Here is a 144,179-nt window from a genome sequence, read left to right as displayed (position 1 = left end):
TGTTTTGTGTGATGCAAAAACCCCACAAATGGACAGTAGTATCAGGACATAATATCATGAAAGTAATAAATCAATAAAATTAATGTAATTAATAAATCTTGTAAATATAAATATTGAATGAATCCTGTGAATATAATCAATGAATACCACAAATGCAATTAATATCTTGAGTGTAATTAATGAATATCATGAGTATAATTAAAGAATAAATTCACTATAATTAAAAAAATAAAAAGAGAATATCATTTGTTATTAGATGTAAGTTGGAGATACTAGAAAGATATCTCACAATATACATTGCCACTATTCTAAATATATAATGCATTTGCAGTTGCATGTGTTAGAGTTGTATTATGTATAGGCAAAGTTCGGACCTGATTATTGTTTTCACTTAAAAATTAATTATGACACAATTGTCAAATTGACAAGGGGTGGATTGTGATCACTATTCTTGGTAGTAAACTTGTCTATATTTGAGATATAATTCAGAATTGGACAGGACAATTGTGATCTGGACCTTGAGGCAAGAAGATAACATGTCTTTGATCCAGATACTGATGCTAGATTACAGACAGCTTTAATCCAGATATTGTGGCTGGGAGAAACACCTTCAATCTGGGTCATACATTCTGCAGAAAGGACAAGGGAAAAAGAAAGATTATGTATTAAATTATGTCCTCTCTCACATGCCTTGACAGAACATTTTCTTTCACTGGCATTGAAGCCTACTTCCTTAGGATTCCAGCATTAAAAAAAATAGCTGAGACAGCATAGTGGGATTGAGCATCAACTAGATTCATCAACTTTCCACTCATACCTTACCATTTTTTGGCTTCAGCCTGTGAGGCACTCCAATAAATTCCCACCTCTCTCTCTCTCTCTCTCTCTCTCTCTCTCTCTCTCTCTCCATATATATATATATATATATATATATATACATATATATATATATATACATATATATATACACACACACACACACATATGTATGTACAAACAGATATAGCATGGCTGCACATGTTCAGGAACTAAGCAAAGGGTCTTGTGTCTTGCGTCCTCAATTCATGCTGGTGATAGCATGGGCACATAATCAGCATAAGCAAGGGATCGCTCCATAATCCTGCCTGTGCATGTTGACTGGAACCCTTAAAAGCCAGATAAAGACCCCTCCTCCCCTCTCTATTTTCTGCTGCCCCTACTACCTCTATCTCTTTCTCTCTCTGCTCCCTGAATATGCTCCCTTTGAAGGCCTGGTTCTTATGTCCCCACCCTTCCTAATAAAGCTATGATACTGGGTTATCTCAGGGTTCATGCTTAATGAACTTTCCAAATGGTAGCCAGTGCTGCTTATCATTTTTAACAAGATACATAGATAGATAGGTGGAGAGAAAGAGAGGGAGAGAGAGAGAAAGAGAGAGAGAGAGAGAGAGAGAGAGAGAGAGAGAGAGAGAGAGAGAGAGAGAGAGAGAAATTCATTCCGTAAGTTCTGTGACTCTAGAGAACCTTGACTAACACACTGGGGCTTCCCGTCAATTAAATTTCTATACTTTTATGTTCTAAATTTTGATATATACTCTAACTACACATCTGAAACACTCTTAGCAAATACTTCAGTACCAGCTAATGCAGATTTGCAGAAAATACCGTTTCATTGAATAAAGCTAAAGAGCATGGAAAACAATAAAGCATAGGGTTAGATGTTATTTCTGATGAAAAATTTAGACGAGAGTATGAGCCCTAAGATACATAGAAAGATTAGGTTATTTATTTTAATCAAGTTCATAAGTACATGTTACTTAGTATAAAGCTACATATTTATTAATTTAATCTAGTAGGCATTTGTTCTTTAATCTATTAAAATTCAAATACTCAATAAATTGATACATAAAAGGGATACACCAACATCAATTGCCAAGGAAGGAGAAAGTAAACTCTCTCCAGTTATAAAGCCACCATTTAGAATTGTAGTTAACAGACTAAATGATGGGGCTGGGAAGATGGCTCAATGGTTAAAGAGCACTGATTAATCTGGAAGATCTGTATTTAAATCTCAGCACCCTCATGGTGGATCACACTATCAGTAGCTCCAGTTCTAGGGGGCCAGACACCCTCACACAGACATCTGGCCATCTTTATCTATTCTTATAAATGGTTGGAATCATTGGAATGCCAGGTACTTTCCTTAGTTGCTGGACCATCCTTGAATGGATCCCTGGGTGGTATCAGGTTATGGATCCAGATGTTGCCTACCAGTAAGCTTTCATGGCAGCTGTGCCTGGGTCCCTAAGCCTGTCATGGCAGCTGTGTGGTCAAGCTGTTTTGTGCCCCCTTCACTCTTCACCAATATCTTTCAGGCCTGTTCCAATGTGGGGTTGAAATGCTGCAGCTCTCCACTTCTGAGTAGTGCTTGCATGATGTACAGAACCAACAACTGGCTCTAGTTTTCTCTTCCTCAGTCAATCAATAATAGTGAATGCCCCATGAGCTGTGTGTGTGTGTGTGTGTGTGTGTGTGTGTGTGTGTGTGTGTAGATTATGTGACACACCCTGTGAAATTCACAGCAATCTTTCTTCCTCTATGTACTGATTGCTAGTACTGAAAGAATGCACTATCACACACATCTTAAAAAATCATTTTATGGTCTAATTCTCCTCAACTTATGGTGGCCAGGGAGTCCAGGAGATGGCAGCAGAACTGCTGATTTGTGAGTTACAGATAGTAGAGATGCTTCAATATGTAATGGGAATGGAAGCTCGATGCTCTGAAAGAATGTTCAGTGCTCTTAAATGCTAAGTATTTACTACACTCAGTTTTCTATTCTGGATTGTGTTTCCTCTTCAAGGTAGCCTAGTCAGTGTCATACCCATGATACTGCTTGAAAAGTAGAATTCTCCTCCATTTGAGAGAATAAGTCATGGATGAGCTCCCTAATTATCATTCTAATAAAACATAATCAGTCAATTATCCATATATGTATAAACAACAACAATGGATATAGCAGGTCGTTTTCATGTATTTCAGCATACTTATTCACTCACACTTAACAAGAAAGAATTTAGAAGGGGTTTGTGTAGGGAATAAATGAAAAGATAAAAGGAGGAAGTGATATAATATATAAATATATATATATAAATATATATATATATATATATATATATATATTTTGGTTTTTTGAGACAGGGTTTCTCTGTGTTGCTTTGCGTCTTTCCTGGAACTCACTCTGTAGACCAGGCTGCCCTCAAACTCACAGAGATCTGCCTGCCTCTGCCTCCTGAGTGCTGGGATTAAAGGCATGCACCACCACCGCCCAGTGATATAATACATTTTAAGTAATACTTGATGGAAATAAAGCTTAAGTAAAAGGAGAGCTAGAGAGATCACTCAGCAATTAAGAGCACTGGCTGTTGTGACAGTTGACTCAGGTTCCATTTCTAAAACTAACATGGTAGCTAACTCCACTCCAAGGCATCTCCTCCCTTTTTCTGGCATCTGTAAGTACTGTGCACTGACACATGCATGGAAAACAGCCATATAACTTATTTTTTAAGTTAGAAAAAGGGAAGAATAGAATTTCCTACAGTGATATCACAGCCACGAGACAGGCAGCAACCAGGGCTACTTAAAATGATGTCCCTATGGTCTTTCATAGAAGGAGGTGTGCCTGTCCACTGAGCCAGCCTTCTCAGAGACCAAAGCAGCTTCATTCTAAGGTTAATATAGTTCATTGTAATGATTCATCTAAGAGCAGAGTATGCGGTGCTGAGTGACTTTTCCTTGCAGTTTTCTGTATTTGTGTTCTCTGTCTTTTCCATCTGTGAGAATGGTATTTGTAAAGTTATCTGTTGGACTGAGCATCAAGATTGACAAGTTGCATTGGTTACAAAGCAATATTTTTTCACTGTGCCATTTATTAATTTTCAGCTAAGACATTTTGGTTCAAGATGAATATACCAGAGGCATTTGATTCCATCATTTTTATAGTTTACATATGTCTCAGCATGACATTGCAGTAAGAGTACCCCTACATGTCTCTGCTTTTACATTGTGAGCATGTTCAGAAGTGGATTTGTTTACTCACCTGTTTAGGAACAGGAAAAATTCTGCATGGACATGTCCAACCTTCCTAAGTAAAATGCACATACTTCCTTTGTTTAGGAAAAGCATGCTTTCCCTGCCCCCTTCAGGTAAGAAATGTTTCTCATTTTCTCATTCTTGGCTGTTGTGATGGTTATTTCTGGTAGTCAAACTGACTATATCTGGAATTAACTAAAATTCAAAGACTTGGGTTGTAGCTAGAGTTTTTCTGACTGGCCCAAGGTCAGGACAAATCTCTTTCACCTGCCAGTTACACAGCCGCTGAGACCCAACCAAGTAAACACAGAGACATATATTGGTTACAAACTATATGGGCATGGCAGGCTTCTTGCTAACTGTTCTTACAGCTTAATTTAATCCATTTCTATAAATGCATACCTTGCCACGTGGCTCATTGCTTACCGGCATCTTCACATACTGCTTGTCATCATGGCAGCTGGCAGTGTCTCTGACTCAGCCTTCCACTTCCCTGAATTCTTCTCCTTGTCCTGCCTATACTTCCTCCTGCCTGACTGCTGGCCAATCAGTGTTTTATTTATTAACCAATCAGAGCAACACATTTGCTATACAAAACATCCCACAGCATTAGGTATACATGTTAGAGATTTTTTTTTAATGTTTTGAAATTAAAGACACATTTTTAATTTGGATCATTTGAGGTGAAATCCAATTTCAGCTGCTTGGTGGCTATGTACACCTTTACTCCAAGCACTCAGGAGGCAGAAACAGTTGGAATTTCCTAGGATTGATGCTGGCCTGTCAGAGATTAGTATGATAATTTATAAATATTTTTTTTCTCAAGGATTAACCAGCTACATTCCTATAACAAAGGAGACAATCCTGGTTTATAACCAGCAGAAAGGCCCATCCCATCATTAAAAAAACTAGCTTCTAAATGCTGCTCAAATGACCATTACAAGGTCACAGCCAACATCAATTCCTGGTGTGCCATAGAGGTATATTAATTTTAGAACAGGGGTGTCTTGCAGTCCTTTTGAAAACCTGTTCTGAGTCAAGGTCTCCTACATTGGTTGAGGTGGACTTGAACCCTTTTTGTAACCTGACAGAACATTACCATTGCTATTCTTCTGGCTAACCACTCTAAAGTCTTGGATTACATGTCAGGAGTTCTAAAATGACCAGTTTGAGTCACATAGTACACTGTCCATTGCAAAACATAGAAAGTATTTGCATATGTACTGTGGCTTCTCCCTTCACACCAGAAGAGGAAGAAGAGTGTACTGTGTACATTGCAGAGGGAAACAGACTAGACAATAGCTAGATCACAACTGAAGTGAAATTCAGTGAGCTTCAGGGTTCTCCATTACAAAGAGGGACTGATGGGACATGGAGAGTGACTTTCTTTGCAATGTTCTTTCATGTATTAATTCCTTCCGTGTGAATGAAGACAAACAGAGTTGGTGGGTATACAGTTTAGGGAGAATAGCTTGAACTACTAAGTATTCTGGTTCTATTTAGCAAATTCTCCTGTGCAAATTTGTACAATCCTGGTTGACATAGTTAAGTAAGCTCAGAGGTTTGAAACATAAGTCAATGGCTTTAACTCTGTGTCATCTTACAACACTCAGTGACAAATATGGTGATATTTTATTGGTGCTGAAATATGATCTTATTTATATGTTAATAAAGTTGCCTGGGGATCAGAGCTAAGAGCAAGCCATTAAGCAGAAGTCTGGCAGTGGTAGCACATGCCCTTAATCCCAATCACATGGCTGGCAGTGTCTGTGTGTTCAAGGACATAGCCAGTTTGGTGACACACACCTTTAATCCAAGTACCAACCATAGAGACCTGGAGTCTGTATAGACAGGCAGTGATGAAGAAATCATGTAGCTGTGTTTAGAACCAATGAGAAGGCAGAAAGAAAGTCAATAAAAATACAGACACACAGGAAGTAGGTGTCTTTTCTCATGGCAAGAATGGCAGCGACAGTGATTGGTAAGAAGGTGGTCTTAGCTCTTGGCTACTGCTCTCTGATCTCTGGGCCTTTAACTCTGCATTTGACTCTGTGTTTCTTATTTAATAAGACCGTTTAGAATTAAATCTACAGACAAACATGCAACAAAGTCATACAATCTATTAGTATTGTTATTCACTTTACCATGGAGGTACCTACTTCATTATAAAGTCAGTATAGCTATGTTTTCTTCTAATTATTTTTGTCATTTTAACACATCAATTATTATCATTTTAAAAATTCATTTTCTTTAAATGCATTGATTTTTTTTTCTATTTTTCAATGTTCCTCAGTTTAAGAATTTCATTCCATTTTTTCTTAAGTGCTCTTATTTATCTGTTTATGTATAACAGTTTAGAGTAGTGCTTATCAACCCTCGTCATGGCTCCATTTGGGGGATCAAATGATTGTATCAGAGGACTGGCCTAAGGTGATTGGGAAACACAGATATTTATATAATTCATAACAGTAGCAAAAGTATAGTTATGAAGAGGCAGTGAAAATAATTTTATAGATAGGTGCATTCCTGCATCATGGGGAATTGTATTAAAGAGTCACAGCATTCGTAAAGTTCAGAACCACTAATTTAGATCATTGATTCCTGTAGCTCAGGCTTATCTCACACCATAAAATTAAGAATTGCTTTGAACAGCTAATCCTGCCTCTACTGCCTAGTGCTGGAAAGACAGTGCTGAAACTACTTCCTGGTTGGGCCTTGACTGGACTGTGGAAAGGAAAAATAGATTAGTGAATGAGTATCCTCCAACTTCTCTAGATTTTATTGTGAATTTATTAATGAATTTTGACCTGTATAAGAATTGAGTTCATTTGTTTATTTTAAAGATGGTATACTCACAGCACAGAAATGGAGGAGCAAGAAAGAGGGTGAAAGCCTTCCTGCTGTGACAGTAGTTGATAGGAGAAATGGGAAGTGAGGTAGTCAATGTTAGACCATAAATAAATATTCTGAATGGCCATTTCTTGGGTCCACAGACAAGGCAATCAAGAATCTGGACAAATAACTGAATTTTCATGAAAGCAAATTCCTGTAGATACACCAGTTCAAAGTAAATAGTCAAAATGGGATAAAATGGTGTAACCCTGTCTAATATAAGTGTGTTTTACATGTTTAGGATGTACACCCCAAGAGAAATGATGTTAATAGTACTTGGTGTGCTCTAATACAAAGCACTAGTCTCTGAAACAAATGGCCATAAAGTCTGTATCAACTTTTTAACAGAATGTATGGGATTACAATTGCATTATTTCCACTATCTTTCCTGCCTCCAACCCCTCCCATAGAACCTTCATTGTGTTCTAATCTATTTCTTTTTACTTAACAACAGTTGCCATTAGAATGTGAGTAGTCTTTGGTTGCAGGACTTCCCAGATATGAAGTAAAGTAAAGCGTTGGCTGTTCTGGACATTGGATATGCTATTTTCAAAATGTAGGAAATTTAATTTAGGTGTATGAGTTTTGCCTGTGTGTATATTAAGTGAATGCCAGGTAACAGTGGAAGTCAAAAGGGAGTGTCTGTTCCCCAGTGACTATAGTTACAGAAAGTAGTAAACTGTCTTTTGGAGGCTGGGAATCAAAGTTAGGCCCTGTGAATGAGTAGCCAGTGCTCTCAGGAGTTAAGCCATCTATTAAGCCCCATGAATATGTCATAGCAGTAAGGTGTGATGAATGATCCTGATTTCATCTTTACCTGAGCCCTGATGACCCAAAAGAAATACAGGATTGAAAGGATCCAAACCTAACATAGACATGGTTCTTGAAGAAGTTCCCAAGCCCAAATCTCCAGAAAATGAGGGAAGAGTACAAAAAAATGTTCGTGAGAGAAACTGACAAATCTTTAAACTCTCTGATGACTTGATCAAAGCCAGAAGTCTTAGTTTATCTCTAATGCCAAAAAATGAGCAGCAATGTGAGCCCACGAGGACAATTGTCATGGGGACCCATGCTGGAGTTTATGCCCCCTGTAAGGAGAGAAGAGGAACTTGCAGACATGAAGACTGACTTGTCTGAATGGGATGGTATTCTGCTTTCTTGATGCTTGTAAAACTTTCAGTTAAGAGCCCTGGATGGTGGTGAATCCAGATGACATCTGAGTTGTCAGAAGAACTTGAGACTCAAAAACAGAAGTTACTTGAAGGTGTGAGACCAAAATGAGCCAGCTTAGAAATAAGACCAAAATGCTTTACCCTAAAATTAAGGCCTAAGATTTCTCCTTTTAGGAATAGGCCATTAGTTACTGAAACCAGTCAGTTCAGATTCCAGAAACCAGGAAGTGTAAAAGTACAGAGTCACAAGACAGTCATGAGGCAATGTCTGCCGGACTATGGAATTTCCTTTCCCTGGTTTCCAGCGTAACTGACCACAGAAATGCCCTGACCTGAGGGCCGCCAATGAGAAATGGTGGCAGGCAAACACTCCCTTAGAAGTAATTTCTAGAAGTCCCTAGAAGCGAGCCAATCAGAATTGTACCTGTACTAGCATCCCTAAATGATGTAACCTTGTGATTTTTTCCTTTAAAAGCTGAGCTTGCAGATAGGTGGGCACTTCCTCCAGCCTCCACTGCGTTAGATGTATTGGACGAAGTCCCTGCCTAGGCTTGGATATCCAGAATTAAACCTTGCTTTTGCATTCTGGCGTGCTTGTTTTTGGTGGTCTCTCTGGGGGTCATGATCTGGGCAAAACAGAAGGTAGGACAATTAGGTGTTTACAAAAAGCTATAGCATGGATGCCTTCCAAACAGATCAAGCCAATCAACTGTCTCACCCATTCAAAGGGCCTGATCCAGTTGGTGACCCCTCAGCCATTGGTTCATAGTTAATGTGTTTCCATTCATTTGGCTCTTTGTCCCTGTGCTTTATCCAGGCATTGGGACTGGGTCCTGTACTCATTGCATGAGTCGGCTGTTTGAAACCTGGGGCCTATGCAGGGATCACTTGGCTCGGCCTGGGAGGAGGGGACTGGACCTACCTGGACTGAGTCTACTAGATTGATCTCAGTCCACAGGAAGGCTTTGCCCTGGAGGAGGTGGGAATGGGGGGTGGGCTGGGGGTAAGGAGAGGGGGGCAGGAGGGGGGAGAACAAGGGAATCCATGGCTGATATGTAGAACTGAATTGTATTGCAAAAAAAAATTAAAAAAAAATAAATAAAGCCAGGCTGTGGTGGCGCACGCCTTTAATCCCAGCACTTGGGAGGCAGAGCCAGGTGGATCTCTGTGAGTTCGAGGCCAGCCTGGGCTACCAAGTGAGTTCCAGGAAAGGCGCAAAACTACACAGAGAAACCCTGCCTCAAAAAACCGAAAAAAAAAATTAAATAAAAAAAAGCTATAGTGTATGAAAAAATCATTAGGGAGAGAGTTTTGGGAGTGAAAGCCCAGGATCAAATGACCAGAGAGGAATGCTTGGGGTGTACCTGAGGACAAGCTGCCTTCTATTGTGCTCTCTGTATTTACTCAGTTGTGGTGAATCAGTGCCCTCCAGGTCTTCCAATCTTTCATTTTTTGACAACTATATGTAGCTGTCTGTGACAAGTTCCTACAGGCCCCACTTTGTCATCCTCATTTGGGCCTTCAAACTCCTCAGTCCCCACCTTGTCAATCCCTGTAACCTACATTTCTGTTAGGAATAAGGGTGTTCTAAGGAGACCCTTACCTCTTCCTTTGGCTTACAGCTAGTGAAACGGTAGACCACATGAAATTCTAATTACACTGGGCATCTCATTGTGGGAAAAGACTTGAATCCTCCAGATAGGAATATGGGAGGATTTCATTGATGGGAAAAATTCATTATATGGCTTCATTAGATTATTTAATTTTGCATAACATTTCCCTCCTATCTAATCCTTTTAAGACCCCAAGGATGGGTTAGTTACCCTGTATTTTCTTTTATTGTTCCAAATTAGTCAATTTGAATAAATATGTTTTAATTTTTCATTAATAATTTGCTTTTTTCCCTTTCTCTTTTCAGTTTTCTTTTTTTTTAAATAATTTATTTAAGTTAATCTTATGTGCATTGGTGTGAAATTGTCAGATCCCCTCGAATTGGAGTTACAGACAGTTGTGAGCTGCCATGTGGGTTCTGGGAATTAAACTCAGGTCATCTGGATGAGTAGCCAGTGCTCTTAAATTCTGAGCCATCTCTCCAGCCTGCTTTTCTGTTTTCTATTTTGTAAAGAATATTACTATAATTCTTTGGCTGGCCTGATACTCACACTACAGACTAGGTTTTCCTAGGACATCAGAGAGATCTGTTTACCTTGCTTCCAGAATGTCTGCATTATAGGTGAGCATGTCACTCACTGGATAACTTGTGTCATTTAATTTGCTTACTGAGGATGAAGGGCTGAGCCTTCCAAGTTAGAGTAGCCAGGGTACAGGTTCTTGTCCTATCTCCAGTAACAGAAGAATGTTCCCATCAAATGTAGCTTTCCTGTCTTAATATCTGCTGTTTTCCAACTATGAGAAATTTATTTTTCTTTAATATTGAGACTGTTATAACTCAACAATGACTTAGAAGAGTTCTTTCCTTATTCTGCAGACAGTGAAACCAAGGTACACAGAGATAAGTAGTTTTTTATTATAGTTAAGTATAATTGTTCATGTAAATCATCCCTTCATTCTAATGCCTCACTAAATGCATTTAAAGCAACCTAAGCTTGACATGGTGCCTCAGGCCTGTAATCATGGTACTTAGAATGTGGAGGTCAAATTTCAGGTTTTCAAAGTCATCCAAAATAAGAATGGTTAATGGGGTATGGTGGGAGGACCACCAAACAAAAGGAAACTGTGATTGGCTCAGAACAGTGTCTACAATCTTCCCGCCAGCTCCAAAAATTCAGCACCATGGCACCAGCAATTGTTAGTGGAGGTTCTTACCATCCCAAATTTATTATTCTTGAAAATGTTTTCTAGTCTTAATAATGTTTCCTGTCCATGGCACCTAGATCACTTGAAGATCAGACTCCTGTTCCTCATTAAATAGTGAAGTTCTCCTGCAGGTGAGAGAATTATCCTCAGGCAGGGATTAGCTCCCTAATTATATATCCAACATAAAGGGTTCGTATCTGAATATATAAACACAACCAACAGAAATGGATTCAGCAGGTTTTATTCATATATTTGTGCATACTTATTGTCAAATACTTAACAAAGAAAGAATTGGAAGGGAGGAATTTGGGAAGGGATGGAGAGAGGACAAGGAAGGGGGAAACTGATTTTATACATATTTATTAAAATGTATGAAAATAAATTTTAAATAAAGAATTGGCCTAGAGAGATAGCTTTAAAGTTAAAAGCAGCACCAGGTGGTTACATAGGACACAGGTTTCCTTGTACCTAACCATCTCCTGTAATTCTCTCCTGGCCTATGCAAGAACTCTGTACCAACACCTGGAGGCAAACACCCATATCCACAAAATAAAATAAAGCTTAAAAATGGAATTATCTGCAATGATGTCACAGCCCTTAGACAGACAGCATGCAGGGCTAGATAAATTGATGTCCTTCCTGTTGTGCCCAGGTCGCAAGAACACCAAGCAGAACCACCAAAGTGCCATTGTCCAATGAAAGCACACAGAAGTTTTTATTAACAAAACAAGCAAGCTTGGTCCATGCCCAACATCTGACACAGTGAGCCTGAGCACTCACTTTAAGGGGTTTATATAAGAAAAGTTTACTTGCACCATGGGATTGGACAATCGGACTAGGGGTGAGGTAGTTTTGAAGTTACTGGCTGAACTATAAGCATGATATTACTGATGGCTAGCAGGATTCAGGGTATCTACAGAGACATAAATGTTTACTACATATATCCTGCTTTTGTTGAACCCAAGATATACACATTCAGATTTATTGTTCCAGTCCTAATCTCCCCTGAGTTCAACTTCTGGTCAATTGAGCCCAATACTCGCTATATCTTGTTTTGCCAAGTCCAGGATTTATTGTACCAGCTTAAAAAGTTCAACTTCTGGTCACTTCTAAAACTGCTGGTCAGGAAATACCTTTGGAGGAGGGGAGGGGGAAGCATCTCTTAAGATGGCTATTGAATTTTCCTTTTTTCTTCCAATCCTGCATGCTTGTAAGACATTCTATGAAATCAACTTTCTACATACATGGAGAGATTCATTCTACCAGTCCTGATCATGTAGAGAAGCTTGAATAATACAGTTGTGTGTTTTTTTCACCTGTCTATATGCTCACTAACAATGGTGCTCATAAATACATTCTTCCTGGCTCTATTATTCTCTACGTATTCAACTTTCCATGAAGACTACTCTTTATTATTATTTACTTTGCCAAAACTTTGCTCTGAATTTCAAAAATATAACTCCTTAAGCAATGGAACCATCATCCAGCTTTCTGATGGGAGAAAGACATACTATCTTGCTTCAGATCTAGTTTCTGCTTTTCCGTGCTGTTTGTCTGCAGTCCCTGTGACAACTAGGTAAAAAGTAACTTGAGTTTACCTGATGTTAGTATTAAGTCAAACAACAAACACTCTACTTATGTGTCTTTAAATATCTCTTTAGTTGTTAATATTTTGGGCACCATTCTACCTATATGGCAGCAGATCACTCCACCCCACATAATATAGTGGGCTGGACAAGCTACCTAGCCACATTGTGTCGAGGAGGAAGAAGAGGAAGTGCCTGTGGAGAGCAGCAAGAGAGCAGGGTCTGCTTTGCAGCCCGGGGGGGGGGGGGGGGGGGGGGGAGCTATTGAAATGCATATTTCTGCTGATCTAGGAAAAGTCTTTGTCTGGGGTGGAAGGGAGGGACAGGAACCATTGTGCTCTGTTTTTAAGCACTTTGTAACCCTACAAGATGTGCACTTGTCACTCATGCCTCACTAGCCAATCAGGTCCTCCAGGTGACCTGCCAGTCAAAAGTGGTGCAGGGTTCTTCCTGCTGCCATAGGTTTTAGACTTGGCTTTCAAGGGGAGCTGGTCCTATTGGCTTTGTGTGCTGTGCTGTGAGCCCTGCTGCAGAGAGTTGAGAAGAGAGCATGGCTGACCTAGGAAAACATGAAAAGGTGAGTGAGTTGCTCCTGTCTCCAGATATGTTGAAGCAGATTGTGAGGTGTAGAATCCACTTTGGTCGGTCCTCCCAGGACCTGCTGGGAACCTGCCTGTAGAATCTCTATCCTCTGAGATCCCACATGGGACTTGAAACTCCCTAGACTCAGGGCAGGCCTCTGAATCACTGCTCCATGGGCAGTATCTGCTCACAGACCTGGAAGTAGGGAGCTGTGCTTAGAAACATCTTTGAAGCTGGGCAGTGGTGGTGCATGTGCCGGGCGGTGCTGGCACAAGCCTTTAATTGCAGCACTTGGGAGGCAGGACCAGGTGGATCTGTGTGAGTTTGATGCTAGCCTGGTCTACACAGTGAGATCCAGGACAGGCACCCAAACTACACAGAGAAACCCTGTTTCAGAAAACCAAAAGGAAAAATCTTTGAACTTAAACATGCTTTCGGTGAACCCATGGAAAGCATGATGCCAAAAGTAAAGAATACCTTCTATTACCATATAGAGGTTCAGTGTTTTGCACTTAATTTCTATGTGTAATATACATTTATAGTTAATTTTGTGGGGGTTGTAAAAGGCATGCCATGCATTGGGTAGCACTCCCTACTAAGGTGTGATGTAGATGAATAGAATTGTTGATTAAAAGGTTTTACTAATGCTTAGGAGATAGTAATTCTCACAAAATAGCATTTAGCAGAGGGAGGACTGCCTCTAATGCACCCCAACAATAAATACATGCTACACAGGCCGGTTAGAGATTGGAAGGATAAAATATACTTATGTTCACCAAGATTGTCCAGACATTTGGCTCCAAAACATCACAAAGGAGCCACTACAGATATATAACAAGTCACTAGGCCCAAACATATCAAAGAATTAAATTTTAACAAGCTGCTTATTGAGGCATTATAGGGTCACAGACAACCTTAAAGTATGGCTTGCTATAAAGTTCCAGTTTCCTTGAGAAAAGCCTACTTCTGCCAGATGGTCAATATAACATCAGGTGACATTTATTTGAAAAGAAAAATACTGTTGTGTTAAGGACTGGCCTTATCATGCAAGGCTTTCTTTTAGGCCCTCAGTCAAGGAGGAGGAACATTCTTGGGAGAGCTAATAATGACATGTTGTCTAGGCCTTGGGAGCTTACCCTAAGTCCCTGATGTATTGACAATAAAACAGAGCTCCTTCCCTAAGATCAGGAATATGTTTGAGTGAACTGTTAATGTTCTGAAAGCAGACTTTTTATGGTGGGGTGGCTTCAGATCCCACATGGAGCTGTGGTTAACAGTACCAACATCACTGGTGGGCTTACTCAGTAATGTTCCTGAGATGTCCTGTGTTCCCCTTTATGGAAATGTTTGATTAGTCTCCTCCTGAGTCTGTCCCATTGTATGATGGTCTCTACTGACTTCACAGAAGTCATCTGTTCCCTTCCATTTCCGTCCCTAGAAGTAGTATACAAGATACTATTTTCCTTAAGAAGCTTACATATCATGCAACATAGCTTGTGCAAGACCTCCCCAAACTAGCTCTTATCTTTACTACCTTCCACTTTTCCCATCGTTCTCATCCCCCGTTAGCTTTAACCCAGCACAATGTCACTAAAGAATGACCTGCTGTCTCAGGTGTCTGGTATGTTTAAGAAATAATTCTGGGGATATTTTTGCTCTCTAACTCACCCATCTGTCCAAATGGCTAGATGTACAAGTTGCCTGTCTCTATTTACATTGTTCAAAGTGCAACCTGGAGCATGAAGCTAAAAGACACAAGGATGAATGCACATGGTGAATGCAAAATGTGTCAAGGCTGTCTCTTATTTAAGCATTTGCCAGAGATGGATGCATACTATCATTAAAGGTATTTTTCTTTATTAATATCCCAAGTGTGATTTCTCCCTGGGAAGTCAATATTAATTCTAGTACAGCAGAATTTCCATCCTGTAAGAAAAATGTTTTGGAGAGAAGCTCTTTTATGTTGACTTGGGTGTCCTTGATTCCATTCTCTTGGTCTCCAGGCAAATGATCTCAATGTTCTCTGTACTATACCTTCAAAATTCTTAAATTAAATGACTTTACCACCTCAGAGTTTTAAAATTATCCATTTGAGTCATGTAGTTGACTATCCAATGTAGTCACCAGGAAAGATTTTGCATGTGGAACATTGCTTATGACTCCAGACCAAATAGCAGAAATAGTTTATTGTACACACTCCAGGGGGAAGCAGGGTATAAAATCACCTGCTGGAGTCACTATTATAAAAAAGAACTGTGTAGATGTAACCAACCATCTTATTAAATAAGAAACACAGAGCCGATTCAGAGAAGAAAGCCAAGAGGTCAGAGCTAAGAGTCTCAACCTTCCTGCTTCAGCGATCCTCTTCAGCCAAGAGAGCTCTCCAAAAGGCAACCTACTTCCTGTGTGTTTGTCTTATATAGTCTTTCTGTTCTGCCTTCTCATTGGTTGTAAACCCAAACATATGCCTGCCTCATCATTGCCTGTCTGTAGAGACTTCCAGGTCTTCTATGGTTGGTATTGAGATTAAAGATGGTGTCTCCAATGCTGGCTGTATCCTTGAACACACAGAGATCTACCTAGCTCTGTCTACCAAGTGCTGGGATTAAAGGCATGTGCCACCACTGCCACGCTCTTGCTATGGCTCTAATAGCTCTGACCCCTGGGCAACTTTATTTATTAACATACAATTAAAATCACATTTCAGGCCGGGCGGTGGTGGCGCACGCCTTTATTCCCAGCACTCGGGAGGCAGAGGCAGGCGGATCTCTGTGAGTTCGAGGCCAGCCTGGGCTACCAAATGAGTTCCAGGAAAGACGCCGAGCTACACAGAGAAACCCTGTCTCGAAAAACCAAAAAAAAAAAAAAATCACATTTCAGTACAAGTAAAATACCACCATAGACCTGATTATGGTAGCAAGAATTATTTTATAATTTCTCACCATGTTTTAATTTATGTTACATGAATGATCACAGACAAGACTGTGTGAGTGTAGAGTTTTGGAAATTTAATCTTGAACCAATGAATATTGAATTTGCAATTAGGCAGTTCTCTTATGCAGATCTATCAAATCCTGATTGACACAGTTATGTTAGAACAGAGGTTTGAGAAACAGGTCAATGATTATAACTCAATGTGCCAATTATAGATCTCAGCAGCCAAAATATGCAAATTAGCAAGATCAATCTATCTCATATTAATGACATCCCCTCCACTAGGGAATGGCCTATTCTTTTTCAAAATCAATATAGCTAAATTTTTCATCTTAAAAATACATTATTTATATCATTTTTAAGATTAATTATTGGTATCATTTTTAGTGCATTATTGCTCTTATCTCTGTTTCTGTTCTCCAATGTGTCTAGGTAATCAGTAGTTTTATTCCTTTTCTCGCTAGTGATGTTGATTATTGATTTCTTTATAGAGCAATGTCTCCTTTAGTTTAAGCTTTCCTCATTCTATGTAATTGAAAATTGAATTGAACACCTAATCCTGCCTCTGCTGCCTAGTGCTGGGAAAAAAGTCCTCCAATTTCTTCCATTCTGGGCCTTAACTGGTCAGTAAGAAGAAAAAATAAACCATTTAATGAGTGATCTCCAAATTCTCTTGCTTTTAGTGGAGAGTTATAAATGAAGAGAGACCTGTGCAAGAATTGAGTTCATTGATCAACTTTGAAGCTGGTGGAGTCACAGTGCAGAAAGGGAGAGGCAGGTTGGGGGTTGACAGATTTCCTACTTCAACAGTACTGAGAATAGCTATATGGAATTAAATAATCAATTTCAGATGCTCCATAAATATCCTTATTGGCCATTTCTTGGGGTCCCTAGACAAGGGCAATCAATAATCTGGATAAAGGACTGACATTATCATGAAATCAATTTGCTATAGTTACAGTAGTTCAATCAAAATATATGTAGGTAAAATGTGGCCATGCCTGATGGGACTGTTATTCTTCAGGTTTTAGATATTCACCTAGAGATAAAGGTTTGAGAAATCTTTCATGTGCTCTAATACAAATCCCTAGACTCTGGAGCACATGGCAATTATACGCATTTCAACTTTTCAAGATATATTTTTTGAGATTTTGTCTACATCATAGCCACATCCTCTTTCTTGTCTCCAAGCCATACCATGATCACTCATTGTTTTCTAATTCATGGTCTGTTTTTCTTTAACAAGAGTTATGCAGTAACAACAGTTACTATGTGAATGTGACCTTTTTTGGCTACACAAATTCTCAGCTATGATGAGATAATGGGTTGGCTGTACAACATATTGAGTATTTAACTAAATGCTCTCACAAAGGAATTTGTGCTTTGGATGAGGAAGAGGATATGCTCTAGGAGAGTAGAAGAATGTCTCCAAAAATAGAAACTTTCTAGACTAAGTCCATACCCCCTGGGCAGAAAGGGCAGAGCTGGAAGGACATGGCTCTCTGTGTCCTTTGATCTCTGATCACCCAGTAGGACAGCTGCTGATATTTTAAGGCACAGCTGGGTGGCCCTAGCCAAGGAAAGACTTATGGAATGAGTAAGAAGAGTGGCAGGTAGCTTGCAGATTCGTTCCAGGACTATGTTGTGCTTCTGCTGTAAATAGTTGTAGGGAAGACCACCAGCTATGCCATGGTCAGGATAGGGTATGCCAAACAGGTCTGTTGAGCTCTTATGTCTATTGGTATTTGGATGGATGATGAGCCAGACCATGGTTCTGTTTGTCTATGTGGTGACCTGGGCAGTGGTCCTTATACTTTGAGCTTCACTGTGAATGGATTTCTTGGTAGGGGGAGACTGCAGTCCTGGCATGGGAGGATGTGATTCTTCTAATATCACTGTCCAGTGTGTACTCACAGGCAAGCTTTTGGTGTGCAATTGGAAGACACATTAGAACACTGAAAGTCTGGTTTCTAAAAGTTCTGAATATTGCATTCCAATTTTAGGTTTCTCTCATAAATGTTTTCAGTATTTTAGAAACTGGTAGAAAGATGGTGATGTGGATTGTGTTTCAGCAGTACATTATCAGAACACTTCTCACTTTCTGATCCCACCAGCTGCAATGCTGTGGTTCAGCAGAGTTTACTTCTAGGGGACAAAGGAGTTTGTGAGCTACAGACGTTTTTTAGGTGTGCACGGTGTTGGGTAGATAGATAGGATAGAATTCACATTTAGTGCCATAATCCATGTGATATAAAACAGATTATAATTTATTCTTCTATGTTGCTTTGGGATTGGACATCATTGCAGCTCACTTCCCTGAAACCACAAAGAGGCATAAGGGGCTACAGAGCCATAGCAAGAGATCACCTCCTTTTGCAAAGAGAGGCCTAGAGCATGGGGCTTCTGCCTTTGTAAAAAATATCAGTAGCTTGAAGGTTAAAATCAATTGTTCAAGGGTCACTTTGAGTTAATTTTGTGTTAGTTGTGAAGTCTGTGCTTATTTACTTTCTATACACATAGAAGCATAGGTAGCTGAGTAACATTGTTCAAGATCACATTTATCCTGGTTAATTTACCTTTGGTCTCTCATTTATTGTTGACTATATTTTTCTAGCGTTGTTTTTTGTTTTTCTCTTTTTCCTCTATTTTTTCAAAAATATTACTCTCATTTTTGATCACTGTAGCTTAGTAGTATGTATAGAAATCATAATATGTCAACCTGTGTACAATTTTTTTTTTCATAATCCCAGTGATCACTTTGAGTGTTTTCACTGTGAAAGCAGCTTTGTAATCAGTTATCTTGTGGTAAATTATTGAGCATTGTTAATGGACTGTGTTCATTTTATGCTGTAAATTTACCATAAGCAACAACTTCAGTTTCATGCATCCATGTTCACAAGTATCATTTGTTTGCTTCTGTATTTATTTAGGTTGTTGTTTATATGTGAAAGACTTTTGGTTTATTGGATAAAACTTGTTATGATTTTAGCAGGTGGCTCAACACATATTCTTTTTGAGAATGACCTGAGTTCTGATACCAAAATTTAAGGTGAGAGGCTCATAGTTATCTACTATTCCAGATCCTGTATATGTATGGAAAACATTCTTCCTCATGCACAAACATATGCAAAAATTGCAAAATAAAACTTGTTTTCAAAATACTTATGACTTATAAAGCAATTAGAGCAAAACAAGTTTTTTTAGGTGTACACTGATACATTCAAAGTCTATTTTTTTAATTTTTTTTAAAGTTTTATTTCTTCACTTTGATTCAGACTTAAAGGCAATCATCAATCATAGGGGAAAAATGGTGTCTAAGTGTTCCTAACAGACTTTCTTTTCTTTATCATTAAAGAATGAGATCCTTTTAAAAGTCAAACTATTTTCTATATAATTAAAACATCAGAAAACTTGAAGTAAACTTCTCTACCATTGGTGGCACACCCTCCTCACACAACACATTTTCTGTTACTGGCAAAGGAGAAAATTACTGTACAGGATGTGGGCTGGTCAGTGATTTCTTGTAGATTGATTTTGATTAGAATCTTTTTGTTCTTGTTTAAGGGACCATGATATATTTGTATTTATATTTTTCCATCTCATTTTTTCTGTGGTGCCATCTATGTTGTTAGTTTTATTATCATCTCATTATATTGTTGTTTCTCTGGAAAATGATGGACCTTCAACAATTTTGTATTCTAAAAATTTCTTCTTATGAGTTCATTGTTTATTTGTTGGTTTATAAATTTTTTTTGGAGATACAGTTTTAATTTTATCTTCTTGATCTTAGAGGCTTGTCTCTTCCCATTTCTAGGGATATGTGTGGTTTCTGGTTGTTGCTATCTTCATGTTTCTGTTTTTGCTGCTTAAATGATTTATAAAATTAATACATTGGCTTTGGATCTTTAAACCTCCTCATATATTATTGATTTTTTTTCCTAATTAGCCTCAGCTGTAAGCATGACATCGCCTAGAGTGATCTGGGGGTACTTGAGTTGAGAGTGTATCTAGACCCAAATATCTTGTTGCTAAGTCTGAGATAGATTGTGTTAATTTTGATTGATGTGGAAAGGCTCTTCCACTGAGTTGGTAATATCTCTAAGAAAGTGGGCCTGAGTTGGATAAGAGAGCAAGCTTAGTATGAGACAGTGACAGAGCAAGAGAGAAAGCCAGAAAGCAATGCTTCTTTATATTTTACCTTCATATATTAGCTTGAGTTTCTATCCTAAGCTCCCAAAAGGAGGGACTGTGGCCTAGGGGTATTAACAAACCAAAAAAAAAAAAAAACCAGAAAAAAACAACAAAAAAACAAACAAACAAACAAAAAACCCAAACCAAAACCTGTTAATTTTGTGAGTTACTTCTGGTTAGAGAACTTAATCACACCAACAGAGAAGAAAGTTGGAATTAAAAAAAAAGTACCCAAAATGTGATTTTCTGAATGCAAAGGACTTGAAATTGTTAGGCCTCTCCTTACTATCTTGAATAGAATTATTGTGTTGTTTTGTTTTCTAGCCCAGGGAGGCCACTGATTCATGGCATCTTTCTTCCCAGCTTCTGAATGCTGGGGTAATATGTCATGTATTTCTATTAATAATAAAAGGTTAGTGTTAAATCAGAAGGCCTGAGTTTACTGTTTCTTGTAAGGTTAGAAAGGAAAGTGGTTCAGCCAATAGAGTTATATTAGAGAGTCCACAGAGACTGAGGGCAATTGTTCACATCCATTGCTCCATTCACGCAATGAGGGAATGACATGAGGGATTTAAAAACAAATACTCAACAAGTTTACGATAATGGTAATCATGTTTTTCTGCTTCTCAGGATTGCAAGAAGAGCTTATTCCAGCTTACTCAACACCATCTGAGTTACTCTGACTCATACCAGTTAGGAGATGGATCCTAGAAAATGGAATTTTCAATAAGAATTATTTAATGTTGGTATTTGCAATTTGCAGCCCTAGAGAGTTTCAGAGAAGTAGGAAATCTCAAGTTAGCATCATGTGGAATCTTCACATTAGAGTGATTATTTGTTAGTACATGTATTCTATATATTTTAAAGTTTAAGAATTCCCCATCACCTGCCTATACTAATGGATGGTATTATAATTTGTATATCTAGAGTTGCCAACTTTGTCCTGTGACGAAGGTATGTATCTAATCTTTAGCACTATAGAAGTTTCAAACTGGTGTTAACAGGTTCATAGACCAGTGGTTATAGGGAGTTTGGGTAATTGTAGCCACTATTGCTTTAGATAAAATAATATTAATCACTAAAATCTCCCCAATCATGAAATTCACCTAAGATGGTTCAGTAGTAAACCTGAGTTATTTCTTGTTTGTTCAAAAAGCAATCACACAAGACAATATATTTTCATTGACTTTAGGTGCCTGCAATTATTTTATATAAAGTTTATTTACATGTATTAATAAGATCTTGAGACGACTTTTCAAGTCATAGCACATTGCTGTACACGTGCAATAAGCCTGTTTCTGGCAACACATGATCGAGAGAACCAAGTCCTCAAAGTTGTTAATTGGCCACTGTATGTGAGGTCTAGCATGTATGTGCGCTACACGTCCAACAGATACCCACATCACACATACCTCTTTCTTTCACATGCACACACGTATACAAATAGATGCACAATATACATATAAACATGCACACCACACAAAAATACACACACTGCACTCAAAACACAAACTATACACACAAACACAAAAACACACATTCACACAAATATGTGCACAAACATAAAAGCACACAAACATATACAGAGACAAAGATCGCATAAACCACACACACCACACAAACACATACACACAAACATGTGCACACACTTCACACAAAAAGACATACACAGACAAGTATACACACATACACCCACAAAGAAACTTTTAAAAACAGTATTAGTGTTTAAAGAACAGTTCAGATGTGTGTTTATAAATTTGCACAGAACTGGATGTTTTTCTTTGATTTCTTGTTTTTTATTTGTATGACATAACAGCATGTTCTGACAAGGACTTACCCTATGAAAGTAGTCATTCCTGGTAGCCATAACATAAATATTTGCCAAGTGTGATACTTGGAATACTTTGGCTACTATGAGGAGAAGTTGCATAAAATATTTTGCATTTAATATTAGTGGTTTTGAAGAATGATTTTGAATCTTTATCAGTACCACATGAGGATGTGACTGTAAATGATGGAAGCAGATGTAGAAATCCATAGCTAAGCAATGTGCTGAGCTCCTGGAGTCCAGTCAAAGAGAGGAAGGAGGGATTACATGAGAAGGGAGTTTAAGATTATGATGGGGAAACCCACAGATACAGCTAACCTGAGCTATTGGGAACTCAAGGACTCTGGACTGACAGCTGGGGAACCTAAATAAGACCAAATTAGATCCTCTGAATGTGGCTGACAGTTGTGAGGCTTCTGTAGTGTGTGGCTCCTCTGAAAATGGGACCAGGATTTATCCCTATTGCATGAACAGGCATTTTGGAGCACTTTGCCTATGGAGGGAAACTTTGTTCAGCCTTGATGCAGAGGGGTTGGGGACTTGGTCCTGCCTCAGCTTGATATTCCAGGCTTTGTCAAATCTGCATTGGAGACCTTGCCCTCTCTGAGGAGTGGTTGGAGGCAGGGTGGGGGAAGGTAGTATAAGTAGGTTGAGGGGAAGGAGAGGGAACTGTGGTTGCTATGTAAGATGGAAAAACACTTAAATGTTGAAAATAAATCAGTCCTAAGAAATGACTGTTACTCTTGGAGACACTGAAAATTTAAAGACTCTTGAAGCTTAAGTAATAAAGGATTTTATGTTTTGATCTAATGAAAATAGACCTTGTTTGGACTTGGTTTGATTTTTGACACATTCTGTTTCTGGAGCCCTTACTGTTTTGAAATTTTCATATATACCAGGCTGGCCTGGAACTTACACACAGATCCTTCTGCCTCTGACTCACAAGTGCTGAGAATAAAAGCTTATACCAGCATGCCTGGCCTTCATTTAGGTTCTTTGAATCAGTCTAATCATGTATGCTTGATGGGTCTGGCATTGCTGAGTAGAGCAGGCTGGCTTCAAGCTCTGAAATAAGCTTGTCTTGAACTTCAGAGTCCTGGGATTAAAGTCTACATTGCCACATCTGGCTGAGATAGTCTTTATATGACCAATAAATGTCAATATAGGTTGTACTTTGAAAAAGCAGAATAAATCAAGGGGGGTAAAAATTTTGGGCCAGACTTACTTATTTTGTGACCTGGTTTTTAGGAGGCTGAGGTAACTTTTAATTCCATATTCATGAGAGGATGGCCTTTTCTTGTAGCTCTTAGCCCCACACAAGTCAATGCCCAGCTTATGATTTACACATGTAAACTGTGACAATGTTGCTCCTTTTTTCATACTGCACAGGTTTTGATTCAGAGTTGAAGAATAATCTTGTTTTTCATTCACATCTGCTTGACTTCTGTTTGTTCTTTGACCTTTGTGGTCCATGTCTTCACAAATTAGTTCTAAATCAATCATCATTACTCAGTTGTTCTTTTAAAAAGCTTATTTGCTCTTAGAATTACAATTTTTTGCATATCTTGGATTTATTATTCTAGACAATTTCATCTTGGAGTGAAACCCAGGCAGGGCTCATGCTAGGCATTGCTCTACCACTGATCTGCTTTCATCCTTAGAAATACTTGTGTGATGTCTGAACATATTTTTTTCTTTTTTTATGATCTCAGTAAATAGACCAACCTCTTAGCTTAATAAATCTTTTGTATGAGATTTTACTTCCTCTACTTTACTTAGAAAATTGTGCAGTTAGATGACTTTATTTCTTAGTTTTTAAGTTTTTTTGTTACATACAGCTTGTCTTTGAACAAAGACTCATGTTTTTCTTGTGGATAATATTGAAACTGTGTAAGGAATTTCTTTCATTTTGTCATAAAACCTAATATGTGTTGTAGCTAAATTATATCTGCCCAGTTTTTAAAATTGTAATTAATGAATTATTCAATATATCTGAGCTAGTTTTGTTGGGTAGCTTTCCTGGAATTTATCTATATAGATCATGCTAGTCTCACCCTTAAGGTAATCCTACTATGTTCCAAAAGCTGGGATTACAGTTTTGTGTCCAATAAACTATCATTTATTTTCCAGGTATTTTCTCCCCTCATAAATGTCTAATTAAGTGATTGTGTACTGCAGTAAATGTGAAATCAGCTAACAAATGTAGCTCTTGCTTACAAATAGATAACCATTAGGCTAGATTTTTTTTTTATTCTTGAGTTGGAAGTTAGGAATTTTGAGTTCAGATTACTTAAATTCAGGATACATTTTTAGTCCTATGGTAGTTTGGAGACATTACGCTTAAGTGATATTATTATTACTTTTTTATAACTGAAACAATGTCCCAGAATGGTCCAGACAAATACAATTTAAGGAATAAAGTTTTCCTACACTCCCAGAGTATGTTCTTCTAGGTCACTGAGAACAGGTTATGCTCCTTGAAGGGGAACTCAGTGCCTTGCTTTGTCACAGTGATAAACCTGTTTATCCAGTGTGGCTTTAAGGACAAGTTTGGTGTTTTCCGTGAATGTAGGGGCCCTGGGTTATGAAGGAGGTGAACAAGAAATTGTGCATAGCCAGAATCCAAGAGTGCTATTTGTCTGTACTTCAGCCTACTGAAATTGTGTATGCAATCCTTGTGCTTGATTTTACACTATTGCCAGAAGTGGATGTCAGATTCCCTGCAAATGGAATAAAAGATGACTATGAGCATCCATGTCAATGCTAGAAATCAACCCTAGGTGCCCATTAAAAGTAATCACTGCTGTTACTTACTAAGCCTTTGCTACGTCCCCTCAGTTTTTGCCCCCATTATAGGAAATCTGTTTGATCTTGTCTCTGTTAGACTTTATTGCTATTGTGTATTTAGTTGAGTTTTTTTGCAACAGGCTCTCAGGTAGCCCATAGTGACCTTGACCTCATTTGAATCCTTGAAATTCTGTTCCTTCTATGTTTCAAAAAGTGCTAGAATTACAAGTGCTCACCAGAATCACAGCTGTTATGGGTCAAAGCATCTGCACTGACTCCGCCTTTCTTCTTGCTGTATCTCTCTTGGATTACCCACTTCATTCTGTTCTGCCTTGTCAAAGGCCATAGCAGCTTCTTTATGAACCAATAGAAGCAACACATACTCACAGAATGCAGAAAGACAATACCACAGCAGCTGTGCATGTCCCACTTTATGACTTGGTGGGTTGGATAACCTCCAGCTGACAATGGGCAGTTCAGGTCACATGGTAAGGAGATGGCCCACTGTCAAATGTTCAGTTTCTCCCAGTGACTGGAATTAATGAAATGTGCTCTCATGCTACTTAAAATGATGTCCCTATGGTCTTTCATAGAAGGAGGTGTGCCTGTCCACTGAGCCAGCCTTCTCAGAGACCAAAGCAGCTTCATTCTAAGGTTAATATAGTTCATTGTAATGATTCATCTAAGAGCAGAGTATGCGGTGCTGAGTGACTTTTCCTTGCAGTTTTCTGTATTTGTGTTCTCTGTCTTTTCCATCTGTGAGAATGGTATTTGTAAAGTTATCTGTTGGACTGAGCATCAAGATTGACAAGTTGCATTGGTTACAAAGCAATATTTTTTCACTGTGCCATTTATTAATTTTCAGCTAAGACATTTTGGTTCAAGATGAATATACCAGAGGCATTTGATTCCATCATTTTTATAGTTTACATATGTCTCAGCATGACATTGCAGTAAGAGTACCCCTACATGTCTCTGCTTTTACATTGTGAGCATGTTCAGAAGTGGATTTGTTTACTCACCTGTTTAGGAACAGGAAAAATTCTGCATGGACATGTCCAACCTTCCTAAGTAAAATGCACATACTTCCTTTGTTTAGGAAAAGCATGCTTTCCCTGCCCCCTTCAGGTAAGAAATGTTTCTCATTTTCTCATTCTTGGCTGTTGTGATGGTTATTTCTGGTAGTCAAACTGACTATATCTGGAATTAACTAAAATTCAAAGACTTGGGTTGTAGCTAGAGTTTTTCTGACTGGCCCAAGGTCAGGACAAATCTCTTTCACCTGCCAGTTACACAGCCGCTGAGACCCAACCAAGTAAACACAGAGACATATATTGGTTACAAACTATATGGGCATGGCAGGCTTCTTGCTAACTGTTCTTACAGCTTAATTTAATCCATTTCTATAAATGCATACCTTGCCACGTGGCTCATTGCTTACCGGCATCTTCACATACTGCTTGTCATCATGGCAGCTGGCAGTGTCTCTGACTCAGCCTTCCACTTCCCTGAATTCTTCTCCTTGTCCTGCCTATACTTCCTCCTGCCTGACTGCTGGCCAATCAGTGTTTTATTTATTAACCAATCAGAGCAACACATTTGCTATACAAAACATCCCACAGCATTAGGTATACATGTTAGAGATTTTTTTTTAATGTTTTGAAATTAAAGACACATTTTTAATTTGGATCATTTGAGGTGAAATCCAATTTCAGCTGCTTGGTGGCTATGTACACCTTTACTCCAAGCACTCAGGAGGCAGAAACAGTTGGAATTTCCTAGGATTGATGCTGGCCTGTCAGAGATTAGTATGATAATTTATAAATATTTTTTTTCTCAAGGATTAACCAGCTACATTCCTATAACAAAGGAGACAATCCTGGTTTATAACCAGCAGAAAGGCCCATCCCATCATTAAAAAAACTAGCTTCTAAATGCTGCTCAAATGACCATTACAAGGTCACAGCCAACATCAATTCCTGGTGTGCCATAGAGGTATATTAATTTTAGAACAGGGGTGTCTTGCAGTCCTTTTGAAAACCTGTTCTGAGTCAAGGTCTCCTACATTGGTTGAGGTGGACTTGAACCCTTTTTGTAACCTGACAGAACATTACCATTGCTATTCTTCTGGCTAACCACTCTAAAGTCTTGGATTACATGTCAGGAGTTCTAAAATGACCAGTTTGAGTCACATAGTACACTGTCCATTGCAAAACATAGAAAGTATTTGCATATGTACTGTGGCTTCTCCCTTCACACCAGAAGAGGAAGAAGAGTGTACTGTGTACATTGCAGAGGGAAACAGACTAGACAATAGCTAGATCACAACTGAAGTGAAATTCAGTGAGCTTCAGGGTTCTCCATTACAAAGAGGGACTGATGGGACATGGAGAGTGACTTTCTTTGCAATGTTCTTTCATGTATTAATTCCTTCCGTGTGAATGAAGACAAACAGAGTTGGTGGGTATACAGTTTAGGGAGAATAGCTTGAACTACTAAGTATTCTGGTTCTATTTAGCAAATTCTCCTGTGCAAATTTGTACAATCCTGGTTGACATAGTTAAGTAAGCTCAGAGGTTTGAAACATAAGTCAATGGCTTTAACTCTGTGTCATCTTACAACACTCAGTGACAAATATGGTGATATTTTATTGGTGCTGAAATATGATCTTATTTATATGTTAATAAAGTTGCCTGGGGATCAGAGCTAAGAGCAAGCCATTAAGCAGAAGTCTGGCAGTGGTAGCACATGCCCTTAATCCCAATCACATGGCTGGCAGTGTCTGTGTGTTCAAGGACATAGCCAGTTTGGTGACACACACCTTTAATCCAAGTACCAACCATAGAGACCTGGAGTCTGTATAGACAGGCAGTGATGAAGAAATCATGTAGCTGTGTTTAGAACCAATGAGAAGGCAGAAAGAAAGTCAATAAAAATACAGACACACAGGAAGTAGGTGTCTTTTCTCATGGCAAGAATGGCAGCGACAGTGATTGGTAAGAAGGTGGTCTTAGCTCTTGGCTACTGCTCTCTGATCTCTGGGCCTTTAACTCTGCATTTGACTCTGTGTTTCTTATTTAATAAGACCGTTTAGAATTAAATCTACAGACAAACATGCAACAAAGTCATACAATCTATTAGTATTGTTATTCACTTTACCATGGAGGTACCTACTTCATTATAAAGTCAGTATAGCTATGTTTTCTTCTAATTATTTTTGTCATTTTAACACATCAATTATTATCATTTTAAAAATTCATTTTCTTTAAATGCATTGATTTTTTTTTCTATTTTTCAATGTTCCTCAGTTTAAGAATTTCATTCCATTTTTTCTTAAGTGCTCTTATTTATCTGTTTATGTATAACAGTTTAGAGTAGTGCTTATCAACCCTCGTCATGGCTCCATTTGGGGGATCAAATGATTGTATCAGAGGACTGGCCTAAGGTGATTGGGAAACACAGATATTTATATAATTCATAACAGTAGCAAAAGTATAGTTATGAAGAGGCAGTGAAAATAATTTTATAGATAGGTGCATTCCTGCATCATGGGGAATTGTATTAAAGAGTCACAGCATTCGTAAAGTTCAGAACCACTAATTTAGATCATTGATTCCTGTAGCTCAGGCTTATCTCACACCATAAAATTAAGAATTGCTTTGAACAGCTAATCCTGCCTCTACTGCCTAGTGCTGGAAAGACAGTGCTGAAACTACTTCCTGGTTGGGCCTTGACTGGACTGTGGAAAGGAAAAATAGATTAGTGAATGAGTATCCTCCAACTTCTCTAGATTTTATTGTGAATTTATTAATGAATTTTGACCTGTATAAGAATTGAGTTCATTTGTTTATTTTAAAGATGGTATACTCACAGCACAGAAATGGAGGAGCAAGAAAGAGGGTGAAAGCCTTCCTGCTGTGACAGTAGTTGATAGGAGAAATGGGAAGTGAGGTAGTCAATGTTAGACCATAAATAAATATTCTGAATGGCCATTTCTTGGGTCCACAGACAAGGCAATCAAGAATCTGGACAAATAACTGAATTTTCATGAAAGCAAATTCCTGTAGATACACCAGTTCAAAGTAAATAGTCAAAATGGGATAAAATGGTGTAACCCTGTCTAATATAAGTGTGTTTTACATGTTTAGGATGTACACCCCAAGAGAAATGATGTTAATAGTACTTGGTGTGCTCTAATACAAAGCACTAGTCTCTGAAACAAATGGCCATAAAGTCTGTATCAACTTTTTAACAGAATGTATGGGATTACAATTGCATTATTTCCACTATCTTTCCTGCCTCCAACCCCTCCCATAGAACCTTCATTGTGTTCTAATCTATTTCTTTTTACTTAACAACAGTTGCCATTAGAATGTGAGTAGTCTTTGGTTGCAGGACTTCCCAGATATGAAGTAAAGTAAAGCGTTGGCTGTTCTGGACATTGGATATGCTATTTTCAAAATGTAGGAAATTTAATTTAGGTGTATGAGTTTTGCCTGTGTGTATATTAAGTGAATGCCAGGTAACAGTGGAAGTCAAAAGGGAGTGTCTGTTCCCCAGTGACTATAGTTACAGAAAGTAGTAAACTGTCTTTTGGAGGCTGGGAATCAAAGTTAGGCCCTGTGAATGAGTAGCCAGTGCTCTCAGGAGTTAAGCCATCTATTAAGCCCCATGAATATGTCATAGCAGTAAGGTGTGATGAATGATCCTGATTTCATCTTTACCTGAGCCCTGATGACCCAAAAGAAATACAGGATTGAAAGGATCCAAACCTAACATAGACATGGTTCTTGAAGAAGTTCCCAAGCCCAAATCTCCAGAAAATGAGGGAAGAGTACAAAAAAATGTTCGTGAGAGAAACTGACAAATCTTTAAACTGTCTGATGACTTGATCAAAGCCAGAAGTCTTAGTTTATCTCTAATGCCAAAAAATGAGCAGCAATGTGAGCCCACGAGGACAATTGTCATGGGGACCCATGCTGGAGTTTATGCCCCCTGTAAGGAGAGAAGAGGAACTTGCAGACATGAAGACTGACTTGTCTGAATGGGATGGTATTCTGCTTTCTTGATGCTTGTAAAACTTTCAGTTAAGAGCCCTGGATGGTGGTGAATCCAGATGACATCTGAGTTGTCAGAAGAACTTGAGACTCAAAAACAGAAGTTACTTGAAGGTGTGAGACCAAAATGAGCCAGCTTAGAAATAAGACCAAAATGCTTTACCCTAAAATTAAGGCCTAAGATTTCTCCTTTTAGGAATAGGCCATTAGTTACTGAAACCAGTCAGTTCAGATTCCAGAAACCAGGAAGTGTAAAAGTACAGAGTCACAAGACAGTCATGAGGCAATGTCTGCCGGACTATGGAATTTCCTTTCCCTGGTTTCCAGCGTAACTGACCACAGAAATGCCCTGACCTGAGGGCCGCCAATGAGAAATGGTGGCAGGCAAACACTCCCTTAGAAGTAATTTCTAGAAGTCCCTAGAAGCGAGCCAATCAGAATTGTACCTGTACTAGCATCCCTAAATGATGTAACCTTGTGATTTTTTCCTTTAAAAGCTGAGCTTGCAGATAGGTGGGCACTTCCTCCAGCCTCCACTGCGTTAGATGTATTGGACGAAGTCCCTGCCTAGGCTTGGATATCCAGAATTAAACCTTGCTTTTGCATTCTGGCGTGCTTGTTTTTGGTGGTCTCTCTGGGGGTCATGATCTGGGCAAAACAGAAGGTAGGACAATTAGGTGTTTACAAAAAGCTATAGCATGGATGCCTTCCAAACAGATCAAGCCAATCAACTGTCTCACCCATTCAAAGGGCCTGATCCAGTTGGTGACCCCTCAGCCATTGGTTCATAGTTAATGTGTTTCCATTCATTTGGCTCTTTGTCCCTGTGCTTTATCCAGGCATTGGGACTGGGTCCTGTACTCATTGCATGAGTCGGCTGTTTGAAACCTGGGGCCTATGCAGGGATCACTTGGCTCGGCCTGGGAGGAGGGGACTGGACCTACCTGGACTGAGTCTACTAGATTGATCTCAGTCCACAGGAAGGCTTTGCCCTGGAGGAGGTGGGAATGGGGGGTGGGCTGGGGGTAAGGAGAGGGGGGCAGGAGGGGGGAGAACAAGGGAATCCATGGCTGATATGTAGAACTGAATTGTATTGCAAAAAAAAATTAAAAAAAAATAAATAAAGCCAGGCTGTGGTGGCGCACGCCTTTAATCCCAGCACTTGGGAGGCAGAGCCAGGTGGATCTCTGTGAGTTCGAGGCCAGCCTGGGCTACCAAGTGAGTTCCAGGAAAGGCGCAAAACTACACAGAGAAACCCTGCCTCAAAAAACCGAAAAAAAAAATTAAATAAAAAAAAGCTATAGTGTATGAAAAAATCATTAGGGAGAGAGTTTTGGGAGTGAAAGCCCAGGATCAAATGACCAGAGAGGAATGCTTGGGGTGTACCTGAGGACAAGCTGCCTTCTATTGTGCTCTCTGTATTTACTCAGTTGTGGTGAATCAGTGCCCTCCAGGTCTTCCAATCTTTCATTTTTTGACAACTATATGTAGCTGTCTGTGACAAGTTCCTACAGGCCCCACTTTGTCATCCTCATTTGGGCCTTCAAACTCCTCAGTCCCCACCTTGTCAATCCCTGTAACCTACATTTCTGTTAGGAATAAGGGTGTTCTAAGGAGACCCTTACCTCTTCCTTTGGCTTACAGCTAGTGAAACGGTAGACCACATGAAATTCTAATTACACTGGGCATCTCATTGTGGGAAAAGACTTGAATCCTCCAGATAGGAATATGGGAGGATTTCATTGATGGGAAAAATTCATTATATGGCTTCATTAGATTATTTAATTTTGCATAACATTTCCCTCCTATCTAATCCTTTTAAGACCCCAAGGATGGGTTAGTTACCCTGTATTTTCTTTTATTGTTCCAAATTAGTCAATTTGAATAAATATGTTTTAATTTTTCATTAATAATTTGCTTTTTTCCTTTCTCTTTTCAGTTTTCTTTTTTTTTAAATAATTTATTTAAGTTAATCTTATGTGCATTGGTGTGAAATTGTCAGATCCCCTCGAATTGGAGTTACAGACAGTTGTGAGCTGCCATGTGGGTTCTGGGAATTAAACTCAGGTCATCTGGATGAGTAGCCAGTGCTCTTAAATTCTGAGCCATCTCTCCAGCCTGCTTTTCTGTTTTCTATTTTGTAAAGAATATTACTATAATTCTTTGGCTGGCCTGATACTCACACTACAGACTAGGTTTTCCTAGGACATCAGAGAGATCTGTTTACCTTGCTTCCAGAATGTCTGCATTATAGGTGAGCATGTCACTCACTGGATAACTTGTGTCATTTAATTTGCTTACTGAGGATGAAGGCTGAGCCTTCCAAGTTAGAGTAGCCAGGGTACAGGTTCTTGTCCTATCTCCAGTAACAGAAGAATGTTCCCATCAAATGTAGCTTTCCTGTCTTAATATCTGCTGTTTTCCAACTATGAGAAATTTATTTTTCTTTAATATTGAGACTGTTATAACTCAACAATGACTTAGAAGAGTTCTTTCCTTATTCTGCAGACAGTGAAACCAAGGTACACAGAGATAAGTAGTTTTTTATTATAGTTAAGTATAATTGTTCATGTAAATCATCCCTTCATTCTAATGCCTCACTAAATGCATTTAAAGCAACCTAAGCTTGACATGGTGCCTCAGGCCTGTAATCATGGTACTTAGAATGTGGAGGTCAAATTTCAGGTTTTCAAAGTCATCCAAAATAAGAATGGTTAATGGGGTATGGTGGGAGGACCACCAAACAAAAGGAAACTGTGATTGGCTCAGAACAGTGTCTACAATCTTCCCGCCAGCTCCAAAAATTCAGCACCATGGCACCAGCAATTGTTAGTGGAGGTTCTTACCATCCCAAATTTATTATTCTTGAAAATGTTTTCTAGTCTTAATAATGTTTCCTGTCCATGGCACCTAGATCACTTGAAGATCAGACTCCTGTTCCTCATTAAATAGTGAAGTTCTCCTGCAGGTGAGAGAATTATCCTCAGGCAGGGATTAGCTCCCTAATTATATATCCAACATAAAGGGTTCGTATCTGAATATATAAACACAACCAACAGAAATGGATTCAGCAGGTTTTATTCATATATTTGTGCATACTTATTGTCAAATACTTAACAAAGAAAGAATTGGAAGGGAGGAATTTGGGAAGGGATGGAGAGAGGACAAGGAAGGGGGGAAACTGATTTTATACATATTTATTAAAATGTATGAAAATAAATTTTAAATAAAGAATTGGCCTAGAGAGATAGCTTTAAAGTTAAAAGCAGCACCAGGTGGTTACATAGGACACAGGTTTCCTTGTACCTAACCATCTCCTGTAATTCTCTCCTGGCCTATGCAAGAACTCTGTACCAACACCTGGAGGCAAACACCCATATCCACAAAATAAAATAAAGCTTAAAAATGGAATTATCTGCAATGATGTCACAGCCCTTAGACAGACAGCATGCAGGGCTAGATAAATTGATGTCCTTCCTGTTGTGCCCAGGTCGCAAGAACACCAAGCAGAACCACCAAAGTGCCATTGTCCAATGAAAGCACACAGAAGTTTTTATTAACAAAACAAGCAAGCTTGGTCCATGCCCAACATCTGACACAGTGAGCCTGAGCACTCACTTTAAGGGGTTTATATAAGAAAAGTTTACTTGCACCATGGGATTGGACAATCGGACTAGGGGTGAGGTAGTTTTGAAGTTACTGGCTGAACTATAAGCATGATATTACTGATGGCTAGCAGGATTCAGGGTATCTACAGAGACATAAATGTTTACTACATATATCCTGCTTTTGTTGAACCCAAGATATACACATTCAGATTTATTGTTCCAGTCCTAATCTCCCCTGAGTTCAACTTCTGGTCAATTGAGCCCAATACTCGCTATATCTTGTTTTGCCAAGTCCAGGATTTATTGTACCAGCTTAAAAAGTTCAACTTCTGGTCACTTCTAAAACTGCTGGTCAGGAAATACCTTTGGAGGAGGGGAGGGGGAAGCATCTCTTAAGATGGCTATTGAATTTTCCTTTTTTCTTCCAATCCTGCATGCTTGTAAGACATTCTATGAAATCAACTTTCTACATACATGGAGAGATTCATTCTACCAGTCCTGATCATGTAGAGAAGCTTGAATAATACAGTTGTGTGTTTTTTTCACCTGTCTATATGCTCACTAACAATGGTGCTCATAAATACATTCTTCCTGGCTCTATTATTCTCTACGTATTCAACTTTCCATGAAGACTACTCTTTATTATTATTTACTTTGCCAAAACTTTGCTCTGAATTTCAAAAATATAACTCCTTAAGCAATGGAACCATCATCCAGCTTTCTGATGGGAGAAAGACATACTATCTTGCTTCAGATCTAGTTTCTGCTTTTCCGTGCTGTTTGTCTGCAGTCCCTGTGACAACTAGGTAAAAAGTAACTTGAGTTTACCTGATGTTAGTATTAAGTCAAACAACAAACACTCTACTTATGTGTCTTTAAATATCTCTTTAGTTGTTAATATTTTGGGCACCATTCTACCTATATGGCAGCAGATCACTCCACCCCACATAATATAGTGGGCTGGACAAGCTACCTAGCCACATTGTGTCGAGGAGGAAGAAGAGGAAGTGCCTGTGGAGAGCAGCAAGAGAGCAGGGTCTGCTTTGCAGCCCGGGGGGGGGGGGGGGGGGGGGAGCTATTGAAATGCATATTTCTGCTGATCTAGGAAAAGTCTTTGTCTGGGGTGGAAGGGAGGGACAGGAACCATTGTGCTCTGTTTTTAAGCACTTTGTAACCCTACAAGATGTGCACTTGTCACTCATGCCTCACTAGCCAATCAGGTCCTCCAGGTGACCTGCCAGTCAAAAGTGGTGCAGGGTTCTTCCTGCTGCCATAGGTTTTAGACTTGGCTTTCAAGGGGAGCTGGTCCTATTGGCTTTGTGTGCTGTGCTGTGAGCCCTGCTGCAGAGAGTTGAGAAGAGAGCATGGCTGACCTAGGAAAACATGAAAAGGTGAGTGAGTTGCTCCTGTCTCCAGATATGTTGAAGCAGATTGTGAGGTGTAGAATCCACTTTGGTCGGTCCTCCCAGGACCTGCTGGGAACCTGCCTGTAGAATCTCTATCCTCTGAGATCCCACATGGGACTTGAAACTCCCTAGACTCAGGGCAGGCCTCTGAATCACTGCTCCATGGGCAGTATCTGCTCACAGACCTGGAAGTAGGGAGCTGTGCTTAGAAACATCTTTGAAGCTGGGCAGTGGTGGTGCATGTGCCGGGCGGTGCTGGCACAAGCCTTTAATTGCAGCACTTGGGAGGCAGGACCAGGTGGATCTGTGTGAGTTTGATGCTAGCCTGGTCTACACAGTGAGATCCAGGACAGGCACCCAAACTACACAGAGAAACCCTGTTTCAGAAAACCAAAAGGAAAAATCTTTGAACTTAAACATGCTTTCGGTGAACCCATGGAAAGCATGATGCCAAAAGTAAAGAATACCTTCTATTACCATATAGAGGTTCAGTGTTTTGCACTTAATTTCTATGTGTAATATACATTTATAGTTAATTTTGTGGGGGTTGTAAAAGGCATGCCATGCATTGGGTAGCACTCCCTACTAAGGTGTGATGTAGATGAATAGAATTGTTGATTAAAAGGTTTTACTAATGCTTAGGAGATAGTAATTCTCACAAAATAGCATTTAGCAGAGGGAGGACTGCCTCTAATGCACCCCAACAATAAATACATGCTACACAGGCCGGTTAGAGATTGGAAGGATAAAATATACTTATGTTCACCAAGATTGTCCAGACATTTGGCTCCAAAACATCACAAAGGAGCCACTACAGATATATAACAAGTCACTAGGCCCAAACATATCAAAGAATTAAATTTTAACAAGCTGCTTATTGAGGCATTATAGGGTCACAGACAACCTTAAAGTATGGCTTGCTATAAAGTTCCAGTTTCCTTGAGAAAAGCCTACTTCTGCCAGATGGTCAATATAACATCAGGTGACATTTATTTGAAAAGAAAAATACTGTTGTGTTAAGGACTGGCCTTATCATGCAAGGCTTTCTTTTAGGCCCTCAGTCAAGGAGGAGGAACATTCTTGGGAGAGCTAATAATGACATGTTGTCTAGGCCTTGGGAGCTTACCCTAAGTCCCTGATGTATTGACAATAAAACAGAGCTCCTTCCCTAAGATCAGGAATATGTTTGAGTGAACTGTTAATGTTCTGAAAGCAGACTTTTTATGGTGGGGTGGCTTCAGATCCCACATGGAGCTGTGGTTAACAGTACCAACATCACTGGTGGGCTTACTCAGTAATGTTCCTGAGATGTCCTGTGTTCCCCTTTATGGAAATGTTTGATTAGTCTCCTCCTGAGTCTGTCCCATTGTATGATGGTCTCTACTGACTTCACAGAAGTCATCTGTTCCCTTCCATTTCCGTCCCTAGAAGTAGTATACAAGATACTATTTTCCTTAAGAAGCTTACATATCATGCAACATAGCTTGTGCAAGACCTCCCCAAACTAGCTCTTATCTTTACTACCTTCCACTTTTCCCATCGTTCTCATCCCCCGTTAGCTTTAACCCAGCACAATGTCACTAAAGAATGACCTGCTGTCTCAGGTGTCTGGTATGTTTAAGAAATAATTCTGGGGATATTTTTGCTCTCTAACTCACCCATCTGTCCAAATGGCTAGATGTACAAGTTGCCTGTCTCTATTTACATTGTTCAAAGTGCAACCTGGAGCATGAAGCTAAAAGACACAAGGATGAATGCACATGGTGAATGCAAAATGTGTCAAGGCTGTCTCTTATTTAAGCATTTGCCAGAGATGGATGCATACTATCATTAAAGGTATTTTTCTTTATTAATATCCCAAGTGTGATTTCTCCCTGGGAAGTCAATATTAATTCTAGTACGGCAGAATTTCCATCCTGTAAGAAAAATGTTTTGGAGAGAAGCTCTTTTATGTTGACTTGGGTGTCCTTGATTCCATTCTCTTGGTCTCCAGGCAAATGATCTCAATGTTCTCTGTACTATACCTTCAAAATTCTTAAATTAAATGACTTTACCACCTCAGAGTTTTAAAATTATCCATTTGAGTCATGTAGTTGACTATCCAATGTAGTCACCAGGAAAGATTTTGCATGTGGAACATTGCTTATGACTCCAGACCAAATAGCAGAAATAGTTTATTGTACACACTCCAGGGGGAAGCAGGGTATAAAATCACCTGCTGGAGTCACTATTATAAAAAAGAACTGTGTAGATGTAACCAACCATCTTATTAAATAAGAAACACAGAGCCGATTCAGAGAAGAAAGCCAAGAGGTCAGAGCTAAGAGTCTCAACCTTCCTGCTTCAGCGATCCTCTTCAGCCAAGAGAGCTCTCCAAAAGGCAACCTACTTCCTGTGTGTTTGTCTTATATAGTCTTTCTGTTCTGCCTTCTCATTGGTTGTAAACCCAAACATATGCCTGCCTCATCATTGCCTGTCTGTAGAGACTTCCAGGTCTTCTATGGTTGGTATTGAGATTAAAGATGGTGTCTCCAATGCTGGCTGTATCCTTGAACACACAGAGATCTACCTAGCTCTGTCTACCAAGTGCTGGGATTAAAGGCATGTGCCACCACTGCCACGCTCTTGCTATGGCTCTAATAGCTCTGACCCCTGGGCAACTTTATTTATTAACATACAATTAAAATCACATTTCAGGCCGGGCGGTGGTGGCGCACGCCTTTATTCCCAGCACTCGGGAGGCAGAGGCAGGCGGATCTCTGTGAGTTCGAGGCCAGCCTGGGCTACCAAATGAGTTCCAGGAAAGACGCCGAGCTACACAGAGAAACCCTGTCTCGAAAAACCAAAAAAAAAAAAAAATCACATTTCAGTACAAGTAAAATACCACCATAGACCTGATTATGGTAGCAAGAATTATTTTATAATTTCTCACCATGTTTTAATTTATGTTACATGAATGATCACAGACAAGACTGTGTGAGTGTAGAGTTTTGGAAATTTAATCTTGAACCAATGAATATTGAATTTGCAATTAGGCAGTTCTCTTATGCAGATCTATCAAATCCTGATTGACACAGTTATGTTAGAACAGAGGTTTGAGAAACAGGTCAATGATTATAACTCAATGTGCCAATTATAGATCTCAGCAGCCAAAATATGCAAATTAGCAAGATCAATCTATCTCATATTAATGACATCCCCTCCACTAGGGAATGGCCTATTCTTTTTCAAAATCAATATAGCTAAATTTTTCATCTTAAAAATACATTATTTATATCATTTTTAAGATTAATTATTGGTATCATTTTTAGTGCATTATTGCTCTTATCTCTGTTTCTGTTCTCCAATGTGTCTAGGTAATCAGTAGTTTTATTCCTTTTCTCGCTAGTGATGTTGATTATTGATTTCTTTATAGAGCAATGTCTCCTTTAGTTTAAGCTTTCCTCATTCTATGTAATTGAAAATTGAATTGAACACCTAATCCTGCCTCTGCTGCCTAGTGCTGGGAAAAAAGTCCTCCAATTTCTTCCATTCTGGGCCTTAACTGGTCAGTAAGAAGAAAAAATAAACCATTTAATGAGTGATCTCCAAATTCTCTTGCTTTTAGTGGAGAGTTATAAATGAAGAGAGACCTGTGCAAGAATTGAGTTCATTGATCAACTTTGAAGCTGGTGGAGTCACAGTGCAGAAAGGGAGAGGCAGGTTGGGGGTTGACAGATTTCCTACTTCAACAGTACTGAGAATAGCTATATGGAATTAAATAATCAATTTCAGATGCTCCATAAATATCCTTATTGGCCATTTCTTGGGGTCCCTAGACAAGGGCAATCAATAATCTGGATAAAGGACTGACATTATCATGAAATCAATTTGCTATAGTTACAGTAGTTCAATCAAAATATATGTAGGTAAAATGTGGCCATGCCTGATGGGACTGTTATTCTTCAGGTTTTAGATATTCACCTAGAGATAAAGGTTTGAGAAATCTTTCATGTGCTCTAATACAAATCCCTAGACTCTGGAGCACATGGCAATTATACGCATTTCAACTTTTCAAGATATATTTTTTGAGATTTTGTCTACATCATAGCCACATCCTCTTTCTTGTCTCCAAGCCATACCATGATCACTCATTGTTTTCTAATTCATGGTCTGTTTTTCTTTAACAAGAGTTATGCAGTAACAACAGTTACTATGTGAATGTGACCTTTTTTGGCTACACAAATTCTCAGCTATGATGAGATAATGGGTTGGCTGTACAACATATTGAGTATTTAACTAAATGCTCTCACAAAGGAATTTGTGCTTTGGATGAGGAAGAGGATATGCTCTAGGAGAGTAGAAGAATGTCTCCAAAAATAGAAACTTTCTAGACTAAGTCCATACCCCCTGGGCAGAAAGGGCAGAGCTGGAAGGACATGGCTCTCTGTGTCCTTTGATCTCTGATCACCCAGTAGGACAGCTGCTGATATTTTAAGGCACAGCTGGGTGGCCCTAGCCAAGGAAAGACTTATGGAATGAGTAAGAAGAGTGGCAGGTAGCTTGCAGATTCGTTCCAGGACTATGTTGTGCTTCTGCTGTAAATAGTTGTAGGGAAGACCACCAGCTATGCCATGGTCAGGATAGGGTATGCCAAACAGGTCTGTTGAGCTCTTATGTCTATTGGTATTTGGATGGATGATGAGCCAGACCATGGTTCTGTTTGTCTATGTGGTGACCTGGGCAGTGGTCCTTATACTTTGAGCTTCACTGTGAATGGATTTCTTGGTAGGGGGAGACTGCAGTCCTGGCATGGGAGGATGTGATTCTTCTAATATCACTGTCCAGTGTGTACTCACAGGCAAGCTTTTGGTGTGCAATTGGAAGACACATTAGAACACTGAAAGTCTGGTTTCTAAAAGTTCTGAATATTGCATTCCAATTTTAGGTTTCTCTCATAAATGTTTTCAGTATTTTAGAAACTGGTAGAAAGATGGTGATGTGGATTGTGTTTCAGCAGTACATTATCAGAACACTTCTCACTTTCTGATCCCACCAGCTGCAATGCTGTGGTTCAGCAGAGTTTACTTCTAGGGGACAAAGGAGTTTGTGAGCTACAGACGTTTTTTAGGTGTGCACGGTGTTGGGTAGATAGATAGGATAGAATTCACATTTAGTGCCATAATCCATGTGATATAAAACAGATTATAATTTATTCTTCTATGTTGCTTTGGGATTGGACATTATTGCAGCTCACTTCCCTGAAACCACAAAGAGGCATAAGGGGCTACAGAGCCATAGCAAGAGATCACCTCCTTTTGCAAAGAGAGGCCTAGAGCATGGGGCTTCTGCCTTTGTAAAAAATATCAGTAGCTTGAAGGTTAAAATCAATTGTTCAAGGGTCACTTTGAGTTAATTTTGTGTTAGTTGTGAAGTCTGTGCTTATTTACTTTCTATACACATAGAAGCATAGGTAGCTGAGTAACATTGTTCAAGATCACATTTATCCTGGTTAATTTACCTTTGGTCTCTCATTTATTGTTGACTATATTTTTCTAGCGTTGTTTTTTGTTTTTCTCTTTTTCCTCTATTTTTTCAAAAATATTACTCTCATTTTTGATCACTGTAGCTTAGTAGTATGTATAGAAATCATAATATGTCAACCTGTGTACAATTTTTTTTTTCATAATCCCAGTGATCACTTTGAGTGTTTTCACTGTGAAAGCAGCTTTGTAATCAGTTATCTTGTGGTAAATTATTGAGCATTGTTAATGGACTGTGTTCATTTTATGCTGTAAATTTACCATAAGCAACAACTTCAGTTTCATGCATCCATGTTCACAAGTATCATTTGTTTGCTTCTGTATTTATTTAGGTTGTTGTTTATATGTGAAAGACTTTTGGTTTATTGGATAAAACTTGTTATGATTTTAGCAGGTGGCTCAACACATATTCTTTTTGAGAATGACCTGAGTTCTGATACCAAAATTTAAGGTGAGAGGCTCATAGTTATCTACTATTCCAGATCCTGTATATGTATGGAAAACATTCTTCCTCATGCACAAACATATGCAAAAATTGCAAAATAAAACTTGTTTTCAAAATACTTATGACTTATAAAGCAATTAGAGCAAAACAAGTTTTTTTAGGTGTACACTGATACATTCAAAGTCTATTTTTTTAATTTTTTTTAAAGTTTTATTTCTTCACTTTGATTCAGACTTAAAGGCAATCATCAATCATAGGGGAAAAATGGTGTCTAAGTGTTCCTAACAGACTTTCTTTTCTTTATCATTAAAGAATGAGATCCTTTTAAAAGTCAAACTATTTTCTATATAATTAAAACATCAGAAAACTTGAAGTAAACTTCTCTACCATTGGTGGCACACCCTCCTCACACAACACATTTTCTGTTACTGGCAAAGGAGAAAATTACTGTACAGGATGTGGGCTGGTCAGTGATTTCTTGTAGATTGATTTTGATTAGAATCTTTTTGTTCTTGTTTAAGGGACCATGATATATTTGTATTTATATTTTTCCATCTCATTTTTTCTGTGGTGCCATCTATGTTGTTAGTTTTATTATCATCTCATTATATTGTTGTTTCTCTGGAAAATGATGGACCTTCAACAATTTTGTATTCTAAAAATTTCTTCTTATGAGTTCATTGTTTATTTGTTGGTTTATAAATTTTTTTTGGAGATACAGTTTTAATTTTATCTTCTTGATCTTAGAGGCTTGTCTCTTCCCATTTCTAGGGATATGTGTGGTTTCTGGTTGTTGCTATCTTCATGTTTCTGTTTTTGCTGCTTAAATGATTTATAAAATTAATACATTGGCTTTGGATCTTTAAACCTCCTCATATATTATTGATTTTTTTTCCTAATTAGCCTCAGCTGTAAGCATGACATCGCCTAGAGTGATCTGGGGGTACTTGAGTTGAGAGTGTATCTAGACCCAAATATCTTGTTGCTAAGTCTGAGATAGATTGTGTTAATTTTGATTGATGTGGAAAGGCTCTTCCACTGAGTTGGTAATATCTCTAAGAAAGTGGGCCTGAGTTGGATAAGAGAGCAAGCTTAGTATGAGACAGTGACAGAGCAAGAGAGAAAGCCAGAAAGCAATGCTTCTTTATATTTTACCTTCATATATTAGCTTGAGTTTCTATCCTAAGCTCCCAAAAGGAGGGACTGTGGCCTAGGGGTATTAACAAACCAAAAAAAAAAAAAAACCAGAAAAAAACAACAAAAAAACAAACAAACAAACAAAAAACCCAAACCAAAACCTGTTAATTTTGTGAGTTACTTCTGGTTAGAGAACTTAATCACACCAACAGAGAAGAAAGTTGGAATTAAAAAAAAAGTACCCAAAATGTGATTTTCTGAATGCAAAGGACTTGAAATTGTTAGGCCTCTCCTTACTATCTTGAATAGAATTATTGTGTTGTTTTGTTTTCTAGCCCAGGGAGGCCACTGATTCATGGCATCTTTCTTCCCAGCTTCTGAATGCTGGGGTAATATGTCATGTATTTCTATTAATAATAAAAGGTTAGTGTTAAATCAGAAGGCCTGAGTTTACTGTTTCTTGTAAGGTTAGAAAGGAAAGTGGTTCAGCCAATAGAGTTATATTAGAGAGTCCACAGAGACTGAGGGCAATTGTTCACATCCATTGCTCCATTCACGCAATGAGGGAATGACATGAGGGATTTAAAAACAAATACTCAACAAGTTTACGATAATGGTAATCATGTTTTTCTGCTTCTCAGGATTGCAAGAAGAGCTTATTCCAGCTTACTCAACACCATCTGAGTTACTCTGACTCATACCAGTTAGGAGATGGATCCTAGAAAATGGAATTTTCAATAAGAATTATTTAATGTTGGTATTTGCAATTTGCAGCCCTAGAGAGTTTCAGAGAAGTAGGAAATCTCAAGTTAGCATCATGTGGAATCTTCACATTAGAGTGATTATTTGTTAGTACATGTATTCTATATATTTTAAAGTTTAAGAATTCCCCATCACCTGCCTATACTAATGGATGGTATTATAATTTGTATATCTAGAGTTGCCAACTTTGTCCTGTGACGAAGGTATGTATCTAATCTTTAGCACTATAGAAGTTTCAAACTGGTGTTAACAGGTTCATAGACCAGTGGTTATAGGGAGTTTGGGTAATTGTAGCCACTATTGCTTTAGATAAAATAATATTAATCACTAAAATCTCCCCAATCATGAAATTCACCTAAGATGGTTCAGTAGTAAACCTGAGTTATTTCTTGTTTGTTCAAAAAGCAATCACACAAGACAATATATTTTCATTGACTTTAGGTGCCTGCAATTATTTTATATAAAGTTTATTTACATGTATTAATAAGATCTTGAGACGACTTTTCAAGTCATAGCACATTGCTGTACACGTGCAATAAGCCTGTTTCTGGCAACACATGATCGAGAGAACCAAGTCCTCAAAGTTGTTAATTGGCCACTGTATGTGAGGTCTAGCATGTATGTGCGCTACACGTCCAACAGATACCCACATCACACATACCTCTTTCTTTCACATGCACACACGTATACAAATAGATGCACAATATACATATAAACATGCACACCACACAAAAATACACACACTGCACTCAAAACACAAACTATACACACAAACACAAAAACACACATTCACACAAATATGTGCACAAACATAAAAGCACACAAACATATACAGAGACAAAGATCGCATAAACCACACACACCACACAAACACATACACACAAACATGTGCACACACTTCACACAAAAAGACATACACAGACAAGTATACACACATACACCCACAAAGAAACTTTTAAAAACAGTATTAGTGTTTAAAGAACAGTTCAGATGTGTGTTTATAAATTTGCACAGAACTGGATGTTTTTCTTTGATTTCTTGTTTTTTATTTGTATGACATAACAGCATGTTCTGACAAGGACTTACCCTATGAAAGTAGTCATTCCTGGTAGCCATAACATAAATATTTGCCAAGTGTGATACTTGGAATACTTTGGCTACTATGAGGAGAAGTTGCATAAAATATTTTGCATTTAATATTAGTGGTTTTGAAGAATGATTTTGAATCTTTATCAGTACCACATGAGGATGTGACTGTAAATGATGGAAGCAGATGTAGAAATCCATAGCTAAGCAATGTGCTGAGCTCCTGGAGTCCAGTCAAAGAGAGGAAGGAGGGATTACATGAGAAGGGAGTTTAAGATTATGATGGGGAAACCCACAGATACAGCTAACCTGAGCTATTGGGAACTCAAGGACTCTGGACTGACAGCTGGGGAACCTAAATAAGACCAAATTAGATCCTCTGAATGTGGCTGACAGTTGTGAGGCTTCTGTAGTGTGTGGCTCCTCTGAAAATGGGACCAGGATTTATCCCTATTGCATGAACAGGCATTTTGGAGCACTTTGCCTATGGAGGGAAACTTTGTTCAGCCTTGATGCAGAGGGGTTGGGGACTTGGTCCTGCCTCAGCTTGATATTCCAGGCTTTGTCAAATCTGCATTGGAGACCTTGCCCTCTCTGAGGAGTGGTTGGAGGCAGGGTGGGGGAAGGTAGTATAAGTAGGTTGAGGGGAAGGAGAGGGAACTGTGGTTGCTATGTAAGATGGAAAAACACTTAAATGTTGAAAATAAATCAGTCCTAAGAAATGACTGTTACTCTTGGAGACACTGAAAATTTAAAGACTCTTGAAGCTTAAGTAATAAAGGATTTTATGTTTTGATCTAATGAAAATAGACCTTGTTTGGACTTGGTTTGATTTTTGACACATTCTGTTTCTGGAGCCCTTACTGTTTTGAAATTTTCATATATACCAGGCTGGCCTGGAACTTACACACAGATCCTTCTGCCTCTGACTCACAAGTGCTGAGAATAAAAGCTTATACCAGCATGCCTGGCCTTCATTTAGGTTCTTTGAATCAGTCTAATCATGTATGCTTGATGGGTCTGGCATTGCTGAGTAGAGCAGGCTGGCTTCAAGCTCTGAAATAAGCTTGTCTTGAACTTCAGAGTCCTGGGATTAAAGTCTACATTGCCACATCTGGCTGAGATAGTCTTTATATGACCAATAAATGTCAATATAGGTTGTACTTTGAAAAAGCAGAATAAATCAAGGGGGGTAAAAATTTTGGGCCAGACTTACTTATTTTGTGACCTGGTTTTTAGGAGGCTGAGGTAACTTTTAATTCCATATTCATGAGAGGATGGCCTTTTCTTGTAGCTCTTAGCCCCACACAAGTCAATGCCCAGCTTATGATTTACACATGTAAACTGTGACAATGTTGCTCCTTTTTTCATACTGCACAGGTTTTGATTCAGAGTTGAAGAATAATCTTGTTTTTCATTCACATCTGCTTGACTTCTGTTTGTTCTTTGACCTTTGTGGTCCATGTCTTCACAAATTAGTTCTAAATCAATCATCATTACTCAGTTGTTCTTTTAAAAAGCTTATTTGCTCTTAGAATTACAATTTTTTGCATATCTTGGATTTATTATTCTAGACAATTTCATCTTGGAGTGAAACCCAGGCAGGGCTCATGCTAGGCATTGCTCTACCACTGATCTGCTTTCATCCTTAGAAATACTTGTGTGATGTCTGAACATATTTTTTTCTTTTTTTATGATCTCAGTAAATAGACCAACCTCTTAGCTTAATAAATCTTTTGTATGAGATTTTACTTCCTCTACTTTACTTAGAAAATTGTGCAGTTAGATGACTTTATTTCTTAGTTTTTAAGTTTTTTTGTTACATACAGCTTGTCTTTGAACAAAGACTCATGTTTTTCTTGTGGATAATATTGAAACTGTGTAAGGAATTTCTTTCATTTTGTCATAAAACCTAATATGTGTTGTAGCTAAATTATATCTGCCCAGTTTTTAAAATTGTAATTAATGAATTATTCAATATATCTGAGCTAGTTTTGTTGGGTAGCTTTCCTGGAATTTATCTATATAGATCATGCTAGTCTCACCCTTAAGGTAATCCTACTATGTTCCAAAAGCTGGGATTACAGTTTTGTGTCCAATAAACTATCATTTATTTTCCAGGTATTTTCTCCCCTCATAAATGTCTAATTAAGTGATTGTGTACTGCAGTAAATGTGAAATCAGCTAACAAATGTAGCTCTTGCTTACAAATAGATAACCATTAGGCTAGATTTTTTTTTTATTCTTGAGTTGGAAGTTAGGAATTTTGAGTTCAGATTACTTAAATTCAGGATACATTTTTAGTCCTATGGTAGTTTGGAGACATTACGCTTAAGTGATACTATTATTACTTTTTTATAACTGAAACAATGTCCCAGAATGGTCCAGACAAATACAATTTAAGGAATAAAGTTTTCCTACACTCCCAGAGTATGTTCTTCTAGGTCACTGAGAACAGGTTATGCTCCTTGAAGGGGAACTCAGTGCCTTGCTTTGTCACAGTGATAAACCTGTTTATCCAGTGTGGCTTTAAGGACAAGTTTGGTGTTTTCCGTGAATGTAGGGGCCCTGGGTTATGAAGGAGGTGAACAAGAAATTGTGCATAGCCAGAATCCAAGAGTGCTATTTGTCTGTACTTCAGCCTACTGAAATTGTGTATGCAATCCTTGTGCTTGATTTTACACTATTGCCTTTTTATGTTTATAACTCACACCATATGTAGCCACTCCTGACCCACTCATTTTCTTAGCACATTTCTTACAAGAAGATGGCAGTTTTAATTTAAGGTTTCCTATGTTTGTACTTTGCCTACATGTATGTCTGTGTACCACTTGTATTTCTGGTACCTATCAAAGCCAGAAGTGGATGTCAGATTCCCTGCAAATGGAATAAAAGATGACTATGAGCATCCATGTCAATGCTAGAAATCAACCCTAGGTGCCCATTAAAAGTAATCACTGCTGTTACTTACTAAGCCTTTGCTACGTCCCCTCAGTTTTTGCCCCCATTATAGGAAATCTGTTTGATCTTGTCTCTGTTAGACTTTATTGCTATTGTGTATTTAGTTGAGTTTTTTTGCAACAGGCTCTCAGGTAGCCCATAGTGACCTTGACCTCATTTGAATCCTTGAAATTCTGTTCCTTCTATGTTTCAAAAAGTGCTAGAATTACAAGTGCTCACCAGAATCACAGCTGTTATGGGTCAAAGCATCTGCACTGACTCCGCCTTTCTTCTTGCTGTATCTCTCTTGGATTACCCACTTCATTCTGTTCTGCCTTGTCAAAGGCCATAGCAGCTTCTTTATGAACCAATAGAAGCAACACATACTCACAGAATGCAGAAAGACAATACCACAGCAGCTGTGCATGTCCCACTTTATGACTTGGTGGGTTGGATAACCTCCAGCTGACAATGGGCAGTTCAGGTCACATGGTAAGGGGATGGCCCACTGTCAAATGTTCAGTTTCTCCCAGTGACTGGAATTAATGAAATGTGCTCTCATGCTTGGCCATATGTATTTTTGAAAATGATTCTATGGGTACCAGTGACAGACACTTCAAATGACTTTAAGAGGTATTGTGTTGTTCTAATTCTCCAATGCTCCTTTTCTTGTATGTAATTCAGTTCTCTCTCTCTCTCTTTCTCCCTCTCTCTCTCTCATTCTCTGTGTGTGTGTGTGTGTGTGTGTGTGTGTGTGTGTGTGTGTGTGTGTGTAGACTGTGGCACAGGCTTTAAAACTCACAATGATCTTCCTGCCTCTGTGCCCAGTTTGCTGGCAGTTAAAGAATGCACTACCACTCACAACTTGAAAAATAGTTTATATGGTCAAAGTCTCCTCTTCTTATGGTGGACAGGGAAGTGAGGAGATGGTGTCAGGACTCCTGATACTGGAGTTAGAGAAATTAGTGAGTCTCAGTATGTACTGGGAATGGAAGCTGGATGCTCTGAAAGAATCTCCAGTGCTCTTAACTGGTAGGATATTTTCCAACCTAAGTTTTCTATTCTTGATTATGTTTCCTATGCAAGGTAGCCTAGTCAGGGTCAGATACCAGATGCTGATTAAAAAGTAGAATTCTCCTGAGAAAATTAACCTCAGACAAAGATGAGGCCCCCTAATTATTTAGCCAATATAACATGGTCAGCCCATTATCCATATATATAAAACCAACAAGTATGGATGCAGGAGATTGTATTAATGCATTTCAGCATACTTATTCACCCACACTTAAAAAGGGAAAATTTGGAAAGGATTTGGAAAGGGATGGAATGAAGAGATAAAAGGGGAAAGTGATGTAATATCTTTTACTTTAAAAATTATGAAAATAAATTTTAAATAAAAAAGGAGCTAGATTGACAGCTCAGCTATTAAGAGCACTGGGTGTTTTAGTAGAGGACCCATGTTCCATTCCCAGAACCCACATGGTTGCTAACAATTTGGTGTAACTCTAGTCCCAGGCATCTCTTGCTTTTTTCTGGCCTTGGTGGGCACAACACACAGACACATATAGGCAAAGCACTTCATAAATACTTTTTTAAAGTTATAAAAAGGAAAGAATGAAATTATTTACAGTGATGTCACAGCCCTGAGCCAGAAAACAAACCAGGGCTCATTCAAATGAACTCCTGCTGGTCTTGCATGGAAGCAGCTGTGACCTTCTGCTAAGCCAGCCTGCTCAGAGGGGAAAGCAGTTTTGTTCTGAGTTTAACTTTTAACATTTCTCTATTCTAATGGTGAAGCTTGCTTCTGTAATTCCTCTATGTAATCCTAAATTTTTCATTTCTGGAATCTCCTCAGGTTCTGTTTTCTTCCTTGTTTTTATTTCAATTGTCAGGTCTTAAACAGTAGTATTTATTTCCTTTAATGATTTTTTTGTTTTATCTGGCTTTATTTAAGAGGTTTATTGTTTTATTCCAATTGTTTGCATTTTCCTAGCTTTCATGGAAGAGTTTATTGATTTCCTCCCATTGTTTGTTTGTTTCTGCTTTCATGAATTTATGTAAAGTATTTATTCATTTTTAAGGGCCTCTATCATCTCTATATATTTGATTTTAAGTTTTTTCCCTTATATTTCAATTATTTTTGAGTATTTAGGGCCTGCTATGGTAGCATACCTGGGTTCTGGTGGTGACATAGTGCCCTGACTTTTATTAATTATGTTCCTTTGCTAGGCTTCTAGGTTAAGGGTGATAATAGGTCTAGGTGCTGGTTTATAGCATCATCTTTGTTTGATGGCAGTTTTGTTCCTGGGTTTGTGTTTGCTCTCTGGAATTTCAAAGTGAGTGTTGAATGATTGTTGCCTTCTTCCTGGCCTTGGCTTGTGTGTTCAAGGGAGAATGCTTGATGATGTTAGGAACTAGGAGAAGAGGAATGCAGGAGAGATGATCTTCAGGTGCACTGGAGGCATGGAGACGGAAGAGAGTAAGCTGCCTCTGATGTTCTACTCCACTGATACGTGCAACTTTTAAAATCAGCTGTGGGGTAAGAGACAATGTAGTAGATCTGCAGATATCCTAACTCATCTTCTGGAAGCTGTGGTGAGTAAATGACCAAAGACTGTCCACCCCAGTTGTGTGATGGGACTCAGATATGAAGTGAGTAGGGAAGGGTAGGTGGAGATGGTCTTTGAAATACACAGGAGACAGGGAAAGAGAGAGGAGAAGCTGCAGCTGGAGTTCTGTTTTAGCCTTCAGGGCAATCCAGAGTATTGGATCCCTGAGAGTGGGGAAGGTCTGTGGATAGTCTTCCTGGTCCCATACCCAACATCTTAATACTGATTCATTAGGTTCCCAGGGATCATTTATTTACTTATTTAGGCTTCTGTTGTGGCTAATCTGTGAAAGACATTTCGTTTATTGGAAAAAAAAAAGTAGTATTTGGGGTGCAAATGTCACTCAGCAATTACTCTTCTTGGGGAAGTTCAGATATGAGCACCCAAGTTTGGAGGCTTATAATCAACTACTATTCCAGATTCAGGGGATCTGACATGCTCTTTGTTCTGTCACCTATACACACATGGAAAATATTCTTTCTCATACATACAAGTATATACATACAATGAGTCTAGACTTGTTTTCAAAAGCTTTTATGGCTTATAAAGCAGTTAGAGAAATCAGGTTGCTTTAAGTTATAATAAAATCATACAATATCTTTAAAAAAACTATTGTCTTTCATTTATTTAAAAAACAGTTCGTTTCCTCACTCTGATACAGGTTTATATCTAATCTTCAATCATAGGAAACAAAATTACTTCTAAATTTTCTAACAGACATCTTTTTCTTTATCAAAGGAGAATGAGTTAGTATTAGTAGCCAAAACTATTTTCTACAATGTAGAAATATCAGGCTTCAAGTGAATGATTCCAATTTTGTTGGAGCAGGTCTCCTTATCCAACCCATTTTCTATTATTGGTGAAGGAGAGAACTGGAGTGCACAGGGTGAGTGGTGGTCAATGATTTCAATGATTTTGATTTTCATCAGAAACTTATAATTCTTTTTCAAGGGACAATGTTATATTTGTAGGTCTGTCTTTTTGTCCCCTTTTATCAGTGTTACCATCTGTATGGTGTGAGTTTTTTTATTAGTTATGATATAGTTATATTGTTTCTCTGGCAAATGACAGAACTTGACTTACTTTTATTTTATGGAAAATTGCTATATTATGTTAGGAGTTCTTTAGGTTTTTGATTTGGAGACTTTCTATGGAGGAACAATTTTAGTTTTTTTCTTCTTGATCTTAGAAACTTGTATTTCTTCATTTCTTGGTGTATCTGTATTACTACTTGTTATCATCATCATTTTTTTCTCTTTAATTTATTGATGTAGTTGAATCATTGGGTTTTGGTTTGTAAAGTCTCATATATTATTGTCTCTGTTTTCTAGCTACTTTCAGGTGTCAACATTTCCAAGCTCACAGTCACCTTTGGAAACATCTGTTGAGGATGTGCCCCATCAGAGTAGCTAGTTGCTAAGTTTTTGACAGATTTTGTTGATTGATGATGGATGGGTGATATCCCTTCCACTGAGTGTGCAATATTCCTAAGAAAGTTGACCTGCACTAGATAAGACAGCGAGATTTGCATAAAAGACAATGACTATGTTAGAGAGAAAGCCTAGAAACAACGATTCCTCATGGTTTTTGCCTTCAGTTGCTAGATTGAATATCTATACTAAGCACTGACAATAGTGGATTGTGATCTGCCAGAATGAGCCAAATAAGCACATTTCTTACCTAAGGTACTTTTGTGTAGAGAATTGATTCAGAGGAAGAAAAAAGCAAGTTGTAACAGAATGTGGTAAACCCAAAGTGATTCTGTTGTTCAAAGGTGGTGGGAATGGTGTCTTTTGGGGGAATGTTGAACATATCAAAATTTAGATGGCAAAGGACATAGAAAGCTGCATTATGGGCTCAATTGATCATTCTTGTAATACTTTGAATAAAATACTGTTAAAAGTACTGCAAACAATGGAGGTAGAGGTCAAAGGATTTCAGCAGGAATTAAAATAGAGGTCATTTATGTGATAATTTGGACCCTAACTTTTCTTATTTTCCCATGCCCTCAAGAAATTGATTGAGTAAGGAAGAATTAAAAAAAATAATGGGGGCTGGAGAGCTGGCTCATAGGTTAAGAGCACTGTCTGCTCTTCCAGAGGTCCTGAGTTCAATTCCCAGCAACCACATGGTTGCTCACAACCATCTATAATGAGATCTGATGCCCCTTTCTGGCATATGGCAAACTTGCAGAAATAACATAGTTTACATAATAAAAAATAAATCTTTAAAAAAAATAATGGGACTGATTTCTTAAATGGAATATTGATTTTCTTGGATAGCTATTACTTATGGTTCATTCAGTACAACATTACAAAAATCAAGAAGTGGACATAAATAAATGAAAAGTCTATTGGTTGTAGAGAAAAAGAGCACTATGAATTTGCAGAAGGTAGTCAAATGCTGAACAGAGTCAGGAATGTTCAGGGAGATTATCACCATTAAAAAGAAGGCCCTTATTCTACATCAGAAGCCTAGCAAAGTGTCCCAAGGGTAAGAATCCATCCTTATATGCCCTCAGTTAGTGGAGGGATTAGGCAAAGTGATTGCCATTCCCAGGAAGCAACTTTATTCAAAGCCTGCTGCAACTCTGGTCCAAGCATGGCAGAGGCCATCACAACTTAGAAACCAAATTAGGGAGAATCATTGATGTTGAACTTGTTCTGGAGACCAGAATGATGTAAAATTTAAGATTATACATTTTTAGTCTGCATTTTCAGTTCAGCTCTGTTGTAGGAATCTGTGTTTGGTATGGTAAGCGCTCCAGTGAGAGGACTGTCTGAGTTCATTATATGATACTATGGGGATGAAGCCTGAGTTGTATTTTGAGACCATAAGATGTTGAAATAATTAAGCTATGAAATATCTTACATAGAGAGCTAGCTACATATAGGGAATGGAGGTAACCATAGAGAGAGATGTGTGGAAAGTTGTGGAGAGAGAGATCCATCTAAGCCCTTTGAAAATGAAGCCTCATGTCTCTAACACAGAGCTAGCTACCATATTCAATGGTTACCCTGCTGGGTTTCAGTCTTCCCTTGGTCCAATCTTTCCTCACTGTGTCTTAGTTCTTTTCCTTTGGGATGGTAATGGATTTTCTGTGCCATTCACATGTTGGAAATATTTAAATTGTTTTCTGATTTTATAAGATGCCAAAGTCAAGAATTTGTCTTGAGTGTCAAAAGAGACTTTGGACATTTCAACAGTGTAGAAGTTGTTGTAGACTATGAGAATCATTGAAGTGACTAAATACATTTTCTTCATAGATGACACTTGAGCCTATAGTGACCTGGGTGAGAATCTAGTTAATTGAATAAAAAGCTCCCAGATGGATGAGGTATTTGAACATGTGTCTCTCCTTGGTGACTTTCTTTGTGGTACTTGTGGAACCTCTCATGATAAAATATCTCATTGGGGCTGGTGATATGTGCTTCTATAGCCTCAACCCATTTCCTTTTCTATGTTTCTACTATGTTGTGGTTGAAATGAATGAGCCAGCTTTCTTCTTGTGCTGCCATGACTTCACCACCAGTATAGATAGTATCATCAAATCACATAAAATATAATTGATGGAATTGATATTCAAGGCTAAGCCACTTTGCTAACCAGAATTTTTTTTAAAATTTTGTTGTTCCTATTTTTGTTTCTGAAGAAACACTTTGACTGAGTAACCCTGACACTCCTAAAAGTAGCTCTGTAAACCAAGTTGGCCTCCAACTCAGAGATTCACCTGACTCTTGCTCCCACATGCTGAGATTAAAGGTTGTTCGACATTCCAGGTTTTTTAAATATATATTATTGGGTGATCATCCTAGAGTATATGTTTTTGTAAATGTCAAGCATTTGTTGTTTTGCTGAGCTTTACTCCCCAGTTTCAATTTTGAAATTCAGCTGAAGATACTATTCTCTTCTTAGATGTAGTGTCTGGGACTTCTGAGTCATTAGATTACAATTGTGTGACATTCTACTTGCTTTTTGTGTTTGTTTTGATGTTTTTTTAATGAATATGATTATTTTGTCTATATACATGGATGTGCACCACATGTACACCTCTCCTCACAGTAGTCCAAAGAGGGTCTTAGAACCCACAATCTTGGAATAATGAACAATTGTGTGATTCCACCATATAAGTTCTGACAATTGAGCCCATCTGTATGCAAGACCAGTAAGAAATCTTTTACTTATGAGCCATCTCTCCTTCCTGTATTGATTATTTATGATCATCATTGATATTGCTAATGTTATCTTCTTTCTATTTGTAACTGTTTAAATGCACAGTTTCTTTTAGTAAGATTTATTAATGTACAGTTTAAACTGGAGCAATTCAGGTTTCTGGAAAATGAATAGAGAACTGGAGTGAATGCCAAACTGTTTGTAGGATCTTCAGTAAAAAAATAAAAAAAAATCTCTGAGTTCATCTTATCTTTTTTGTTTGTTTGAATAGAACATTCAGTGCAGATGCAATTAGCATAGACTAGGTTAACTTTCACCTGAGAAGCACATATACCTGCTTCTACCTTCTAAGTTCTGGGATTAAAGGCATGAGCCAATATACTCAGCTTACAAATCTTCTCTTTAGTTAATAATTGTTTATATAATTTCTCTGATGGGTGCTTAGTACTGTTGAAGTTTTTGCTTGTCTCTATCTCTGTTCATAGGCATTTCTCTTGCAAGGTGGTATCCTGTTCAGAGCATTCAGAAATAATAGAGGTCAACCTCCTATTCAGTTTATTTGTGAAGTAATTTGATTTCATTGTAATGTCTGAGTTATAGAATTTGTGTAGCTATAAGCAGAATTATGTGGCTATATTCTCAAAGAAGCACACATTTACAATGTTGTATCATGTTTTTTGTTTTATACCTATGGTTGGCATATTTATGTATGACATATTTTAGAATGCAGTGACCTATAATGAGGTGCATGTCGACATCACTCAGGAAGAATGGGCATTGATGGATCCTTCACAGAAGAATCTCTACAAAGATGTGATGCTGGAGACCTATATGAACCTCACAGCTATAGGTAATACTATAAATGTTCCTCCACATTTTAAATAAAGGGACAACAGTTTCTTAGTTATTGATGCTCTTCTTCAATTCTGTTTGAGAATGAGGAAAAACAAGGTGAATAAATCAGATTTGGTTCTAAGGATCTCTGAAGGTAGTAATGTAAAATTTTCAGTATCCTGTCGTATTTCATACATTTTCTTGTCCTATGTTTTAGGCTACAACTGGGAAAATATTGAAGTTGAAGAACATTGTCAAAGTTCTCAAAATCATGGAAGGTAATTTTCTTGTAAAGGCTCATAGAAATGGGCCTCTAGATATACATAATTTATATGGATGTTTTAATTAAATGAAACAGTGTAAATAATTACAGCTTAAAATGCATTGATGATCACTAAATGCTCATAAAGACACATGGCAGGTAAGTGAATTGTGTTTGTAAGTGATTCTTTTAAGAAGGAAGACAAAAATGCCTACGACAAATCACCATTTGAATAATAGCATCATCAAAACTATGTTGTACAAATGGCAATCCATTTAGTTTCAAAGTATTTCATATTACAAAAGATATACTCATTGAATATGTGATAAGAATATATACACAACCTTGTAATAAGCAAATAGTTCATAGTATAGTTACTCATATAGTGGTTCTGTCTTTGCTAATTTTAGTTAAATAGGTAGTTAGAGTCAAGAGTAAAGCGGTGGTTGTTGTAGAGAAACATTATTCCCTATACCACATGTTGATGAGGAACAGAAAGTCCAACTGTAAATGAAATGTGGAAATATTCTTGGTGTTATTCTTTCTTTAATAGTTATATTATATGTCACTTTGAATACCAGCCATAAAAATGTAAGGACATGGAAGAAGCAATGTACATCTCTCAATCTCAGAACACCTACAAGACATGTAGTAGTCCAATGTTGAGTAAACTTGTTGAATGTGATTCAAGTTTACAAACAATTGGTTTTCCAGCTTCATTGAGAATATCTCAACAAACATACCCTAGAAAGGCCCAAAGAGTTCTAGGACTGTGTAAATGCTTCTGTTTGTCCTGGTTCACATTGAAAATGTAGCATGACTCACAATATAGGTAACTTTATCAATGGAACAAGGGGCATAAATGTCCAAATTCTCCCAGTTCTCTTCAAACATGTTAAAAACCACAGAGAACAATGATGCCACAAATATTAGCCAAGTAATAAAGGCTCTTACCATCAAGGCATATTCAAATATGCAAAGTCATCCTTAATGCAGAGGAACAACATGATTCTAAACAACATGTTAAAACCTTAAGATCTCACTTCTCTTTATACTTAGACCAAATTGTAAAATTAATTCATGAAGATATAAATACTCAACAATGTAATGAATGAAGTAAAGCTTTTAAATGTTTCAATTATTCTTGCAGGCATGAAAGAAGTCATACTACAGAGAAATCATATGAATATATATTGAGTGTGGTAAATCCTTTGAATATCATAGTCATCCTCAAAGGCATGAAAAAACACATACTGGAGAGAAACCCTATGAATATAATCATTATGGTAAAGCCTATGCACACCCCACTCATCTTCAAGTACATAAAAGAACACATACTGGAGAGAAACCCTATGAATGTAATCAATGTGGTAAAGCCTTTACACAGCCATATAATCTTCAAGTACACAAAAGAATACATACAGGAGAGAAACCCTATAAATGTAATCAGTGTGGTAAAGCCTTTGCTCAACACAGTGCTCTTTATTTGCATGCAAGAACACATACTAGAGAGAAACCCTATAAATGTAAACAATGTGGTAAAGCTTTTGTATATTCCAGTCATCTTCAAGTACATAAAAGAACACATACTGGAGAGAAATCCTTTGAATGTAAACAATGTGGTAAAGCTTTTGTATATTCCAGTCATCTTCAAGTACATAAAAGAACACATACGGGAGAGAAACCGTATGAATGTAATCAGTGTGGTAAAGCCTTTACACAGCCATGTAATCTTCAAGTACACAAAAGAACACATACAGGAGAGAAACCCTATAAATGCTATCAGTGTGGTAAAGCCTTTGCTCAACACAATGCTCTTCAACAGCATGAAAGAACACATACTGGAGAGAAACCGTATAAATGTAATCAGTGTGGTAAAGCCTTTGCTCGAAAGAGTGATCTTCAAAGGCATAAAAGAACACATACTGGAGAGAAACCCTATGAATGTAATCAATGTGGTAAAGCCTTTACACAGTCATATAATCTTCAAGTACACAAAAGAACACATACAGGAGATAAACCCTATAAATATAATCAGTGTGGTAAAGCCTTTGCTTGTCACTCTCATCTTCAAAGGCATGAAAGAATACATACTGGAGACAAATACTATGAATGTAAACAATGTGGTAAAACCTTTGCACAGCCTAGTTATCTTCATGTACATAAAAGAACACTTACTGGAGAGTAACCCTATGAATGTATTCAGTGTGGTAAAGCCTTTGTTTGTCACAATGCTCTTTAATTGCATGAAAGTACACATGGGAGAAAAACCCTATGAATGTAAACAATGTGTTAAAGCCCTTGTATGTAATAGTGAACTTCAAAGGCATACAAAAACACGTATTGGAGAGAAACCCTATGAATGTAATCAGTGGGAAAAAGCCTTTGCACAACACTGTCATCTTCAAAGGCATGAAATTACACCTATTGGAAAGAAACCCTATGAATGTAATCAGTGTTCTACAATCCTTTGGTCATCACTCTCATCTAAAAATTATAATATAGCGCATACTGGAGTGAAGCATACAATTGTGATCACTGTGGTAAAGCCTTTGTTCATCATAGTGCTCTTCAATTTAATGAAAGAACACATAATTGAGAGAAACCATATGAATGTAAACAGTGCGGTAAAGCCTTAGCACAGCCCAGTCATCTTCAAGTATATTAAATAACACATACTGGATAAAAACCCTAAGAATGTAATCAATGTGGTAATGCCTAGTCACAACACAGAGCAACCCTAAAACTGTAGTTTAGTGTGTAATTGGTCTCTTAAAGTCTTTGCATATAACATTAGACTTTGAGGTTCTGAAAAAAACTCATACCAAAGGCAATCTGAATATATATGAATTGTTATGATTTCAGGCCACATACTTACATTCAATTACACAAAATTAATTATTTTGGAAAAAAATCTAAACAGTCAACAATCTGTTCAAGCATTATAATGTCTCTTCTTATTTTGTTTACACATGTCAACTAATATGGACAAAAGGCCTATAAATTTAAATGATAAGGTAACTGAGACAGGGTCTTTACATGTCCCTGGCTGTCCTGGAACTCATTTTGTAGAGCAGGGTGGCCTCAAACTGAAAGAGAGCCATGTGCCTCTGACTCCTGAGTACTGGCATTAAGGGTGTGCACTACCATGCCCATCACTTTCCATCTTTTTGCGTTTCTGCTTTTGAAGGCTAACTGACCTACACACTTCTAGAAGACACTTCTCTTCAAATACATGAAATAATAAATTCTGGTGTAAAATTTCATAGATGTGTATCATTGCTTTTCTATTGCTTTGGTAATGGATCATATCTAAGTGAACTGAGAAAAGGATTTAATTTGGCCCTTGGTTCCAGAGCAATATATGAACCCTGTAAAAGTGGCATGGAAACAAGTGTCAGACATGGCAGCCAAAGCAGGCAGCTAAGAATTCACATTCTTGTCCTGCAGCAGAAAGCAGAAAGTGTAAATTGGAAATGGTGTGCATATGTAAATACTCAGGCCAACCCTCAAAACTGATTTCTTCCAGCAGGGTACCATTTTCTAAATCTTCTCAAATATTTACACAGACTGAAAATGATAGAGTACTCTGACTTCAAGCCTACATGCTTGCTTTCTGTTATATGGACTAATTCATGATGAATAAAAACTCTGTAATCCTTTAGATGCCTCAAAACCCATGTTACCAAAATTATAATAGAAAAACATTCATGATTAAAAATTAGTTTAAAGATTTGCTTTTATTTTAATTATGCTACGTGTGTGTGTGTTTGTGTGTGTGTGTGTCTGTCTGTCTGTCTGTCTTCCTCTGGATATATGAATGTTCATTCTGGTTCCCAAGAAGGTTAGACCCTTGGAGCTTCTTGCAAGAATTACTGGAAGTCATCCAAAACCTGATCTTGGTCCAGGTAATGAACTTGTGTTAAAAGCTTGATCATGTCTCTATCCCTGTCAATATTTTAAAGCTTTTTATATTCTCTTGATATAAGAAAATAGATAGGTACTCATATAAAAGAAAACTATTTATGTAAGCAATTTGGTTAAAACTTTAAATAACGCAATTGTTTTCAGTTTCATGGAAAAAAACCTTGTTTAAGTCTTTTGTTGTAGATTTGAAGTAAATAAATTATTACCCAAGTTAACTGAAGACTGATATGAAGATCCCATTGCAGCTTCTATTTGGCAACATTTGAGTAAGATACTGAAGTGTGGGATATAAGGCAAATTCAATTAGTAAAGTTTATTTTGTGGTCCTTATATTAATTCTGTGGCTTTTGTTCACCTTCTTTGGCACTTTCACTTATTCAGAGGTACTTATCTGCTGCCTTGTATAGAATGGGATAAGTATCATCTATATGGTTCATTTTTATTTAACTCTCAGGCAGTATGTGATCACACTTTTCAAGTAAGGGTGTTTGTGAAACGGTGGTGGATTTTTTGTTCATGGTTTTATTTTTAATATTTTTTCATAAATTCCCTTGAAATGTTGTTTGTTATCTGCTTGGTTTGAATGTCAGTAATTAGTCATGGATACATTAGAATTCATGATCCTTGTGTGTCAGTCTCCTAAGAACAAGTCTAAGGGTAGATGATGTACTTTCAATGATTGTTGTTTTGTCAAAAGTGTAGGGAAAGGGGCATGGGTAAAGAAACCCACAATGACCCTGGAGCCCAGAATTAGGGAAAGATGACACAGATAAGGCTAGTTTAAAAAAAGCACAGTTTGGCTCAAATCAGTGCCATCTCTGCCCCTGGCCAACTAACTTGTGAAACTAACCAATCACAGAATAGGATAGTAGAATCCTGTCCCTAGGGCTCAGAACCAGGGAAAGAAACACAACTTATGTTTTGGACCTGAGCCAGAGAAATGAACTAAGGAAACATGCCCTGACTCTGAAACTGGTGCCAAAATAACACTCTTGGTCCCTAGAATCAGAGTCAGTGAAATAAATATGCCCTTCCCTTAAAGGTAGTGTCAAAAAGCCAAGAAAGACCAGTGAAAGGAAAACAATTTTTTCCTGTAATCAGGACCATTTTGTCCTAGCCCACAAAACTGGCCAAACACTGGGCAGAAAAAATACTGATTGGTTGACTCCATCCCCAAAACATCCTATATAAACTGCCCTGCCTGGTCAATTGTCCTCTCCACCCTGGTAGAAGAAGCAGCTACTCTCCTGGACTCCTCCTACCCCCCAAAAAATCTCAAAAGTGTTTTGGGTGTGAAGAGCTTCATTCACTGGTGCACGGAAGAACCTTATTGGGATGTCCCAAGTTGTTTTGAGCAAGGGGGAGCTGAATAGAAGAACCTTACTAAGATATACCATAATGGATTGAGCAAGGAGGAGCTGAACAAAAGTACCTTGCTGATGTTTCAAGTTCATTGAGCAAGGGGGAGCTGAGCAGAAGACAGAGCAAAAGACCTGAAAAGTAACCCTTTTGTCCTGAGCCAGAGGAGATTGCTACATTTTTGTAATTTCTTTGGCCAGAAAAGCAGGGCTTTGCTAGGAAGCCCCCTTAAGAGGGTGCTGAACAAAGCTCCGCTGTAGTGGGTCTCCAGGAGAGGAGGAGGATTGCTATATCCTGCAGGGAGATCATCACCCATCACACCAGGTATAGCTTGACTTTTCCGAAGAGTCGGGATACCCTTCCCTACTGAAGTACTTCCAGGCCTGACTTTCCTGAGAAGTCAGAAAATCTTTCCTCCAGGGTTGGGCTAAACAGCTCCAGGTTTCCAAGACACCTGCCGGGCAGAGTTGTTGTTTTGAGCAGCTTGAGGTGTCTGGGATACCTTGCCCTCTAGGACTGAATTGTCTTTTTGCAGTTCCAGCTATCAGAGCTGTGCTAAGCAGCTCAAAGTGCTTTCTGACTCTCAGGTAGTCAGGATACCTTTCCTCAGATTTGCAAAGCTCATGTTTTGGTGCCAAAATCTGGGACCAAACTCAGAGTTGTTGGAACCTTTTTACTTACAAATACATTTTAATGAAGTTAATTTTAAAATAATTAAGAGAGAATAAATCATTAAATATTTCATGTATGTATCCAAAGAAACATTTTCATCTATCTGGAAGAGATGTAATAATTTAAGGGAGTCAGTAATCAACTGTCTATTTCACAATAAAATTAATGTGCAATGAATATGTATACATTATTTAAAGTCCGATGCATCTTCATGTCCTCATCTGTTATGCAGTTGGCACATCATCCCAAAGTATTGTCTTCTAAGGGAATTATCCAGAGATGCCAGATAATGTAATAACAGTGAGATTTATTTTGTGGGGTCTACTTTTGTCCAACTTCATATGGTGATCAACATTACATTACAGACATGCACAAGAAAGACATTTCCACCACACCTGTCTCTTTGATGCTCAAATAAAATTAGTTGTAATATTAAATCAATAAAATACCATCTTTTCAGATTGTAAACATTTTCCTTGAAAGATAATGCAAAGTAGGAGAAATTGAATGATAAATCCTATTTGCAAATGAAAATGATATATAGCTATCTCTTTTTTTCCCCATTTTATTGCATCTGAATTTATTTAGTTTATTCTGAGGACCAAACATTTGTTCATAGCAGTTTCTCAGATCAACAAATGAATGTGAGAGACTATCTTGAATGTCAGTTATTAGTCATGGATATTATATAAATTCATAATCTACATGTGTCAGTCTTAGAACAAGTCAAAGGGTAGATGATTTACTTCCAATAATGGTTATTTTCTCAAAATATTTTAACAATATTAATGTTAAAATACTTAATAGATTATATAAAAACATTAAATACTTATGTGTGTATCCAAAGAAACATTTTCATCTATCTGAAAAGATTTAATAATTTAAGTTAATTAATAATCAACTGAACATTTTACAAAAGAACTTGATGTATTATGCATATGTATATATTATTTGAGGTTCCATGCATCTTCATGTCCTCAACAGTTATCCATTTGGCATAATACCTTGAAGTATTGCCTTCAAAGAGAATTATAGAGATGCCAGATAATGTAATAGCAGTGACATTTACTTAAAAAAATCTGGTGTGTGTGTGTGTGTGTGTGTGTGTGTGTGTGTGTGTGTGTGATGTGATGTGACTATGGGTTTTTAGGCCATGACAGAAATATGAAGAATAGAAGACAACTTTGTGGGGTCTACTTTTTTCCATCTTCACATGGTGATCAAGATGAGGTCACAGTCTTGTGCAACACAGACATTTCTAACAGAGCTGTCTCATTGATGCTTAAATAAGATTAACTGAAGATTAAAACAGTAAAATATTATTTTTTTCTGATTGAAAACTTATTTTCTTTTAAAGATAATGAAAATAGGAGACATTGACTAATAAATATTATTTGTGAATAAAAATGATATACTCATATCTCTTTTTGTCTTTTTCTTGCATGTTGAATGACTTAGTTTATTCTTAGGACCAAAAATTTTTTCATAACACTTTCTCCAAACAACAAATCAATGTCAGAGAGTAGTTTCTGTGAGTAAAGGTGGTTGATGCTAAGCCTGCTGTCCTGAATTCATACTCCAGGAACCCATATTGCTCCTACAAATCTTCCTTTTATTTCTACACTTCTGGTGTGGCATATGGACATTCACATACCGGCACGTACATAAATAATTTCAAAACACAAATAGGTGCCATTTAGGTAACTGGCAAACAAGTGATTCCCTGGCTTTCATCTCTGGAACTCACATAGGATGAATAGATAGCAGACACATAAGTTGTCCTCTCACTGCTACATACACATCATGGCAGAAGAATAGCATCAGTACATTCTGGACTACATTTCCCAGGATGCCTTCCTCCACAGCATGAGTACACTCTGGCTTCATTTCCTAGGATGCCTTTCCCTAGAGCTTCACTACATAAGGACTTCATTTCCCAGGATGCCTTTCTGTAGATGCTCACTATGTTCTGGACTTCATTTCCCAAGATTCCTTTCTCTATAGCATCAGTACATTTGGACTTTATTTTCTAAGATGCATATCTCTACAGCATCACTACATATTGGACTTCGTTTCCAGGATGACTTTCTCTAGAGCATCAGTAATTCTGAATTTATTTCCCAGAATGTGTTTCTCTATGGTCTCAGTACATTTGAACTTCATTTTCCAAGATGCCTTTCTCCATGGCACCATGATATTTGAGACTTCATTTCCCAACATATTTTTCTCTATAGCATTACTATATTATCCACTTCATTTCCCAGGATGCCTCTATCTACAGCATCACGACATTCTGTACTTCATTTTCAGGATGCCTTTTTGTATAGCATCATTATATATGGACTTCAAATCCCAGGATGACTTTTTCAATAGCACCATAACATTTTGTACTTCATTTCCCTGGATGTCTTTCTATATAGCATTACTACATTTGGACTTTCTTTTTCAGGATATCTTTCCCTAAAGCATCACAATATATGGACTTCATTTCCCAGAATGACTTTCTATGTGTCAGCACTAAATTCTGGACTTCATTTCCTAGGATGTCTTTTTTCTACAGCATCAGTACATTTGGACTTCATTTTCCAGCATGCCTTTCTCTAGAGCATCACTGCATTCTGGACTTCATTTCCCAGTATATTTTTCTCTACAACATTACTATATTCTGCACTCCATTTCCCAGGATGCCTTTCTTTACAGCATCACTGTACTCTGGACTTCATTTCCCAGGATGCCTTTTTCCATAGCACCATGACGTTCTGGACTTCTTTTCCCAGGTGTCCTGTATCCTGAGGAGTTTCCCCCTTTCTTCATCAGTTGCCCAGGGCCCTCAGCAGGTGACCTGACCTTCTGCAGGTTTGTGGTACCTCAACAGTGTGATGATGGGGAATAGGGTCAGGCATCATGTTCAGGGGTTTAGGGTGAGGTTGTTACGGTTAGAGTTACTGTGTTAGGTTTATTGTTAGGATTAAGCGTTACATTTAGTGATTTGGCCAGGGTTTAGGGTCAGGGGGTTAGGGTTAGGGTTAAGGGTTATGAGTTTTTAGGGTTAGGGTCAGGGGTTTAGGGTTAGATTGTTTTTAGGGTTAGTGTTAGGGTCACAGGTAACGGTCAGTGGGTTCTGGTTATGGTTAGGGTTTTAGGCTTTTAGGGTTAGATTAGGGGGAGTTTTTGGTACAGTTATGGTTATATTTAGGGTTAGGATTAGGATTATATTGGGGTTAGGGTCAGGGTCAGTATTAGTATTAGGGTTAGTTGTCTCTTAGTTGTGGACTTCATCTCCCAGGATGTCTTTCTCTCTACATCGACATTGTACTAGAAACTACATTTCCCATCTTGGTTCATGAGTTGGTAGGATACTTCTTGTTTTCTCTTTTTGCATCAGAATAATTTGGACTCCATTTCCCAGGATGTTTTTCTCTACAGCATCAGTACATGTAGGACTTCCTTTCTCAAGATGACTTTCTCTATACCATCACTACATTTGGACTTCATTTCTCTGGATGCCTTTCTCTAGAACATCACTACATTATGGACTTCATTTCCCAGGATGCCTTTCTTTACAGCATCATAAATGTTGGAGTTCATTTCCCAGGATGACTTTCTCTACAGCATCACTACATTATGGAATTAATTTCCCTGGGTGGGTATCTCTACATCATCTGTATATTCTTGACTTCATTTCCCAGGATGCCTTTCTCTATATCATGATGACACTCTGGACTTTATTTACCAGGTTTCATCTTTTCTTTTTCATGTGTCTAGTGCCTTCAGAATATGGTCTTGACATTCTGCAGGGTTGTAGTGCTTCAGCAGTGTGAGTGTAGGAGTAAGGGTTAGGCAGTCAGTGTCCGGATGTTAGGGTTAGGCTTAGTATTAGGTTAGGTTTATGTGTTTCTATGTTTTTGGACTTCATTTCCCAGGTTGCTTTTCCTTATTAGTCGTGTATTAGAAACTCCATTTCTCATCATGCCTCTTGGATGATTTCCTAGATTGCTTTTTTCTTATACCATCACTGTGTATTGGACTACATTTCCCAGGATGCTTTTCTCTGTATTGTCCATCTATTCCAAACTACATTTCCCATCATGCCATTTGGATCAGAACTAAACTTATTGTTTCCTCTTTATACCATCCATATGCTTCAAACTTCACTTCCCGAGCATACCTTTATGTACAGAATCAGTACATTTGGACTTCATTTCCAAGGATACTTTCTTTATAGCACCAATACATGTGGACTTCATTTCCTAGGATGCCTTTCTCTAGAGCATCACTATATTCTAGACTTCATTGCCCAGGATGCTATTCTCTACAGTACCAATACATTTGAACTACATTTCTCAGAATGACTTTCTTTAAGGCATCACTACATTCTGGATTTCATTCCTCAGGATGCCTTTCTTTATAGCATCACTACACTTAGAATTCATTTCCCATGAAGGTTTTTCCTATAGGCAATGGTTCATATGGACTTCATTTCCCAGGATGCCTTTCTCTAGACCATAACTGCATTTGGACTTCTTTAAGCAGGATACCTTTCCCTAGAACATCATTACATTCTGGACTTCATTTCCCAGGATGCCTTTCTATAGAGTATCTGTGCATTCTGGACTTCATTTCCCAGAATGTCTTTCTCTATAGTATACTACATGTAGCACTTCATTTCCCAGGGTCCCTATCTCTAGAGCATCATTACATTCTAGGCATCATTTACCAGGATTCCTTTTTTAGAGCATCATTACATCCTGGACTGCATTACTCAGGCTGCATTTCTCTATAGCATGAGTCCATTCTGGATTCATTTCCCAGGATGCCTTTCTTTTTAGCATCAGTACATTCAGACTTTAGTTCCCAGGATGTCTTTCTCTACAGAATCACTTGTTTTGGGACTTCATTTTCCAGAGTCCCAATCTCTACAAAATTATTACATTCTGGACTTCATTTCCCAGGATGCTTTGCTCAAGAGCATCATTACATTTCAAACTATATTACCCAGCATTGCCTTTCTCTAGAGCATCGTTACATAGTGGACTCCATTTACACGAATGACTTTCTTTATAGCTTTAGTATATTCTGGTCTTCATTTCCCAGGATTCCTTTCTCTACAACATCACTACATAAGGATTTCATTTAACAGGATGCCTTTCTCGGGAACATCATTACATTCTGCACTTCTATTCCCAGGGTACCTTTTTAGCATCAGTACATTTGGAATTTATTTCCCAGGATGCCTTTCTGTATAGCATCAGGACAGTCTGAACTTATTTTCCCAGGTTGCCTTTCTTGACAGCATCAGTACATTCTGCATTTCATTTCCCAGGATGCCTTTCTCTATAGCATGAGTTCATTCTGTACTTCATTTCCCAGGTTGGGTTTGGGTTAGAGTTAGGTTAGAGTTAGGGTTAGGGTTAGGGTTAGGGTTAAGTTTAGGGTTAGGTTAAGGCTCATGCTTGGCAGCAGGAGGTATTGTAACAGGAGCAGAAATGAAAAACATATGGTCAACTCCTTCATGTAGGTTATATGTTCATTCCGGACTTGCTCTGCCCCAAATACTTGTATACCACTTCCATTTGATAACAGAATACCACTGTATGTGTCCTACTTTATGGCTTGGTTGGCTTGGTAACATGACTTGGTTTCTTGGCAACACCCAACTCCTAATGAGTTTATGTTGCATTATAAGGGGATGGACCATTGTCAAATGTTCATTTTCTCCCAGTGTTTAGGATTAAGGGCATGTGCTTGCATGCTTGGCCATATTTATTTTTGAAAAGGATTCTATTGCCATCAGTGGCAGAGACTGAAAATGACTTTAAGAGGTAATGTATTTTCCCAATTATAAAATTATCTTGTTTGTACGTTATTCACTTTTGTTCTTTTCCTCTCAGTGTGTGTGTGTGTGTGTGTGTGTGTGTGTGTGTCTGTGTCTGTGTGTATGTGTGTGTAGACTGTGGATCACAGGCTTTAAAACTTACAGTGATCTTTAAACCTCTGTGTCTGGCGTTCTGGTAAAAAAAGAATGCACCACCAAACACAGCTTATAAAATATTTTTTTTGTGAAGTTTCCAGGAAGGCCAGAAGATATTGTAGTCCCTCGTGTTGGAGTTACAGATAGTAGTGAGCTTCTATATACCCTGGGAATGGAAGCTGGATGTTCTGAAAAAATCTTGAGTACTCTTAACTGCTACTATATTTTCCACACTAAGCTCTCTATTCTTGATTATTTTTCTTATCCAACACAGCATAGTCAGGCTGATGCTGATTATAAAGTAGAATTTTCCTTCATTTGAGAGAATGAGTCTCAGCCAGGGATGACCTCCCCCCCAATTGTTCATCCATTATAACATGATCAGCCAATTATCCATATGTATACAACTATTAAAAATGGACACAGCAGCTTGTATTATTGTATTTCAGCATATTTATTCACATATAAGTAACAATCAAGAAGTAGCAAGTGATTTGGGAAGAAATGTGATGTAAAGACTTTTAATTAACAAATTAAAGAAATAATTGTAATAATGTAGATGTAACTGTCTTATTATTTAAGGAACACAGAGCTAAATGCAGATTTAAAAGACCCAGAGGTCAGAGAACAGTAGCTAAGAACTGAGACCAAGACCACCTCTTTACCACCCACTGGTGCTGTTGTCCTTCCTCTGAGAAAGAGACCTACTTCCTGTGTGTCTGTCTTTTTATTGACTTTATGTTCTGCCTTCTCATTGGTTGTAAACCCAACCGCATGACCTCCTCTTAACTGCCTGTCTATACAGAACTCTAGGTCTTTAAGGTTGGTATTGAGATTAAAGGCATGTGTCTTCATGCTGGCCATGTTCTTGACATACAGACTCTGCCTGATATGTGATCAAGTTAAAAGCATGTGCCACCACTGCCCAGCTTCTGCTATGGCTTGCTATTAGCTCTGACCCCCAGGAAAATTTATTTATTAACATACAAATAAAATCACATTTGAGCACAGGTAAAATATCACCATAATTTTAAATAAAAAGAGGGAGTAGATAGATGGCTCAACAAATAATGGCACTAGGAGCCAGGCAGTGGTGGCACACACCTTTAATCCCAGCACTCAGGAGGCAGAGGCAGGTGAATCTCTGTGAGTTCGAGGCCAGCCTGGTCTCCAAAGCAAGTGCCAGGAAAGGTGCAAAGCTACACAGAGAAACCCTGTCTCAAAAAACAAAAACAAAAACGAAAAAATAAATAAAACAAAACAAAAAAGAGCACTAGGTGTTCTAACTTAGGTCCCAGGTTCCATGCCCAGGACCTGCAAGTAGCTAAACATTTGCTGTCAATCTAGTCCCAGGCATTTCCTGCCTTCTGGCCTTTTTAGTTACTGTGCACAGACACATACAGGCAAAACACCATATAATTAAAATTATTTTTAAGAAGCTAAAATAAAGAATGGGATTCTCTCCAGTAATGTCACAGCCCTGAGACAGACAGCACCCAGGGCTAGTTAAAGTGAACTCTTCTGGTCTTGCACAGAAACAGTTGTGGCCTTCTCCCAAGCCTTTGTTCTAAGATTAATAGAGCTCATCATAACTGTTCATTTAGGAGCAGAGTAAACAGTGCTGTTAAGTGACTTCTCCTTGATGCTTTCTGTATTAGTGTTCTCTATCTATCATATATTGGAGAATTGTGGCATTGTTATGTTACCTTTTAGATCAAATATCAAGATTGACAGGTAACATGGGCTCCAAAACACCTATTTTCACTCTGTCATTTGCTTGACTTTCAGGAAGACCTTGTGGTGCAAGATGAACATGTCAGAGACATTTCATTTGATCATTTTTACAATTTATATGTTTCTGCATGAGTTTGAAGTAACAGTGTCTTAGCTTGTACATTGTGATAATATTCAGAAGTGTACTTGTAGCTAGAGTTTTCTCTAGTCCTGCCTAGTCCACAGTCAGGATAAATCTCTCACCCGCCAGTCCCACAGCCACTCAGACCCAACCAAGTAAACACAAAGACTTATATTGCTTACAGACTGTATGGCCGTGACAGGCTTCTAGCTATCTAGTTCTTACATCTTAAATTAATCCATTTCCATAAATCTATACCTTGCCATGTGGCTCGTGGCTTACTGGCATCTTCACATGCTGCTTGTCTTGGCGGTGGGTACCATTGACTCCTTCTGCCTTCCTTTTCTTTCTTTTCTCCTCTCTGTTAGTCCCACCTATACTCCCTGCCTAGGCACTGGCCAATCAGTGTTTTATTTATTGACCAATCAGAGCAATTTGACATACAGACCATCCCACAGCTTTCCTCTATCTTTTTTGTTGATTTTTGCATGGAAGACAAGGTCTTAATGTATAGTTCTGGCTTTTCTGGACCTGATTTCATAGACTAGACTTCTATTCAACTCAGAGGCAGATATACCTACCCTTGCTTTCTGAGTGCTTGGGTTAAAGGTATGAACATTACACCTAGTCTACCTAATCTACTTTTCTGTAGTTTGTAATTATTCATACAATTTCACTCATGTGTACTCTGTACTGTTGATCTGTTTACTTGTCTCTCTATGTTAATAGGCATTTCTCTTGCAAAGTAATATCTCATTCAAGGGGTACATAATTGACAGATGTAAACTTCCTATTCAGTTTTCATCTAAAGTGACTTGGTGATTATATTGCAATGTCTGTTATGAAATATTGTGGGAGGATCAGAATTATATGATATACTGTCAAAGAAGTATACATTTACAATGCTTTCTGTTGTACACATGTATGGGATGTTTTAGAATGTAGTGACCTATGATGATGTGCAAGTTGGCTTCACTTGGGAAGAGTGGACTTTGCTGGATCCTTTCCAGAAAAATCTCTACAAAGATGTGATGTTGGACACCTACTGGAACCTCACTTCTATAGGTAAGACTGAATATTCCTTCATGTTTTAAAATAAGGGGACAATATTTCCTTGGTTATTGATTCTCTTCAGTAATTTGATTGAGAAAGGAGAATAAGGTGAATAATTCAGTCATGCTTCAAAGAGTCACTGAAGATAGTAACTTAAATTTTGCACAGTTTCCAATAAAATATCATACATTTTTTTGATACTATATTTTAGGGTACAGTTGTAGAGACAATACTACTGATGAACATTTTCAAAGTTCCAGAAGACATGGAAGGTAATTGTCTTGTGCAAGTTGATAAAAATGCACCTGTGAAGAAATTGTAATGTGTTCTAGAAGTATTAAACAAATGCAACAGTGTAAATAAGCACTGTTTGAAGTGTGTTGGTGATTATTAAATTCTTACAAAGCACATACCTCAATTTTAAGTAGGTGAATTGCATTTGCAAGGCATTCTTTTAAGAAAGAAGACAAGGGGAAAATGCCTCAACAGCTATCAACTTTTGAATCATTGCACCATGAGAACTATGCTGTAGGACTGTAAACCCATTTATTTTATCCTACTCATATTAAAAAATTAATAATCAGTGAAGAGGTGAGATGTATATCTCCAAAAAATTCTAGTAAGCCAAGTCCATAGTAAAGATAGTGTTGCTCATATATTTATTGTGACTGTGCTGTTTAGTGAGAAGGGCAGTTAGAGTCAATAGTCAATGGGCATTGTCATGGAGAAATGTTAATCCCTATTATAAATCTATGAGGACAGGAAGTCAAACTGAATTCATTGTGGAAACCTTTTATTTGTCATTCTTCCTTTACTAGGTATATCATTTGTCACTCGGGATACAAGACATATGAGCATAGAGATATGGAAAGACATATCATACCTCTCTCTCAGACCAATTAGAAGATATGTAGCAGTCCCCGCATTGAATATATTTGTTGAATTTGATGCAAGTATTCAATTAATTGTTTTTCTAGCTTCATTCAAACACCAACAAACTCACATTACAGAAAAGCCCTATGAGTACTGGGACTGTGTAACTACAACATGAGTGTAAACGTAGTGATAAATCCTAAAGATCTGTTTCCTTTTATAATATGACCAAATTGTAAAAATAATTTATACATATATAAGGAGTCAACAGTGTATTGAATAAGTGTAATGAATAAGCTTTTACATGTGCCAATTATTCTTGCAGGTATGAAAGAAACCAAACTGCAGAGAAACCTGTATTTTTTCAATGTGGTAAAGCCTTTGCATATGAGAGTCATCTTCACAGGCATGAAAGAACACATAGTGGGGAGAAAACCTTTGAATGTAATCAGTGTGGTAAAGCCTATAGTCATCAGATTAGTCTTCAGATGCATAAAAAAACTCATACTGGAGAAAAACCCTATGAATGTAATCAATGTGGTAAAGCCTTTGTTGATCAAAATATTCTTCAAAGGCATGAAAGAATACATACTGGAGAGAAACCCTATGAATGCAATCAATGTGGTAAAGCCTTTGTTCATAACAGTGTTCTTCAAGTACACAAAAGAAGACATACTGGAGAGAAACCCTATGAATGTAAGCAATGTGGCAAAGCCTTTGCACAATATGGTCATCTTCAAAGGCATGAAAGATCTCATACTGGAGAGAAGCCCTATGAATGTATTCAATGTGGTAAAGCATTTGTGCGTCAAAGTCATCTTGAAATGCATAAAAGAACACATACTGGAGAGAAACCCTATGAATGTAAACAGTGTGGTAAAGCCTTTGCACAGCGTGGTAATCTTCAAATGCATGAAAGAACACACAATGGAGAGAAACACTATGAATGTAAAGAATGTGGCAAAGCCTTTGCACAAAAGAGCCATCTTCAAATGCATGAAAGAACACATACTGGTGAAAGAATCTAATTAATATGGTAAAGCATTTGTATCACAGTCATCTTCAAATTCACGAAACAACACATACTAGAGAAAAACCCTATGAATATAGTCATTATAATAAACCCTTTGCCTATCACAATCATCTTCAAGTGTATATAAAAAACATACTAGAGCTGGGCAGTGGTGGCTCACGCCTTTAATCCCAGCACTCGGGAGGCAGAGCAGGAGGATCTCTGTTAGTTCGAGGCCAGCCTGAGCTACCAAGTGAGTCCCAGGAAAGGCGCAAAGCTACACAGAGAAACCCTGTTTCGAAAAACCAAAAAAAAAAAAAACATACTAGAGAGAAACTTTATTAATGTAATTAGTGCTATAAATCCTTTGTATGTATCAGTAATCTTTGAAATCATGAGAAAAAGTCATATTGCAGAGAAACCCTAAAAATATAGTCTGTGTGGTAAGGTTTTGCACTTTATACAGGAGTAAAACTTTTGTGTGCATCTGATCTCTTAAAGCCTTTGCTTATCACAATAGATGTTGAGTACCTGAAAATGATACTGAGGGCTATTTATTATAATGTATTAGTAAGATCTTTAACCAATACACTTACAACCAATTACACAACATTATTTATTTTGTAGAAAAAAAGTTGACAGTTTCAACAAACTGTTCAAGCATTATGATCTCTGTTTGTATATAGTTTGGCCCACCTATCTCATGGGGGAAAAATGAATTTATGAAGCACTATGTATAGAGTAAAAGGGCCAGCTAAAGAAACATACTTTGTCCCTGAATCCAGAGCCAGTGAGAGATACACTGTGGTCCTGAAACTAGAGGCATAATTTTAAGAGGGACCAAGCAAAAGAATCGCTTTTTCCCTGAAAGCACAGCCAATGAAACACACTCTAGCTTTGACAAACTGAGCACAAAACCAACCAATCAATGAGCACAAAATGTAGACTAACTCTGAGATTGTCCAAGCACAGGGATTGAAATCCAATCAATTCCCACCCCAGAAATCTCCCTGGAAAAACTCAGCCCTAAGAAGCCCCATATAAGCCCTGTGCATGTTCAGTTGGCTGCTGACCTTTTCCATACTGGAAAAGGAATCCAGACTCTCTCCTTGATTCCTCCCTCCACAATACATGACTTGAATTACTTTTGAGTGAAGACTTCCTTTTGCCCAAGTGGATCAGAATATCTCTAATGACTTGGAGCAAAGATGCAATGGACACTTCTTCTGGGAAACTCCCTTAGGGGAGTGGAACAGAGCAACAACTGACATCTCTGGTTGGAAAACTCTCTTAGCAGAGTAGAGCAGAGCCCATCTCTAAGAGCTCTCTCTCTCTCTCTCTCTCTCTCTCTCAGAGAGAAGCAGAATTTCTCCATCTTGTGGGGAGATCATCTCTCATGGGAATACATCTACAGGCATAGCCTAACTTCCTGTCAGGATACCTTTCTCCTCACAGCTGTAATTATATAGGATACCTTCCAATCACACCTGTAGGTGTAGTCTAACTTCCTAAAGACAAGGTACATTCTTTCATTAAACAATAACATAACCCTTTTAGATTTTATACTTGTCTTAAATTGCATGAAATAACTAATTCAGGTGTAAAACTCCATGGATTTGTATTAGTTCCTATTCTGTTGTGATATAATGTCTAGATCAACTTATAAAAGTGTTTAATTTGGTCCTTAATCCCAGAGGGATACATGATAACCATGAAAGTGGCATGGAAACAACTGTCAGATGTGGCAGCAGAAGCAGAAGACTAAGATCTCACATCCTTAACTGTAAGCATGAAGCAGAGTGTGGCACCTGTAAATGATGTGAGTATGTAAATTCCCTAAGCTGGTAGTTCCAGTAACATATTTCCTGCAGCAGGGCAGTATTTCCTAAATCTTTCCAAATGAAACCACCAATTACAAGTATACATTTCTGGAACTCATGCCTACATACTTGCTTTTGGTTATATGAAATAATTCATGGTGAAGAAACACTGTAATAAGCCATTAGACCAGCTAAACACTGGCTATAGGAATGAGTACTTACAAGAGAAAAACTTTCATGAATGAAAAATTGTTTTACTAAAATTTGCTTTAATTATAATTATGTGATGTCAGTGTTTGTCTTTTGGAGTGTGTGAATGTGCATGATGTTCCTGAGAACATTAAATACTTGGATCTTCTTGTAGCAGGAATTACAGGAAATTGTCAAAAATCAGACCTTGGTCATGGGAATGAACATTTCTTAACTGCTCAGCTATGCCTGTAGTGTTGTAAATATTTTAAAAACTATTTCTATCATTTTGACATCAGAAAATGGGGACAAACTCATACAAGAGAAGAACCCTATTTGTGTAAATAATTTGGTAAAGACTTTTGAAACCACAGTTGTCTTCAGCTTCAAAAAAAATACATTTCATTTATTTTTCATTGTAGCCTTGGAGGAAGTAAATTATTTACCATGTTCACTCAAGACATATGGTTGAGACCACTGCATTGTGGTTTCTATTTTGAAACATTTGAGGTAGAGACTCAAGTGTGCTCTATGTATGGCAAATCTATTTAGTGAAGTTTATTTTTTGATCTTTATATCCCTTCTGTGGCTTTTGTTCATCTACTATTGTGCTTTTACTTAGTGACAGGTATTTTTTTTTGCTGTAATGTATAGAATGAGATCCTATTCATCTCAATAGTCTATTGTTTATTTAAATAGCAGTCAGTGTGTGATCATACTTTTCAAGTAAGGTTGTCTATGAAAGGTGGTGGGTTGTTTTTGCTGGTTTTGTTTTTCATATTTTCACATATACCCTTGAGATTTTGTTGTTTGTTATTCATCCTGACTTGGATGTCAGGAATGATTCAGGGATACATTTCAACTCCAAATCCTCATGTGTCTCTTTCCAGAATACAAATCTATGGGTAGATGATGTACTCCTAATGTGTGCTGTATTGTGAACAAAATTTAACAATGTTAATGTTAAAAAGCTTAATAGAAGAGAATATCATTAACATTAAATGCCTCATTAATGGTAACTATTAGGGGTCCAATCTCCAATAGTCTCCTTCCCAGGGTCTGCAGAAGAGTTGCTACCATCAGCGAGAATAATCTGAGGAAAAAATCTCTAAGCATACTGAGCTCTTTGCTCTACCCACTTTATTCTTCTGTGACAAAATTCTGCCAGTCATGTCAAAGAACCAGTCTACAACCTCAGCAGCAGCCACTCTTTCACAATATAATGCAAAAGCTTTCAAGGTCCCCATAAGAACATTGAGAGTCAGCTTCATTTTCATTCAAAAGGGGAGTGAATAAAGGAAGTGGGGTCACATATGGCCTGGAATAAGTCAGAAAGTGAATTTAGGTGCTCAAAATATATCTTCATTTGTGGTTAGGTGACAATTTACAACTTTATCATAAATGAGCTCAAACTACAATCTGACAAGTTGTTAAGTAAGAGAGTCTATGAGTCACTAAAATAAAACTGCCTTTATTTTCTTATGTCCTCATTTCTGGCAGGGCAGAAGAGTACTCCATAGCTAGGGAAACTGCGCCACAGCTTGAAGCACCTAGTATGAAGAAAAACCATTTGTTCTAAGTTAGTTGCCCAAAGGTTCCACTTGGGTTGTGAGAGAAGGGAGGTCTGAGCTTAATTTGCACTATATGTGTAATGAAGGAAAGATGGAAGAGTTGGAGACACCTGCACCCATGCACTCAAATATTTTCATTAATTACAAACAGCAAAACATATTAGCCTCAATGAAGTAAGACCATATACTAAACCCAGGGTGGTGATTTTGTTTGATTTTTAGTAGATTCACAGAGTGAAATATACTGTCTCTCATTTTTAAGACACCCCCATACCCAAAACAGTGATTTGTTCTTCTTTTTCCTCTTAAAAATTTGTAAATGATTTATTTTATTTTCATTTTTTTATTTATTGTACATACTGAACACTGTTTCTTTTCTCTCCTCTCCTCACACTTTCTCTCCTGCCTGCCCATCTACCCCACCTCCCTCCTCACTTCTGCTCCATCTCCATTCAGAAAGAGACAAGCCTCTCATGGGCTTGATCAAAGCCTGACACATAAAATTAACTCTGATTTTAGTTCCTCCCCCTGCATCAAGGCTGGGCAAGGTAATCCAGCATGGGGAACAGGTTCCCAAATGCCAGCTAAGCACCAGGGACAGGTAAAGATCCCACTGCTAGGAGCCTTACAAACAGACCAAATTGTACAACTGTCACACACAAGCAGAGGGTCTATGATGGTTCCATGTAGGCTCCCTAACCATTTGTTCAGAGTATCTGAGTTCCTGCAAGCTCAGTTTAGCTGTTTCTGTGGGTTCCCCATCATGAACTTGACCCTCCAGCTTGTACAATCCTCCTCCCCTTCTTCAGCTTTTTATTTACTAATACTTGATGAATTACTTTTCATTTTTCTTTGTTCTGAAGGAATTGGTTGGAAAATATTTGTACTTTAACAGGACATATATTATTTTTAAGAATTCCATAACATATATTTAGACTACACTTCACTCTTCCATCACCAAAAATGTTACATGAAGTTTTTTAAGCCCCTAGAGGGAAGAATATCTTCCTGTTATTCATAAATTTCTCCACAGAAAATGATTAAAAATGTGATGTAAGCCAGGTGGTGGTGGTGCACACCTTTAATCCCAGCACTTTGGAGGCAAAGCTAGGCGGACGTCTGTGAGTTCGAGGCCAGCCTGGGCTACCAAGTGAGTTCCAAAAAATGTGCAAAGCTACACAGAGAAACCCTGTCTCAAAAAACCAAAAAAAAAAAAAATGGGATGTAAACAATGAAATTCACTCACCATTGATGAAAATTTAAATCATGAAAGTTGTAGGGGAATCATCACAATTGAAAATAATTTTCTTAAAAAGCATGACTGTTTTTCCAAAAATGGAATAACTTTTGACTATCCCACATGGATGTTTTGCTCTCGTTTTTATATGCATGTGAATAAGGTTGAAGATATTTAGTATACTTAATGAAATTAGAAAATATTCTGTCAAATGGAAAGACGAATTCTCAAAGGAAGTGATTGGAAAGAGAATGGAAAAGGAACACAGAAAACACTAAGGATCTAGAAGGAATTCCAAAGTATTACAGGCTCCTGAGCAAAAAGAAGAGGGAGCCATTAAAAGGAGGATAATCAATAATATGCACAATGTAAGAAAATGTCATTAATAAATCTTTGGCAATGATGCTAGTTATAAGCAAAGTGTAGAGAATGAATAAAAAATAGAGGTTACCAGAGAAGACTCATGTACATCAAACATAGGAAATGTTTTAAAATTAAAAAAGAGGAAACAGCCGGGCAGTGGTGGCTCATGCCTTTAATTTTCCAGCACTCGGGAGGCAGAGGCATGTGGATCTCTGTGAGTTTGAGGCCAGCGTGGTCTACAGAGTGAGTTCCAGGAAAGGTGCAAAGCTACACAGAGAAACCATGTCTCGAAAAACAAAAGCAACAAAAAGAAGAGGAAACAATGTCAGGTGCCTCAGCAAAATTAAATCAAGACGTTCTCATCAAGGAGTGAAACAACAATTAACAATTAAGGGGTGTCTGACTTCATTAAAATTAGGATAATGGAAATAGTAAATAAAATATTCAGACAGAAATGGGGAAGTTGATGAACTTTGTAGTGTTAGAAGCAACACTGTTAATATGTATCAAGCCTGGGAAAAATAGAAAAGGTAACAAGTGAGTAGACTCTTATAAGTGGAATGGGAAATGGAGTGGATGAAATTACAATGTAGCAGAGTACAGATCACCATAACCCAAATAAATGCCAGGTGTGGTGGCCAGCCTCTAATTCAGATCTTACAGGCAGAGACATGGATATTGGTGAGATTATTAAGGTCACTCCACATAGTTAAAAGGGAGGTTTACTAAGTGGTGTAACTTACAAACGAAGGGATAGGTAGGTTGCAGGATCTAGGAAAGGTGTGGCACAGTCCAGTGGTGTTCTCTGGAGAACTCTGCTCAGTCTACCTCCAGCGTCCAGGGTCAAGGAACCAAGAAAGATAGTGCATCAGGATCTCAAGTCTTCAAGGTCCTCATTTGGCTCTGCCTTGTAGGTGTGACAGTTACCAAAGGCTCAATGGGGGTTGGATCTTCCAGATGAAGGTTAAAATGGCTACCCATAAGAATGTTGAAAGACAGAAAGACAAGCTATCTTGATCAGCTGTGTGTTTATCTTGACTCAGTTAATAAGATGAACAATCAAGAATGTTTTCTATAAAGCACATGTACATATCCATGCACATGTGTTCACAAGCAAACGACCTCATACATGTTCCAAATATGATACTAGAACTAGAAAATGGGACCCATACAAAGAAGTCAAATTATGCAGGAAAGGGTATTTATTAATTGGAGCACTCTAGTCTCATTATGGCTCAGCAACCTGGAAGTAACTCAAAATCCAGAGTTTCTACGCAAAATTTTTTTTAGAAGAAATGTTATTTTAATATACTCATCTCAGATAAAAATAATTAAAATACTAAGTGCAGAAGATTCCATTATTTGATCCCTACGTCAATGCAATGTGCATTTGTGAAACAGGGTATCAAGCCTTCCTCAAAGATAAGCAGAAGTTTGGAGTAGGTACCTCAGATCAATCTATAAAGCAAGACTCTGAATTCTGAATTGTGAATTTTCTGTAGGTGACATCAGGGACTCAATGAGCATACAAGAAGCTCTAATGATGCAGAGTATTTTCATTGCTGAGGTTTCTGTGTGTTACCTACTCCCTGGAGTATTTTTCTTGTTTGTTTGATTAGAGATAGGACATTTGTATATAGCCCTACAGTCTTGCAATGTGCTATGTAGATCAGTCTGACATCAAATTGACAGATATCCTTCATCCACTGCCTCTTGTTGGGAGGATTAATGTCATAAGTCACCATACCCTGCCTCAGTGCTGAGTACTTATTATAGCCAATAGTAAGCACAAATACTACATAATTAATAAATCTGTTGAAAAGGATATAGTATATTTTGTTTAGTAGGAAACTGTGGTGAACATATCCATGGAACCACCTGTAAAAAAAAAGATGGCTCTCCATGCTTAAGAAACAGAACATCCCCATGTACTTGTGGTGGAAATGTAAGCTGTACAGAACATTTCCCAGGGTCCTCAATGTGACAAGTTCCACGGAGCTCTTAGTCATAGAATGTTTTCTGTCTCAAAAAAAAGGCTGCATGACAGCCACATAATTTTAAAGAAATAGTACATTCTAGCTTCCTTGATATGGAAGACTGCTGTATGGGAGATTTCCTTTAGTGAAAACTGTACCAAGTGTCAAATTGCTCTTAGGTGCAACATATTCTTTTTCAGACACTATTTACAGCACAAGTTTATTAATTTTACAATGAATAATGAAATTTGAAAACTTTGTTTTCCTGTTGAACTAACCAATCCTCACTAAATTACTGTTCAGAAATCCTTATAACAATGTAAAATTTCAAATGGGCCTGAACAATAGTCATAGTCTTTTCTCTCATAGAAGCATACCCAAGATAAGGTTTACAGAAGCACTCTGAAAGAAGAAATTTTAAATGCATCCTGATATTGTAGTGAGTGTAATATAACTAGAACTATGGTGATTCTGACAAATATAATTGGACTAGAGTAAGTATAGCAAAGGTTCAGTAAAATCACCCATTTTAAAGAGGGATTCAAAACATTATGTTGGTGGAAAACTTGCAAGTGTACAAATTAGGGCATATCCTTCAATTTCTATGTAAACTTCATTCAAATGATTTATGCAACACTGGAGATAAAAGTTTGCATCAAAATTTGGAAACAGTTTTTGACTCATCTTTTAAATCTTATTGGGTATCCAAGATTCCTTATTGAGGATGAAATATGAGAAATCTGTGAAATGCTGTGGGAGATCCTTCACACTAAAGACATTTAAGAGGCTTCCCGGTGGAGAGAAACCATGCTACTGTACAGAATGTGACAAGACCTTTGCCTAGTACTCCACTTTTAAAGATCATCAAAATATCAATCCTGGAGAGAAAACATACAAATGAGAAGAATTTGTCAATTACATTATATACTGCTCACTTCTTCAAACCCACCACAGAATCCATTGAGGAGAAAAACTCTATATGTGTACAGTATGAGAAATCATTTACCTACTTCTTAACTCTGTGAGATCAACACAGAATTTACACTACAGAGAAAAAAATACAGATATAAAGAATGTTGCAATCCAATGCCTTGAGCTCAGAGCTTATATTACTTAAGATTTATGTTGCAACAAAATTTGATATATAATCATTGTTCAACTGTTTACACATAGAAAATATTCTTTAACATAGAAAGACTTGATTAGAGTATATTAAACAATGTTCATGTCTTACTCAACGTCAGAGAAAATAGACAAAAAAACATATGTATAAATGAAATTTGGGAACATTTTACCAAGAAATAAAAGTTATATTCACCAAGCAGCTTCTTGGTAAACAAGCTACAGACAAAATAAAGTTTTGTACAGAATGATTTAGAAATTATTTTTTAAAATGCTACAAATTCATGTGAAAATTGACTAAAGCAAAAATGATTTAAAATATAAGGACTTAAAGCCAGGTAGAACTATTTATAAACATCAATAAGCTAGGATATTTGTGTTTGTGTTATATTCTACAGGAAGATTGTTTTGTTCATGATATTTGCAATTTTAACTAAGTGTATATTATAAAAGTTTTAACATTAAGTTATCCCCTTGCCTAAATTCCCAATAAATGTATTAATACCTTGTGTTTAATACCTGCTGCCTTGGCATGATAGGTAATCATTTTGTAGTAAAAGATGTAATTAGTATCATCTGGTCCATGGATCCTAATACAAAGTAAAATGTGTTTATTTCTTAGTACATTGTTTGACATAAATTCTAACATAGAAATCAGTAAATGTGTTTCTGGGGTGCAGAAGAACATTGGAATTTGTGGAGGAATGAACGAGTTTCTTTTGTGTACAGGGAAACATCCATGTCAGAGAGCACACACTCAGGCCCATGAGAAATTTGTAAAAAAAAAAAAACAAAAACTTCAGGCCCAACAGAACGAGAAAGCCTCCTGTGCTCAGTGTGGATATTGATAGTATTCAAAAAATATTCACCCCAGCCTTCTCCAATAGTTGTGCTCCCCTACAAAGAATGTCCCTCCTGACATGATCTAAACCAACCCCCTTATTCATTTGGATAGAATGACTGCTCTACCTGTAGATATTATCCCTAAAACATTTGTCATCTCTTTGTAATGAATAGGCAAAGATTCCTAATGTTGTTTCTCCATCAGAGGGAAGGGTCCACCAAATTCCAGCCATTTTGTGTGTCCATTTTTCTTTTTATATATTTTTCTTATGACATTATCAGCCAACTCTCACATTTAATCCCACCACTGGAGAGGCATAGAGAAGCCATTCTCTTTGAGTTTGCAGCCACTATGTTGTATACAGTGAGTTCTAGGATAGACAAGTTGATGACACAGAAAAACCCTGTCTTCATAAACCAAAATAAAAAATAAAGTTAATTATACTACAAAAGTCATTATAATAAACAAGGTCATGGGAGACAATGGGAAAAATCACTGAAGACCTTATAGAGGCATGGATTGCCCTCATGCTTCTTAGCCACAAACACTTAGGTTTTTCTTTCTGTTGAAATACTTTCATTTGCGTCTACTCCACAGATTTTGTTTGTTATTCTCAATGGGAGCATCAATGTTATTTTAATCAACCATTAGAGAGAAAGAGAATGTGTGGGTCCTTGGAGATCCTTAAGGCTTCTGAATAACACCTGTGCGCAGCCTCCATTTGAAATGGCTAGCTAGCTCTCCTGGGTGTATCAGGTTAATTCAATTACATTCCCACCTCTATACTGAAGCCCTTCAAGATGCTGGTCTGAATGCATGAAAGGACCTTCAGTTTGATCTGCCTCTGAGGGCCGGTAGCGCTCTGTATCTTGGCTCTGCTTTGGAATAGGGAATAAGGATTGTGAACCTTGACTTCCAGTCTCGGTGTGTGGTAGCAAGCATAGTGTGCTGTTGGGCTTTTGTAATCTGAAATATTATCAGGAAGGTGAAATTTTAAAATAAAGTTTCCTGAGAGGATCCACATGGAAGGGAAAAGAGAGATGACATATTCTCAGGTAAGTATATAAATGGAGATGAGATATGTTGTCTGTTGTTACAGAACTGTTTAATTTGAAGCAACTCCTAATGTTTAATTTACCTCCTAGTTTTTTTGTTTTGTTTTTGTTTTTCGAGTGTTTCTCTGTATAGCATTGTGCCTTTCCTGGAACTCACTTGGTAGACCAGGCTGGCCTCGAATTCACATAGATCTGCCTGCCTCTGCCTCCTGAGTGCTGGGATTAAAGGTGTGTGCCACCACTACCCGGCTCTTATCTCCTAGCTTTGACAAGGCTTTCTTTTTCTTTTTCTCAAGTGTTTTTGAAGGTAAACAGTTTAAATGCATGTGACCCATGTGTGTTTACCCACGTTTCACATTTCTCCCAGTATTTTAATTTTTTTCTAGATAAATTTTCTCAATTAATGCATAATGTAGAATTTTTTTGAATTACACAAAAACATGTACACTCACTTCTTACTTAGAATGTAATTGTGTCATCTCACTCAGTGAGAAACAACCTATGTCCCATGATCCTTCCTCATGGGGATCAAATATTCATTACATAAAAGTCAAAGAAAGAGGAACACACACACACACACACACACACACACACACACACACACAAACAAATAAATAAATAAATAAATAAAACCAGGATGGAATTTCTGCTTTGCCAAAAATAATGTTTAAAATAGAATTTCTATAAAAGACATACTGTGTCATATACTAAGATAAAGTACTCAAGTGTGATAAAACTTCCAAATGCAATTCATCAGGCATAATGCAGTGTGAAATTTCCTAATAGGAGTGTTTTCTTCTTTTTCTTCTTCTTTTTTTACTAGATATAAAGAGTCTATTCAATTCTTTCTCTTTGTTAGCTACAAACCTCCTAGTGAGCCTGCAATGCCCTTCAGTTGTGCTGACACCTGCTACCAATCTCTCCCATGGGTGCTGATGCTGATTTTCTTGTCCTGGCTGAGGAGTGTCACACTTGCCTTCATCACTTAGAGTTCACAGTAGGAACAGCTTTGAGGAAGTTTACAGAGGAATATGCAAATTTAATCAGGATTAATGTGGAAACTGGAGTGTCTCTTCAGGTATCATCTTTACTCCCTTGTGACACAGGAGTAAAGTTCCAACACTCTGTATCTGCACTGTAACTGTTAAAGGCAGAGATGCTGATGCAGGGCTAAGTTCTTTGCCTTTACATTTGTATAGCTTACTCAAGCCTGCAATGTGCCTTTGATCAAAGTCCATTCAAGATGAGAAACATCCTTTATGAAGGAACAACTTCTAATCTTTGCTAGAGAGATCCACCTTCTAAGAGAAAAGCATTCAAATAAGTGAGCTTATGGGGTCATTCAGTGGGAACACAACACACTCAAAAAGAAGTAAGCCATGCCTTTAACTGGCCCTTTCATTTGATACATTGTGAAAATCTATCCAAAAAGACAAGGCAGTGCCACTCATGTAGGTCATGTCCACTCCAACTGGGTTTTATACAAGTACATACATATAGTTAAGAATAATTCTAGGATTGGGAGGGGGAGGCTAGAGAGACAGGAAGAAGAGTTGAATCTTTGATTGATATGTAAAATAAAAAAACTAATAAAAAACAATATTTCTATTGTGGTGGGATTATATTTGTGCCTAGAGTCATTATCCTTCCACATAGTTTCTGAACTCTCCTACTCTCCCATCACCCATAAGACATGTAAAAATTACAAACCTTAAAAATATATTATGCTATTGCTAAGTACTTCTTGATCACAGGGTTGGTTTCAATATCTTTATCTTTTTGTGAAGTACCATGCTTCAAACTGCTTCTGGGCAAGAAGCAGTTGAAAACAGCAGGTGACATCTGAAAATCCAGATTTTTTTTTATTATAAAAGCAGTTTGCAGTCTCCTAAAGGATTTAGTAATATTAGATGTTCACTCGATTGTGGATATGACTGCAGAGCATAAATCACTCCCTTTAGCTCCTATGCACTGATTCACTGATACATTCATAGGAATATCTAGTTTTAGAAAATATTAGCTTGAGGCTTACATGCCACACTTCAACATCTGCATCTGCTCTGATGGTCTCACTTGCCTATGTCCTGTGTGTGTTCTGTATGAGACCCTGCCTCAGGATATCAGTAATCTCAAACATTTTTTTGCTATTTTAATTAATTAATTTCTCCAGCCTGACTAGAGCTTTCCCTCCCTTGCTCCTCACCTTCCAGTGTCTTCCTCAAATCATCCCTCTGCCTATCACCATTCACTCGTCTTTTCTATTCAGAAAAGTGGAGGCATCTCATGTATTTTAGACAACCATGTCTTTCTCTGCAAGAGTTATAGAGAAGAAAATTGCCTCACTTAGCTTCATGCTTTTCTTGCCTGAGAATCAAAAAGCCAAAATCACACAGCACATTTCAGTCTGGATTTCCCCTTTAAGGCTGATTCCATGCCTCTCTACCCATCATGTCACCAGCACTTATTTCACACCATTCTTCTTTCACAGCCAATGTACTCAAATAATATATATCAATAAATGACAAGACAATGGTTCATATTTAACCAATTTTTCTCTGTGCCATCAAATAATTAATAAGAAAAACAATTTTTTTCTAAACCTGTTGGCTTTCAAGGATGTGTCCATAGATTTCATCCAGGAGGAATTGGGTTGCCTGGACTCTGCTGAGAATTGTTTGCCTGGCAGTGACATGTTGAAGAACTACACCAACCAGGTCTCTACAGGTGAGTTTATATATTTTTTTTACATTATTAGTAGTTTACCCTGATATTTCTATCAAGTGTTATTAGGAGACATATATATTTTGTATTAATGAGGCTTACATGTCTTTTTTCAAATTGTTGAAAGTTGGTATATAACATATATTGATATATCATACATATAACATATAACTTACAATAAACTCATTCTTGTTTTTTATCAATCCTCCTGCACAATGATATAATTCCTACAATCTCACATTATATATTGTTGCAGCCATTCTATAGCATATCATGCATGGATACCAATTTTCACATGATGTTCCATGCTTGTATTTTTGCTTTGTTGTAATTAAAATGGCACTAAATGTACAGAGAGAGAAAACTGAAAAAAAATCTCAATATTTTAAAGCATTTAACAAGGCATTTACAATGAGGAAATTAAATATGGATCTTTTATTATTTTCCTCTTATTCTGTGTATAGCCTTGTGTTAGGACTCCAACTGTATTGGGTTATATGAATATTGTGACATATGTCTCTTCTAATGCACAGGACATTCTGTATCAACACAAAAGCTGTTCACCAACCTTGACCAAAGCAAAAAATTTAGGAATGAGGCAATAGACAGACAAATGTACATCACATATAGAGGTATGATGAGGCCTTTATCTATTGCATGAAAGGGAATATTGTAGAACAGTAGATTTCACAGCAAGAGGGGAAACTTGATAGCTAAAGCATTTCAGAATTTCTATATATACTTTCTCTAGTGATTTCATGGCAAGAAATGGATCCCTTGTTTCCTCTCCCTTTCCAAGTTGAACTATAGGAAAGATATAGTTGAGATTCAAAATGAAATAACCTGGACACATTGGGGCTCACAGGGACTGAAGCAACAGAGAACTTGGGTGGGACTGACCTAAGCCCTCTACACATACATAACAGTTTTATAGCTTATTCATCTAGTGCGATTTATAACAGAGGGAACAGGGGCTGTCTGTGAATCTGTTTCCTACTTTTCCTATCCTTTTCTAATACTGGGTTGCCTTGTCCATCCTTAATAAGAGAGGAGGTGTCTAGCCTTACAGTATCTTATTATGCCATGCTTGTCCAAAATACATGATTTGATTACTTTATGTATAACAAAATAAATTGTCATAAGATTAAACAAATTCTATCACATCAAAGTTTTACAAGACAAAAACAACAGAACAAAAGTAATCAAATGATAAGCATATAATCAGAAATCATTGTCCTGCTCATGAATCCCATAAAACCATTAAACTGGAACCTACAATTTATACACAGAAAACTTCTATGTATATACATGTATAGTTCCTATGCTTGTTGCTTCACTCTCTCTGAGTTCATATGAAATTCCCCCATGTTAATTTAGAAGGCCTTGTTTTCTTGATATTTTCCATCCCTGTGGCTCTTACACTATTTCCACCTCCTCTTCTGCAGGGTTGCCTGAGCAATGGAGGGGAGGTATTAGATAGAAAGATCTCATTTAGAAATGAGTGTTCAAGATCTCTGACTCACTGTAGACATGTCTGGCAGTATATCTATATACTTTTTAATATATTCTGTAGGAGAATTCTTCCATGATGATATATAAACAACACACTGATCTCTGAGTATTGCAGAATATCATGATGAGTCATTTTATCACTACATTTTTTTAGACAAGTAGTATTTTGTTTTACCCTAATTCCTTGGGCATTTCTAGTATGAAGTTTATGGTCACCTAAGAAATGTCAGGAGTGATATCCATCTGGAGAAATGGCCTTAAGTCAAATCAATTATTGGTTGCTTGCTCCATCAAGCTTTGTTCCACCTTTGTCCTACCTTATCTTGCTGGCAGAATACCATTGAAGATAAAGGTTTTTTTGGCTGATTTGGCATATATGTTTCTATTTAAAATAAAGATATTGTTCTTGTAACAAACAAAATAGGGGTTTAAAGCTCTCTGTAGGCACTAGGTCTCTCTATTTTCAGTGATTTGTATAATTATTGTCTCCAGCAATTAAACTTTGTTTTCAGTTCAGAGATAAAGGTCTAGAACTGGGAAAATCCTGGTTTGTTTGGGTATACACTTTGGTCCACTTGGCTAACATTCAATTGTATGTAACACAATTTTCATACTGAAATATGTGTTAGATCATAAGAGAGAGACATTTGAGACTCTGATTCCCACATTATTTGGCAATATTTTTTAAAATATCTTTCATATTTTGGGTAGTTCCAATTAAATTTGGTTTCAATACTACCCCTCAAATGCCCATTATTGTTATCAGTCTCTCCCTGTATTCCTGCCTAGAAACCCATCTCTACTCAACCTGCACACGAGTTCCTCCCATTCCAGTCTCCAAATTATCTATACTTGTTTATTCTATTCCCTTTTATAAGAAGATATACGTGTTTCATTCCTCCTCTGATTCTACAGATTGAAGCTTTGTTATCATTGTCTTCATGGTTTTATTCACCTATAAGTGGACCATGAGTGCGGAGAGTCAACAGCAGAATGTCTGATAAAGATCTGAGTATAAAATTGGGAAATAGGACATGGAGGCATGGAGGGAGAAGTAATGATATGCAACTAGTGTCTTTGTTTCTCTGGTCACGATGGCCTCTGTGTTTGAAGAGAATGACTTCTGGAGTTTCAGGTAGGAACAAAGCAATGAGTTAGGCGATAAAGATTTGGATGGGGAAATCTGTGTGATCCATTTTAGATTGGTGCAGGAAGAAAGAAATGGCTTCAGAAGTGTTGTGTTTTCTCCAGATCTGGGCATGAGTCTTGGGGGATAGATTTAGAAGAGCAGAGAAAAAGATGAAGATCAGCAATTTGCCTCTCTGCTTCCCTTCTCAGTTTGGTTCTTGGGTCTTTTTTTTTTCTGCTGGATTTGGAGTCTGAGACAATGCAATCAGTTGTAGAAGGAAGGTTCAGGGTTGGTCTGTGGAATCCCTCAGAGATAAGGAAGGCTAAGGCTGCTACAGTTCTGCTACAGAACTGGGGCTGAAACTATTGTATTGGACTTAAAGAGCCATGGTGAGAAGTGAAGTTCTGGAGTTAACCTAATGTCTGCCCTGGCAGGAGTGGCCTGTGGGCTTCCAGAGAGTTCCTGCCAGATTTGGGTGATAAGATCAAGAAAGGTTGTGAGAATAATGTTAGAATTGGAGGATCTGTTGTCCAATGGAAATGAAATCACAGGCAGCAGGGAAACTGCAGCAGTCCATTTTATCAGAGCTGAAGATGGGACTGTGGGATTGGATTAAGAGAAGAAAAAGTTGAGGTGAAGTTCTGCTGTACTGGTTGGAGTTGCCTGTGTCCATTTGTCAGTCTTAAATACTGTTTCTTGTCTCTTGTTTTCTATTAATGTGCATGTTATGAATCATTTCTTACCTTCTAATTCCTAAAAATTTCTTCTCATTCAATTATAGCAGATATTTTTGCTTAGTACAGTAGTCAGTATAGGCCCTTATTCTCTTTAGGATTGCACTGTTCCTGGCACTTTTGGTTAGTACCTTCTCCTGTGAAATCAATCAGCCATTATTCTAATGGGCTCTGTTTTACATGAGATATTTATTTTCTTTCTTCACCTTTTAATACTCTTGTTTTGTTCTGTCTATTAATTAAGGCTTGCTATGTGGTAATTCTTTTTTATATTTTTGCCTATTTGTTGTTGTGAATGTTTTCAGTATCTGCAATATCATGACTTTCTGGAGTTTGGCAACTTTTTCTTTCATTATCTTAAGGAAGATTTCATTATGCAATTGAGGTAAGATTCTTATGTTATATATGTGTTATGGTATATATATATACCTTATTTAAGGTATTCCACATTCCTATGGTGTATAGCATTACTTGTGTATTTCTTTTCTGTGAAATATTCAAATACATATACATATTTCTGACCTGCATTTCAATTCCTCTACTTATTGTATTTATTTTTGATATTCTATTTGCAAATTTTCTGTCCTGCTTATAAAGCTTTACCTTGACTTTTCTAATTAGTTTCCTGCTCCAAGTTTATTTCAGACTGATTTCTCATCAATAAATCTATACTTTTTAATTAATTAATTAGTGTATTTATTGGTTTTTTGAGAAAGGGTTTCTCTGTGTAGCTTTGTGCCTTTCCTGGAACTCACTTGGTAGCCCAGGCTGGTTTTGAACTGACAGAGATCCGCCTGCCTCTGCCTCCTGAGTGCTGGGATTAAAGGTGTGTGCCACCACCATCTGGCTTAATTTATTTTTTAAGACTGTACTTTTTTCATTTAATTTGCCCTTATGTCTCTGTGGTCTCTTACATTACTCAGGTGTTTAAGGTTCTCCTCATTGATTTTATTGGGCTGTTTCTTGGTGTCTAATTTAGGCACTTTGACTATTTTAATAATATTTAAGATAGTTCTTATATTTTAGGTATTATGATCATTACTGATTGAGAAATACTCAATCAAGTCTAGTAGACTTGGTGGGGATTAAATCCTACCTTTACCTTGTGTATTCTCTATATGATTTTTCTACTGCTGAGAGGAAACACATTTAACATGGAAATTTGTAAACCTAAGGGTTTCATTGGGCTCAAGGTACCATGAGAATAAGACTCCATTATGCCATGGAACGAAGTCAAGAGGCAGCAGACATTGCCAAAAGAACAGATAACATTCACTTGTCAAGTTTCAAGCAAGCATCAGAAAGGAGACTAAAGATAGTGTGTAGTTCTTACACTTCAATGTCATAACTCAGTTCCGCATTTTATGCATTAAGCCCGTACTTTGAGTCAAATACTGTGGCTATATAAAAAAATAAGTTGTCAAGTATCTGACCATTAGGGAGCATTGTTATTCAAACTAGCATGTATAGTAATCATGTTCTTGCAATCAAAATTGGTCCTGTGAACTAATTTGTAATTTCCTTGTTTTTGGTGCACAAAGAAGACTGAACAGACCACAATAAAAATAGAGAAGCTAATGTGTGAAGGTTTGATATAGCAGGGATGGTGAGGTGTCAAGTAGGCACAGGGGCTGGGCAGATTTACAGGATGTGCATCCAATTGGGAAAGTAAATGTAGGAGTATTCTGGACAGAGAATGTCAGTCTAGATATGGGCACATAGGGTAGAATAAAGGCTGGAAACTGTAGTTGGTGAGGGAATGTGGATGAGGGGATATTGTGGAATCACCTGTCTGATAATAAGTTAAAAATGTATGTTACCAGACTGTTATCAAAAGTGCTGATGGTTTCCATGAAGGAGAATTGGGAAGTATTCTTTTGTCCCTTTCAAGGGATATAAGAATGCCAGGGTCCTTCTCAGTATTTGTAAGAGTTAGCAGGTCTGGTTGTAGTTTTTATATTGATCATATGCTCAGGAAATGATCCAGAGTCAGGTGATCATAAGTTGCTTATGAATTTGTTGTGTGTGGATGAGAGGATATATTGGCAAACACCTACTGGCTCAATCTTATGTAGAAGAATAATAAAACAGAGTGGATGGCAGACATGATTGAGCAGGTTCTGGTGTATGCCTATAGAAGGGATGAGGAGCATGCTGTCGTTGTGGGAGAAAATGAGTTGGGGTGCAATTAAGGTTGCTCTGTTATCAAAAAGGAAAGAACAGGCTTTTCACAAGGAGGAGTAGAGCCCAGAAAAAAACCTGTGATTTCTTAGATTATAATGGTGTAAGCAGAAAGAATCATAGCAGTAAATTCAATAGACATGTTCCCAATTAGCATGGCAAGTGGGAGAGAGCTTCAAACTTTTCCCCAAAATTGTTGTCTAAGTTTGCCTGTTATATGACTTCATGAAGATCAAACATTCCATGAATTACACTCATTTTACACAAGTACATTTAGTTCCTACAGCCAAACTTAGAAATTTTCCTACTATACAGCCTTGATATGTTCCACAAACTGCTGTCATTTTATGCATTATATTCTCATATTGTTTTCAAATTATTTGACAAATCAAGAGTTTGTTTGTTTTAATTTTTCCAGATTTGTCATATTACCAGACCCAGGAGGTTTTTCAACAGAAGTCCAAACAAGATTCTTTACAGGAAAAAAGAGCAGGCTTAGTGGAAAATCATGGACTTGCCATGTTACATACAAGGAAGTTCTGGAATTATCATCATGACAACAGAGACTATGAATTATGTTTCAATGAGAATTATGTTTTTGAAAAAGATACCAAATGTATTAGTTATGGAAAAACATCAAGAACCCCTAGTGTGTCCAAAGAGAGTACACTCTGCGACAGTTACAAGTTCAGAACCTAATAATTATATGGAAAAATATTCACTCCAAGCATGGACACCTGGCTATACTCTACATGGATATGCGACAACTTCACAAAGGGACACACAGGGTAATAGTTCAAATTCTTTGCAATACTTTTCAAGTGCTGTGGGAGTAAATGGTATTCCAAAAGTCCCTGAGGAAAGGAATGTTTTAAGCACAGAAAAATATTTAAATCATCAGCAATATGCTATATCCTCTACTCAAAATTTGGTAGAATTTCCTGAACAATTACTTCCCCTATGTGAAAATTTCTACAATTTAGATCAACATAAATATTTTAAGAATAAAATGTGGCATAATACGTACCATAGGGAAAGTACTTGTGAAAATTCCTATATACTTAGTGATGTTAATAATGACCTTGGTAGGTTTTCTTTGCTAAATACTTACCAGAATAGTCAGTTTGAAATACCTTTTAATGGCAAGGACTCATGGACTAACTGTACTGATGACATAATTCCTAGCAATTCTCACATAAATACTTGCTTGACAGTTAATCATTTTGAAAACCATGCACATGAGAAGATTTTTGATAAATACTCAAAGATTTTGCACCAACATGACCATAGCCAAGAGAATCATTGGACAAACAACCAACAAGACCAAATTCGTTATGAATTCTCAAACTGTACTCAGTATAATGGAACTAGTACTCAAGATATTTATGAGAGACAAACAGGTGATGCATGTATAAAGGTCACAATTGAATCCTCAAGTCTAGAGATGGATAATATAAAGCATACTGGAACAAAAATGTGCCAGGTTAAAGACTGTGATTAATTCTTTGATTTCAATTCAATTATAACTCAAAATGATTCAAGTCACACTGCAGAAGAGAAACCATACAGATGTAATGCTTGTGGAAAGTCCTATAGCAAACTCTCATACCTTCATGTTCATCACAGAATCCATACTAGAGAGAAAACTTATATATGTGATGAATGTGGAAAATGCTTTACTAGTGGCTCATCTTTTGAGGTTCATCCGAGAATCCATATTAGAAAAAACCTTATAAGTCTGATGACTATGAAAAGTCCTTTGTCCAGTCCTCCAATCTTCAATGTCACAAGAGAATCTATCCTGGAGAAAAATCTTATAAATGTGACGAGTGTGGAAAGTGCTTTAGGGATGGCTCATCTCTTTCTGTTCATCAGAGAATCCATATTGGAAAGAAACCTTATAAATGTGATGAATGTGGCAAGTCCTTTGTCCAGTCCTCTAAACTTCAACGTCATAGGAGAATCCATACTGGAGAGAAACCTTATAGATATGATGAATGTGGAAAGTGCTTTAGACATGACTCATCTCTTCATGTTCATCAGAGAATGCATACTGGAGAGAAACATTACAAATGTGATGAATGTGGAAAGTCCTTTGTCCAGTCCTCCAAACTTCAATGTCATAGGAGAATCCATACTGGAGAGAAACCTTATAAATGTGATGAATGTGGAAAGTCCTTTGTCCAGTCCTCCAATCTTCAATATCATAAGAGAATCCATACTGGAGAGAAGGCTTACAAATGTGATGACTGTGGAAAGGGCTTTAGGGATGGCTCATCTCTTCAAGTTCATCAGAGAATCCATACTGGAGAGAAACCTTATAAATGTGATGAATGTGAAAAATCCTTCATCCAGTCCTCCAATCTTCAATGTCACAAGAGAATCCATACTGGAGAAAAACCATGTAAATGTGATGAGTGTGGAAAGTGCTTTAGGTATGGCTCATCTCTTTCTGTTCATCGGAGAATCCATATTGAAGAGAAACCTTATAAATGTGATGATTGTGGCAAGTCCTTTGTTCAATCCTCTAAACTTCAATGTCATAGGAGAATCCATACTGGAGAGAAACCTTATAAATGTGATGAATGTGGAAAGTGCTTTAGGCATGTCTCATCTCTTCATGTTCATCAGAGAATCCATACTAGAGGTAAACCACAGAAAAGCTAAAAATGCATCCAGTCTTTTACCCTTTGCTCTTCTGTTAATGATCATTACAGAACTCATATCTGAGTCAAGCCTTACAAATTTAAAGAATGTGAAAATTCATTTACCACATCCTCAACACTTCTTTATCTGGAAGTGAAACTGGAGAGAAACTTTACAAGTATGAAGAATGTGGAAAATGAAGACACCAAAAAACTCATTAGAAAGAAACTTGAAGAAATTTTATAATAATTATCAACTTTATTTCAGTATCATATATTTATTGTGGGAGCCCGTTCTCAGGTTCCTCGTGGCTTTACCCAGCAGGTCCGAATAGAGGATGATTAGACCACGGGCCTGAGTGCAGGTGTCTGGGATGGTCTGCACTTGGCTGTGCTGGGGAAGGAGGTCTTTTGCTCCACCCCTTGGCGTCTCTATAAAAACCCTGGGGCAGAGACAGTCGGGGCCTGTTGGAATAGGTTCCAGGCCCTCTCGAGGCTATCCTGTATTTTCTATCTGTTTATCTCCGCGATATTCTCCACAATAAATCCTTCTATCTAATATTTCCTGCTGCTCGCACTCAAGAAAACTCTGGGGAACTGTGGGGGTGGTTGGGTAAACGCCCCACAGAATGGCGCCATGAACAGGGACTAAAGAAAAAAGAAAAAAAAGGGGACTAAAGAAAAAAGGGGGGACTAAAGACAAAGTAATAGGGACTAAAGAAAAAGAAAAATAAGTTTTATTACAGAGTTTTTGGCGAAAGTGCTGAGTTCAGCCCTGCCAGTGGATGAGGCATGCTGGTGTTATGGAAAATATATATTTTATATATATATTGAGAGGCAGGGGTTTTATCCTCGAGAGAAAAGGAAAGCAGACTGGAAGGATGTCCGATGCTGCAGCGAAATTCTCTTCTGTCAAAATTTTCTATCTTCTATCCCTTTCTCAATTTCTATCTGTGAAAAATAAGTATAAGGCATAGGGTAGTAATATAGTTTAGGAAAAACTTAGAAGTGTAAGATTGTGTAGAAAAAAAATAGGCAACTAGACAGAAAAACTCTTCAATTTTCTAACTTTGGGGGCTATGAACGCAAACTGGGAAAAAAAATCTTTCTTTGGGCTTTTTGGGTAGTAAAAAAGCTCTTCTCTGAGCATTTGGGGAAGAAGTTTCCTATGGAAGCTTTTGACCTGGGGACTGCTGAAATGCTAAGTCCAAGCGGCAGGAGAAAGTAATTTCTCCCTGAGGCAAAAATGGGGGTGTAAGAAGTCAAAGTTTAAAGTTGGGAAGTTTTGGGAAAAGTTGGTCTTTCTCTCTTGGGGAAAAAAAAATCTTTCTCTTAAACTAAAAGCTTTTCTTGAAAAACTTGGGGGGAAAAACTCTCTAAAAAGCCTTCATCTTAAAAGCTCTCTTAAACTTAAAAACTTAAAAACTCTCAGAAGGAAAAATTAGAATCACCTGAAGATATTAATATGGGAACCACCTGTAATTAGCTCAAAGGGAAAACAACAAACTTAAGACAGCAAAACCTCTAAGTTCTCTTTCAAGCTTTAAAAATCCTCCCTGCAATGCAGGAGGCAGGGACAAGTTTCTAAAAACCTCTTCTAAGCTCTGTCTCTTCAAGCCAGTAAAAGACAGTGGGTCAGAGTACCCTAAGGGAAACGCTTGGGAGAGTGTGGGCAAAAAGCTACAGAGAGTCCAAAAGGGCGGGAAACTTTACCTGAGAAAAGCAAAAAAGCCAAGCTTTTCAGTTACAACCAAGCTGAGGCATCAAGGGTTTTGTTTCTGAGTTGAGCATTTCAGAATGAAAAGGTGCTCCTAATGGTCCTAATGCAAAGATCCCCTGAAGCAATGCAAACTGTTAGCTTTGTATCCTCTCTTCTGAGCAAAAACCCAGAGGGACTGGCCAGCTTCTCTGAGTTGGGGTGCATTTCAGGGATACTAGGGTTCCTGCAGTTGCAAACTTCCTGGAGCACAGAGCTGAGGCAGGAACGTGCAGGACCCAGGGGAAGGTTGCCAATGAACAAAACTAAAGCCAGTGGGAACAGCACAGTTGTCCACTTTCCTACAAGTCCCGGGTTGATAGGTCCACAGCTGCAAAAAATCTGAGAAAAAGCTTTCCTATCAGAGTAAGGACCTTTCTGAGAAAACAGTAAAGCTGAACTGTGTCTAAAGCAGTCGTGCTGCTGAGTCAGAACGCTGTCTGGGGAGAGAGCCCAGCCAGGGCAGAACAGAACTATCCAGGAGTAAAGTTTTCTTTTCAGTCAGAGAAAGCACCTCTTTGAGAAAAGCTTTGTTTCAACTGACTCCTGTGAGATGGAGTGTGGCCCTAAGGGGTGATTGCCTCTGGCCTAAGCTCTGTCCTTGAACACCCAGACAAACACAACCCACTGGGGGACTGACTGGGCCAGGTGAAGGCCTGATGAAACAAAACGCCTGTCTTAATGGGAGTTTAGAAACGGCAAAAACCTCCCTTGTTAGATTTTCAGTCTGTACGCAAACCACACAGACCCCGAAAACAAACGGACTAAAGCCCCTACCTTCAGTAGCAGGGAAAGCCGCCACTGTAGTGTCGGAAACTGTTTCTGGGGTAGAGGGGATAAACTGAGACCAAACTGGGAACTGTCTGGGAAAAAGACTTCGAAGAAACAGAAGGGACATATTCCTCCCCAGAAAATACATGACCTGTGAAAAGCTGCTAGAATTTGAGGCAGATTCCGGGGGAGAAAAAAGGCCCCTACCTCCAAAAGCAGCTAGGAGGGGAACAGAGCTGCAGACAGATACCTGAAGCTCTGCATCTGGGGAAGGGAGGAACAAGCAAAATGAGATAGATCAGTGGGAGAAAATCTCTCTGAAAGAGCTATGAAAAAACTCTGTTGTGAATGTTTTTCACTGACTGGCTAAGACAAACACAAGCCCCGAGGAAAGTTGCTATCAGAAATTGTCCACCTCAATGCGCGCTAACGAGGCAGGTGCAGTTCTGATTTGGGGGCCAGTGTCAATTAAAGGAGAGACACCTGTTAAAGCCAGCTGAGGAGAGACCAGAAACCTCCCAATGTTCCATAATTGAAAATATAAAATGCTTGTTCAAATCTCCCGTTGCAAAAGCAAAAACTTTGTTCAAACCTCCTGGGCAAGAATTTGTAAGCAAGTCTGCTAAAAAAAAAAGAACTTAGAAGTTGACTCTTAGACCCAAAAAGAACGACGGGAAATGACTGATATAAGGAACTGATATGGGACTGATATTATTATGGACTGATGTAAGGGAAATGCATTCTGGGAAAGGTAGTTTTTCCACTAAAGATGGCGACATTGCCCTGAAACACTTTTGTCAGCTCGAAAATACGTTAATGGTAAACTTAAAATACAGCTTTTAAAAGAATAAGGAGGAAAATCATCTAAGAGTTTAAGTGTCAGTTCCAATGAAAAATTGAAAGGATACGGAACTAGGTGCCTCGCGGTTTGGGGCTCCTTGGTAAAATGACTTATTTACCCTAATAGCTGTGCAAAGTTTTTACGGTAGTTGAATGACAGAAAGCTACCTTTAAGAGCAAACAAGCCACTTTAAAATCTTTAAGAAAGCAAGAGAAAGCAGTTTATACACTGAACGTTGTCTTAGATATGAAGGAAACTTATGTGAAATTAAAAATTCTTTACATCTTGAGCAAACAGCCTGCAATGAGTGACTCCTTTGCAAATCTAATTAAGGGGATAAGAAACAGGCATTCAAAAAGAAATGACTGCTTTATAGATGAGAAACAAACTTCAGAAAACCTAGCTGTCTTACAAAAGAGTTGCTTCACCTGAAAGTTCCTTATAAGAAATAAATACTAAGTCCTAAAAATGCTTTTTCTCAAAGAAAGCTAATGAAGGATATGTTTCATGAAAGAACATCTATGTTCTTGACTCCTTTGAATAGTAACAGTTTTGGTGAAAATATTGGAACTAACAACCAAGTCAAAATGTTTCAACAAATTAAAGATGCTATTCACAAAAGAAAGCTGCCATGCTTTGTGGGCCATATTAGAGCTCACTCCAATCTTCCTGGTCCTTTAGCTGAGGGTAATGGGAAATGGAAAGATCCCTGCTCGGGATTATGGAGGGTCCCAATCCTGTGTTAATATGGGATTGAGGACATGTTTGTGTTTTTTCACAAGAGGAGAATGAAGCTCGGTGTTTACCGGAGCGTCTGGTAAGGAGCGTGGAACTAAGGAAGGGTCAGCTCTAATGTTCCTATAGAGGAACCAGAATGAAAGTGGCTCGATCAGTGTTTCTGAGGTTTTGTCACTGGTTTATGCAAGCAGTGAGGAAACAGAGTTCAGAGCTGTGCCGCTTTTGGCTTTACTAGCTCCTTTGGAAAAATACTTTATATCACTTAATAGCTGTGCAGTATTTGGCGAAGAGCTTTACAGCAGCTAAATACAGTAATTTCACCCTCAGTGTGAAGTGAAGTTTTTCGGTAGAACAAACCAAAAGTACTGTTGTAATAGAAACGTTTGTCTGAATTGAAGCACTTAGGGGACTATTATGAATCTGGGAGAAGGGACAGCCTCTAGTTAAAAACTGTCTACCGCTGACAGTGCATCTCTGCCAGTCTGGAACGGCTGAGAGAACTGGCAACTTTGGAGTGTGGCATCATCCTGGGAAGGTTACAGTCCCCTAGCAACAACTATCACAATTCTATAACAACAACACTCACTAAATCCCAGTGCTTTATAACAAAGCTGACTATAAACTCTAAACTTTAGAAATGATGTACATACTTCCTGTCTAGTTAAGAGAATCTGTCTAATAGAGATAGTACTAATAATTAAGAGTAAGAAATAGAAAAAGATGAAAATAAGATATGTGAGTTTGTAAAAATTATCTTGTTAGATCTGTGTTAAGAAATCTTTAGGTGTTTGCTAAGTTAAATATATCCTAATGGTAGCCCTGTATAAGTTTGTAAAATAGATCTATAGAGTTCCTTTAAGAAAATAAGCTTGCAAGAAATATCTAAGGTAGTCTTAAGACGTGTAGTAATAAGCTTGTAAGAAGTAAAGATACTAATTGTAAATGTAAGTTTAAATAAGAAATATGATAAGTATATAAGAAGAAATATATTTGCTAAAGTAGTTCTAGTTTCCTTAAGGAGTATAAGTAGATGTTAATGTGTTATATGTGAGTTTGTAAAAACACGTAAATGTTGAATGTGAATCTAAATGCAAAAAAGTTATATGTGAGTTTGTAAAGTGTAAATGTTAAGTGTGAGTCTATTTTTAATGTATATGGTGAAAGAACCTGAGACACAGAAGGTAGTGTCCTAGTAGACTGCAAAGCAGGCAGTCTGAGCGGTTTTTCAAAAGCTCCAAAAGCCACTAAGAAGCTAAGAATGGCGGACGCCAGAACCAGCACAAAGCATCCGCAGCTGAGATCCGTGGAAAATCGACGCAACACAGAAAAACCTGAGCTAACATCAAAAAATGGTGCAGTTTAGAATACTACTACTGTACCTAAAAAGGTCGGTCTGTGAGAACAAAAGTTGCAGAGACGCTTGTTTGAACTAAAATTGTTAACTGCAAAAAGTTTTGGTTGTAAAAAGTCTCTTCATATTTGGAAGTGAAAGCCTGATACCAGAATTTATTTCTTGTTTGAACTTTTTGAACTTAAAATGAGATAAAATTACAAAAAGACTTTGGTTATGGATTTCTTCATATTTGGAAGGCTCGTACCAGAATTTATCATTTGAATTTTGGGACTTAAGAAATGAAATGAACAATAGAGATTTCATTGCAATGGGACAATTTTGAGTTTATTCATAAAAAAATGGAACTGTTTAAATGAAGAAATTTATTATTTCTACCTAGAATCAAGATGCAGTTTTGTGTATGCATATATGCTTTATTAACTGGTGATTCATGAATTGTTTTGTGAAACTGTTTATGTAAAAATGGAATTACTTACAGAACTGGTTATGTGTTACAAATGGAACTGTTTAAATTGAAAAGTTTGGGTTTTCTAACTAGGCTTGAGATTTTGCTTAAATTACAAAGAAAAGGGGGACAGTTAATATTCCTTAGTCTAATTTCAAAAGTTGTTTGAGGGATTAATGTCATGTTTTTGTTACTAAGAAATGTATATTAAGAGACTACTTTTAAAGTGTAAAGAGTTTTATTCTTTTGGATGTTTTGCTAAGTTTTCAAAGTGTTAATGGTTAGATTGAGAAGATTGCTTTTCAATATGGGTCTGTAGGAATTGTATAAGTTTGGGTTCCTCTAACTAGGTTTGAGATTTTGTTTAAAAAATTATAAAGAAAAGGAGGAGTTATGAGATTGAATTATGTTTGCAGAAACCTATTGATATTAATGCACCCTGGTTTTGTGGAGTTAAGGAAATATTTAAGTTTGATATGAATACATCGAAGTTTTTCCTATGTTCTGCTAGCAAGAAAATTCAAATGATTGAGTTAAAGTTATAAGATGGAGAAAATTGTTAACTATATTTAGCACCATATATGCTGATTCAAATGGTTTTGTTAAGAGTTTGCTTTGAGTCGTAAGACTGAGAGAATTGTGGCTATGTATAGCAATGTTTATGTTAACCTGTTAATGGTAATGATGAAGCTAAGGGATTCTTTAAGTTTGTAGTCACCTTAAGAGTTTTTGGCTTAGAAAGGGCTTGAGACAGCTAAGACTGCTGTAGTCACCTTGGACCTAATTCAAAAGAGAAATGCCATCTATATCATCCTCTACTCCCTTACTGGGAGGTGTAACAGCTATGGAGATTGCTGTTAGCCATTAATAGTTATTTTTTTATATATTAAGAAAGGGGGACCTGTGGGAGCACGTTCTCGGGTTCCTCGTGGCATTACCCAGCAGGTCCGAATAGAGGATGATTAGACCACGGGCCTGAGTGCAGGTGTCTGGGATGGTCTGCACTTGGCTGTGCTGGGGGAGGAGGTCTTTTGCTCCACCCCTTGGCGTCTCTATAAAAACCCTGGGGCAGAGACAGTCGGGGCCCGTTGGAATAGGTTCCAGGCCCTCTCGAGGCTATCCTTTATTTTCTATCTGTTTATCTCCGTGATATTCTCCACAATAAATCCTTCTATCTAATATTTCCTGCTGCTCGCACTCAAGAAAACTCTGGGGAACTGTGGGGGTGGTTGGGTAAACGCCCCACAATTTATGCAATAACATTTCCTTCTAAATGTGTGGAATAAACAAAATCTTTGATCAATATTCATTCCTTAGACAATATCACAAATATCACTTTAGGAATCCCTACACTTGATGTGAATTTGGAAGTGTTTATTCAGAAGTAGACCTTGTAATTACTAAATGCCTATTGAAAAATTAGCTGTGCATATTGCTTTATGAAAACATTTATTCTCATTATTTACAGTGAGTTCTTGTTTGAAAACACTAAAGCAATGTCAATGTAAAATAGAAGAATTCTTGCTAATAGATGATTAATGACTGCAATACAAAGTCCAAGTAGCTACATAATTATTTTATGCAATTTGTTGAAGATGATATTGACTTACATGTGATATTATTATATTCTATACCACTATTATATTCTCAATATTTTAACTTTTGAAGAGTGTATATTAATGATTGTTTTAACCTCATTTTGATTCCCTGTTTCTGAGTACAAATAAATGTATTATACCTTTTATTTATTTATATTTTCCTTGACAAGTTGAATCTTCATTTAAAAAAATGATGGCATTATGAAGATTAGCTATTCCAGAAATGGCAATGCTAATAAAAACGCATCATTAAAATTAAAACTAGGTCCTATAGAAAACTATAAGAATGCAAATAAACATATGCAAAGAACAATATTATTAGTCCAAAGGAAGGAAATAACGGGATTATTTTAAGTAACTTGTGTCTCTATTTTCACATTGAGATAAGATAATGCTTGATCCCCTTGATTTCTACAATTCTTCTTCCCTCTGTTCTTGCTCATAGGAACTCACAGAGTTTTAAGCAGGAACCAGGGAGCCTTCATGTGACCAAAGTCAGCCCTCTACATATATGTAATGTTTGTAGTTTGTCTATTTGTGGAAGTAATAACAGTGGGAGCAGGGTCTGTCCCTAATGCTTTAGTTGGCTCTTTAGAGCTCATTCCTCTTATTGGATTGCTTTGCCTAACATAATTTCAAGGCGAGGGTCTTAGTATTAGAGTTAATTGATAGGTCATTCCTTGCTGATATGCATTGGAGGCTGCCTCCTTTCTTAACACAGACAGAGAGTTAGTGGATTGGGGTGTGGAGTGGAATTTGGGAAGGAATTGGAGAAAAGGAGGGAGGGGAAAATGAGGTCAGAATATAAAATAATTAATAAATTATTAAATTTGTAGAAGAATAACAGTACAAAAACACAGACAAAAATTTTGTTTGTACATTGACTACTGATGAGACTCAGTGTAGGATAGTCATTCTTAACTTTCCTAATGCCATGACATTTTAATGCAGTTCTTCATTTCTTGGTGACCTTAAACTGTAACATTATTTTCATTGCTCTTTAATAAGCACAATTTTGTTCATGTTATAAATTGTAATATACATATCTGATATTGCTGACGGTCTTTCAAGATCCCTGGTAAAGGGTCATTGCACTCACCAAAGGGACCATGACCCACAGGTTGAGAACTGTGGCTGTATGATTTCTATAAACTAATTATGTAGAGAGGTATGCATACAGGCAAAAATAAACAAGATGTAACTTATTCTTCAAATATTGTCAAGTGAAATTCATGGTAGATACCTGATAACCTAGTATCTTTGAACACTTCTCAAAAATTGGCAAAATGACAACTTAAGTAATCTCTATACATTCTTTGACAAATGCTAAAATGAGTGTTCTATTAAAGCAAATGTAAATGCTAAATCACTCTGGGAGCTGAATTCCTTTCATAAACTGTTTTGAGTATAATAATATAAAATAAAAATATCTATATGTCACAGAAAAATCTTCCACACCTTTAAACCTTCACAAATTATTCAGTTCATAGTGTAAGTAATGCAAATGCCAGTGTGATTCAATATAAATATGAGACACAGGATTTTTTCCTACAGAACTTAAACCTGGAATATATCACATATCTTCAACCACAATAATATTTTTTGAAGATTATTGTCACTCTTTAATCATTTAAAAGAATATTGTGGAGTATTATTTGAAAGAATATTTATACTTGATATTTCCTTAATATCATAAAACTTCACTGAATATTTCCTTAAACTTACTCTCTATCTCATATTGTAAAATACATCATGCTGATTTTAGCAATGACTGAGTGTCATATTAGAACTTAGAGGATTTCCAAGAGTAGAAGAAGTTGTGTATGCATTACTAGAAATCAAACCACTCAAAAACTAACAATTGGAGGCCTATTCATAACTCAGGCTGTATTTATTCTGTAAGTAAATTTCTATTTTTAAATGTTTTAAGAAGTACATCTAGTGTGTTGTTTTCTTTGCCTATTATCCTTTATTTTGAGGCAAGGTTTGATTGTTGTCAAAATGTAAGTGAATTTTTTTACTATAAATAAGACTTCCACAATTGAAAACATTAACAGAAAATTCAATAAGTAAAAGAAATACTGAGTTATGTTACACAGAAAGATGATTCCAACAGAAAATTAAGTGCATGTGGTGTCTTCATATGAGTCTAGGTAGCTGTGCATATACCTATATTATCATATGAAATCACATAAGATCATGAACATTGAAGAAAATCATCTCAAATGAAGAAAAGCTTATTTGAACTCTTGCCTGTGGTATTTCATCACAAGGCTACTTAGCTCAATTTCTGTTGTTACATCTTGATAGAAAATTTAATAGTTTTTGGAGCACATGGACAAAAGGTAACTCACCATGTAGAACCACTGAGATCTATGCCATCTGCATGGATTAAGCCTCTAATTAGCTTCTGAAGTTCTGATCTCATTATTAGTCTCCTCCTACTCACAATTACTCTCAACTGTCATAGAAAAGCATAAAAGGGTTATGAAACACTTCTCTCAAGTTATACTACTTCCTTGATTTTGGAGACCCTCAATTCTGTCTGTTCTGTTTTATAGTTGTCTATTTTGTCTCCTTCAAGTTTGTCTCTATGTTCATAAATACATGATCATCTTGCTCTGACTATTATTATTTTAAAGGTTTGCCTAGCTTCTTCCAAATATTAAAGGGGTGTTTGAGTAATTACTATGCAACTCATGTAGAAAACAAAGAGAAACTTTGTATGTGTGCTGATTTCTATGTAGTGAATGCCAGTTCCATGGATTGGTCAGTTAATTGTATCATGGTAACTAATGAGAAAAATCAGTGGAGACTTTAGAGGTGAATTCATTGCCTTCATGCTTCTTGGAAACAAGCAACTAGATTTTTTTTACCCAGTTGAAGAATTACTTTCATCTGAGACTACTCCACAGACACTGTTATCCTCCATGGGAGCCTCATTTTGCTTTAATTGTCTAACCCAAAGAAAGAGTGTGAGGATTCTTAATGCTTCTCAATGTCAGCTGGGCTCAGCCTCCCTTTGAAATGTCATCCTGTCCCTGCTAGCTCTAGCAAGTCAATTTAACCATGCTGCCAGGTCTGTACTAAAGTCATTCATGATGCTGGTCAAATAGCCTACCTACCTGAGTGCAAGAAAGTAGAACCTACAATTTTGTCTGCCTCTAGAAGCTCATGTTATTCTACATCTCTGCTCTGTTATAGTACACAGAATTAGCTTTTTGATCCTTCCCAGTCTCTTATTTTGGTAAAAAGTATATGGGACTCTGCTTGCTTTCAAACCCAAAATATTATCAGGAAGGTAAAATTTTGAGATAAAAGTTTCCTGAGAGGATCCAGAGACAAGAGTGAAAGAGATGGCTTTTTCTCAGGTAAAAGTATAATGTGTGGAGGTGGGACATGTTGTCTGTTCTCCTACAACAGCTTCTTTTTCCAGGATCCCAAACCTTTAAATTACCCCTCAGTGTTTACAAGGCTTTCTTTTTCTGTTTTTGAACTGATTGTTAAGAGAAAGTCTTTAGAATTCATGTCTCATAAGTGTATGCTCCTTTCTACTATGTTGTCACCATTTTATTATTATTTTTATTTTTGTTATTTGTTTTGTTTTTTCGAGACAGGGTTTCTCTGTGTAGCTTTGCTCCTTTTCCGGAACTCACTCTGTAGCCCAGGCTGGCCTCAAAGTCATAGAGATCCACCAAGCTCTGCCTTCTGAGGGCTGAGATTAAAGGTGTGTGCCATACCATGCGGTTAATTTTTTAGCATAAATTCTATGCATTAATGCATTATGTAACCTTTTGACATAACAAAAACATGCATACACATGTCCTACTGAAAATGGAATTGAGTCATCTCTTATGAATGAGAAAGAAGCCATGTTCCATGATCCTTCTGCCCAGGTATCTATATGCTCAATATAGCCTGTTTCAAGAAAGAGGCACTATGAAAAAGGGTGGCATATCTTTCCGTCAATGTATAATGATTAAAGTAGTAGTATTGCTATGAAAGACATTTGGTGTTATATACTATGATGAGGTGTTTAAATGTAATACAAACTTCCAAAAGGAATTTGTCAGTCATAAGTTGGTGTGAAATTATCCTATCAGGTGAGTTTTCTTTTGTTTACTGTTCTGTTTTGTATTCAATCATTTCTCTTTGTAAACTACTAACCTCCTTGTGAACCTGTAATGACCTTCTGTTGTGCTGAGACCAGCTACCAATCTCTTCCCTGGAAGCTGATGCTAATGTTCTTGCCCTGGCTGTGTGCTTTTGTCTTTGCCTTCACCACTTAGAGGTCACTGTTTTCTCCTTAACAGTAATAACAGTTCCAAGGAAATTTACAGAGGAATGTGAAAATTCAATGAGGGTCAAAATAGAAGGTAATCTTCATCTTTAGGTATGACCTGTACTCCCTCTCTACAGAGTAGTAGGTATTGAGAAATGCCTGTCCATGCAATTTGTCTTTTATTTATTTTCCTTCATAAATAACTTGAGAGTATATTTTGACATTAATTCATGAATTGAAAGGTTGCTTTTTATGTAGCAGTTTAATAATGAGACCATATATCAGACTAAAAGTATTAATTACTTTTATTAATTAATTAATTAAAGTAATATACTCAATCAGGGATATGCTCAGTAAATTGTTTCCATCATGAGAATTACTTTCTATGGTTGCCCTGAATTTAAGTTTGAAAGTGGATACGCAGCTGGGCGGAGGTGGCACATGCCTTTAATCCCAGCACTCGGGAGGCAGAGCCAGACGGACCTCTCTGATCTCATGAAAATGTCACAACATCGTACCTCTTAATATATAACATTTAAAACTTGCATATCGATTACTGATAACACAGCAAATTCTTTAGATAAATACTCTTTTCTGGGCCAAATAAAGGAATCAAACCATGATAACAAAGAAAAATTGAATTTTCACCTCAGAATCCATTGACTTTCAAGAACGTGGCCATGAATTTCTCCAAGAGGAATGAGAATGCTTGGACACATCTCAGAGGGATTTGTATAGAGAGGTCATATTTGAGAACTAGAGCAACCTGGTTTCTGTAGGGGAGAATAATTTTTTTCATGATTGCTACTTAGCCCTACCAATGTCTAGCAACTTATATTAGTATTTTGAAAAGTTTCTATCAACAAATTTCAATTGTTTGTACATATTGGTGAGTGTAATATTGACTGAAAATTTTCCTATTTTAAATAGTCTTTTAATTTAGCCTAATCCTTCCTTCAATCCAATTTTTTTTGTAGTCAGTCAGTAACAATAATGTGTGAATACATTTTGACTCCAACAGTTTCATTTTTGTAATGGGGCAATTTAAGGAAAGTTGAATGTATTCAAAATTAACATTAAGGCATATTAAAAGTCTACAATGCCTGTCATATATGTACTAGTAAGACTCCACTTATGAATCTTTCTTTATGTAACTTCATATCCATTGAGTACAATCCTGTGTTAGATCCCAACTCTTTTCCACATCATGTTAAGAAATATTCATATGTCTTTCCTAATTCACAGACTTTTCTGTATCAAAATCAGAGCTACTCATCTGTCTTGAATAGAAAAACAACCCTGGATTGTGAACATAGAGGAAGCAGAAGGTAGAGACTCAGGTAAGTTGGATGAAAACTGCTTCATTTGTGGAGTACAAAGAAAGAAGCAAATAATAACTTCTTTTGGATTAGCCCAGCTCCTCACTAGAAGCGATGCCTGAGAATTTTCATTTAGAATTGTGTACTAGGATCAAACGCACAGAAAACTTTACATGATTTTCCCTCATTTCTTCAGACTAGTGATTAGATGAAATTTAGAATGCCAATATTAATTTGACAATTTATGTGGTACTTTACTTTGTGTTCCAATAAGTGTCTGATATTTTTCTCTGATATGACAGTGATTATAGTGTTTTTCTGTATTTTTTGAAATTTTTTATGGTGTATCTGCATCAGTTTATTGTTATTTCTTTGACCCCCTTGCATGCCATTCCTTTACCACACTAACCTAATGTCCTGATTCCCACATCCCATCTCATTCTCACTATCAAAAAATAACATAAAATACATTAAAAATTGAGGAAGATTTCTGCTGGCCAATGATTTCTGAACACAAGGCTTTGAATATGATTAATATACCCTGATGATACTCAATTGAAAAATTGATTTTCTTATTCCTGGAAGCTTAGTACTGCACATGCTCTTGGGAAAAAGATGTGACTATCGGCCTACTCTCCATTTTACAAGCTGAGATTTTGTCTGTCTTGAGCTTCTATGGGTTTTGGCCTTGCTGTCACATACATGGTGGTTGTATGGCCATTATTCTTAAAATGTTGTAAACTTCTTCCTTAAAGTCATTTACCATTTCTTGTCCTTATGTTCTCTCTGCATCCATTTTTTTATATGTGCCTGAACCCTCATGTAAGGATTAAGATAAAGGAATCCCAGGTAAGATTAGTTCTCCAAAATTTCCATATTAAGCTTCTCTAGTGAAGGATGAGTGATGCACAAATCTAACGGTATAACAATACAGCATTATTTGCTGGCAAATAATTTCAAGTTTGGGTATTGGTTACACCATCATTTAGTAAAGACATTTAAATTGTTTTTAGATATATACCTGCTTTAACAAGCTTCTAGAGAAGTACAGTTGTCTGTGTTTCTTCAAGATTTCTCCTGTGGTCCAGAGAGATAAAAATACTTGTTGCACATCTGATTACCAGAGTTCAATTACCAGGACACAGATAGTAGAAAGAGGTTTCTGAAAACTACCATCCAATCATATGCATTCCCAAATATATAGTCAATAAATATATAAATATATTTTTAAGATTATCAAAAACTGGCCTATAATCATAGTTACTCTTCTTTGTATTTAAAATTTATTTAAATTTTCTGGTATAAAATATATATTCAGAAAATTTGAATCAAGATTCTTATGCTTGGTGCTAAGGTTATTGCTAGTCTCTCTTTCACCTATTGTACTGACTTTCCTTCCTTCAAAACTGAAAAATTGTCCCAAATTTTTGTTTCCCAATTCATAGTGTCCCTCTATCTCAAATCCCTAATCAAAGAATTATAGACACCTATTGAATGCTGTGACAAGGAGAATTACCATCTGCCATGGGTTATCCCTGTTAGTGCTTGTTTAATGCAAACAGTTATCCCTGTTAGTGCTTGTCTAATACAAATTGGTGAGACATGAAATGATATAATCATTAACAATGATTATATCCATTAAGCTGGACTAACATTCTAGTTATAAATTTTGTATGTATACTTGAAAAAATTTACATAAATATATAACTGTAACAATTATCAACTGGAGGTTATATTATTGATTTGAGGATATGGGAGTAGTTGGAGGAAAAGTGGCAGGGATAATGTTAAAATGAAATTATATAATTGTATTTAAATTAAATTTACACTAAAAAAAGAATTTTTGAATATCACATGTAAACTCTGAATTATGATATTTACTTTGAAATAGAATTCTACATTTCAGTCTACTTTGAACATATAAATTTTATTCAGTAGGCCTGTTATCAATGTGGTGCTTTTGGGGAAACAGAGTTTCTCTGTGTAACTGCCCTGGCTATCCAGGAACATGCTCTGTAGTCCAGGCTGGCCTGGACCTCATGGAGATTTGCCTGCTTCTGCCTTCACAGTTCTGAGATTAAAGCATCTGTCTCCTGAGTGCTGGGACTAAAGGCATGTGCCACCACTGTCCAGCTTACTTTTTGAGTTTTTGAATAGAAAGATATTAGAGATCTAAGAATATTTGCAAAATACAAATTGTAATGTACTCTGGCCATCACGTATAATCTGCATTCAAGTCAGTGAGGAATGCTTTGAGAAAATGTCAGACTGTGATTCACATTGAAGGGCCATCTGGGATGTTTCTATCAGTTAATTACACTAGGACAGGACTTACTGCAGCTAAGATCAAGGTTTGCTTGGCTGACAATTAGTTTTAATCTTAATGTTGCCCACGGCAACTTTGCTTAATTGACTCAATTGGCATTTTTTATTGCTTGGACATATAATTTACTTTTCTCACCTTTTCTCTTTTTTGAGACAAGTTCTGTAATTATGTAACCTTGGTTGACCAGGAACTTAATATGTAGATCAGGACGGCCACATAACCATAGAGAGTCTCCCACCTCTGTCTCTGCCTCTGCCTTCCAAATGCTGAGATGAAAGGCCAGTCTTTTATCCGTTTAAGATATTCTTAGGCATCTGAAAATTTGAAAGATCTATAGAATTATCAATGTATTTGTGGGGATTTTGAAACTTTCTCTCCTCATGTACATAAAGCTCTGTGGACCTGATAGGCATAGTTTTTTCATGATCATTTTATTCTTTTCTTTTCAATAATTACTCCCCTTGAGTAACTACATATTAACATGTATTAAATCATTAATCACATAAAATCTATATATGATAGTTTTTATTACTATCACTTTATCATTTATCTGTTTGGAAAGGATATTTTGATTTAAATTGATAATGCAATTTCCAAATAAACAATATTTTTAATAATGGCTAAGAGTTTCATTTTGTATTCTAACAATTATATTCACAGTTGTTGGTTACATTACATGCTTAAAGAAGACCTTTTCAAATTTTACATATTATAAAATATATGTTCATGAAATGGCCTTCTCCATGTTCATCATGTTTGGATATTAATTCCTTATGGAAGAAGTACTGAGGATTTTTGTGTAATCATTTTGCTACTGACCTCATATTGGTATCATTTTATAAAAAAATTTCTATATTATTATTGCCTAATTCTACACAGTTAGATGATAATTGCCTTCCATTTCTTGCAACTCTGTTTTATAATCCCATTTAGGAGTCATTTACAAAAGAGTGTACCCAGGATACTTACCAAAGAGAAATATCAGGACAGTTTGAAAGTAATAGCCTTGGTGAATTACAGATAAGGGAATTCTATATATGTAGATCTGACAATAAAAAATGTGAGTCATGTGCTGATGGAAGTGATCTTTTTGTAGTACCCATCACTGACATCCCTGACAGTAGAGATGAAGAAGTTCCAGCTTCTCCTCACAAAGCTCACTCTGCATCATTTCCATTCAGATCCTACAATTTCCATTCAACTGTTCAAAGTGATTCAAGACACACTGAAGGGAAACTATCTAAATTCAAAGCATGTAGTCAATGTTTCACCCACCCATCAAAATTTGAGGGGAATCCAAGATTCAGTGTTGGACATAATCATAAGAAATTTGGGAGGAGTTACAGGAGATGCTCAGACTTTTTCAAAATTAATGTGTTTCATACTGGAGAAAAAATGAGCAAATGTAAAATATGTGGAAAGTTTTTTTCCACATTATCAGTACTTGAGGAGCATTATAAAATCCATTTGACAAAAGAATCGTACCAATGTCCAGAGCATGACAGGTTCTATTCCCATGAATCAAAATATAGAACTCATTGTAAAATCCACACCGAAGAGAATGCTTTCAAGTGTACAGAATGTGGCAAGTCATTTGCCCATGGGTTTTCTCTTCATCTTACTCAGAGAAGTGATTCAGGAGAAAAACCTTTCATATGTGAAGCATGTGGCAAGCCTTTTACTCAGAATTCAACACTTAATATTCATCAGAGGATACATACTGTAGAGAATACTTACAGATGTAAAGAATGTGGCAAGTCATTTAACAAGGCCCTCAAATATTCAAGTTCATCAGAGAGTCCACACTGGAGATAAACTTTGCAAATGTAATATATGTGACATGTCATTTACTTAGAGCTCAACACTTGAAATTCATAAAAGAATACATACTGGATTGAAACCTGACAAATGTAAAGAATGTGGAAAGTAATTTATCAGATGCTCAACACTAAAAGTTCATCAAATATTGTACACTGGATTGAAACCCTACAATTGTAATTTATGTGGAAAGTCCTTTATTGTAGGCTCTAATCTTAAAGTGCATCAAAGAATACACACTGGAGAAAAACCTTACAAATGTAATGTATGTGGAAAGTCCTTTATTTTAGGCTCAAAACCTAAAGTTCCTCAAAGAATTCATACTGGAGAAAGACCATAAAAGTGTTTAGATTGTGGCAAGTCATTTACTCAGAGATCAGCACTTAAAGTTCATCAAAAAATACACACGGGAAAAAAACCATATAAATGTTCAGATTGTGGCAAGTCCTATACTCAGAGGTCAAAACTTCATGTTCATTGTAGAATACACACTGGAGAGAAACCTTACAAATGTTTAGATTGTAGAAAGTACTTTACCAATTGCTCAACACTTAAAGTACATCAAAGAATACACACTGAGGTGAAACCTTACGAAAGTAGTGTATGTTGAAAGTCCTTTATTGATGGCTCAAAACTTAAAGTTCATCAAAGAATACACACTGGAGAAAAACCATACAAATGTTCAGATTGTGGCAAGTCCTTAACTCAGAGCTCAAATCTTCATGTACATCAAAGAATACACACTGGAGAGAAACCTTACAATTGTTTAGACTGTGGAAAGTGCTTCACTCAGAGCTCAAGTTTTCATATGAATCAAAGAATACATTTAGGAGTAAAATCTTAGAGCTGCAAGAAATGTGAAAAGTTCTTTAGACAGATCTCACATCTACAAAGACATCCCAAACTCCACACAGGAGGAAATGTGACATGAAGAATGTGGCAAGTACTTTACCGGGCCTCAACACTTCAAGTCCACCAAAGAATCCAAAATGGAGAAGAGAGTTAAAAATAAACTGATTGTAACAAGTCCTTTGCCAATGATTCACATGTTCAAGGCCACTAAAGACCCATTGAAGGCAGAATCCTTAAAATTGTAATGAATGTGTTATGTATTATGCCCTTTTTCCATGCATAAACTCACTAAAACCATAGATTGGAGGAAGCTTACAAATACAAAGCATGTGGGCAAACCTTATCTAGGTTTTTAAATCTGAATATCATCACATAATTCATATTAGAGAGAACTCATACAATATGAAGAATGTGGCAAGTGTTATGGAGTCCTCGAATATTCAAGCCTAACAGAGTATCACTAATGGGAAGAAACTTAACATATGTACAGAATTTTTTAAAAAAAAAATTCTTTACAAGAAGGTAAAAACTTAGAACATGTCAGAAAATTCATGAAAGAAACAAATTTAATTAGTAATTATTACCCCAGTACTCATTCAATAAAAGAATTGTCTATACTATGGATAGTGAAAGGAAACCTTTAGCAAATATTCAAACCTTACTCAATGTCAGATGAGTGACATTAGGAAGCCATATGCTTTGTGTGATTTTAGAAATATTTTACCAATAAATAAAATTTATGTTCACAAAATTTCCTTAGGAAAAAATCTACATATATAGCAATGATTCAAACAAAATTACACAATCATCATATATTAAAATGACATAGTATTAATTTGACAAGATATGAAAGAAACAATAATTTAAAATGTGAAGACTTATTCCAGGATAATTTTATGGATACCTATGTTAAGTCAAAATCACTGCATAATTTACTCTATATTTTATACAGGATATTGATGTTAGACTGCTACAACTTTTACACAAATATTTTTGTTTTGCTAATACTTGAAATTGTATAGAATATAATATAGATTTTTTCAAACCCCTAAATATGCCCCATTTTTTTCTATCAATAAATACTATAAAACTTGTGTTTAATTTCTGCTGCTCTGGAATGTTGGATATTGATTTTATACTGATATTGTATAATTAATGCCAATTACTGTGTTACAGAAAATGTCCAAAACATGTCATGAAAATACAAAGCAGATTCTTTTAGAAAAAATATAAAATATTCAGTCATCAGAAGTATATATGGAGAAAAAAATAAAGCCTAAGTAGGTCTGTGAGTTAATGTGGGCAGATCTAGATCAAGGACCAAGACGTAGACATACACAAAAAGGCAAAGAAACTTCCCCTCATTACTTGAGGCTTGAAACATTATAAATCCTCTTGTGATCTTATGGAGATGTTAATAGTTAGGGGAAAAAACTCTCCATCATAATTTGCTTTTTTCAGATGTTTAGGCCTCAACAATTCAAGGCTAAAGAGATAGAAAGTACTGAGACGAGTCAAGCATGAGTCTGTGCCTAGCTTTAGATAGTAACTCTGCCTTTATATTATCACCATGCAGTAAATCAATTTTAATGCTGTTATTACTGACACAAAGCTTCTAAGGTGTTGTGGTTTCACCTCATAGAACACAGACACCTGACCCAGGTTTCTTTGGGTCCCAGTGTCATATCTGTCTGTATTTTCTTCATTTTCACACCAATTTACTTAGATCTGTAACTAGAGACATACTGGACAGGAAAGAAATAGACATTAGTATATTCAAACAAGGAAGGAATTATTTTTGTGCTTGTAATAAATTATATTCATAATTTCTCATTAAGAAAGAAATTGTCTACTAATGAGTCTGAGATTAGAATTTCTGCAATAAAATTTTACAGACAGAAATGAACAATAACAGCCATCAGCAAATTCTTTCTAGCCTTAGAATCCATGAAAGTAAATACAAAACTAGTCCCTATATAAGAAAATAATCACAACCAGTTTTCAAAACTGGAAAGATGACTCATTTAATCCAGAAACTGTTGTTTCTTCAATGCCTGATCTATAACTTTTTTCATATACATATGAATTTTTAAACTTGAGGAAAGTTTAATTTATTTTAATGAACATGGTGTATTACATTCATTGTTGTAATACAAATATACATATAAGATAGAAAATTGTACACATCATTTAACTATGCCAGATTATTTGTAACTCTGGGTAAAATTAATCTGGATCCCCTGCGGTGGATATTGCTCTGTATAAATAAAATGTTGATTGGCAAGTAGCCAGGCAGGAAACATAGGTGGGACAAGCAGAGAAGAGAATTCTGGATGGAAGAAGGCTAGCTGCCACAATGAGAAGCAGATGTTAAGATACCGGTAAGCCACAAGCCATGTGGCAACTTATAAATTAATAGAAATGGGTTAATTTAAGATATAAGAACAGATAGCAAGAAGCCTGCCATGGCCATAAAGTTTGTAAGCAATATAAGTCTTTGTGTGTTTACTTGGTTGGGTCTGTGTGGCTGCAGGACTTGTGGGTGAGAGAGATTTGTCCTGACCATGGGCCTGACAGGACCAGGAAAACTATAGCTACACTCCCCCATAATTGCGACATAATGGTTGATTACTCTAGAAAAGATTTCTTGAAGAAATTTTTACTGAACTAACATGCACAATACTGATGCAGCCATACCTGATGGGAAGGGCAAAAGTCAGAAAACACCACAGCTGCCTGAAGAAGATCCAGAAAACCTGAGCAGCATAATGGCTACCATGACATTTATTATTTTGATCTTGATATGTTGCAGATTTCAGGAATTTTAATATTTGTACAATTTGGGAATATTGGATTGCTGGAAATTTTCTTCTAAATGATTTATGCCTTCTCTCAGGATTTCTGCTTCTAAGCTTCTCAAGTAAAGGCCTGAACATACTACCCCTTCCACTTTTAGAGAGATAGATTTATTTATTTCACTGTCTTTCTTAGCCTTGGAGATTTTGACACACATATAGAAGCCAGAGGTCTCTTATGAGATATTCTTAAAACATCTGTCCCTGTATTTACTTAGGAACAAGATAATAAAATCAAAGTAAACTTACAGAGGTCAACAAGTTTTGGTGGGCTAGTGGGGTTGGCAATAGATCAGATTGCAAGCCCTTTCCCACTATTCACACAGACAATTACATGACACATACAGCATTAAAGTGATTTTAGAAAAAAAATTACCTCTGCCCCACACAGAAACGTATATTTATAGGCAAAGAATGATGTAAAAATGATAATAGAATGAGGTGCCAAGACCTTGCTTTGTGATAAAAGTTAGCTCATGAAGAGCCATTGTGCTGTTTATGACCAAGGAACACAAGAATACCAGGATTAGACGTATAAATAAATTCTAAAAAGATATAAAATATAAACATTGTGTTATGTCAGAAATTGGATAATAACTGCAACAACTTTTGCCAAGGGATTTTTCTTGTGAATTCTGAACATTAACAGTTAAATTTGCTTGGGACATGGCAAACTGCCTAGGCTGGCATGGAAATTTCAATTTGGTCTAGAGTCCTTGAAGCCACAAAAGTTACCAACTTGAGAACAGGCTATCATATGCCTGTAGTTTATTTAAAAAATGGATTATGGGATTGAAATTTATTGTAAAACAATCTGTTTATCAGTGATGCCTTAACTTGAAGAAAAATTATTATAAAAGATAACTATTCTGTCATGGATTACGGTGATGTTTTATTTGTACTAAAATGTGATTTTTATGTTAATAAATAAAGTTGTCCGGGGGTCAGAGCTAATAGGAAGCCATCACAGAAGCTGGGCAGTGGTGGTGCATGCCTTTAATCCCAGCACTTGGTAGGCAGAGCTAGGTAGATCTCTGTGTGTTCAAGTATATAGGCAGCATTGGAGACACACGCCTTTAATCTCAATACCAACCACAGAAGACCTGGAGCTCTGTATAGACAGCCAGTGACAAGGCGGTCATATGGTTGGGTTTACAACCAATGAGAAGGCAGAACAGAAAGACTTTATGAAGACAAACACACAGGAAGTAGCTCTCTTTTGGAGAGGTAGGACCACTGCGAGAGGAAGGGTAAAGTTTTTAGGTCTTAGCTATTGCTCTGACCTCTTGACTTTCTTCTTTGCATTGGTTCTGTGTTTCTTATTTAATAAGATGGTTGGTTACATCTACAATGGATTATCAATAAGAACTAAACTTCTAAGCCCACATGTACAAGAAAAAAATTTAAACACAGTCTCAATACCAAAAATTATATGATCTATGTTTTGAAAAAATGTGAATCTATCCTTGATTAATAAATTCTGTATAAATAAGTAAACACTCTGGCTGCTACTCAGTCAGGCTGCAAGATTCTCTGGGCAATCATCCCTGGCTCTTCCTATCCTTACCTCCTCCTTACCTGCTCTCTGGGACCAAGCTACCTTGGGGAAGGCCTCAGGCATATACTATTCTAAATGGATGTTGTAGTATTACTAGGGCATTGAATTGGATAAAAAATAATTTGGCATATTATATGAATGAATCATTTGTATGTACTTTTCAATACAATTATACTACAGATAGTATTTCACATATCTCTGTTTCTAATCTACTATTCAGTATGTGGTTTTATATTTAACTTCAAGAATATTAAACTAAAAATATGTTGTAAAGCATCAACCTCAGATTAATGTTTTTGCTTATGTTTATTTATGTGTCTAATGCAGATGTGTAGTCTCATCCCTGATGACATATTTCTATAAGGAAGTGTTCAACCAAACAAGATAAATTCACTGGAGATGGTCTACTGAACTCCATTACTCTAAGAAATTTGCAGATGAAATGTCAGCAAATGATGAAAGGCTGATTTTTCTTATGTTTCTCTTTTTTCAGTCAGTAATAGTGAGATCATGTCGACAAATTGTTATTCATTTCATGGAAACTGTGTAAACAAAGTAAGACACTTGCTACAACTCTGATTATATCACAAAGGTATCATCAACTGGTTAGGGCCTTCCTGTGCTTATAACCTCTCAAAATGGAACTTCTGAACACAGTTCATAAATGTTCACCTATTTAACAGTTGAGTCTCTGTCAGAAGTTCTGGATCCCAACCAAACAGTTGGTCTCGTTAACCAATAAATAATGTTGGCAATGAGCAAGAAAACCTGTTTCACATCTGTATGTGGAAGTTCTTTTTTTCTGTAAATTTAACTTATGCATTATTTAACCAGTTGTTGTGTTCTTCCTTTAGGAAGACTTTTTCCATTCTGAGCAATGCTTGGTTGCCTATAGTATTTTATGTGAATTTGAGGACTTGATGGCTTTTCCTTGATCTTCTTGGCATGACAATCATTGCTATGCTTATTCAAATCATGTCTAGGAAGTTATGTTACTGAGAATAAATGACTATGACTTCAACATTACAGGAGAAACAATTTCAGAGCAAATTCACTGAACCTCTGGCTCTTAAATCTTTCTGTTACCACTTCCACAATATTCTCTAAGACTTAGGTGCAGTCATTATTTTGTAGATATGTCCACTGTGCCTGAGATCCACCTCTATATTTAATTGTCTGTGGTTTTCTGTAGAGGACTTCATCTATTGGAAATAGAAATTTATTTGATGAGATGTATAGACTACACTGACAAGTAAGTATAAGCCCAAATATTTCTTGATTGTTAGGGACTGTATTTGTTCAGAAAATTGGTATTTGTAGGTACTGCTCTAAGAACCATAGCTTTATTGGCATTGAATAGATAGATAGGCTTCTATTACCAAGAGTGGCTTCTCTCTTTTTAAGCAGATATTAAGTCCAATTAAAATGTAGCTTGCTGGGGGATGTCTTTCTCTATGCAGTAAATAGATGTTCTTCTCATTGGTTAATAAATAAGCTGCTTTGGCCTATGGCAAGGCAGCTTTGACACAGGCAGGAAATCCAAGGAGAGAAGGAGGAAAGAGAATATAGAGTCTGGAGAGACACCAGCCTGCCACCCAAGGAAAAACATGCCAACAGACCAATAACCTATGGAATACATGGCAAGACATAGATTAATAGAAATGAATTAATTTAAGAATAAGAGCTAGCTAGGAAGTGGGCTGCCATAGACCATACATTTTGTAAATATTAAGAAACTTCTGTGTGTTTACTTGGGTCCAAGCAGCTCTAGGACCAAGCATGGAAGAGATTTGGTGGAATGGCAGGGGCCTAGACAAGACTGTAGAAACCGTCTGACTATAATTGTCACCCAGACATGGAAGCAAGAATTAAAAAAAAAAGTTTCTAAAGTGGATATAAAAACAGCTTCCTAGTTCTGTCTTTAGGCACGCTGTGGAATATGGGCTTCAGCTACATTATGGTGGGTTCACAGCATGCTAGAGCACAGCATGGTGGATTCTCACCATGGTATACTGTCACATCTCCAAGCTGCGCAGCATGCTACATGTTGGTTTAGCTTTTGATAGTATAGAAAAAAGGAAGTTCCTTAATAGAGACATCTACCCATGGCCTTCCATAGTCAGCAGAAAGCATGGCTTCCAGAGCTGGCAGTAAATTATCTCCACCTTGTTGAGAACCTGGGATGGGTGGAGTCAGTAGCCAAGCCTGCTGCTTTTCCTCCTAGCCATGCAGTTTAACAGTTTAAAAATCTCTCCTGGTCAGAGAAGGATTATAGATTCACAATAAGACAGATTCAGATGGATTAAAATTCTAAAAAGTTTATAGTGTATGTAAAAATGTACATAGGCTTGGGAGAGAAAAAGGAATACATGAGGTTATATAAAAAAGTACATAGTTTTAAAAAATGAAGTCTTTAAAGACATAGTAAAAATAGTATAAAAATAAGCTACCTAAAGATGTAAATCACACACAGAGACTGGATTACGTATCCTTTGGGATTTTTAACTGAGGAAAGATATTTGATTGTAAAGGCTGATGAGTTAAGCCAGTATGTATGTATGTTTGTGTATATATATTTTTTAAAACTTTGAAATTTGTGTCTAAGGATGCATTGCTTTGGAAAAGAGGATCTGCTTTTCATTCCATAGAAGATGAAAAGATGTGGATTTCTCCATAGTTAATACTATTTGATCAAGGAAGACCTCCTGAGAGGTCTCCAGATGTTCCAACATCCACAATAAGCTTCAAAGCAACTGGCTGACACAATCTATCCTCACACATTACAGCCAAAATTTAACAGTAATTCCTAATTTTCTCAGGATTCCTGTAAGATTACCAGTGCTCCCAACCAGCAGGAATTATTATGAGAAGTTATGACCAAATTCCCCAAATATTATTTGTAAGAGTTTATTTTTCTTTAAAGGGGGGTTGAATATAAATGCAATCTCTTTCTAAAAAAGAAGGATAGTATAGATATGATAGGATAAAAGGATAGATTAACGAATCTACTTTTAGAGAGCAAAACTTGTTTAAAATATTTTATTTTGCTATAGATTTTAGTTTATTGATACAAATTTAAAGTTAATTTTGTTATATTGTATATATCTCTACTCTTATTTAAGGTATTATATTTATGGAATTTAAAATTGTAATATATAATTAATAAATGCTGATTAGTAGTCATCTAGGATAATCAAACTTATAGTCATGTTAGTTAATTAGGTTTTTAGGTATATAAAGGTATGTTTCAATTAGGTAGGTAATCTTCAAACACTTCAAAGACATGAATATGCAGCCTGGACAATTCCTGGATCTTTGCCAAACTAACCATCAGAAATCCTTGACTCTGTGTCTGCTCTTTAGGAAATCAAAGAACCAGGATAGGGTCATTGCTTCCCAAAAACTCCCACCTCCCCAGTTCTACTCCTTGAAGGCCCAGCTCAAGCCTACCTCCTCCAGGAAGCACTGAATCCCTTGCCAAGATTCAATGTGTATTCCCCTGGAAGATTTACTTCTTGCTCTTTTACACTAGGATCAAAAGTCAGCTTCATTCTTCTTGTCTCTGGTCTCTCTATGCTCTTCATTCTCTTTTTCAAGTAGGTTGCTTCATCTTGCCACCATGTCTATAGGTGAACACTAAAGGCACTGAATAATTCCCCATAGCCTGCTGATATCACAACAATGCTGGTGATATCAGAGGAGATGATAGGGTTCTCCAGGATACCATAGAATACCCAAGTATGGGACTGTTAATATCATAGTCTTTGCCTAGCTGCTAACTACATCACAAGGGTAATTCAAATTACCCTTCCCAAGAGCCTCTCCTGAGTTACAGGGGAAACTTCAGTACCTCCTCCTTCCAAAGCCAGAGATGCAGCAATGCTTCACTATAAATGTTTCTTTGTGGGGTGTTTAGAGATAACTGTCTAAACATTGCTTAGGAATGACTTTTTCCCCAACTAATATTTATACTCAATGAGATAAAAAGGCAGCTGGGAAATTAGTTCATGGTGGGAAGGAAAGATGAATCCCCTGAAGTAAAGAAAGACCTGGAGGAAATCTATTACTGTAATTAATGAGACAATTCCATGTAATTTATCTGGAATTCAAGAGATATTTAATTCTTAAATAACTTAAAGCCAATAGGGGTTGTTTACAAGATCCAGGAGAGATGAGGTACCATCTAGCAGAGAACTCTGGCTTTGTCTTCCATCCCAATATCAGGACCACAAGTTATCCAGAAGGGGCCAAAGACTTATGCACCTCAACCCCTAAGGGGCTCTCTCTCTCAGACATGTCCCAGGGGCAGGTCTGCCCCAGGGGCAGGTCATAGGCAGGTGTGGCACTTACCTGCTGTCACTCTAAGGGCAGTGTTTTGAGGTCAAAGGCAGAAGAGATACCCACTACATCTGCCCCCTTTTGTCTAAATAAGATAATTCTAAACAAATATGAAAGTATTTACAATAGGGATCATTACTAATATTGTCCTGGAGTAATAAGGGATAATTAACTATATGGGATGAAACTACACCAACAATAACAACACCACACAAAAACACATACTGAAATCTAGAAGAGACTGGACAATAGGTAAATGGCATGTTACAGAGGCCCTTCCAAAAGATGCCCTACGTTGAAGAACTGAAATCTAACACTTAATATGTTCTAGCTAAGATATAAGAAGATTTAAGTTATAACTGTTAATCTCCAATCCCTTTAAAGACCTGAGAAGACATATAGTAATACCTGAAAAACAGGAGGATGCCAACAACTTTTGGGAGTCTTGCAAGAGTTAACAGAGACAGCTGGAAGCCTCAACAGTCACCTAAAATTTCACAGTATTACTGGTACATTCAAATTGGCTACAGGCCAAGAATATCTGTTAGACCATTTTCAGAAGCAAGTTTTTTGAAAGAATGTCTTACCCTATCTTGGCAGAGGGCAATAGTCACTTTTCCTTGTGTCCTGCTTGTAGCAAAGGGACAGTATTTGTACTGTCAACAGTCAATGCAAGGGTATTTTCTTGCCCAACAAACCATTTTTTTTTGTGCCAGGAAGACAAACTTTCAAATGGAAATGTCTCACATCAGTGCTGTCAAGGGGAAATGCTGTGGGATAATGCTTTTGTACAATGGTTTGATAAAATGCAGATTGGCCAGTAGCCAGGCAGGAAGTATAGGTAGGATAAGCAGAGAAGGAGAATTCTGGGAGGAGAAAGGCATAGTCAGGAGATGCCAGCCTGCCTTCCAGGGAGCAGCATGTAATGGGACACAGGAAAAGCCATGGAACATGTGAAGAAACATAGATTAACAGAAATGGGCTGAATTTAAGTGTAAGAGGTAGTTAGTGAGTGGTACCTTTAATTAATGGAAGCCTCTGTGTGTTCACTTGGGTCTGAGTGACTATAGACCTGGTAGGACACAGGAAAAATTCAGCTATAAAATTCCTTGGAATGTTACACAGGGACAGTGGCTCAAAACAAAACACATAATCTATTCTCATCTTGGGTTCATTCCACGTGGCTCACATGACATGACACAACCTGTCATCATCTTTGTTCACAACCCTTGTGATTATACAAGACACAGATACTACAATACCAGAAGATAGTCAAGGTAGTCTATAGAGCAAAGGAAGATCCCAAACCAGATGTCAAAATTAAAGGCTATTGTAGAGGGTTGGGGTTCAAGGACTTATCATTTATTTCTCTTGGTGTGCTGGGGTTTCCTGTGGCTTGCATGCACTAAGTGCTAGAACATGAGCATTATCTTCCAGCCAAGCTTCCTGGTTCTAATAAGCCTAGGGATTTGTGTCCAAACCCAGCACCTGTGTGAATCCATTTTGGGAATTAAGAAAAAAAATTTTCTCCTGTAGACTAAGTGAAAGACAGCTGAGACAAACAAAGGCAGGGACCACAGCAAGTGTCCCAAAGAGCAATGTGATGGAATCTCTGCTCTTGCCATCATGGGTTCATCACTGATATGGCTTTCCAGGTTTGACTGGGTGCCAACCACCTATTCTGAGGAAACTTAATGGACTCCCCTCATCCAAAGCCTCATTCTTCACGTCCCCATTTCTGCCCCTGTGATAACACAAGCCACCTGTCAGTGTGAGGGCCTGCCTGTTGGAAATTTTAATTTATTTTATTATATTTTATTCTTTCCATGTAAAGGCACAGTAGCTGTCTCTCAGATGCATATAGAAATCTTGGCAGCCAAACACTTGGCACAACCAGTTCTTTCTTGCTAAGATGTTGTACCCATTCAGCACATGTCACCCCCAGAGAGATGAAGGAAGGGAAGCCACAAGTTCATGGACTTTTGTCAGGAGGGAAGTCAAACCAAGAGTCCTGAGTCCCCACCTGATCTATCTTATCACTGGCTAGATTTGAGAGATAGTTTTGCCAAAGGAGGTCAAAACTAGAGGCTTGTGCTTTGTGCAAGAAGCATTCTTGATTCCTGGCTGGGGGTATGGCTCCATTGTGGAAAACTTACCTGCACGCATGTATAAGGCTAAGTAAAGGCCAAGAATTGCAAGGCAGGAGACAGAAAAGTTAGAGCTGTATAGAAACAAAGGGTATGTACCAGATACATATAATTTAATAAGTGGGGTGAGCTCTTCAAAAAGACTGACACAGGCCACTGACACTTTGCAGAAGAGGAAAAACAGGCAGAGAGTTTTGCAGGGAACATGTGGCAATTCTTCCAGGAGTCTCCCACTGAGTTACATGCTGAAAATGCACAAAGAAAACCACGTGATCGTAGCATAGGATGATTCAGGTTCTCTAGATTTGCCCCCAAGGGTATCTGCACACCCCCACCCTGCATTATGCCTTTGAGCCATGAAGACCCCAGCACAAATTCCATATGCATTCTGGGCTCCTGTTTCTCCTCTGTGAGAACTCACCTAGACTTTGCCCACCTTGTATTACTGGTCCAGGATGATGGAAATACGTCCTCCTGCTAACCTAACAGAAGTTCCTCTCTAACCTGCCCTGCCTGCCACTTCAAGCAAGGCCACACTTTCAAGTTCTTGAGGGACTAAGTGCTGGCCTGCCAAAGAGGTGGGGAATTTTAAGGCCCCACCCTATCTGAGGGCTTGCTGGTGATGTGTACCTTGTTTGACACATTCTCTTCTCCAAGTTCTCAGGAGCAGGGAGAACCTTCCCAGCTAGGTTCTCAAGCTTAGAACAAAAGGGGCAGGAAGCTAGTGCATTGCAGGGATATCCTGAAGCCACGCTGCTCACACTGCCACTTGTCTGGCCAAGTGAGACTGTCTACCTTTGTGACAGGGCATCACTGAATTACCAAATCTCAGGATTTTTTATTGTTCCTTATCCTTTGCCTGGGTTTGATGATCCCACGCCTTTCCAGCATTTGTTTTTCTGCAGGTTCTGGGAGGTTCAAAATCAGGTCCTCAGTCTTGTGGATCAACAGCTCAGACCCTCCACACAGCCCTGTTTTTGGTCATTAAGTTGGAATGACATGCCTGTTCAAATATTTTCAAAATTGGGTATTTTTTTACTATAAAGTATGACAGTTTTCTGTGTTCAACCTTTGTGGCAAGTTGTCAACAGCCAAAACCAGCAGTTATCATGGCTCAATGAGAAGTTCTAGATTAATTTTCTTTATTTTATTTTATTTTTTTTATTTTACATACCAACTGTTATGCCCAGATTGGGACCCCATAGAGACTATCAAAGACCATAGGTATCCAGAATGCAACAGCAAGGTTTATTCTGTAGATACAAGTCTAGACAGGGAACTCATTCCTACACCCAATAGAGTAAGGCAGGGAGGACTTGCTCTTTCTTTGTGTGGCTAGCTTTTTAAAGGCAGAAACCACAAGCCCTTCAGGGGGGTTGAGGGGGGGTTTGCATGGGTGCAACTCGGATTGGATTATTTTTATCTCTGTTCTCTTTAAATTGGGTGAGGGTATGTAACCTTTGAATTTACTGGTTGGTGGTTACAATTATCACTTTGGGGGCAGTCCAGCACAAGTCCCAGGCTTTGTCCTTGAGCCACCATGGGGGCTGGCTGGCCAAGCACGTACTGACTGTGGGGGCTGGCTCAGTTGTCCAGGCTCTGTCCTTGAGCTGCCATGGGGGCTGGCTGGCCAAGCATGTCATGCACATAACTCTAAGTTGGTGAGGGGCCCCAGAAAGTAAACATCTGGCTGAACTTTGAGCAGTCAGAGTACATGCAGAAAGGGAGCTACTGCAAGGACTGTCTTTTGTTCATGGCCCTCCCAGAAACTGCTTGCTCAAGTCTCAGGAAACTGAAATTGAGGCCTGCTCTCTGAGAGAAGACTGAGCAGCCTGTTATGGCATTTGCTTGGTCCTTTCACCAACCACAGTTCCCCCTTTTGTCCCTCCTCTTGCTCATCCACCACCTTCCCCTACTGCACCTGCCATTCACTCATCAGAGATTGTATGTCCTTTCATGTGGAGTCAATGAAGTCTGGCATATGAAGTTGAGACAGGAACAAGCCCCTCCCACCTGCTACAAGGCTGAGCAAGGTATCCCCTCATATGGAATTGTCTCCAAAAATCCAGTTTATGCACTAGGGCTAAATCCTAGTCCTGCTGCCAGGGGCCCCGCAAATGGATCAAGTCTCACAATTGTCACCCACATTCAGTTTGGCCCTATGTAGGTTCCTCAGTTGTCAGTCCAAAGTCTGTGAGCTCCCACTAGCTTGCATAAGCTCTCCCCATTGTTTTCTCCATCATGGTTTTGACCCCCTTGCTCATCTAATCCCTCCCCATCTCTTGGACTGGAGTCCAGGAGTTTGGCCCAGTTCTTAGATGTAGATCTCTGCATCTGCTTCCATCAGTTACTGGATGAAGGTTCTATGTTGACAATTAGGGTTGTTGGTGCAGGCCACAAGAATACAAAATAGAGACTCAGCTGTATATGATAAATCTATACCTAGAAGGATCAAAAAATCCTTCAAGAAACATTTGATGTTATTCAGTGATTAATATCACTGCTGTTTTTTTGCTATCAATTTCTTGTCTGCTCATCCCCCTAGGCCATAATGGCAAACACTATAAGCTTCTCAGACCTACTGATGATCTGAACTAGGTAACACCCTTACAGAGACAATGCCTGTTTCCTAGAATGTGTAAATGCATTGCTTTGTTTCTTGTGCAAATGAAGCTCACACCTTTCTTTCCCTTCTTCCAAAACTACTGACTCAGAACAAAAAGATTTTTTTGCATACCAGGTGGGGGAGGATTGAGGTAGAATTATTAGCTCAGATGAGACTCACATGGCCAGAGAAGAAAGAACAAGGCAGAGTTTTGTAGGTGGTACCGGTTGAGTCAGGTCAGAAGAGTAGGAAAAAAAGAAATGAGCACGGAAGTGGAAACTGAGAAGGAAGATGAGATTGATAGCAGAAAAGCTTAGTTAAGGCTATGAAAGCACAGGAAGAGAAGGGACAGGGAGAAGCTGAGTGTGAGAACAGAACTAAACCATGTAGAGAGAACCCAGGAAGAGAAGGGATAGAGAGGAGCTAAATACAAGAATAGAATTGATGCAGTATAGATAGAATCTTTGTTGGTTTTTATTCCGCTCTTACTCTGTGAGGAAAAGTCACAAAACAAGACAGAATCCACTAACAAGAGTTTTATTAAGATAAAAGAGAGGAAGAGATGTGCACAGGCATGCGGAAAGATGTGTGTGTAGGGGGGCCTGGGAATCACGGCGCTGGCATATAAAGTTGGGGCCACACCTGCCCACACAGGCCCATATGGCAATTGCGCAGATGCATGTAGATCACACGGTTTCATTGCATTCTTCACACAACCATGTAAAGCCACGGGGTCCTGGATCATGCCATACGTTTGACCTGTAAATCACTAGACAGAAGTAACTAGGTCCTGCTGGGCATGTTCAATCATGCCTAATCGTGGGGCTGTGAGACCAAAATGAGCCATCTTAGAAATAAGACCAAAATGCTTTCACCCTAAAATTAAGGCCTAAGATTTTTCCTTGTGGGAATAGGCCATTAGTTACTGAAATCAGTCAATTCAGATTCCAGAAAACAGGAAGTGTAAAAGTACAGAGTCACAAGACAGTCACGAAGTAATGCCTGCCAGACTATGGAATTTCCTCTCCCTGGTTTCCAGGGTAACTGACCATAAAAATGCCCCCACCTGAGGGCAGCCAATGAGAAATGGTGGCGGGCAACCACTCCCTTAGAAGTAATTTCTAGAAGACCCTAGAAGGGAGCCAATCAGAATTGTACCCGTACTAACACCCCTAAACGATGTAACCTTGTGACTTTTCCCTATAAAAGCTGAGCTTGCAGATAGGTGGGACTTCCTCCGGCCTCCACTGTGTTGGATGTATTGGACGATGTCCCTGCCTAGGCTTGTATTGCTTTTGGATATCCAGAATTAAACCATGCTTTTGCATTCCGGCATGCTCATCTTTGGTGGTCTCTCTGGAGGTCACGATCTGGGCACAACATTTGGGGGCTCTGCGGGATCCCCAGAGACTCCCTGCCGGGACCCCTAAGAGCTCTGGAGGTCCATCTGCACCGATCGGTAAGAGTGTTCCATTTTCTTGTCTTTGCTTTCCTTTTACTTTCATTTTCTTATCTGAAGCCGGCGGTTGAATCTGACAGGCTCTCACCTTGGCAGACACGCCTGTAAGGTGACCCTGGAGGAGTTGGGAGACATTCCAACCCCTCATCAGGACACGGGGTCCCCACAGGTCCCCCATCATAGGACGCCCATGAGGGGTCCGTCTGTTAGGCTCTCTGGAGTCTCGTCTGCCTGGACCATCTATAGGGCCCTTGTTCTTCCTTTTTGTCTGCCTATCTTGTCCGTCAGTGTGATTTGTTATACCTATATAAATGTATAAATGTGTGAGAACTGTGGCCACATGTGTGAATGTTTTATGCCTGAGCTTGTGTATGCGTTGGGACTCATGGGCTGGATTGCCAATCGAAGGGAAGGAGACCCCTTCGGTGGCTGACCTGGCACAGACTAACCTAACATTGCTTCCTTGCTCTCTCTGACCAGAGCACAGGCACCAGAACTTCTGGGACTCAGGGTGCCGCTGAGAGAGCTAGGCGGCCTGTGAGCATCACAGGGGCCTAGACGCAGTGGGTTTGGGGCCCCAGCTCATTCAGAGAGCTTTGGAGTAGAGACTTTACAGCACGATGAGGTGGCGGCCAGATTGGCCCAGAGGCCACATGGGAACTAGGCATGGCTGTGTGCTAGGGCAGGCTATGAGCACTGTGGGGCCCAGATATGGCCGGCAGGTTCTGGCTGGGCTCCTGTGTGGACATGGGGCAGAGCTGGTGGGAGCCAGCAGGAGCCTCAAGGAGCTCAGTGTGGGGGCTGGTAGAGAACTAACTGCCCCTCCAGGGTTACAGCTGTAGAGTGGCCTACAAGTCTGTGGGCCCAGCCAGGGCATGGAGTCACTTTCAGTCTGCCATTCTTGTGTCCATGGTGTATATCTTCCCTGTCCTCTTCCTCTTCCGTGCTGTTGGGTGGGGCTCTTAAGACCTGCCCTGGGGCTAAAAACTGATCAAAGTCTGGCTCCAAGAATGGAATGTCACCAACAGTTTTTTGTCTGTGGTACAGTGCAGTTGCAAATTGAGAGTTATTCTTGTTATGGTATATGCATGTATTTCTGTTCTTGTTTAAAATATTGTAACTTTACAATATATTCTAGATTACTGAGGGAAATCACAAGAAAGACTTTGGTAGGAGTTTCTGTTTTAAAAGAAAAGAAAATGTGGAATTTGTCTGGAGTAAATTACTGAGGGATCAAAGAATGGACTGAGGGTACCTGGAAGGTTGTAGAAGGTCAGAGGGGATGTGATGTAAAATGTTAAGGTTTCTTATACCTGCAAATACTGAATTTAAAAGTTAATTCTTGTTGGTTTTCATCTTAAGAATGGCTAATAATTCTGCAAACTGCTTATATGTGTATGTGTGCAGGTATGTGACTTGAAAATGTAAGCAAGCTTTAACTCTATGTATGTGTTGTGCCCAGATCGCGACCCCCAGAGAGACCACCAAAGACGAGCATGCCAGAATGCAAAAGCAAGGTTTAATTCTGGGTATCCAAAAGCAATACAAGCCTAGGCAGGGACTTTGTCCAATACATCCAACGCAGTGGAGCCTGGAGGAAGCGCCCACCTATCTGCAAGCTCAGCTTTTAAAGGGAAAAGTCACAAGGTTACATTGTTTAGGGGTGCTAGTACAGGAACAATTCTGATTGGCTCCCTTCTAAGGGCTTCTAGAAATTACTTCTAAGGGAGTGGTTGCCCACCACCATTTCTCATTGGCAGCCCTCAGGTGGGGGCATTTTTATGGTCAGTTACCCTGGAAACCAGGGAGAGGACATTCCATAGTCTGGCAGGCATTACCTCGTGACTGTCTTGTGACTCTGTACTTTTACACTTCCTGGTTTCTGGAATCTGAACTGACTGGTTTCAGTAACTAATGGCCTATTCCCAAAAGGAAAAATCTTAGGCCTTAATTTTAGGGTGAAAGCACTTTGTTCTTATTTCTAAGATGGCTCATTTTGGTTTCACATTTCCCCCTTCTCATATGCCTAGTGGAACCCAATCATGGGTTTTGGACAGTTAGCTCGTAAGTATCCCTCTCTAATAATGGCCATGTATAGTTAGCCATCTTGTCTCTATGCCAGGGAGTTTCATTTTGACCCAGCATTTCAGCCTTTTCTGAACAGGGAACATGGGTGACATATTCTCTTCTGAAACTGCTTTGAGCTGGCATTGGTGTGTCATTGTCAGTGGCCCCCAAAAGGCTGAAAAGCTAGTCAAAGACTGGGCAAGGGGGCATTTGTCAGAAGCATGTAGCTGCCTGACCCCATAGGGACAGGGAAGAACCATGTTAGCTGGGCTGGTCCACATCAGATTTTAGCAAGTCTGGAGCTCACAGTCATCTGGAGCAGTGTAGTCAGCAACTAAAGCTTGGAGGTGACTGCAAGCCAAGTGGAAATCTGTTGGGACAAATTTAAACTAGGAACAAAAGTTAAAATTTATGAACTTATTTGGAACCCTTAGGTCCATACCCTTAGTAATGGGAAAAGCAGTAGTCCCAAGACCAGGAGAGAGGAAAAATACCATCTTTAGGAATACTTATCTGGGGTCCTTTTGACCTCTGTGAAGTAGGTCTAAGTTTTTATGACTCTTTTGATCTTTTGAGGCCTACTTACAAAATGACATGAAAGTTGGATACATTAGTATTACCAATCTGTACTGAAATCCATATTGTAGACAGAGCAGATAATGGGTATCTGTAAAACAGCAGAAGTGGACTCATACCTTTGAGTCCCAACACGAACTACAGATTTGGGTTAAAAGCTTGTGCATTTTTCTTCTGTCCAGAAAGCCAGGTATAAATTGGACAGATTTTTGGCCTGATGAGAAGTACTTTTAGGTAAATATATTTAGATGACATCTAAAACAATTCCAAAATGTTGAGCTTGTGACTGAACAGTAAGTAGTCATTGTTCTACCAGCTCATCAGGGCTCCTAAATGTGAAGCTCTGAACCATAGAACAGGAGAGTGATCTGAAACATCTCATTTTCTGAACCTTTATGGCTTAAACTTTTATATCTTAGAACATTTTCCTAAAAGTGAGTTAACAAGCTAGCTATAGCCTTGCAGAAGGATCTGGTTGTCTGATGCTGCCACGCTGACAAAGTTAGAGCTAGCCTAGCCATCAGTACTATCAGAAATCTGAGAAGGATAAACTATATCTGAGTGCAGACCAAGAAGCTTCCAATCCTATAAATTACAGGGACCAATCCCTACCCAGGTCTCCATAACATTGGAGGCACCAGTCAGAACAGCATCAATCTTCTTCCACCATAAGGCCCATAAGACAGAGTATTTTTCCTGTGGAATAGGGACACGGAAGACTGACCTTGACCAGGCAAAAGGGTACAATCAATTCCAGTGTCCTACTGCTTCTCCACAGTCTGGGCTGGGTCCTGGTGGCAGGCCTTGCATTGGGGCATCTTGCCCTGTGGTCAGCATTGTCATATTTAAGGCAGAGATGTTATGGTGCCTTGTACAGAATCTTCTTCGGAGACCATATTCTGCAGATTTCTGAAGTATGAGGGCTGTCCAGGTATATCTGAATAGACAAACTAATTACTTGTTTCAAGCTCAACCCTGAAAACATATGCAAGGGACTGAGTAAATGAGTAAACTTATCCCTGTAATAATACATCAGTACTTACTTACCCTGACTACAATTAAAAAAACTTGATTACTTATGACTGACTATTTATGTTCTCTAGTAGTCTACAATAAGTAGCCTAAAAACAATGCTTTTAAGTTGAAGCTCATCTAGCCTCAAATACAGGTTCAATAAAGAAACCAAAACAAAATATCAATATACAACATTCTTAAGCCTGAATGTACCTTGGTTAAGGAGAAACTTTTTTTTTAAGCCATTGGTTTTTAACTATAAAAACTGTTCTTAAAAGATTAAGATCTCTCAAATGTCTTCTGTAATATTAACAATAAAGTATCTTCTTTTTTACTTTAAGGGGGGAGAAAACATGGCACCATCATAATCTGTATAAAGTAAAACCAAGCTCCAAAGTGCAAACAATCCCAAAGTTCAATATCTGGGATTTATTTATAATCCTTTTGGTTCTTTTACTTAGAGGCTTGGATGATTTCTTTGACCCTACCTTTGGCAGCACATACATAGCCTGCCTGCTCCATTTTACTATGGCTGGTGCTTCTGGTGATCATCACCTGGCACTAGCATATTTTAAAACTGCTAAGGTCCGCCACTGCAACTAGACTCTTTTTGGAACTCTAGTCCTGCCATACATTTGCAAACCTCAGCTGTTTCCTATGATTCCTTTATGTTACAAAGTTTAGCTGCCAGAGCAAGGTATATTCCTGGGCATAAAAGCATTGATGTGCAGCTTTAATATTTATTAAATATCTTATTTATTAAACATAAGTTGGCACCTATTTAAATTCTCTGGAAACTTGCTGTTGAACACTTGGTAAAAACATAAGTACTTAGGTGTTATCCTGAGTAGATCTTTATAACCTTAGTAAAAGATGGCTGCCAGCCACATGGCTGCCCATGAGGTCACCAGCCAAGATGGAGGAAGCCATGTGGTTGCTGTTTAGAGCTCATTTTTTCTAAACAATAATTACTTGCATACATACACACAGTTGGATCCAAGTTACATACATACATACATACAGTTAAAGCTTGCTTACATTTTCAAGTCACATACCTGTCCACATACACACACATAAGTGGTTTGCAGAATCATTAGCCATTCTTAAGATGAAAACCAACAAAAATTAACTTTTAAATTCAGTATTTGCAGGTATAAAAAACCTTAACAGATTACATCACATCCCCTCTGACCTTCTACAACCTTCCATGTACCCTCAGTCCATTCCTTTGATCCCTCAGACATTTACTCTAGACAAATTCCACTTTTTCTTTTCTTTTAAAACAGAAACTCTTACCAAAGTCTTGTGATTTCTCTCAGTAATCTAGAAAATATTGTAAAGTTACAATATTTTAAACAAGAACAGAAATACATGCATATACCATAACAAGAATAACTCAATTTGCATCAGCACTGTACCACAGACAAGAAACAGTTGGTTAGTCTCACAGAGGAGTCAGACCTTGATCAGGTTTTAGCCCCAGGGCAGGTCTTGGGAGCCCCACCCAACAGCATGGAAGAGGAAGAGGACAGGGAAGATATACACCATGGACACAAGAATGGCAGACTGAAAGTGACTCCATGCCCTGGCTGGGCCCACAGACTTGTAGGCCACTCTACAGCTGTAACCCTGGAGGGGCAGTTAGTTCTCCACCAGCCCCCACACTGAGCTCCTTGAGGCTCCTGCTGGCTCCTGCCAGCTCTGCCCCATGTCCACACAGGAGCCCAGCCAGAACCTGCCGGCCATATCTGGGCCCCACAATGCTCATAGCCTGCCCTAGCACACAGCCATGCCTAGTTCCCATGCGGCATCTGGGCCAATCTGGCCACCACTTGCACCATGCTGTAAAGTCTCTATTCCAAAGCTCTCTGAGCGAGCTGGGGCCCCGAACCCACTGCATCTAGGCCCCTGTGATGCTCACAAGCCGCCTAGCTCTCTCAGCGGCACCCTGGGCTGCTGCCTGCGCTCTGGTCAGAAATAGCAAGGAAGCAATGTTAGGTTAGTCTGTGCCAGTTCAACCACCGAAGGGGTCTCCATCCCTTCGGCTGGCAATCCGGCCCACAAGTCCCAACGCATACACAAGCTCAGGCATGAAACACTCACACATGTGGCCAGAGTTCACACACATTTATACATTTATACAGGTATAACAAATAACACTGACGAACAAGATAGGCAGACAAAAAAGAAGAACAAGGGCCCTACAGATGGTCCAGGCAGACGAGAGTCCGGAGAGGGAGCCTCGATTATGCCAAAGACCGTACAGATGGGACAGGGACAACTCAACATAGTCTCCCAATCCCCAGACAGACCTCTCACGGGCATCCTAAAAGACGGACCCCTCTCGGGTGTCCTATGACAGGGGTACCTGTGGGGACCCCTGCGTCCTGATGAGGGGTTGGAACGTCTCTCAACTCCTCCAGGGTCACCTTACAGGCACGTCCGCCAAGGTGAGAGCCTGTCAGATACAACCGCCAGCTTCGGATAAGAAAATGAAAGTAAAAGGAAAGCAAAGACAAGAAAATGGAGTGCAGATGGACCTCCGGAGCTCTTAGGGGTCCTGGCGGGGGGTCTCTGGGGATCCCAGAGAGCCTCCAAATGTTGTGCCCAGATCGTGACCCCCAGAGAGACCACCAAAGACGAGCATGCTGGAATGCAAAAGCATGATTTAATTCTGTATATCCAAAAGCAATACAAGCCTAGGCAGGGACTTTGTCCAATACATCCAACACAGTGGAGGCTGGAGGAAGTGCCCACCTATCTGCAAGCTCAACTTTTAAAGGGAAAAGTCACAAGGTTGCATTGTTTAGGGGTGCTAGTACTAGAACAATTCTGATTGGCTCGCTTCTAGGGGCTTCTAGAAATTACTTCTAAGGGAGTGGTTGCCCGCCACCATTTCTCATTGGCTGCCCTCAGGTGGGGGCATTTTTATGGTCAGTTACCCTGGAAACCAGGGAGAGGACATTCCATAGTCTGGCAGGCATTACCTCGTGACTATCTTGTGACTCTGTACTTTTACACTTCCTGGTTTCTGGATTCTGAACTGACTGGTTTCAGTAACTAATGGCCTATTCCCAAAAGGAAAAATCTTAGGCCTTAATTTTAGAGTGAAAGCATTTTGGTCTTATTTCTAAGATGGCTCATTTTGGTCTCACAGTATGTATGTGTGTAACTTGGATCCAAATGTGTGTATGTATGCAAGTAATTATTGTTTAGAAAAAACGAGCTTTAAACAGCAACCACGTGGCTCCCTCCATCTTGGCTGGTGACCTCATGGGCAGCCATGTGGCTGGCAGCCATCTTTTACTGAGATTATAAAGATCTATTCAGGTTAACACCTAAGTACTTATGTATTTACCAAGTGTTCAATGGCAAGTTTCTAGAGAATATATTTAATAAATATTAAAGCTGTACACCAATGCTTCTATACTCAGGAATATACCTTGCTCTGGCAGCTAAACTTTGTAACATAAAGGAATCATAGGAAACAGCTGAGGTTTGCAAATGTATGACAGTGGTGGACCTTAGCAGTTTTAAAAAATGCCAGTGTCAGGTGATGATCACCGGAAGCACCAGCCATAGTAAAATGGAGCAGGCAGGCTATGTATGTGCTGCCAAAGATAGGGTCAAAGAAATCATTCAAGCCTCTAAGTAAAAGAACCAAAAGGATTATAAATAAATCCCAGATATTGAACTTTGGGATTGTTTGTACTCTGGAGCTTGGTTTTACTTTATACAGATTATGATGCCATGTTTTCTCTCCCCTTAAAGTAAAAAAAGATACTTTATTGTTGATATTACAGAAGACATTTGAGAGATCTTAATCTTTTAAGAACAGTTTTTATAGTTAAAAACCAATGACTTAAAAAAATATTTCTCTGGCTATTACAAACAATGCTGATATGAACATAGCTGAACAAGTGCTCTTGTGGTGTGGTTGAGCATTCCTTGGGTATATGCCCAAGAGTGATATAGCTGGATCTTGGGGGAGATGGATTCCCAATTTTCTAAGAAATCGCCATATTGATTTCCAAAGTGGTTGTACAAGCTTGCATTCCCACCAGCAGTGGAGGAGAGTTCCCCTAGCTCCACATCCTCTCCAGCATAAGGTGTCTTCAGTGTTTTTGATCTTAGCCATTCTGACAGGCGTAAGGTGGTATCTCAGAGTTGTTTTGATTTGCATTTCCCTGATGATTAGGGATGTTGAGCATATCAGCATAGTTTGTAATAGCCAGAACATGGAAACAACCTAGATGCCCTTCAACTGAAGAATGGATAAACAAAATGTGGTACATATACACAATGGAATACTACTCAGCAGAGAAAAACAATGACATCATGAGGTTTGCAGACAAATGGATGGATCTAGAAAAAATCATCCTGAGTGAGGTATCCCAGACTCAGAAAGACAAACATGGTATATACTCACTCATAACAGGATACTAGATGTGGAACAAGGATGACTGGACTGCTACTCACATCACCAGGCAGGCTACCTGGAAAACAGGACCCCAAGAAAGACACGGGGATCGCCCAATGACAGAGAAATGGAATGAGATCTACATGAACAGCCTGGACATGACTGGGGGTAGTGAAGGGCGAGGGTCGAGGGAAAGAGAGCTTGGGTGAGTGGTAGATCCCAGCTGGATCAACAACAGAGAGGGAGAACAAGGAATAGGAGACCATGGTAAATGAAGACCACATGAGAATAGGAAGAAACAAAGTGCTAGAGAGGCCCACGGAAATCCACAAAGATACCCCCACAACAGACTGCTGGCAATGGTCGAGAGACAGTCCAAACTGATCTACTCTGGTGATGGGATGGCCAAACACCCTAATTGTCGTGCTAGAAACCTCATCCAACTACTGAGGGATCTGGATGCAGAGATCCATGACTAGGCCCCAGGTGGATCTCTGGGAGTCCAATTAGCGAGAATGAGGAGGGTTTATATGAGCGAGAATTGTTGAGACCAAGGTCGGATAAAGCACAGAGACAAATAGCCAAACAAACGGAAACACATGAAATATGAACCAATGGCTGAGGGGTCACCAACTGGATCAGGTCCTCTGAGTGGGTGAGACAGTTGATTGGCCTGATCTGTTTGGGAGGCATCCAGGCAGTGGCACCGGGTCCTGTGCTCATTGCATGAGTAGGCTGTTTAAAACCTGGGGCCTATGCAGGGTCCCTTGGCTCGGCCTGGGAGGAGGGGACTGGACCTACCTGGACTGAGTCCACCAGTTTGATGTCAGTCTGTGGGGAAGGCTTTGCCCTGGAGGAGATTGGAATGGGGGGCAGGCTGGAGGGAAAGTGAGGGGGGCAGGAGGGGGGAGAACAAGGGAATCCGTGGCTGATATGTAGAACTGAATTGTATTGCAAAATAAAAATTAAAAAAAAAAAACAAAAAAAAATATTTCTCCTTAACCAAGGTACATTCAGGCTTAAGAATGTTGTATATTAATATTTTGTTTTGGTTTCTTTACTGAACCTGTATTTGATGCTAGATGAGCTTCAACTTAAAAGCATTGTTTTTAGGCTACTTATTGTAGACTGTTAGAGAACATAGTCATAAGTAATCAAGTTTTTTTAATTGTAGTCAGGGTAAGTAAGTACTGACGTAATATTACAGGGATAAGTTTACTCATTTACTCAGTCCCTTGCATATGTTTTCAGGGTTAAGCTTGAAACAAGTAATTAGAAACAAAGTTTGTCTATTCAGATATACCTGGACAGCCCTCATACTTCAGAAATCTGCAGAATATGACATTTAAATGTTGATCTAAAAGCTTATTATATCCGACAGGCTTCCAGATCCTAGCAGTGACCCAAGGTCTCCGAAGGAGATTCTGTACAAGGCACCACAACATCTCTGCCTTAAATATGACAATGCTGACCACAGGGCAAGATGCCCCAATGCAAGGCCTGCCGCCAGGACCCAGCCCAGACTGTGGAGAAGCAGTAGGACACTGGAATTGATTGTACCCTTTTGCCTGGTCAAGGTCAGTCTTCCGTGTCCCTATTCCACAGGAAAAATACTCTGTCTTATGGGCCTTATGGTGGAAGAAGATTGATGCTGTTCTGACTGGTGCCTCCAATGTTATGGAGACCTGGGTAGGGATTGGTCCCTGTAATTTATAAGATTGGAAGCTTCTTGGTCTGCACTCAGATATAGTTTATCCTTCTCAGATTTCTGATAGTACTGATGGCTAGGCTAGCTCTAACTTTGTCAGCATGGCAGCATCAGACAACCAGATCCTTCTGCAAGGCTATAGCTAGCTTGTTAACTCACTTTTAGGAAAATGTTCTAAGATATAAAAGTTTAAGTCATAAAGGTTCAAATATGAGTCTAAAATGAAATATGTTTCAGATTGCTCTCCTGTTCTATGGTTCAGAGCTTAACATTTAGGACTCCTGATGAGCTGGTAGAGCAATAACTACTTACTGTTCAGTCACAAGTTCAATATTTTGGATTTGTTTTAGATGTCATGTAAATATATTTAAATGTAAACCTAAAAGTGCTTCTCATCAGGACAGAAATCTCTGTCCAATTTATACCTGGCTTTTTGGACAGAAGAAAAATGCACAAGCTTTTAACCCAAATCTGTAGTTCGTGTTGGGACTCAAAGGTATGAGTCCACTTCTGCTATTTTACAGATACCCATTATCTGCTCTGTCTACAATATGGATTTCAGTACAGATTGGTAATACTAATGTATCTAACTTTCATGTCATTTTGTAAGTAGGCCTCAAAAGATCAAAAGAGTCATAAAAACCTAGACCTACTTCACAGAGGTCAAAAGGACCCCAGATAAGTATTCCTAAAGATGGTATTTTTCCTCTCTCCTGGTCTTGAGACTACTGCTTTTTTCATTATTAAGGGTATGGACCTAAGGGTTCCAAATAAGTTCATAAATTTTAACTTCTGTTCCTAGTTTAAATTTGTCTCAACAGATTTCCACTTGGCTTGCAGTCACCTCCAAGTTTCAGTCGCTGACTCCACTGCTCCAGACGACTGTGAGCTCCAGACTTGCTAAAAGCTGATGTGGACCAGCCCAGCTAACATGGTTCTTCCCTGTCCCTATGGGGTCAGGCAGCTACATGCTTCTGACAAATGCCCCCTTGCCCAGTCTTTGACTAGCTTTTCAGCCTTTTGGGGGCCCCTGATAATGACACCCCAATGCCAGCTCAAAGCAGTTTCAGAAGAGAATATGTCACCCATGTTCCCTGTTCAGAAAAGGCTGAAATGCTGGGTCAAAATGAAACTCCCTGGCATAGAGACAAGATGGCTAACTATACATGGCCATTATTAGAGAGGGATACTTACGAGCTAACTGTCCAAAACCCATGATTGGGTTCCATTAGGTACATGAGAAGGGGAAAATGTGAGACCAAAATGAGCCATCTTAGAAATAAGACCAAAATGCTTTCACCCTAAAATTAAGGCCTAAGATTTTTCCTTTTGGGAATAGGCCATTAGTTACTGAAACCAGTCAGTTCAGATTCCAGAAACCAGGAAGTGTAAAAGTACAGAGTCACAAGACAGTCACGAGGTAATGCCTGCCAGAGTATGAAATGTCCTCTCCCTTAGAAATAATTTCTAGAAGCGAGCCAATCAGAATTGTACCCATACTAACACTCCTAAACGATGTAACCTTGTGACTTCTCCCTTTAAAAGCTGAGCTTGCAGATAGGTGGGCACTTCCTCCAGCCTCCACTGTGTTGGATGTATTGGACGAAGTCCCTGCCTAGGCTTGTATTGCTTTTGGATACCCAGAATTAAACCATGCTTTTGCATTCCGGTTTGCTCGTCTTTGGTGGTCTCTCTGGGGGTCATGATCTGGACACAACAGGGCCATGTTGGGAATTCTTATCAATCTTGACTCAGGAAAATAATAAATGTATAGACTAAAGTGTTTCATGTACTTAGATTCATTTATTATCATCAAAGATTAGATATTCAGCTGGTCGTACATTCTTCCCAGTCCTTAGGAGAGGGCTATCAAAATGCTAGCCTCCCCATATAGTTGGCTATAGGTAGTCATCAATCTGATTACAGGGGAAGGCCAGTCTTATCTGGGGTCATCCTTGTGGATTTCTGGTTATTTCTCCAGTACCAGGTTTTTCTCTAACCCCATAATGGCTCCCTCTATCAAGATATCTCTTTCCTTGCTCTCCCTATCAGTCCCTCCCCCAATTCAGCCACCCCATTCTCTCTTGTTCTTATCCCTCATTCCTTCCCCCTCCCTCTCACTCCCAGTTTAACCAGGAGATCTTGTCTATTTTCTTGCTAGGGCTATCCATTCATGTCACTCTTAGGGTCCTCCTTGTTACCTAAATTCTCTGGGATTGTGAATTGTTGTCTGGATATCCTTTACATTAACTCTAATATCCACTTGTGAGTGATGATATACTATGTTTGTCTCTTTCAGTCTGGGTTACGTCACTCAGGATGAATTTTTCTAGTTCCATCAATTTTCCAGCACTGGGCAACACAGGTACAATTAGGTCTTCAAAGCAATTCTCAATTGTATAGTGTTAGGCAAGCCTGAGCTACAGGAGACATTGATCTAAACCAGTGGTTCTCAACCTTCCAAATGCTGTGACTTTTTAATACAGTTCATTATGATGTGGTGCTGCCCATCTATAAAACTATTTTCAGTGCTAGTTCATAGCTGTATCATTGCTACTGTTATGAATTGCAATATAAATATCTGTTCTTTCTGATGGTCTTAGGCCAGTCCTCTGATAGGGACATTTAGTCCCCCAAAGGGAATCATGACAATCAAGGTTGAGAAGCACTACTCTAAACTGATATAATTTAATAAATAAATAAATAAATAATAAACAGCACTTAAGAAAAAGAGAATAAAATTCTTAAACCAGGAAACATTAAAACATAGAAAAATAGCAGCGATGCATTTAAAGATAACAAATTTTTAAATGATACAAATAACTGACATCTTCAATAATAAAAATAATTGGAAGAACTTTTACTGTATTGATATTAAAGCTCAGTCATTACCTCCCAGTAACGCCATTAATATGAGATTGCATGACTTTGTGCAATGTTAAATGTTGGCCAGTGAGTACTGTCAGGAATTACAGTCAGTGGCTTGTGTCTCAAATCTCTCAGTTGACATAACTATGTCAACCATGATTGCTAATATTTGCATAGGAGAGTTCTCTAATTGGAAACTGAGTACAATGTAGTTCAAGCTATCCTCTCTAAACTGTACACCCACCAATTTTTTCTGTCTTCATTCACATGGAGAGAATTAATACATATAGGAAAATTACAGAGAAAGTCACTCACCATGCATCACAGGTATGTCTTTGTATAGGAGGCCCCTGAAGTTCGCTGCCTTAATTATTACCCTCTGAGCTAGGTATTTTCTAGTTTGTTTCCCCCTGCAGTGTACACACTACACTGTTCCTTCTTTTCTGATCTGAAGGAGAAGCCATGCTGCACACACAAATCTTTTTGCTGTTACTGTAATAGAGAGCCCACCACATGACTCAAACTGGAAATTTTAGAACTCTATGGTGTTGCAGGCCTGTAATCTGAGAATTTAGGGTAATTAGTCAGGAGGATAAGAAGGGCAATGCCCTGTGGGGCTACAGACAGTGTTCAAATCCACCTCTATCAGTATAGGAGCCTTTGATGCAAAACTCCTTTTCACAAAAGCTGGAAATGCAGCAGTTGTACAATTATTATCCCTTCCTGGCACACCAGGACTCAATGTAGGTTGTGACCCTGTAATGGCCTCTTGAGCAGCATATTTGAGGCCTTTCTGGGACACCAGTAAAGGAATTCCTTTCCTATCTACAATTGGGAGTTTGGTCTTGACAAGTGGCCCTATGGAAGAGTATGCCAATACTTTTACCTGGTAATTCAAATTCAGTTTGGAGAAAACAGATCAGTCCTGCCTGCCCCATCTCATAATTGCAGTTAGGCTTAAACCTTCAGAGGGAGTTCTGATAAAAAACTGGAGGTAAAACTCAACTAGACAATTTAGGGTAAAAAGAAACCCCAAAGAAAAGTAAGAAGTTGCTTTCTTAACTCACAGCCAGAAGCATCACTGGGATTCTGAGGATTTCATCCTTGACAAAAGCCAAAGATGCCAAAAGTGTTTTGGGAGCACTAATCTCTGATGGTGAGTGATTCTACATGCCTTAGGAAAGAGGAAAGTTAAAAGTAGTAATGAAGGCCTGTTAAAAGAGACCTTGGTCAGGCGAATAGGATCTTTGTCCTGGGTACAGAACTAACATTTCAGTGAGGATATGTCAATCTCCTGGACAAGGGACCTAGTCAGTGGAGTCCAAGAAATGATCACTCAGGAAATTAATCGATCACTGATAATTGATTAATTGATTGCACATTGGCAACCCAAACTACAGAGAAAACTGGAAAATTTTATGGCTCCTTCCCATGCCTCCCTTTCTACAATGTGAACACCACTGGTTGTAATATGTGGACAATGAATTCCCATTCTTACACAAGCACCTCTGTAATGCCCCTTCACATTAAAAATCCTGTAATGAACTAAAACATGCATTGCCCTGTTCCTTTTGCCTTCTCACTGAGCAGGAAAGGTTCAGCCTAGAATACCTGACACATTTGTGCTTACAGGAAGAAAGTAGATGGTGAAGATGATGAAATGATAATCCCCCAAATTATGTTAAGAAATTGAAACAGGCTTTACAGCCATGTGCTCCAGAGACTAGAGATTTGTACCACAAAACAAGGACTACTCATAGCTTTTCTCTCAGGCTAAACATCTCTTTTTTCAGAGCTGATGACTGAACCAGGGCCTTGTGCTTGCTAAGCAAGAGCTCTACCACTGAGCTAAATCCCCAAACCTCAGGCTAAACATTTTAATAACAGTCTTGTTAGTCAGGATTAAACCATTATATTCAGATCTTCTGTTTTGGTTAAACTAGAGTTAACTATAGTAATTGGGTTTCATGTTCTTTATCTAGATTCTTGATTGCTTGGTTTTGGGCAGTCAGGACAGTTATTGATCATCTAACATTGGTTACTTCTGTGTTCATTATTAATGTCATCTACTGTCACAGTAGGAAAAGTTTCACTAACTTTACTGCTCATCTTTTTCATTACTGTGTCTAATCCTGATTAAAGTTGGTCTGTATACTCAATTATTGCACAGGTCCTTCTTCATTTATAAGTTCCCAAAAATGCCAAAGAGTTTCTAAGATACTCATTCACTGATCTATTTTTCTTTTTCACTGACCAGGCAAGACCCAAAATAGAAGGAGTTGCAGGACTGTCTTTCTAGCCCTCAACAGCACAGTCAGGATTAAATGATCAAAGCAATTCTCAATTACATTGTGTGAGGAAAGCCTGAGCTAGAGAAGAATGTGCTCTAAATAGAAAAATAAAAATAACCCAAATCTAGAAAAATACAAAGACATCCTAAATGACTGAGAAATACATAGAATAAAACAGACAAGAGATTAGAGGAATGATACAATTAAAGAAAATCAAATTTAAAAAGTGAAACTAGTAATTGACATTTAAAAAATATAAATGTAATTCAAAAACACATAGCTATCCTGACTTTGATTAGGAGCAGGTCATCCCTGGTAGAGGATGGGCATTACAACCAACTGTTTGATCTTGCCACTATGTTTGATGTTAGCTGCTGAGCTTTGTCACCTGACAGACACCTACAGTCAATGACCTGTGTCTCAACTCTTTAGGCTAGTTTAACAGTGTAAAACAGGGTTAAATATATCTGCAAAGGAGAACACACTAGTTAGAAATTCAGTATTCACTGGCTCAAAAGAACCTTTCCAAATTGTATGCCCACTAATCTGGCCTGCCTTTATTCACATGATATGAAATAATACATGATGGGAAAACAAAAATCACTATCCCTGCCACAGTCAGCTCCTATTTCACAATGGTTACTCCAGCAGTTAATTTCCTATCTTCTTTCTCCCTCTAGTGCACACAAAAAAATATTATTCCTATTCTGTTCTGAAGGCAGAAGCCTTGATTCACATGTAAATCTTTTACCAGTTACTGCAATAGACATGACTCAAATGGGTAATTTTAAACCTCACTTGTGGTAGAGCCTTTTAAGAATTTAGTTTATTTAATCAAGTGGATAATAAGGTCATTGTCCTGAGAAGCAATAGACTGGGATCAAGGTCACCATAATTAACATAAGGAGAGCTTGTCTCAGAAACATTTTCTTAATGACTGGATGTACAACTGTTTTACAATTAATGTCTTCCTAAAAATAAATCAATCCATATACTTAAATTATTAATAAACAAAACTCTATTTAGTAACAGTGTTCATCCATTTCTGGCTAATGCTAAAAGAGGAGCCAGAGTAGAACAGATTTTACTTTTTGTATATGATATCATCCTTATATCTCCTTTATGACCAAATCCCAATTCATATTTTGAACAATCTAAATAGGATCAGAGGACTGAAAGTGTAGCTACTTAGGTAGATGAAGATATACAGAGGAATAATTATGTTTTAGATCATAAATTATAATCTTCATTCAAAACATATATCAATACATTAAAAAGTATGACATTGTCTATAATTCTCACACATAGAAAGGGCAGAGAACATTAATACAAAAATCTCAAGAAAACGTCAACTGTCAGTACTGTGGATGATGTTTTAGATGAACTTTCCTACTGAGCTATGCAACCCTCAGAATAAGGCTGCACTTTGCTCTAAGCATGCTGCATCAGAGGAAGCACACAGTTGTTTGCATGCAAGATGGGAAGGAGTTCACTTTAACTAGCCTTGCCTCCTGCTGTCTGTCTCAGGCAGTGACATCACTGTAGAGAAATTTATATATATGTTTTTCATGACAGGGTTTCTCTGTGTAGCTTTGCACCATTCCTGGAACTTACTCTGTAGCCCAGGCAGGTCTTGAACTCACAGAGATCTCCCTGCCTCTTCCTCCTGAGTGCTGGGATTAAAGGTGTGCACAACCAATGCCCAGAGAGAATTCTTTGTTTTTAAGCTGTATTTTCAGTTGATGAATATGGCTGTTTGCCTGCAAATGTCTGTGTGCAGTACCGACAGAGGCCAAAAAGGCATCAGATCCTGTGAACCTGATTTTACAAAAGTTAGTTAGTTACCAGTTAGTTTCTGGGAATGGAACCTCTGTCCTCTGTAAAATCACCCAATGCTCCTAACTTCTAAGCCATCTCTCTAGCTGCTTTTTTATTTAAAATTTATTTTCATACATTTTAACTAAAATGTATTATATCATTTCCCCTTTCTTTGTCCTTTCTCTATTTTTTAACAAATTCTTCCCTAGTTTCTTCTTGTTAAGAATTCACAAATTAAGTATGCACAAATATATGAATTAAACCTGATGAGTCCATTTCTGTTAATTGTGTGTTGGTTAAAGTGCTGAACACACAGCATTAGATAAGCAGTTAGGGAGCTTATCCTTGCCCAAGGCTAATTATGTCACCTATAGGAGTAGTCTCCTTTTAATAAGCATCAGGAGTCTACAACCAAAGTGATCTAAGCTGCCGTAGTCAGGAAACATTCCCAAGAATAGAAAACATGGTTATCAAAACGTCAGCAGATACTTGCTGGAGCAATGGTCCTGTAGCTCTAGAACTGCAAAGAAGAGTAAGGACACATCCTTGAACCAGTCACAATCTCCTTGGTTCCATGGGCTTCATACCATACTCAGTTGACCATGTTCACCTTGGATGCCTTTGAAATCCTGAAATCTCTCTCTCTAATATCTAAATATCATGATTACAGGTTGGAGACATTATGTCTCACCTAGGAGGCTTCAAACTTATTTAGTGAGGCATTAGAATAACAGGATAAGTGACATGAGCAGTTACATTTAACCATATACAAAATTAAATATTTCTTTGAATGTGGGTTTCATCATCTGGAGAATATAGACAGAGCCCTCTCCTTCTCCCTTGATGAGTTATAACAGAATCAATGATAAAGTAAAACAATATTGGTCATAGTTGGAAGATAATAGACTTAAAAGCAGGAGGGATCAATTATATGGGAGCCATCTTCTGTTACTGTAGTATGGGCTAGAGCATGTACCCTTGATACCAGGCTCAGACATTCATCCTTACTAAGCCCTTTATGTAAACCAGGTTATCCACTTGTGATTTGCCTGCTTATAATGCAGTCACTCTGGAAGCAAGTTGGGCAAATCTCTGGTTTCCTAGGATAGTTTAATCTATACAGTGAGTCCCAGGTCAGACAAAGATATTTACTAATATTATACTTCAAAACAAAAAGAAGAAAGAAAGAAAGAAAGAAAGAAAGAAAGAACGAAAGAAAGAAAGAAAGAAGGAAAGAAAGAATCAAAAATTTTAAAAAATCACATTACTAATGAACAAGGAAAACATGATATTTATTCAGTTATACTAATTTGGTTATGGATGTATAAGGTACCTAATCCATTCTTGAGGTCTTAAAAGATTTATGTAGAAGGCAAAAGACAAACAAAAATGAATAATCTAATGAAGTCATATAATGAATTTTCACATTTCTAAAACTTTTCCCCACTTCCAGGTTCTGTCACTCCAGCCATGTGCTCAGACAAGGATTACATGTTTCTAGAAACATTTTCATCCTGAGGACTCAGTCTATTTCCACAATGAGATTCCCAGGAAAATGACAAGTTCATGGGGTCCACTGTCTCACTAGTTTTTAGTCAATGAAAGTGATATAAATGACTTCAGAATATGCTTATTCCTGCCAAGCATGCAGATCACAGGGATGTCCGGGTGGAGAGTAAGGTACATTAAAGTCTAAGGAGACATGCAAATTGGGGAGAACAGGTTTATTGTCTTTGACAGGTATAGATAGTTGCCAAAAAAATGAAAAAGTAGAAGACCTGGAAATGGCTAACCCATCACAGGTGAGTGGATAAAGAGGGTAGAGTAGGAATC

General features: G+C 38.0%; 1 pseudogene; it reads left to right on the top strand.

The window, feature by feature from the left end:
* The first annotated feature begins 34,889 nt into the window (after positions 1-34,889).
* LOC131900943 (zinc finger protein 431-like) lies at positions 34,890-87,578 on the top strand (annotated as a pseudogene).
* Positions 87,579-144,179: the final 56,601 nt, after the last annotated feature.

The sequence above is a fragment of the Peromyscus eremicus genome, unplaced genomic scaffold (genome assembly GCF_949786415.1).
Source record: "Peromyscus eremicus unplaced genomic scaffold, PerEre_H2_v1 PerEre#2#chrX_unloc_1, whole genome shotgun sequence".
Classification (NCBI taxonomy): domain Eukaryota; kingdom Metazoa; phylum Chordata; class Mammalia; order Rodentia; family Cricetidae; genus Peromyscus; species Peromyscus eremicus.
Note: the sequence above shows the minus strand (reverse complement) of the source record. Positions and strands in the feature narration are given on the sequence as shown.